This window comes from Scyliorhinus canicula, chromosome 25 (genome assembly GCF_902713615.1).
Source record: "Scyliorhinus canicula chromosome 25, sScyCan1.1, whole genome shotgun sequence".
Lineage (NCBI taxonomy): Eukaryota > Metazoa > Chordata > Chondrichthyes > Carcharhiniformes > Scyliorhinidae > Scyliorhinus > Scyliorhinus canicula.
Window position 1 is genome coordinate 22936829 of NC_052170.1, and position 144179 is coordinate 23081007.

At 46.7% G+C, this 144179-nt stretch overlaps 2 protein-coding genes and 1 pseudogene across 2 annotated transcripts; all 3 read left to right on the forward strand.

Moving 5' to 3' along the window:
- The first annotated feature begins 15006 nt into the window (after positions 1 to 15006).
- Positions 15007 to 15970, forward strand: LOC119957017 (annotated as a pseudogene).
- Positions 15971 to 22004: 6034 nt separating this feature from the next.
- LOC119957019 (mucin-5AC-like) lies at positions 22005 to 108454 on the forward strand. The gene is made up of 26 exons (XM_038784601.1): positions 22005 to 22096; positions 37609 to 37700; positions 41953 to 42064; positions 45624 to 45760; positions 45856 to 46011; positions 53533 to 53628; positions 57360 to 57449; positions 59914 to 60009; positions 63276 to 63365; positions 65777 to 65872; positions 69148 to 69237; positions 76211 to 76306; positions 80452 to 80547; positions 81514 to 81609; positions 84052 to 84147; positions 85117 to 85212; positions 86362 to 86457; positions 87427 to 87522; positions 88491 to 88586; positions 89553 to 89648; positions 90565 to 90660; positions 91630 to 91725; positions 92771 to 92866; positions 98864 to 98953; positions 103513 to 103628; positions 103938 to 108454. Exons 1-26 carry the CDS (start codon positions 22005 to 22007, stop codon positions 103983 to 103985), a joined length of 2553 nt encoding a protein of 850 aa, XP_038640529.1. The 3' UTR covers positions 103986 to 108454.
- A 29585-nt stretch (positions 108455 to 138039) lies between these two features.
- Positions 138040 to 138930, forward strand: LOC119957020 (neuropeptides capa receptor-like). Its single transcript, XM_038784602.1, has one exon. It carries the CDS (start codon positions 138040 to 138042, stop codon positions 138928 to 138930), a length of 891 nt encoding a protein of 296 aa, XP_038640530.1.
- The last annotated feature ends 5249 nt before the right edge of the window (positions 138931 to 144179 follow it).

Genomic DNA, 144179 nt, shown 5'->3' on the forward strand with positions numbered 1-144179 from the left:
AACCTGTTGGACTTTAACCTGGTGTTGTAAGACTTCTTACTGTGCTCACCCCAGCTCAACGCCGGCATCTCCACATCATAAAAAGAAAGGAAGTACTTGAAATGTTGGAATCATTGAAAGGTGATAAATCGCCAGGGCTAGAGGGATTGTTTGCGAGGCTACTGAGCAAAGTCAGGGCGCAGATAGAAGATGGTGTGACGATGATTTTCTCATGCTTAGTCTCTTCAGGGGAGGTGCCGGAGGATGGAAAATATAAACGTTGTTCCATTTTTTAAAAAAGCGACCAAAGGTACTGCCAAACTATTATAGGGCAGTTAGTCTTACGGCGGCGGTGGGCAAATTAGTTAAATACACCCTGAGAGATGGGATTAACTGTCACATAGAAAGGCACGGACAAGATAGGGATAGTCAGCCAGGACTTGTGAAAGGAAGGTCTTGCCTCACATATTTGATCAAATTATTTGAGGAAGTGACAAGAAGGTTTGATGAAGGTATTGCAGTGGATGTTGTGCACATGGATTATAACAAGGCGTTTGACAAGGTCCCACATCGACGATTGGTAAAATAAAAATGGCCATGAGATAGAGCGGCATTGTGGCCCACTGCTTAGCACTGCTGCCTACAGCACTGAGGACACGTGTCTGCGTGGGTTTCACCCTCACAACCCAAGGATGTGCAGGTTAGGTCAATTGGCCACACTAAATTGCCTCTTAAAAAAAACTAATTCGGTACAACATGTTGCCATGAGATACAGGGCAATGTGCCAAAATGGATCAAAAGTTGGCTTAGTAGCAGAAAACAAAGTAAAGGTTGATGGATGCTCTCGCAAATGGAATGTTGTTTCAAGTGGAGTTCCATAGGGCTCGGTGACGGGAGCGTTTTGCTTAGTATTCTATATTAATGATTTGGACGTCGGGGGGGGGGGAAGGGGGGGGGGAGAAGGGTGTGATTGTGAAATTTGTAGACGTCACAAAGCTTGGCCAAAGCGGTAGAAAGAGTAGAAGAGATCTGCAATCACCAAAATGATCCAGTGGAGTGGGCGATAAAGTGTCAGATAGAATGCAACATAGACAAGTGTGAGGTCATGCATTTCGGATGGTCACACAGATATAACGAGTACACAATAAACGGGAATATACTAAGAGCTGCAGGTGAAATGAGCGATCTTGGCGTACAAATGTATAGGTCCAGAAAACCAGCAGTTCAAGTATGCAAGGTTGCAAAGAAACGTGTGGAGTACTCTCCTCCATTGGCAGAGGAATATAATATAAATGTAAGAATATAATGTTGGGAGCGTAAGAAACTCTGGGGAGTACACAACTGGATTCTGGTCACCGTACTACCGATAGGATGTAATTGTTCTGGAGAGAGTGCAGAAGAGGTTTGTAAGAATGTTGCCAGAACTTGTAAAGTGTAGCTATGTTTTGTGAGGGGCACGAAGTATCCAGCACGAGTTTGTGGAGTCAAATATAAAGTAAGCTCAGTTCACCGATGTTTCCTTCTATTGCCAGTACCACACTGCCCTGCTTCATTTATGCAGCTGCAATGACTTGTGATTGCCCCCTCACCCCATTGGGGAACCTCATAGTCCCCAAGAGTTACGGGATAAACAATTGCCCCAGGAAATAGGATTCGGGCAGGTTATAGAACATAGAACATAGAACACTACAGCGCAGTACGGGCCCTTCGGCCCTCGATGTTGCGCCGACCTGTGAAACCATCTGAAGCCTATCTGACCTACACTATTCCATTTTCATCCATATGTCTATCCAGTGACCACTTAAATGCCCTTAAAGTTGGCGAGTCTACTACTGTTGCAGGCAGGGCGTTCCACACCCCTACTACTCTCTGAGTAAAGAAACTGCCTCTGACATCTGTCCTATATCTATCACCCCTCAATTTAAAGCTATGTCCCCTCGTGTTGGTCATCACCATCCGAGGAAAAAGACTCTCACTGTCCACCCTATCTAACCCTCTGACTATCTTATATGTCTCTATTAAGTCACCTCTCAGCCTTCTCCTCTCTAACGAAAACAACCTCAATTTCCTGAGCCTTTCCTCGTAAGACCTTCCCTCCATACCAGGCAACATCCTAGTAAATCTCCTCTGAATCCTTTCCAAAGCTTCCACATCCTTCCTATAATGTGGTGACCAGAACTGCACGCAGTACTCCAGGTGCGGCCGCACCAGAGTTATGTACAGCTGCAGCATGACCTTGTGGTTCCGAAACTCAATCCCCCTGCTTATAAAGGCTAGCACACCATATGCCTTCTTAACAGCCCTATTAACCTGGGTGGCAACTTTCAGGGATTTATGTACCTGGATGCCGAGATCTCTCTGTTCATCTACACTACCAAGAATCTTGCCATTAGCCCAGTACTCTGCATTCCTGTTGCTCCTTCCAAAGTGAACCACCTCACACTTTTCCGCATTAAACTCCATCTGCCACCTCTCAGCCCAGCTCTGCAGCTTATCTATGTCCCTCTGTATCCTATAACATCCTTCAGCACTATCCACAACTCCACCGACCTTCGTGTCATCTGCAAATTTACTAACCCATCCTTCTACACCCTCTTCCAGGTCATTTATAAAAATGACAAACAGCAGTGGCCCCAAAACAGATCCTTGCGGTACACCACTAGTAACTGAACTCCAGGATGAACATTTGCCATCAACCACCACCCTCTGTCTTCTTACAGCTAGCCAATTACTGATCCAAACCCCTAAATCACCTTCAATTCCATACTTCCTTACTTTCTGCAATAGCCTACCGTGGGGAACCTTATCAAACGCCTTACTGAAATCTATATACACCACATCAACAGCTTTACCCTGATCCACCTGTTTGGTCACCTTCTCAAAAAACTCAATAAGGTTTGTGAGACATGACCTACCCTTCACAAAACCGTGTTGAGTATCGCTAATCAACTTGTTCTTTTCAAGATGATTATAAACCCTATCTCTTATAACCTTTTCCAACATTTTACCCACAATCGAAGTAAGGCTCACAGGTCTATAATTACCAGGGTTGTCTCTACTCCCCTTCTTGAACAAGGGGACAACATTTGCTATCCTCCAGTCTTCCGGCACTATTCCTGTCGACAAAGATGACATAAAGATCAAGGACAAAGGCTCTGCAATCTCCTCCCTGGCTTCCCAGAGAATCCTAGGATAAATCCCATCTGGCCCAGGGGACTTATCTATTTTGACATTTTCTAAAATTGCTAACACCTCCTCCTTTTGAACCTCAATTCCATCTAGCCTGGTCGACTGAACCTGAGTGTTCTCCTCGACAACATTGTCTTTCTCCAGTGTAAACACTGACGAAAAATACCCATTTGATGCTTCCCCTATCTCCTCTGATTCCACACACAACTTTCCACTACTATCCTTGATTGGCCCTAATCTTACTCTAGTCATTCTTTTGTTCCTGATATACCTATAGAAAGCCTTAGGGTTTTCCTTGATCCTATCCGCCAACGACTTTTCGTGTCCTCTCCTCGCTCTTCTTATCTCTCCCTTTAGGCCCTTCCTGGCTAACTTGTAACTCTCAAGTGCCCTAACTGAGCCTTCATGTCTCATCCTAACATAAGCCTTCTTCTTCCTCTTGACAAGTGCTTCAACTTCCTTAGTAAACCACGGTTCCCTTGCTCGACAACTTCCTCCCTGCCTGACAGGTACATACTTATCAAGGACACGCAGTAGCTGTTCCTTGAAAAAGCTCCACATTTCGATTGTACCCATCCCCTGCAGTTTCCTTCCCCATCCTATACATCCTAAATCTTGCCGAATAGCATCATAATTGCCTTTCCCCCATCTATAATTCTTGCCTTGCGGTATATACCTATCCCTGCCCATTGCTAAAGTAAACATAACCGAGTTGTGATCACTATCACCAAAGTGCTCACCTACATCTAAATCTAACACCTGGCCGGGTTCATTACCCAGTACTAAATCCAATGTGGCCTCGCTCCTTGTTGGCCTGTCTACATACTGTGTAAGATAACCCTCCTGCACACACTGCACAAAAACTGACCCATCTATAGTACTCGAACTATAGTATTTCCAGTCAATATTTGGAAAGTTAAAGTCCCCCATAACAACTACCCTGTTACTCTCGCTACTGTCAAGAATCATCTTTGCAATCCTTTCCTCTACATCTCTGGAACTATTCGGAGGTCTATAGACAACTTCCAACAGGGTGACCTCTCCTCTACTGTTCCTAACCTCGGCCCATACTGCCTCAGTAGACGAGTCCTCAAGCGTCCTTTCTACCGCCGTAATACTTTCCTTGATTAACCATGCCATACCCCCTCCTCTTTTACCATCTTCTCTGTTCTTACAGAAACATCTAAATCCTGTAACCTGCAACAACCATTCCTGTCCCTGCTCTACCCATGTCTCCGAAATCGCTACAACATCGAGATCCCAGGTACCAACCCATGCTGCAAGCTCACCCACCTTATTCCGGATGCTCCTGGCGTTGAAGTAGACACACTTCAAACCAGCGTCCTGCTTGCTGGTGCCCTCTTTCGAACTTTTAACCCTATCCCTGACCTCACTACTCTCAACATCCTGTACACTGGGACTACAATTTAAGTTCCCATCCCCCTGCTGAATTAGTTTAAACCCCCCCCCGAAGAGCACTAGCAAATCTCCCCCTCCCCCCCCCCCCCCCCCCCCAGGATATTGGTACCCCTCTGGCTCAGGTGAAGACCATCCTGTTTGTAGAGGTCCCACCTACCTCAGAATAAGCCCCAATTATCCAGGAAACCAAAACCCTCCCTCCTGCACCATCCCTGTAGCCACGTGTTCAACTCCTCTCTCTCCTTATTTCTCACTTCGCTAGCACGTGGCACGGGTAACAACCCAGAGATAACAACTCTGTTTGTTCTAGCTCTCTGCTTCCACCCTAGCTCCCTGAATTTCTGTCTCAAATCCCCATCTCTCTTCCTACCTCTGTCGTTGGTACCTATGTGGACCACGACTTGGGGCTGCTCCCCCTCCCCCCTTAAGGATCCCAAAAACACGATCAGTGAATTAGAGTTCACCTGTGAGCTTCACGGAGAGATCTTCTCTGTGGGGAATAGGATATCAGTCAAGCCAGGAAGCTGTGTTCACTGTAGGTTTATTGTCGCCACACAAGCGAACTAAGAACAAAGAACAAAAAAAAGTACAGGACAGGAACAGGCCCTTCGGCCCTCCAAGCCTCTGCCGACTATGCTGCCTGACAAACTACAATCTTCTGCACTTCCTGGGTCCGCGTCCCTCTATTCCCATTTAATTCATCTGTTTGTCCAGATGCCCCTTAAATGTCACTATCGTCCCTGCTTCCACCACCTCCTCCGGCAGCGAGTTCCAGGCACCCACTACCCTCTGTGTAAAAAACTTGCCTCGTACATCTCCTCTAAACCTTGCCCCTCGCTCCTTAAACCTATGCCCCCTAGTAATTGACCCCTCTACTCTGGGGAAAAGCCTCTGACTATCCACTCTGTCTATGCCCCTCGTAATTTTGTAGACCTCTATCAGGTTTAAAATTAAACCTCGATCACGGTAATAAACAGACACAAAGAACAAAGAAAATTACAGCACAGGAACAGGCCATTCGGCCTTCCAAGCCTACACCAACCATGCTACCCGTTTCAACTAAAATCTTCTACACTTCCAGGGTTCATATTCCCAACTTATTCCTGTATTTGTCAAGATGCCCCTTAATCGTCATTATCGTCCATGCTTCCACAACCACCTCCATCAGCGAGTTCCAGGCTCCCACTACCCTCTGTGTAAAAAAACTTGCCTCTTACATCTCCTATCAACCTTGCCGCTCACACCTTAAACCTATGCCCGCTAGTAATTGGCTCCTCTACCCTGGGAAAAAGAATCTGACTATCTACTCTGTCCATGCCCCTCATAATTTTATAGACCTCTATCAGGTCGCCCCTCAACCTCCGTCGTTCCAGTGAGAACAAACCGAGTTTATCCAACCGCTCCTCATAGCTAATGCCCCACATACCAGACAACATCCTGGTAAATCTCTTCTGCACCCTCTCTAAAGCCTCCACATCCTTCTGGTAGTGTGGCGACCAGAATTGAACACTATACTCCAAGTGTATTCCAGGTCCCTTGTGATTGAAATGTACTCTGAAATGTTCAACCATTTTATTTATGTCAGCTAACATATATTCCCGTAACAGCCTCCCCGAACAGGTGCCGGAATGTGGTGACTAGGGGCTTTTCACAGTAACTTAATTTGAAGCCTACACGTGACAATAAGCAATTTTCATTTTCATTCATTTCATTTTCACATATGATCATCAATTTTACTTCAACTAAACTTGCTTTTGTTCCGTGAATTTTGTGCTAATTCTCAAGTTTCCTTGTTTTCTCTAATGTTTGTCGTATATATAAATGGAGGAAAATGTGAATGGTCTGGTTACTAGGTTTGCGGGTGAGATGAAGATTGGCGGAGTTGCTGATAGTGCCGAGGATTGCCAGAGGATACAGCAGGATATAGATAGATTGTTGACTTGGGCACAGAAATTGCAGCAGGAGTTCAATCTGTACAAAAGAGAGGTGATGCATTTTGGAGGATCAAATCTCGGTATGAATTATACTATAAATGACAGAACCCTCAGGAATAGTGACATACAGAGGGATCTTGACGTGAAAGTCCTCAGTTCTTTCAAAATGGCAACACAGGTGGCCAAGGTGACTAAGAAGGCATACGGCATGCTTGCATGTATCAGCCGGGCCCTTGAGTACAGGAGTTGGGAATTCATGTTGCAGCTGTATAAAACCTTGGTTAGGCCGCATTTGGAGTGTTGCGTGCTATCCTGGTCACCAGGAGGACATTTAACATTATCAGAAGGACGTGGAACTTTGGAGAGAGTCCAAAGAATGTTCACCAGGATGTTGCCTGGCCTGGCGATGTTGGTGTTGGCGATAAAGAGAGGTTGAATGAACTAGGATTGTTTTCACTGGAAAGACGGAGGTGGGGAGAGAACTGATATAGGTCTACAAAAGTGGTGGATAGTCAGAGGCTTTCTCCAAGGGCAGAAGTGTCAATTAGAAGGTGACACAGGTTCAAGGTGAGAGGGGGAAAGTTTGAGTGGTACATTTTTCAAACAGAGAATGGTGGGTGTCTGGAACACGGTGCCAGATTATCTGGTCGAAGGAGGCACATTAGCAGCATTGAAGAGGCATCAGGATGGGTAAATGAATAGGGAAGAAATAGAGGGATTGTTCTTGTTATGAAAAGTCGCTGCCAAACAGAAACATCTACCGCATTTAGAGATTGGTATTTCCTTGTTTTTTGATACGTGTGCAGTATGCAAATTTGCTCAGCTCAAGGTCTGTGTGCATCACACAATCACACTCCTGACAATGGGCCTACTGTCTGGCTGAAATTTCCCATTCAGCCTGGAGATAGCTCACAGAACCATCCATTAGACCCCGGGGAGGAAGAGGCTATACTCAGCCGGAACATTTCTAATGGGGCATTTCTTTTATTAATCGTAGATTTAATGTAATTTAACAGTGAGCAATAAAGTTACAAGATCCCGAATTACCCCATAAAACTGTTTTAAATCCACAGATACATAACAATCACTTAGAGAGTGAACTAGTGAATAAAACTGAGAGGTGTTGAGTAAATTGACATGAAACAATTTCCACCCCCTCTGTCGCCTGGTTTAGCTCACTGGGCTAAATCGCTGGCTTTTAAAGCAGACCAAGGCAGGCCAGCAGCGCGGTTCGATTCCCGTACCAGCCTCCGTGGACAGGCGCCGGAATGTGGCGACTAGGGGCTTTTCACAGTAACTTCATTGAAGCCTACTCGTGACAATAAGCGATTTTCATTTCATTTTCATTCGCCTTCACATGGTCCTTCTCCAACACTTGCCTTCCCGTACTTGCTATTTTAATTCTGAGGACAGATTGGCCACTAATATCCATGACAATGCCACCGACTCCCACAGCTACCTCAACTACATTGCTTCACACCCCACATCTTGTAAACACCCCAGCCCATTCTCCCTTCGCCTCCATCGCGTCTGTTTCGATATCCAGACTGGAAACGTTAGCTCCCTTCCCTCTCCACAGATACTATCAGGCCTGCTGAGATTGACCAGCATTCCCTGGTAATGTTTCAGACTCCAGCATCCGCAGTAATTTGCTTCTATTTTTATGAAAGGACAATTTATTTTTCAAACATTCATGGACACATCAATTAAATTATCAAGTGTCCCAGAGGTTCTCAAATAACTAAGAAAGCAGAAAGGGTAAAGTGGACTGAGCTAAGCAAATACCGAGAGAATTCACACTTGAAGTGCTCCAGCTTTGGTAATGGATGATTCAGTTCAAAATGGGATGAGCCGGCCAGTGCGTGTGCATCGCGCTGAGATTCAAACTGCCGCCATGACCTGGAAGAAAGGAGCCGGAAGGAGGGAAGTAAAGGGAAAGAATGGAAGGGAATCCCACCGCCTGAATCCCAGGACCTCATGGGAGATCCTGCCTCATCCGCCCAGATTTCTGCAGCTCGAGAACCCGCCTTTTCTCCACATGATAACCCACGGCACAAAATCGCAATCCAGAATCATTTGCGTGCTCAAGACAGACGAAGAATGCGGATAATTCAATGCGCATGTGTATTTTCCGACCAAGTTTGGATACAGAACATACAGTCCCAAAATATCAGTCATTATTGTAGATTGCAAACTTAGCGAGGTTTGATTTCGATGGAGAAGTTGTAAATCAGGAATGCGGATTCTGTTTAATTCAAATAAATCGGGAGATAACAATTAGCACAAAGTTCTTCATGAATCAATCAAAAACTTTCCGAGTTAATTTATTTCCCGCTCAGCAAACAGTACCAGGGCATTACGGGGTTAGACACAGAGTGAAGCTCCCACCACACTGTCTCAATCAAGAACTCTTTAGCACAGTTACAGAATGGAATTAGATCCAGAGAAAACCCTCCCAAAGTGACCCCATCTAATAGGGGGAAACACGGTAGCATAGTAGTTACCATTATGGCTTCACAGCGCCAGGGTCCCAGGTTCGATTCCCGGCTTGGGTCACTGTCTGTGCAGAGTCTGCACTTTCTCCCCGTGTCTGTGCGAGTTTCCTCTCACCATTCCTAAATCACGTGCTATTACGCCATTTGACATTCTGATTTCTCCCTCTGTGTACCTGAACAGGAGCGGGAATGTGGTGACTAGGGGCTTTTCACAGCAACTCCTTTGCAGTGTTAATATAAGCCTACATGTGACCAGGAAAGGATGTCCCGAAACGTGGCACATTGGCGAGACCATGCAGACACTGCGACAATGGATGAACAGACAAGCACCAGGCAGGAATGTTCCCTTCCAGTCGGGGAACACTTCAGCAGTCGAGGGCATTCAGCCTCTGATCTCCGGGTAAGCGTTCTCCAAGGCGGCCTTCAGGATGCGTGACAACGCAGAATCGCTGAGCAGAAACCTATAGCCAGGTTCAGCACACATGAGGGCGGCTTCAACCGGGACCTGGGATTCATGTCGCATTACATTCACCCCCCCACCATCTGGCCTGGGCTTGCAAAATCCTACCAACTGTCCTGGCTTGAGGCAATTCACACCTCTTTAACCTGGGGTTACCCCTATCTCTGGATCTGTAAAGCCTTAATTACCTGCAAATGCTCGCATTCTCAGCATTGTCTGGCATCTTTGAATTTGTCTATATATATGTTTCTGGAACATACCTCTTCATTCATCTGAGGAAGGAGCAGTGCTCCGAAAGCTAGTGTTTGAAACAAACCTGTTGGACTTTAACCTGGTGTTGTAAGACTTCTTACGGTGACAAAAAAGATTATTATTAATACGCTCAGGATAGGTACAGGATCGGAGGAAAAACTGGAACCAGAGGGCAGAGCCTCAGACTGAAGGGACAATCCTTTAAAACAGAGATGAGGAGGAATTTCTTCAGCCAGAGGGTGGTGAATCTGTGGAACTCTTTGCCGCAGAAGGCTGCGGAGGCCAAATCACTGAATGTCTTTAAGGCAGAGAAAATAGGTTATTGATTAATAAGGGGATCAGGGGTTATGAGTAGAAGGCAGGAGAATGGGGATGAGAAAAACAGCAGCCATGATTGAATGGTGGAGCAGACTCATTGGGCCGAGTGGCCTTATTCTTCTTCTATGTCTAATGGCCAAAATCCATTAAAAATCGTGGGTCACGTAAACTCCATGGTATACTTTGGAGTTTTCTAAATTGTGGAATAAATGCTATCTATTAGGTTGGCTTTGTGAACTTAAGACAGTGAGAGGTGAGCATATTTTGGTTCATCTTTTCAGGTGTGGTGTTCTCGTTTAAGTAGCAAGTGCGTTGTGGACAATGGCTCTTTCAGAATCTCAGAAGGTTTTTGAGGGTGGAGATGGTTGCACGCAGTACCTGACAGACAGAGACTAAAAACAGACTGTTAAATTTGGCAAATACATTGCATTTAACATTACCTGACAAGGTACGAGAAGAGGTAATTATGACGGTGGCTAAACTTTTAAAATTGCCTGAGATAGTCAGACTCATGGGAAATGGCAAAAATTCAGCTACAAATTAAACAACGGGAACATGAGGAAGAATTGAAGCAGCTTGAATACGAAAGAGATATAGAGGAAAGAGAAAAAGAGAGAGAAGAAAGGTAAACAGAAAGAATAGCCCAAACAGAACAAAAAGAAAAAGAAAAGAGATACAGATCAGGGAAAAAGAAAGAGAGAGTGAGGACAGGGAGTGAGAGAGAGAGTTTAAACTTCGGAAAATGGCCATGAACCATGACAGTCAGTGAAAATTGGCGGATGTAAAGGGAAGCATGCAGTTTGAGGATAGGGATGAGGATAAAGAGAAAGAGGGTCAAAGTCGAAGGCTTGGTGGCAATCTATTTCAATATATCCAAGCATTGCCAATGTTTGATGAAAAGGAGGTGGAAGCCTTTTTCATTTCATTTGAGAAGGTAGCTAAACAAATGAAATGGCCACAGGAGATGTGGGTATTACTGATTCAAGCAAACTTTGTCGATAGAGCTAGTGAAGTGTTTGTATCATTATCAGAGGAGGTATCTGAGTCGTATGAGGAACTGAAAAAATCTATCTTCGGTGCATATGAACAAGTGCCTGAAGCCGACAGACAAAGGTTTAGAAATGTAAGGAAATAATTTGGTCAAACAGAGATGGAGTTTGGATGGATCAAAAAGAGTAATATTGATAGGTGGATAAGGGCTTCAAAAATAAACCAAACATGAAGTTCTCGGGGAAATTATACTTTTGGAGGTGTTTAAAAATTCAATTCCTTATGTAGTGAGAACTCATGTGGAAGTGCAGAGGGTTAAAATTGCGAGGTTAGGAGCAGCATGGTGGCGCAGTGGGTTAGCCCTGCTGCCTCACGCGCTGAGGTCCCAGGTTCGATCCCGGCTCTGGGTCACTGTCCGTGTGGAGTTTGCACATTCTCCCCGTGTCTGCGTGGGTTTCGCCCCCACAACCCAAAGATGTGCAGGGGAGGTGGATTGGCCACAATAAATTGTCCCTCGATTGGAAAACATGAATTGTGTACTCTAAACTTATAAAACAAAACTTCAAGGTTAGCAGCAGAAATGGCAGATGATTATGACTTAGTTCAGAAATCAAAGTTTGGTTTCCGACATCAGTTACAGCTTGTGAGGGATAGAAACTGGGGGAGAGAGAAATACTCAAGTGGTAAAGGTAGAAGAGACATGAAGAGATTCAAATGTTATCACTGTAGTAAACTAGGCCACATCAAGTCACAGTGTTGGTGGTTGAAGAAAAGCACTGGGGATGCTGATGTGGCAAAATAGGATAAGCCAGTGGGGTTTGTTAAAGTGGTAAAGGAAAGTCCAAGGGAAGTGAAGGAGGTGTAAAAGTTTGTACAGCCTGTTCAAGAGGCGATTGATCAGACGGTGCCAGATCTCTTTGAAGGATTTACTTTTGTGAGTAAAGTTTTCTCATGTGTACCAGGAGGAACATAGAACAATACAGCACAGAACAGGCCCTTCGGCCCACGATGTTGTACTGAACTTTTGTCCTCGATTAATCATAGATTATCATAGAATTTTGGACACTAAGGGCAATTTATCATGGCCAATCCACCCAACCTGCACATCTTTGGACTGTGGGAGGAAACCGGAGCACCCGGAGGAAACCCACGCAGACACGGGGAGAACGTGCAGACTCTGCACAGACAGTGACCCGAGCCGGAATCGAACCTGGGACCCTGGAGCTGTGAAGCAATTGTGCTATCCACAATGCCCTTAAGCACAAATTAATCTAGACTCCATTATCCTACCATAAGGAGAAGGTAAAGAAGTCAGAAGTTTAAGAGATACGGGAGCTAGTCAATCTTTGATGGTAAGAGATGAGGAGTTATGTAGTTTGGGAGGAATATTGCCAGAAATGGTGGTAATAAGTGGAATTCAGGGTGAGAGGAGTAGTGTTCCATTATATGAGGTAAGGTTGGAAAGTCCAGTGAAGAATGGTGAAGTGGCAGTAGGAATAATAGAGAAACTATGTTGTCCAGGAAAACAGTTTATTTTGGGTAACGATATAGCTGGATCACAGGTCGGAGTGATGCCTACTGTGGTTGATAAGCCAGTGGAAAATCAGGCAACTGAAGAGTCGATTATCTTGGGAGTTTTCCGGATTGTGTAGTAACAAGGTCGCAAAGTCACAGGTTGAGACAAGAGGAGAGATCCGAGAGTGAAGATAAATTTGAAGTGCAATTGTCAGAAATGATTTTTGATCAGATGGTTAGAAAAGAACACGAACAGGTGGAGGATGAGGTGGATATTTTAGATCAGGAAAACTGGCGGTTATAAAAAAAAGATATAGAAATAAAACAGATGTATCTGAAAGAATGTAACAGTGATGACTTGATGAGAAAATGGAGACCTTTACATATGCAGACGGATGAAAAGTGGTCAGACGTTCATCAAGTTGTATTGCCGTAGGGTACAGAAAGGAGGTGTTGCGAGTAGCAGACGAGGTACCAGTAGGTTAAAGCAAATTACTGCAGATGATGGAATATGAAACGAAAGGGAAAATGCTGGAAAATCTCAACAGGTCTGGCAGCATCTGTAGAGAGAGAAAAGAGCTAACGTTTTGAGTCCGATGACTCTTTGTAAAAGCTCATTTTACCAGTAGCAGTGGGAAGTCATTTGGGAATAAGGAAAATGAAGCTAAAATACAGAAACATTATTATTAACCTGGACTACATACAGATGTCGTAAAATTTTGTTGATCATGTCACACATGTCAAGTGATGGGGAAATCTCAAGCAAAGATAAAACCAGTGCCCTTAATAACTATTCCAGCACTTGAGGAAACTTTTACAAGGGTCCTAATTAAGAACAAAGAACAAAGAAAAGTACAGCACAGGAACAGGCCCTTTGGTCCTCCAAGCCCGTGCCGACCATGCTACCTGACTAAACTACAATCTTCTACACTTCCTGGGTCCATATCCCTTTGTTCCCATACTATTCATGTATTTGTCAAGATGCCCCTTAAATGTCACTATCGTCCCTGCTTCCACCACGTCTAATTGATTGTGTAGGACCGCTTCCAAAAATGAAAAGTGAGAATCAGTATCTTTTGACTATAATGGATGTATCTACTTGGTTTCCAGAGGCCATTTCAATATGCGATATTACAGCTGAAAAGATTGTGGAGGAGTTACTTAAATTCTTTACGACATATGGGCTACCCACAGAAATACAATCGGATCAAGGATCAAATTTTTCCTCAAAATTAAGAAGTTATGGATAGCTTAGGAATAAAACAATTTAAATCAACTGCGTACCACTCAGAATCACAGGGAGCGTTAGAAAAGGTGGCATCAGATATTAAAGACAATGTTGAGGGCTTATTGTCACGTTTATCCAGAGGATTGGAATAAAGGAATTCCATTTGTACTGTTTGCAATTAAGGATGCACGTAATGAGTTAACCAAATTCAGTCCTTTTGAACTAGTTTTTGGTCACGAGGTAAGAGGACCACTTAAATTGATTACGGAAAAACTGGTGAGTGAGAAATCAGAACTAACATTATTGGATTACGTGTCAAATTTTAGGGAACGATTAAATAGAGCAGGGGAATTGGCTAGACAACATTTTAAAGTTGCACAACATGTGATGAAACTGGGAACGGACAAGAAATGTTCGTAGTTTTGCAAGTGGAGAAAAAGTTTTAGTATTGTTACCAGTGGTAGGTGAACCTTTAGAGGCAATGTTTTGTGGACCTTATCAGATTGAAAGGAAATTAAGTGAGGGGAATTCTGTGGTAAGAACGCCAGATAGAAAGAAAACTCACCGAGTGTGCCATGTGAATATGCTTAAAAGATACTTTGGAAGAGGAGAGAAACGGGAGGAGGTTTTAATGATTTTAACTCAAAGTGATGGACCAAATCCAGATGACTGAATTTGATATACCTCAAATTAAACTGAAAAACGAGGATGTTCTTAAAAAATTGGATAAATTGTAGAGTTACCTTCCAGAGGAAAAACGAACTGACCTGAAAGAGTTATTGATATCACATGGGCAAGTTTGTGGGGATACGTTGGGAAGTGCTAAAATGGCTATACATGACAAAGATGTGGGAAATGACGTTCCTATTAAACAACATCCATATAACTTAACCCTTTAAATGTGTCACATGTTAACAACAAAATTAAAAATATGCTTTCAAATGGCATCATTGAACGGGTTGCAGCCAATGGAGCTCACCCATAGTGAAAATGAAAATGGCTTATTGTCACAAGTAGGCTTCAATGAAGTTACTGTGAAAAGCCCCTCGTCGCCACATTCCGGCGCCTGTCCGGGGAGGCTGGTACGGGAATGGAACCGTGCTGCTGGCCTTCTTGGTCTGCTTTAAAAGCCAGCGGTTTAGCTGAGTGAGCTAAACCAGCCCCTGATGGTACCAAACCAGACGGTACCCAACGGTTGCATGTGAGTACTACAGAAAGGTTAATGCAATGACAAGAACGGACTCCGAGTCTATCCCACGCTTGGAGGATTGCATTGGGAAGGTGGGACAATATTCTTTTATCTCCAAACTGGATTTACTTAAAGGAGTAGCAGTTATTGTTCTCCGTGGAGTGAGTCAGATGCACTTCTTCAGACACTACCTCCAGTTTAAGCAGCTGAGGAATAGGTTCCGATTTAGATGTAGCATGCCCCCTCCTCCTGATGATTTTCTGCGTCATATTTTTGGAACTGAGACATTGCCCACACAAGGCATAAGTCTAAAAATCAATGGCACCTCTGTAGTGAACGGCCATTGCCTTATGACACAGAATGATAGCTGTGATCAATTAAAGCTTGACAATCATCCCATCATTATTAAATATGGCAGAAAGAAGCAAGACTTGACCAGTTACTTCCTGAATATAGATGACTTGATTAAGAATGATTATCCAATCGCAGGCTCTCTTGGTTTTATAGGATTTGTCCAAAGTGGATGTGACCAGCTAAAGTGACTGACAGCTGTCCATTGTTGTGCGTCGACTGTGAAATGTGCCTGACCATAAAAGGGACTGAATTGGCTCGTGTCTCTATTGTCAATGCCGAGGGACACTGTATGATGCATGAGCTGATAAAACCATCCTAACTGATCCTCGACTGCCGCACCAGGTTCTCTGGGATTACTCAGATGATGCTGATGCCAGTGAAAACAAAGCTGCGTGATGTTCAAGCCAAGCTAAAGAAGAGCTTACCCAAAGATGCTGTGCTTGTGGGCCATTCTTTACACAATGACTGGAAAGCTTGAAAGATGATTCATCCAAATATTATTGACACATCACTGTGTTTTTTCAAAGGCTTGCGTAAAAAGTTGATGTTTGAGGCTTGGTAAAAGGCATTCTTGGAAGGGAAATTCAATCAGTAAAGGTGGTTGGCCATGACACATCTGAAGACGCAAAAGGAGCTTTGGATTTATAGAACAGAGAACATTACAGCGCAGTACAGGGTCTTCGGCCCTCGATGTTGCGCTGACCTGTGAAACCCATCTAAAGTTCCTCTACACTATTCCGTTATCACCCAGAAGCCGATCCAATGACCATTTGAATACGGTTAGTGTTGGCGAGTCCACTACTGTTGCAGGCAGGGCATTTCACGCCCTTACTACTCTCTGAGTAAAGAACCTACCTCTGACATCCGTCCTATATTTATCTCCCCTCAATTTAAAGCTATATCCCCTCGTGCTAGACATCACCATCCGAGGAAAAAGGCTCTCACTGTCCACCCTATCTAATCCTCTGATCATCTTGTATGCCTCAATTAAGTCACCTCTTAACCTTCTTCTCTCTAACGAAAACAGCCTCAAGTCCCTCAGCCTTCCTTCATAAGATCTTCCCTCCATACCAGGCAACATCCATTAAGTCTCCTCTGCACCCTTTCCAATGCTTCCACATCCTTCCTATAATGTGGCGACCAGAACTGCACACAATACTCCAAATGCGGCCACACCAGAGTTACGTACAACTGTAACATGACCTCATGGCTCCGAAACTCAATTCCTCTACCAATAAAAGCTAACACACCGTACGCCTTCTTAACAACCCTCTCAACCTGGGTGGTAACTTTCAGGGATCTATGTACATGGACACCGAGATCTCTCTGCTCATCCACACTACCAAGAATCTTACCATTAGCCCAGTACTCTGTATTCCTGTTATTCCTTCCAAAATGAATCACTTCTCGCTTTTCTGCATTAAACTCCATTTGCCACCTGTCAGCCCAGCTCTGCAGCTTATCTATGTCCCTCTGTAACTTGTAACATCCTTCTGCACTGTCCACAACTCCACCGACTTTAGTGTCATCTGCAAATTTACTCACCCATCCTTCTCCGCCCTCGTCCAGGTCATTTATAAAAATGACAAAAAGCAGTGGCCCCAAAACAGATCCTTGTGGTACATCACTAGTAACTGGACTCCAGGCTGAACATTTCCTATCAACCACCACCATTTGTCTTCTCCCAGCTAGCCAATTTCTGATCCAAACTGCTAAATCACTCTGAATCCCATGCCTCCGTATTTTCTGCAATAGCCTACCATGGGGAACCTTATCAAATGCTTTACTGAAATCTATATACATCACATCAACTGCTTTACCCTCATCCACCTGTTTGGTCACCTTCTCAAATAGCTCAATAAGGTTTGCGAGGCACGACCTACCCTTCACAAAACCGTGTTGACTATCCCTAATCAAATTATTCCTTTCTAGATGATTATACATCCTATCTCTTGTAAACCTTTCCAAGACTTTGCCCACAACAGAAGTAAGGCTCACTGGTCTATAGTTACCGAGGTTGTCACTACTCCCCTTCTTGAACAACGGGACAACATTTGCTATCCTCCAGTCTTCTGGCACTATTCCTGTAGACAAAGATGACTTTAAGATCAAAACTCCTCCCTAGTTTCCCAGGGAATCCTAGGATAAATCCCATCCGGCCCAGGGAACTTATCTATTTTAACACTTTCCAGAATCGCTAACACCTCCTTATATACCTCAAGCCCTTCTAGTCTAGTAGCCTGTATCTCAGTATTCTCCTCGACAACATTGTCTTTTTCCTGTGTGAATACTGACGAAAAATACTCATTTAGCACCTCTCCTATCTCCTCGGACTCCACGCACAACTTCCCACGACGGCCCTTGACTGGCCCTACTCTTACCCGAATCATTCTTTTATTCCTGAAATATCTATAGAAAGCTTTCGGGTTATCCTTGATCCTACATGCCAAAGACTTCTCAGGTCCCCTCCTGGCTCTTCTTAGCTCTCTCTTTAGAGCCTTCCTAGCTAACTTGTAACTCTCGAGCGCCCTAACTGAACCATCACGTCTCATCATTACATAAGCCTCCTTCTTCCTCTTGACAAGTGTTTCAACTGCTTTAGTAAACCACGGTTCCCTCGCTCGACCTCTTCCTCCCTGCCTGACAGGTACATACTTATCAAGGGCACGCAGTTGCTGTTCCTTGAACATGCTCCACATTTCCATTGTGCCCATCCCCTGCAGTTTCCCTCTCCAGCCAATGCATCCTAAGTCTTGCCTCATCGCATCATAATTGCCTTTCCCCCAGATATGACTCTTGCCTTGCGTCAAAGAGGTATAGTTGGTAGAATCAGTGTATCATCCGGTGGGAAGTATTGATGGTGGGTGGGTGGGGGGGGGGGGAAGTAATGATTGAACGCTGCACTGTCAGAGGTTCTGCGCTGTGATAGCGCCTCACTGTTGGCAGTGCGTATGGGGGGGTGGGGGGGAGGGAGGGGGAGGTGCGGGTGATGGTGGGTGGGGGGTTTGCGGGGAGGAGGTGGTGAGGAGGGAGGGGGAGGTGGGGGTGATGGTGGGGGTGGTGGTGGGGAGGGGGAGGTGGGGGTGATAGTGGGTGGGGGGGTTAGTAATGATTGAATGCTGCACTATCAGAGGTTCTGCGCTGTGATAGCGCCTCACTGTTGGAAGGTTTGTTCTGATGGGGGGGGATGAACTTTCGGAAGTTATGTGCTGAGATACTGTCCTTAAATTAGTCAGGTTTCAAAGAGGGGGGGCTGCGTTGTTGTGTGCTTTTGCGCTGTAATATTGCTGCACTGTTAGAGGGTTTGTACTGAAAGTGATCTGCATGGTCGGAGGTTATGTGTTTTGATAGCCCCGTACTTTTGCAAGGTTTGTACTGTTGGAGGGTTGCCTTGTCAGAGGTTATGCCTGTGAAAGCGCCGCGCTTTCACAAGAGCTATGCTGATGGAAGGCGAAACATAAAACCATAAAACATAGGAGCAGAATTAGGCCACTCGGCCCATCGATTCTGCTCTGCCATTCAATCACGGCTGATATGTTTCTCATCCCCATTCTCCTGCCTTCTCCCCAGAACCCCTGATCCCCTTTCAGTCGGAACAGTTGGACGTTATGTTCTGGGACAGCGTCAGACTGTTGGTAGGTCTATATTGAGAGGGGGGGGGGGGGGGGGGGGGCTGCACTTTCTTGTGCTGTGGCTTTTGATAGTGTCGTACTGTTGGAACATTTATACAGATGGAGCACTGCCCGTTCGCAGGTTCTGCACTGTGAAAGTGTCGTACGGTTGGATTATTGCACTTATAGAGGGCTGCACACTCCGGGATTGTGTGCTGTGATAGTGCCATACTGTTAGGAGATTTGTACTGATGGAGAGCTGCCCTCCCCCAGTTTATGCACTACATAGCGCCGTAGTGTTGGAAGGTTTGAAATGATGGATGTCTGCCTTCTCACAATTTATGGACAGGATAGTGCCGGAGTGTTGCAATGTTTGTATGATGGAGGGCTGTAGTGTCACGCAGTCAGTAAAGAGTGAGCAACATTCTGTTTAACCTCAATTACTATTCGAGTATCCTTCCTGAATGCCGGAAAGTCAGCATCAAAGCAGAGGCACACAGGATTTGGTTGGCACTGTAAGCGTGCTGTACTGTCTGAAGCTCAGATGTGAGGCAGTTTGACACCATCAGAGATTCAGCACCGAAAAAGTGTGACACTAACAAGCTCAATACCGAGGGAGTGACGCTGCATCAGAAAGTCAATACTGAGGGAGTGACGCTGCATCAGAAAGTCAGTACTGAGGGAGTGACGCTGCATCAGAAAGTCAATACTGAGGGAGTGACACTGCATCAAAAAGTCAGTACTGAGGGAGTGACGCTGCATCAGAAAGTCAATACTGAGGGAGTGACTCTGCATCAGAAAGTCAGTACTGAGGGAGTGACGCTGCATCAGAAAGTCAATACTGAGGGAGTGACGCTGCATCAGAAAGTCAATACTGAGGGAGTGACGCTGCATCAGAAAGTCAATACTGAGGGAGTGACGCTGCATCAGAAAGTCAATACTGAGGGAGTGACGCTGCATCAGAAAGTCAATACTGAGGGAGTGACGCTGCATCAGAAAGTCAATACTGAGGGAGTGACGCTGCATCAGAAAGTCAATACTGAGGGAGTGACGCTGCATCAGAAAGTCAATACTAAGGGAGTGACGCTGCATCAGAAAGTCAATACTGAGGGAGTGACGCTGCATCAGAAAGTCAATACTGAGGGAGTGACGCTGCATCAGAAAGTCAATACTGAGGGAGTGACGCTGCATCAGAAAGTCAATACTGAGGGAGTGACGCTGCATCAGAAAGTCAATACTGAGGGAGTGACGCTGCATCAGAAAGTCAGTACTGAGGGAGTGACGCTGCATCAGAAAGTCAATACTGAGGGAGTGACGCTGCATCAGAAAGTCAATACTGAGTGAGTGACGCTGCATCAGAAAGTCAATACTGAGGGAGTGACGCTGCATCAGAAAGTCAATACTGAGGGAGTGACGCTGCATCAGAAAGTCAATACTGAGGGAGTGACGCTGCATCAGAAAGTCAATACTGAGGGAGTGACGCTGCATCAGAAAGTCAATACTGAGGGAGTGACGCTGCATCAGAAAGTCAATACTGAGGGAGTGACGCTGCATCAGAAAGTCAATACTGAGGGAGTGACGCTGCATCAGAAAGTCAATACTGAGGGAGTGACGCTGCATCAGAAAGTCAATACTGAGGGAGTGACGCTGCATCAGAAAGTCAATACTGAGGGAGTGACGGTCTACCAAAAGACAACGGGCGCGATTCTCTGCTCCCCACGCGGCGTGGGAGAATTGCGGGAGGGCCCCCCGACAAAATTCACGCCCCCCCGGCCCCCCCCCCCCCCCCCCCCCCCCCCCCCCCCCCCGCACCTCGCTCGGAAGAATCGCCGCTCGCCGCTTTTTCATGGCGGCCGGCGATTCTCCGACCCGGGTGGTGCCGTTCGCGACCGTTTCACGATGGCGGCAAACACACCTGGTCGCTGCCGTCGTGAAACGGGAGTGAGAAGCCCGTTTGGGGCTTGTAGGTGGCCTCGAAAGGAAAGAGCACCACGACTGTGCTCGGGAGGGGACAGGCCCGCGATCGGTACCCACCGATCGTCGGGCCGGCGTCCAAATCGGACGCACTATTTCCCCTCCGCCGCCCCGCAAGATCAAGCCGCCACATCTTGCGGGGCGGCTGAGGGGAAAGACGGCGACCGCGCATGCGTGGGTTCGTGCCAACAGGGTCATGGTGTCAACCGCACATGCGCGGGTTGGAAGCGGCCAACCTGCGCATGCGCGGCTCACGTCATTAGGCGCGCCGGCCGCGTCATTCTCGGCGTGACGCCCCCGCAGCCGAGATTTATGAAGCGGCACTCCTAGACCCGCCGGGAGGGGAGAATAGGGGGCGAGGAGCGGCCTCCAAGGCCGTCGTGAAACTCGGCCGAGTTCACGACGGCCCTCCCGATTTTTCCCGGGAGCGGAGAATTCCGCCCCAGTTCATAAAGATAAAGATCTATACTGAGGGAATGCTCAACAGCTAGATAGTCGCCACACTACCATTTATTGTAACATTGGGCATTGACCATTTATGAATATCACTGAGTGGACCTCTCTCAAGGGACATAAGCTGAGAATTTGAATTGGTTGATTGCTGATTACTCTCGGGTCCGATTAAATCACACACACGCCACAGGGAAGCTTCTGGGTGTAAATTATATTTATCAAGTCAGACATGGAAGAGATTATTCTGACTCAGGTTATGAAATATTCTGGATGCAAGGCGGGTAAATAGATCATAATATACCTTTGCTGCAGGCTTACTGGCTGTTTCCATAGGAATGAGGGAGTGAATTAACTTCTCCTGGTCTTTTATTCTGAGAAAAAGCTTTCTGCCACGTTGCTCTTTAAGCATTTGTGGTCCTGGGGAGATCGTAATGGAAATCAGAGGATTGGGCAGCCTTTAAACACAAACAGAGGACAACTAAAATAAGGAGGCAAGCGATGAAATATTAGTGAAAGCTATGTAGTATTATAAAATAAATTGCAATAGCTTTATATTCCGTCACATCACAGGTGAGAGAAATGCAAGAATAGACATTGAACCCGTGGAAAATTAAGCTGGAGAAGCAATAGTCGGGAACAAAGAAATGACAGAAAAACTGATTTGGTACTTTGGACTAGTCTTCAAAGTGAAAGATACCAGTGACACGTCAGAACTTCAAGAGAGTCAGGAGCAGAGGTGAGTGTTGTGGCCATGACTAAGGAGATGGTGCTCGGGAAACTAAAAGGTCTGAAAGTGTATTGAATGGACAACACTAGAGCGTTCTGAAGGAGATAGCTGAGGATATTCTGGAGGCATTCTTGCTGAATTTTCAGGAATCATTGGAGGCAGGGGGAGGACTGGGAAATAGCCAATGTAACAACATTGTTGAAAAAGGGATGGAGGCAGAAGACGGGAAATTATAAGCTGGTTAGCCTGACTTTTGTTTGTTGGTAATATTTTACATACATTATTAACGATGAAATTGCAGAGTACAGGGAAGTGCCTGGTAAAATACCATTAAGTCAGCACAGATTCGTCAAGGTGAGGTCATGCTTGTCAAATCTGGTTTAATTATCTGGGGAGATGACGAGGAAGTTAGATAAGGAGAACGAGAGGATCCAATCTATTTGGATTTACAAAGGTGCTGGAATGGTGGCTTCTAAGTAAGATAAGAGCCCATGTTGATAGGGGCAATGTTGATGTGCCTAGAGGATAGGCTGACTAGATGAAGGTAGAGATTGGGAATAAGGGGACTTATTCAAGGTGGCAGCCAGTGGCCAGCGCTGTTGGCAAGGGTCACCATTGGGCTACCGCAGTTCACGATATACATTAGCCAACTGGCAGCAATAATTTAGGGCACTGCTCTTAAGTGAGCAACGTTAGGATTCATGTTTTCGGGGCTAGTGTACAAGAGCAGCGATGGACTGCTGAGGCTGGATAATACTCTGGTCAGAACCCATTTGGACTGTTGAGAGCAGCTTTGGCACCGTACCTAAGAAAGGCTGTGCTTGCTTTGGAGAGGACCCCGAGGAGGTTAACAAAAATTATGCTCAGAACGGGGCCTCACGGTAGCATGGTGGTTAGCATCAATGCTTCACAGCTCCAGGGTCCCAGGTTCGATTCCCGGCTGGGTCACTGTCTGTGTGGAGTCTGCACGTCCTCCCCGTCTGTGCGTGGGTTTCCTCCGGGTGCTCCGGTTTATTCCCACAGTCCAAAGATGTGCGGGTTAGGTGGATTGGCCATGCTAAATTGCCCGTAGTGTAAGGTTAATGGGGGGATTGTTGGGTTACGGGTATACGGGTTACGTGGGTTTAAGTAGGGTGATCATTGCTCGGCACAACATCGAGGGCCGAAGGGCCTGTTCTGTGCTGTACTGTTCTATTCTATTCTATTCTATAACGAGGGCTCTGCTGTATGAGAAGCGGTTGAGGGCTTTGCGTCTGTACTTGATGGCGTTAGGAAGGATTATGGGGTATCTTATTGAAACTTAGAGAACAGCGAGGAGCATATAAAGAGTTGACATAGAGATGATCTTTCTACTAGTAGCAGATAACTCGAATGTACAACCTTAGCCTGGAGAGGTTGATCCTTTAAAAAAAGAGATGAGATTAAATTTATTCAGCCAAAAGGTGGTGAATCTGTGGTATTCTCTGCCGCATAAGGCTGTGGGGGCCAAATCACAGAGTATCTTTAAGGCAGATATTTCAGGAATAAGGGGATCAGTTGTTACTGGCACAAGGCAGGAGAATGAGAAACAGATCAGCTATGGATGTTGGAGCAGCTTCGATGGGCAGAATGGTCGAATCCTGCTCGTATATCTCATGGTCCCATGGTCTTCGTCGCAACTGTTGTGAATAACATAACAACCTCATAACTAGGATTAGTGCTGTTATTGTATTGTGTTTGACACATGGCGTGCATCATGCAAATGTACTCTTCCTAGAACCTGTCTGCATCCCGCATTCACAGAATTGGCAATGGTTCCACAGGGAAGGACCAGGATGCGCAGAGGGTGGGGAGGGGGTCGTAGGAGCATGATGTTCGCTTACAGACCCGCCCATTTAAATGCTTCGGAACAAGAATTGTCAAATCTCACCTTCCAGGATTCAAAAGTGACGTTAGTTTTTGTGAATTTAGACTTGATTTAATATAACACTGAGCATGCCAACAACTGAAAGCCGAATTTCAAATTCAAATTTTATTATTCACTTAGTGGTATCGAGATCAGACAGAAACTCAGGCAGAAACTCCTGAATAACACGGAAGTTTATTGAACATAACGTAACTGAAGTAACATTGTACTTTTCAAATAATCAAAAGTTAACAATTAAATTGCTCCTTGAAATTAAATTGGACAAATAATTAATAAGCGGAGGCAAAAGGAAACGTGCATTTCCATTGCCAAAACCTGATCACAGAATTCACACAGGATGTGTGGCAGCATTGACATTAATGACAGGGGTAGCTCTGATACCGGTCACTCCAAATTGCATCCACTCGTCCATCATCGTGCATTACGTTATGTGTCCCAATGTCTTAATGATGAGGCAGAGCTTGGGCAGGGTAGGGACAAAAACAGGCCTCTTGATCCAGTACCTCATGAGATGTTCTGTCACATGAACTCGGGGCAGCAGGGTAGCATGGGGCAGCAGGGTAGCATGGTGGTTAGCATAAATGCTTCACAGCTCCAGGGTCCCAGATTCGATTCCCGGCTGGGTCACTGTCTGTGTGGAGTCTGCACGTCCTCCCCCTGTGTGCGTGGGTTTCCTCCGGGTGCTCCGGTTTCCTCCCACAGTCCAAAGATGTGCGGGTTAGGTGGATTGGCCGTGATAAATTGCCCGTAGTGTCCTAATAAAAGTAAGGTTAAGGGGGGGTTGTTGGGTTACGGTTATAGGGTGGATACGTGGGTTTGAGTAGGGTAATCATGGCTTGGCACAACATTGAGGGCCGAAGGGCCTGTTCTATGTTCTATGTTCTATGTCTATGTCTAACTTAAATTTCTGCGGCTTAAGAATCGTCCTGTTCATCTACATCAAGAATCAGGATGTGGAGATGCCGGCATTGGACTGGGGTGAGCACAGTAAGAGGTCTTACAACACCAGGTTAAAGTCCAACAGGTTTGTTTCAAACACTAGCTTTCGGAGCGCAGCTCCTTCCTCAGGTGAATGATTCATTCACCTGAGGAAGGAGCTGTGCTCCGAAAGCTCGTGTTTGAAACAAACCTGTTGGACTTTAACCTGGTGTTGTAAGACTTCTTACTGTGATCAAGAATCAGGGCAGGAAGTGACGACCCTGAGTAGACATCATCCTGGAATCGAAGGCCAGCCGAAGATGAAGTCAATTTCTTATCCAGCTTTTGCTCTGACCATGTGTGGATACATGACAATCAGTCCCCTAATATCAACCCTTAATACATGTTGTACAATTGCTGAGGAGCGGGATTGATGAAGATTATTGAGGGCCAGCCGTATTGCAACAGGGAATGAAGGAGGTATCTGTAACTGCAAATCACATTACGTGATTTCAATTTGGATCACTGAGGCTTGAGGATTCGAATTTATAGACCGATGGATTCAAAGGGTTTATGTTATGGACTGACGCTGACAATTTGTTAATGCTGGAAAGATTTCTGTTAAAGAATATTCTCCTTCTGGATTCCTGTTCATATGATGTAACCCGACAAGGCTCCTTGAAGAACCCTTTCCAAACCTGTGAACTCCACCTCCAAGGAGCAACGGGGCTGTGGACAGAGGGAATCACCATCGACTGCATGGTCCCATTCAAACCACAGACCATCGTGACTTCAAGATGGCAATTCCTTCACAACCGCTTGATCAAAACCTGATACCCCCTCCCCTCCGTCGCTGTGGGTGTACCTACACAACACGGAGTTTCAGCATTTCAAGAAACCGTTTTTTAATGGTCAGTTGTGTACGGGAAATAAATTCTGGCGTACCCAGCGACGAACACATCCCAAAAATGAAATGAAATATAGAACCAGACCATTACACAATGGTGACAATAAAAATCGATAGCTTCAGCCATTTGCAATCTCCAATGCAGTAAAGATGGCAAATCGAAGGTTTGGTGTAATGAAGGGAGAGCATGTATGTAACAACTGTTCCAATTGTCAGAAACCTGTTTCCCTGTTTCCTTTTCGCCCCGCCTTTCATAGAATTTACGGTGCAGAAGGAGGCCATTTGGCCCATCGAGTCTGCACAGGCTCTTGGAAAGAGCACCCTACCCAAGGTCCACACCTCCCCCTATCCCCATAACACAGTACCCCCACCCAACACTAAGGGCAATTTTGGACACTAAGGGCAATTTATAGAACATTGAACATAGAACATTACAGCGCAGTACGGGCCCTTCGGCCCTCGATGTTGCGCCGACCCGTGAAACCATCTGAAGCCTATCTGACCTACACTATTCCATTTTCATCCATATGTCTATCCAGTGACCACTTAAATGCCCTTAAATTTGGCGAGTCTACTACTGTTGCAGGCAGGGCGTTCCACACCCCTACTACTCTCTGAGTAAAGAAACTGCCTCTGACATCTGTCCTGTATCTACCACCCCTCAATTTAAAGCTATGTCCCCTCGTGTTGGTCATCGCCATCCGAGGAAAAAGACTCTCACTGTCCACCCTATCTAACCCTCTGACTATCTTATATGTCTCTATTAAGTCACCTCTCAGCCTTCTCCTCTCTAACGATATCATGGCCAATCCACCTAACCCGCACATCTTTGGACTGTGGGAGGAAACCGGAGCACCCGGAGGAAACCCACGCACACACGGGGAGGATGTGAAACTCTGCACAGACAGTGACCCAAGCCGGGAATCGAACCTGGGACCCTGGAGCTGTGAAGCAATTGTGCTATCCACAATGCTACCGTGCTGCCCAAAATATACAATTTCCATGGATTCTGCGACAATGCACAGCATTGATAGATTAGAATATTTAATTGAACCAGCACTGTCATTACTCACATGTTGACGCAGTGCTCCGAAAGCTCGTGTTTGAAACAAACCTGTTGGACTTTAACCTGGTGTTGTAAGACTTCTTACTGTGATCAAGAATCAGGGCAGGAAGTGACGACCCTGAGTAGACATCATCCTGGAATCGAAGGCCAGCCGAAGATGAAGTCAATTTATTATCCAGCTTTTGCTCTGACCATGTGTGGATTCATGACACTCAGTCCCCTAATATCAACACTTAATACATGTTGTACAATTGCTGAGGAGCGGGATTGATGAAGATTATTGAGGGCCAGCCGTATTGCAACAGGGAATGAAGGAGGTATCTGTAACTGCAAATCACATTACGTGATTTCAATTTGGATCACTGAGGCTTGAGGATTCGAATTTATAGACCGATGGATTCAAAGGGTTTATGTTATGGACTGACGCTGACAATTTGTTAATGCTGGAAAGATTTCTGGTAAAGAATATTCTCCTTCTGAATTCCTGTTCATATGATGTAACCCGACAAGGCTCCTTGAAGAACCCTTTCCAAGCCTGTGAACTCCACCTCCAAGGAGCAACGGGGCTGTGGACAGAGGGAATCACCATCGGCTGCATGGTCCCATTCAAACCACAGACCATCGTGACTTCAAGATGGCAATTCCTTCACAATCGCTTGATCAAAACCTGATACCCCCTCCCCTCCATCGCTGTGGGTGTACCTACACAACACGGAGTTTCAGCATTTCAAGAAACCGTTTTTTAATGGTCAGTTGTGTATGGGAAATAAATTCTGGCATGCCCAGCGACGAACACATCCCAAAAATGAAATGAAATATAGAACCAGACCATTACACAATGGTGACAATAAAAATCGATAGCGTCAGCCATTTGCAATCTCCAATGCAGTAAAGATGGCAAATCGAAGGTTTGGTGTAATGAAGGGAGAGCATGTATGTAACAACTGTTCCAATTGTCAGAAACCTGTTTCCCTGTTTCCTTTTCGCCCCGCCTTTCATAGAATTTACGGTGCAGAAGGAGGCCATTTGGCCCATCGAGTCTGCACAGGCTCTTGGAAAGAGCACCCTACCCAAGGTCCACACCTCCCCCCTATCCCCATAACCCAGTACCCCCACCCAACACTAAGGGCAATTTTGGACACTAAGGGCAATTTATAGAACATTGAATATAGAACATTACAGCGCAGTACGGGCCCTTCGGCCCTCGATGTTGCGCCGACCTGTGAAACCATCTGAAGCCTATCTGACCTACACTATTCCATTTTCATCCATATGTCTATCCAGTGAACACTTAAATGCCCTTAAATTTGGCGAGTCTACTACTGTTGCAGGCAGGGCGTTCCACACCTCTACTACTCTCTGAGTAAAGAAACTGTCTCTGTCATCTGTCCTGTATCTACCACCCCTCAATTTAAAGCTATGTCCCCTCGTGTTGGTCATCACCATCCGAGGAAAAAGACTCTCACTGTCCACCCTATCTAACCCTCTGACTATCTTATATGTCTCTATTAAGTCTCAGCCTTCTCCTCTCTAACAATATCATGGCCAATCCACCTAACCCGCACATCTTTGGACTGTGGGAGGAAACCGGAGCACCCGGAGGAAACCCACGCACACACGGGGAGAACGTGCAGACTCCACACAGACAGTGACCCAGCCGGGAATCGAACCTGGGACCCTGGAGCTGTGAAGCAATTGTGCTACCACAATGCTACCGTGCTGCCCAAAATATACAATTTCCATGGATTCTGCGACAATGCACAGCATTGATAGATTAGAATATTTAATTGAACCAGCACTGTCATTACTCACATGTTGACGCATGTGATGAATGCTTTTGGATATATTTTAATGGGACTGAGGCCAGCCCAGCAGATTGTATTTGTGAGCGAAGAGGAATCATGTGAACTGACCGGACTGCATCTCCTCCAGTGACCATCAGTCAGTCCGATGATTACTCTGTTGCTTATTCTCGGTTAATGAAGTAGTGGCAATTGACTGTGCGAAGATGGCACGGTGGCCCTTGCTGCCTCACGGGGCTGAGGACCCGCGTTTGATCCCGACCCGTGTAACTGTCCGTGTGGAGTCTGCACGTTATCCCTGCGTTTCACCCTTCAACCCAAAGATGTGCATGGTAGGTGGATTGGCCACGCTAAATTGCCCCTCAATTGGAAAAAATAATTGGTTACTATAAATGTATTCACTGTGTGAATTTAATGTAGCTTTGTGTGAAAACTCATGTGACAGCGGTCAGGATAGTTTGAAGCTTTAGCTGGAAGACGAGGAGAGGGGGCATTGTTGGCAGTATATCGGGGATTTGAAATAACAAAGACATTTTGATTGAGCAACTCGATGGAACAGTGTGTCAAATGAGTTTCCATGTTGCCAAAACTGAACTCAAATTGTTTGGACCTTAAACATGATAACACTTTCTAACTTGTGAAACACCACAAGGTTCAAATAATATTAGGCATGTCAGGAAAAAGGTTAGCATGTAATCAATAATTAACATTTATTCCAAATTGCAACAGAATACTGATCTTTAGCAGCAACCACGAGGAGGACCATCACACTACCAGGAGAAGGAAGACCAGACCCAGAGTATCAGATCAGAACAAGGACCAAACATCGACGCTATCAGAAACCAGATCGCGGGTCAAGCCATTATCTGTTTGGGTACTTATCAGTCACTCAAAGTGAATTCAACGTTTGTTACTACACTGTAGCATTCTGTAGTATAACTGAACTGGTAAGTGAGATTGATTGATAATAACATTGTGTATGCGTGAATAAATACTATTGATTTAAAACAAAGCCGACTCGCAGTCATTTCTCCCCGTGTCTGCGTGGGTTTCGCCCCCACAACCCAAAAATGTGCAGAGTAGGTGGATTGGCCACGCTAAATTGCCCCTTAATTGGAAAAAATAATTGGGTAATCTAAATTTATTTTAAAAAAAATATTGTATATACTGCACTGCATACGAGGGTATTACAGTAAGGCCCCTGTACTACAGGTACGGGGGTAGATCCCTGCCTGCTGGCTCCGCCCAGTAGGCGGGGTATAAATGTGTGTGCTCACCGAGCTGCAGTCATTTCGGCAGCAGCTGTTGGAGGCTACACATCTCCGTGTAATAAAGCCTCGATTACTCTCTAATCTCGTCACGTCGTAATTGATAGTGCATCAGTCTCATTCAGACCATTCACCATCGTGACTTCAAGTTGGCAATTCCTTCACTGTCGCTTGGTCAGAACCTGAAGACCAGGCCCCACCTCAGCCATGGCCAAGCAGCATTATGGGTGTATCTACACAACATGCAGTTTCAGCATTTCAAGAATGCGTCTGCCTGCCACATTATTTAATGGTCAGTTGTGTATGGGAAATCAATTCTGGCCTACACAGCAATGAACACACCCCAAGAATGTAATTAAATATATAACCAGACCATGACACGATTGCGACCATGAATACCCAGGCCTTCAATCTCCCTGTAGTCAAGATGCAAATTGAAGGCTTGGTGTAGCAAAGGGAGAAAATATATGTAACAACTGTTCCAAATGTCAGGAGACCTGTTTCCTTGTTTCATTTTCACAGCTCCTTTCATGGAAAATATACAATTTGCATAGATTCTGCGACAATGTACAGCATTGATGAATGATAATATTTTATCCACCCAGCACTGACATTGCCCACAGGATAACCCATGTGATGAATGCTGTTGGATATATTATAAGGGGGATTGAGACCAGCCCAGCAGATTGTACATGAGAGCGAGGAGGAAGCAAGTGAACTGACTCCCGGACTGCATCTCCTACAGTGACCACCAGTCAGTAAAATGAAATTTCTGCCGCTTATTCTCGGTTTCTTGAGTAAGTATTTTGCATTGCAGTCGAAATTGTCTGTGTGATGACGGCACGATGGCACCGTGCTCTCACAGATGCCTCACGGGGCTGTAGACCCCTGTTCGATCCCGGGTCACTGCCTGTGTGGAGTCTGCACATTGTCCCCAAGTTTGCATGTGTCTCACCCCCACAACTCAAAGATATGCAGCGTAGGTGGATTGCCCACGCCAAATTGCCCCTCAGCTGGAAAAAATATAATTGGGTACTCCCTCTAACTTTCCAGGAAAAGAAATTCACTGTCTGTATTTAATGTGGTTTGGAGTGAAACATCATGTGACATCGATCAGGGCGGTTTGATGCTTTGGCTGCAAGGTGCGAAAAGCGGGCATTGCTGACAGTATATAGAGCTTTGAAAACAAAGAAATATTGATTGATCGACTCGATGAAACATTGTGTCAAATGATGTTCCACGTTGCCAAATATGTTCTCATATCGGGGCTGTTTAGCACAGGGCTAAATTGCTGGCTTTGAAAGCAGATCAAGCAGGCCAGCAGCACGGTTCGATTCCCGTAACAGCCTCCCCGAACAGGCGCCGGAATGTGGCGACTAGGGGCTTTTCACAGTAACTTCGTTTGAAGCCTACTCGTGACAATAAGCGATTTTAATTTCATTTCATTTCATTCATATACTTTGGACATTAAACATGGTAGCGCTTTCTTATTGGTGAAACACCAAAAGTTTGGAGTTTCATAGAATTTACAATGCAGAAGGAAGCCATTCGGCCCATTCAGTCTGTACCGGCCCTTGGAAAGGGCACCCTAATTAATCCCACACCTCCACCCTATCTCCGTAACCCAGTAACCACAACTAATCTTTTTTGGACACAAAGGGGCAATTATACATGGCCAACCCACTTAAACTGCACATCTTTGGACTGTGGGAGGAAACTGGAGCACCCGGAGGAAACCCACGCACACACGGGGAGGATGTGCAGACTCCGCACAGACAGTGACCCAGCGGGGAATCGAACCTGGGACCCTGGAGTTCTGAAGCAACTGTGCTAACCACTGTGCAATCGTGTCGCCCAAAGTACGTTAGCCATGCCGGGATAAAGGTTATAGCATGTCATCAATAGTTAATAAATAATCTAAAATGTAAAATAATACTGATCTTCACGTCAGGACGAGTGGCGAAACAGGGTGTAAACATTATTGTGTCAGATACAGAAAGGCCTAATTGAAGCGACAATCAGGGAGCTGTGAACATTTGTGTTCGTCACACCTTAATAAGGATCTTGGTGTTGTTTAAATTAACCAGGATGATATTTGCATTCTAAGGTTTATATTACTGGGAGATTTTAGACACTGATATATTGTCCATTTTTGGAAGCTTTCTAGTGTTTTGATTTACAATGTCAGGACATCATGGCAAAGCGATCAGTTGGACAGTTTGTATTTCCCATGGTTGGAATGTAGAGGGTGGGCGGGGTGGGGGGGAGGGGGGGGGCTTGGGGAGTGGTCTTGAGGTGATCCTAAAATTAAAGTCAGTATATCTTGAGTGAAGTTATACAACATTTAACAAATAATGTTAACTGGAAATGAGTATCTCTCTTCTATAAAACGTAGTCGATGCTGGATCAGTAGTTAATTTGTTATCTGAGATGGGTATGGTCGTATTGAATAATTGGATATGTTGGAGATGGTTGAACTGGCTCCCCGTGTTCCCGAATCCACATATATTATAGGGGTGTTTCAAATACAGAGTTTATCTAACAAATTATATATGACTATTTTTCATTCTCAGCGTTAAAAATCGGATATAAACGTGTCCATTTCCTTGTCGCTATTTGTTAAGTACCATGAGGTACCTGAACGGAGAGATGATCAATTGAAAATACTCAACGGACTGGGGCACCTTGGTTTGTTAAATAAATGGCTGGAAAGGCAACTAGATAGTGATCCGATAAATGATAGCATAGTTTGATTAGTTCGACGTAGGAAAGATGTTCGCACTCGCGGGTGAGAGAACAATTTAGGTCAGGAATCTCAGATAGGTCTAACTGGGAATTCAGGAGATTTGTTTTAATTTACCAGGGTAGTGGAGAGAATTTAGAACTTGATATCAGGAAGTGGAAGAGGGATAAACAAACCAAGGAGGAAAGGTGTGCTAATTTGGTTGAAAGGAAGGTGGGGTAGGGACAGACTCTTGGGGAACATAAACACCAGCATAGAGCAAATTAGCTCGATGTTCGATTTGTGTGCTATGAATCCAACGTATTTCAATGTATTGCTCATGTATGTTTTCTATTCTTCTGGTTCTGCTGCAATGTCTTCCGTCCGTCAGATACTCTGTTCTGTGGGAGTTTCACACCAATTCAAATATTATGCTCCCCACTCTCGAACTGACCAGACTGCATTCAGAGTTTGAGTTTAACTTTAGTCCCGTTGTAGCTGGAGAGCAAAGTGCCTAGTAGATGGCTCGCCAGCTCTCCGATCAAAGAAAATGCAGAGCAATTATATCTTTGTTTATTTCCCAAGTAATTAACACACGCCTATCAAAATAGGATATTTGTTTAGATGTACATTATGTGCATTAACGCCTAATAATTAGGATTGAATATGGTATAACATATGAGTATAATAATCAATCATAATTGGTGGCACGTACGTTTCATTATTTTGTTTATCTGTATTGTCACAACTAAGCTTACATGAACGCTGCAATGAAGTTACTGTGAAAATCCCCTAGTCCCCACACTCTGGTGCCTGTTCGGGTACACTGAGGGAGAATTCAGAATGCCCAATTCACCTAACAGAATGTCTTTCGGGACTTTTGGGAGGAAACCGGAGCACCCGGAGGAAACCCACGCAGACACGGGGAGAACTTGCAGACTCCGCTCACACGGTGACCTAAGCCGGGAATCGAACCTGTGACCCTGGAGCTGTGACACAACCACTGTGTTACCATGCTGCCCACATTATAATATCAGCAAGCATGTATTTTGTATTTCCTTATCTGTTAACTGCTGGATATGAGTAAGATAAAGATATGTCTGAGCTGTGGTCTGCAGAACTCCCTTTCCACTGTCCAGTGCGTCTGTAAGGTACACGAGCTTTAGCATTTTAATAAGAACACAAGAACTAGGAGCAGGAGTCGGCCATCTGGCCCTTCGAGCCTGCTCCACCATTCAATGAGATCATGGCTGATCTTTTGTGGACTCAGCTCCACTTTCCGGCCCGAACACCATATCCCTTTATTCCTTTATTCTTCAAAAATCAACCTATCTTTATCTTGAAAACCAATGATCAGTTTAGTTTTTGTGTGTGATATGTGTGACTCCTGTCTCTCTATAATTAATTTATCAATGGTCTTTGAGTTGTATATGTACTCTCTGAGCTGAAGCATTTGGTTTCTCATCACCATTTTTCTCTCTTTACGAATGCAGCAGTTATCAAGCAGCAGCCTGTGTGAACTTGTCTTTTTCACCCTTCCCACCCCATTACTCCTTTTGACCTTTCGTTCCCCCTAATAGGTTAATTTTCTGTTGAAATGTCATCTTCCATAACCTCTTTTTTCTGAAAGCTGGCACTACAAATGAAACTTCAGTTCTATATTTAATGCACGACTTGGACAGTAAAAGCTGCTGCTTATTAACTAACCCAAGCCACATCCCACAGTATGTCAATGACGTTATTGCATAAAAATTAGCCTAAATGAGGATAGACTATTTCCTAATTTGCTCAAGGGGTCCATGATCAATCTATGACTGCTCTAATTGGTTTCCCGAGGGCTATGGTCGCCTTTTGACCTAATTTCACATTGTCCCCCATTTTGAACAAACCAAGAGATATACACGAAATAAACTCAGGGATCCCATAGTCCCTTTGACGTAACTCCTAATGTACCAATTACATGTGGGACCAACCCTCTCATTAAAGTTTGTTTATGTTACTTCTTTCTGAGGTACAAATATATTTTTGCATCTCTCTTACCCATTTGATCAGAATGAGGAAAACATGATGAATATATTTTGGACAGATTATTTATCTCTGTTCGTACTTAGAATGAGTTTCTTTATCTTTCAACTGACATGAAGTCTGCTTAAAATGCATACCAATGTTCGAATGTGCTAAATATAACACAGTACATTGAGTAACTTAAGCTACTGAAAAAGTACAAAACTTAATTACCGAACATAATTTGAAAAGTCCAAAATCAAAAATGGTTTCAGTGCGAAAGTAAAGCGACTTCCCTTAAACATCACAACCTAAGCTGTACTAATTCAATTTCAAGGGATGAATGGTTTAATACTTGTCTTCCTTAATTGTGAGGGAGGTAGATATTTTAAACCAGTGATAGTTCAACTTTGATATCTCGCATCACTGCCTTAAGGCTGTTAAGTAATGGGTTAAGAGACATTGCAATTAGTTGTCTCATTTATGTTAAGTGTCCAATAATTGACACTGATATGTAAAGGGGCTTCAGGTGGCCTCTGGGTCTGGTGATGTGTAAAGTTTTGTGCAGAGCCTGTTGGAAGAAATAAAAGTGTGTTGGTGAAAAAGGAACAGAACTTTTGTCTCTTCATATCACAGCATCTAATACGTCTAACAAAGGCCACGGCTTCTTTCCCCTGTAAACATTTTGAGTATGATGCTAGCACTGAGTCATGGGAAGAATTTGTGTCCCCGAATAAATCATAGAATTTACAGTGCAGAAGGAGGCCATTCGGCCCATCGAGTCTGCACCGGCTCTTGGAAAGAGCACCCTACCCAAGGATACAAGGATTACCCAAGGATAAAGGATACAATCATTTTGATTTGTCATGTTTATATTACTTAGATGTGAAACTAAAAGCAGTTCACGTTGATTTTTTGAGAGATTTCCTGGGATTTTGATGCCAGACATCATAACTCGACTGCTGTGTATTTTCCCCCGTATGTGTCAGTTCTAGACTGTCTTCTCCCATTTCATTGTAACTCACAAATCATTCAAAACAAAAAAGGTTTGTCCAGTTGTTGTTATTAATTTCATTCACTGTGGATTCAGTGTCATTTCATTTCACTTTGCTCCCCTGCTACAACGGGAATAAAGTTATTAAACTGAAATTCTGAATGCAGTCTGGTCAGTTTGGGAATGAGAAACATTATATTTGAATTGGTGTGAAACTCCCGCAAGTTGTCATTTCAACTTGTGAGTCACTTCTAATAAGATTCCTGTTTTCCGAGGGGGAGATGTTATTCTTCACCCCATTGTCTCATTATTAATCTTGATGACTTTATTTCTCTAGCCCTTGAGTGGGGTGATCTACACAGGGAGAAAACCACTTTGTTTTCTTTAGGTTGTAGTTTGCTGTTGACATTACTTGTGCTAAATTCCATTATATCACATCATATATTATAACTTAAATGTGATCTCTGAATAATTAGATTGATACCCCTTCTCTCTGACATTTCCCACTTTCAAATTACCTCATCAATAACATTTAGAATAATATCATGCATGGGCTTAAATTATTCTCCAGCTCTCCAGTTATTTGTTTCATTCTTATGGATTCCTCTCACCAATTTTACCTGCTACCAGACTCTTAATTACTCCTATCCAAATGATACACCTTTCCACTTTAATTTTGCTGATTTTGACAGGTGTTAGTATGTTTGATTCTAACTCAATTGTTTTAAAATCAGTGTCTCTATGGAGTACGTGAGTGTGTCTTGGTCATTTAATTATGTTGTTTCACGACATTGAGCCCATTATGCATATCATGCAATATGTATTGCTTTTTAAATAGTGTTCACACCTGAGATCTGTTTGCAAAGCATAATTGCAAGTACTTCCAAAACCTTGCATGGACCTAATTTGAACAGAAGTCCTGCATATTCATTCCTTCAGATGTAACTCACCTGCACACTTACTCAGTGCCCAGACATCATGCCACACAGTCTTGAACTCATTGTGATCCAGAAAATAGATACCACTTTTTTCTTTCAATTACCACCCATCCTGTTCTTGGCTCGCCCTTAACTTCGCCATAATCCTTCGGAAAACAGGGTCAAATTGGCCTCCTCTGAAGTCTCTTCTCTTCTATTCACTTATTCAACTGCCATCTGCACATAGAACAGTACAGCACAGAACAGGCCCTTCGGCCCTCAATGTTGTGCCGAGCCATGATCACCCTACTCAAACCCACCTATCCACCCTATACCCGTAACCCAACAACCCCCCCTTAACCTTACTTTTTATTAGGACACTACGGGCAATTTAGCATGGCCAATCCACCTAACCCGCACATCTTTGGACTGTGGGAGGAAACCGGAGCACCCGGAGGAAACCCACGCACACACGGGGGAGGACGTGCAGACTCCACACAGACAGTGACCCAGCCGGGAATCGAACCTGGGACCCTGGAGCTGTGAAGCATTTATGCTAACCACCATGCTACCCTGCTGCCCCAATCACATCCGTGTTCCTTTCCCTCAGTGTTCATACATTCCACTGGTATCTTTCCCTTGTCTTTAACTACTCTAATCCACCCATTTAGTAATAGACGCTCCCCTGAGCCGGTCTAGCGTCTGAGACAGTTTTGAAATTTTACATGTTCAGAATCTAAATTAATTGATGTTCTACCTGGATTTTCTATATCCAGCAGCAACTACCAATTGCTTGTCAGAGTATGCTACATGTCTTTTATAATCTCTGTATTATTGGGTCAATACGACAATGTAGTAATTCCAATTATTCTGGCTGTATATAAGGAACGGGGCAAGTCAGTTCCTGCAGCCCTATTGCCAGCGCGGTTCCTTGGACATGTTCAAGACTGGTGAATGCGAGCTCGCACTCCTCCATCTATTCTGTCTTTCACAACTTCTCTTTAACTAAATTTTAAGTCGGGACGACTATTGCTGCAATATTGAAACTCTACCAGTATATTCTGAAATTCCTGAAGCTACTGAAAATCTTGTTCCACTTCCAGTTACCGGTAAAGCAAAACACAAAAGATCCATTCTGATTGAGGCACAATTGGTTAATTAATCTGAACATATCTGACAATTCATAACTAAAAATGTTGTAAGTCTCAGTTCCTGTCAATCTTAACCTGTTTCGAGACAAGCATTAATTGCCTGACGGTTCGAAAGGGATGGAGCAAATGGTCTCGACTGGACGCCATTACGTCACCACCTTTGTTTTGTTTCACTCTAACAAGAAACGCGATCACAGACCAATTTTATTTAACAATCTTTCTTTTCCGCCGTGTTTTCAAACTCAGAATTTTTTCTTTTCGATTATTCCAGTTGTGTCAGGAATAGCTCTTTGAACCTGACAAGAAGCTTTAAGACAAGCTCAATACAACACTGGACTGGCCATAAACATTTCAAATATGCCAAATTTCAGTAAGCACCATTGCACTAAAATGATCTCATTCTGACATGTGTGAATGTGTATGCAGATTAATATTCCCACATGCTTATTACCTATCGGCATGGTAGCACAATGGTTAGCACTGTTGCCTCACAGCACCAGGGTCCCAGGTTTGATTCCCGTCTTAGGTCACTGCCAGTGCGGAGTCTGCACGTTCTCCCCGTGTTTCATCTGGGTGCTCCGGTTTCCTCCCACAAGTCCCGCAAGTCGTGCTGTTGGGTAATTTGGACATTCCCTCAGTGCACTCGAACAGGCGCCGGAGTGTGGTGACGAGGGGGCTTTCTCAGTAATTTCATTGCAGTGTTAATGTAAGCCTATTTGTGACACTATTAAAGATTCCTAAACACCCTGGAATCATTTTTCTAGCCTGAAAACTTGAAAAGAGTTTGACAACATTTGAAAAACAGTTTTTGAGAATTACTCTTCCCTGTTTTAATTTTTTTTTGACGGAAATCAATTAACGTTTCAAAAGCACAATATCAGACAGAAAACATTCAATCTTGGAACAGACAACATACAAACATCACCCACACACTAACAGAGAAACAACAAAAAGCAAAATAAGTAATGTAAGCGTCCAATAGTTTCTATTCAAAATTTCCAAAGTATCCGTAATTAAAAACTCAAGTTTAATTTTTCTGAAAAATGAAACCACACATAAAATGCCCACAATGAAAACCCACCGTGTTAATTTAAGGCTATCTGTAACAATAATAAAGATTATAAAACAAACGTAACACACAGGATATCACAGCTCGTAGATTTCAAACAGATACGTCTCAGCCTTCTTCTTCGGCAGCGACAGATTCTTAAAGAGACAGAACATTGCAAAGTCATACTCGCCTCATTAAAGTAATTAACATCATCCCACATTCTCCTTCATTGTAAAATTTGAATTGTATTATTTATACATTTATGTATGTATGTAATTATTTATTCATTTATTTATGTATTTGTTTATTTATGTGTTTATTTATTTATGTGTGTATTTAATTAATCAATAATTTGAGAATTAATTATTTCTCCTTTAAGCCACTTTCCAACTGTTGATTTCATAGGCATCACTTATTCTTTGTTGACTAAAATCTCAAGTTAATTCTCATACAAACACTTTACTACCAACAAAACGTTTGATTTCTAACGGGGGGTGATTTGATAGCCCAATAAAATCATCACATTTGTTCAACTTCCTCCAGAGTATGCTTATAACTTCCATTTTTAATTGATGTCGTTGTCTACCCATAAATCCACAACAAAACCTCATAAGAAGAATTTCGACATCACAGAAAGACAAGTGGCTGACCGATTTAAAAACAAATTCAATTGCCTATTGAAATATTTAACCTTTCTGCTCCAACTTATTTTCTGTAACTTTTTTCCCATGTCAACCGATTTCAATTTCGTTCGTTGAGCAAGGTTGAAATGCATTTCAGCAGTTCATTTTAACTTATTTTGAGAAGGTCAAATTGGATCTCTCCAAAACTGCAAGCTTCTTTGTGAAATAGACACAGAACTGAATTCGAGAATTTTTTAACACAAGCTTGGATTTAATTTACAATTTAATTCATTGTTTATTTCATCAACTTGGCCAAAATAATTGTCTCCGTACGTGAGAAAAATTACCTCTTTTGTTTGACTGGAAGGGGTCCTTCCGTCCTAAACTCAATAGGATGACACATTTCCGAGAGGTGCCAGCCTGTAGGGTCACAACATAATTGGGCAGGACTGGAATTGCAGACATTGTCCGTGAATTAATTCAAGGGTCAGCCAGTTGTGGATTTTGTGGATGGACTGAAGGGTTGAGGCCGGGATTATAAGAGGAATAGTTGAAGGCCTTTGATGCGGAAACAATGCAGGATCGGATATCTGCACACCCGGCGTTTTGAGGATGGGTAACGCCTTAAGTGAATATAATGGTTGCTGATGTAGGCACCCCCCCTTACCTCAAAACCACTAACTCTCCTCCCTCACACCGCCCCCTCCCCCCAACCATACTTTCCATTCGAAGCACTTTTGCGTTTTCCCTATGAACGCCTGCGGAAATTTTGAAAATGGAGACTGGGCTGGACGCTTCCCTGAATGGGTCAACAACTCACCATTCAAGGGCTTCCGTTAGAGAAAGGTCAGACGGGCAAGGGTGTTCAGTCTGGGCCCCGCACATTCTCCGTAAAATTGCAGAGTTCCGGATGAGCGGGAACCCTATGGAAAGACCATTCAAAACATTCATGCCAAACCCCTGCATGGCAGACCGCTAGTGAGGAAACATAACCCGTTTGCCAACCTCTGCTGCCATCTTTGCTGACGATATGCACAGTCACACGAATGGATTTCTATTCCTGCACCAGCTTCAGAAATGCTACTTTTGTTTTACATTTTCTCTCCGCATTCTTCCGACCAAAATCAATCACTTCACATTTTCTGCATTGAATTGTAGCTTCCGTTTGCCCACTAATGCCATAATACTACTTTGTAAAATCGGCACAATCATCAATCAGTACGGTTCACATTGCTCAAGCTTTTCATATCATTTGTTCATTTGTAACGATGACCACTGTGAACCAAAAGCAAGCGGGCAGCACGGTAGCACACTGGTTAGCACTGTTGCTTCCGAGGTTTCCAAGTTCGATTCCCGGCTGGCGTCACAGTCTGTGCAGAGTCTGCACGTTCTCCCCGTGTCTGCGTGGGTTTCCTCCGCGTGCTCCGGTTTCCTCCCACAAGTCCTGAAAGACGAACTGTTAGGAAATGTGGATATTCTGAATTCCCGTTCTGTGTACCCGACGAGGCGCCGGAGTGTGGCGACTCGGGGCTTTTCACAGTAACTTCATTGCAAAGTTAATGTAAGCCGACTTGGGACAATAAAGATTATCATTATATATTTCAGGCAGATCAAGGATGACAACACTGACTGTAAATCAATGGAAATCATTTTCATTTGTGCAAGCAGACTTTTGTTTTACAAATTTCATTGGCATATTTCATTATTAATCATCCTTCATGTTTATATTTATTATAATCATATCAAGAATGGTGCATTTTTTATAACAGTTACAAACACGTCTTTGTTTATATTTACCTTTATCATCTATTTATTTCTATTCTAATCATATATTTAATTTTGCATTTCGTAAAGTCAGCATTTTAATCAGCAAATATAGGATTTCCAATGTCTTCAATATTACAGAAGTAGTATGTATATTATTTTCCAAATTGTTAATCAAATCATCATTTATTTATTCAACATTTATTTTACATTTTTAGCATTGCGGCAAAAATAGCCGATTCTGTTTTGCAAAATCTAATATCAGCTGAGACCACATGATACCACTTAATTAATATCGAGTGTCCATCACCTTCTGTGTTCACTTGCAAATCAGGTACCCAGTGATGTCTCTCTGACCATGAGTTCCCCTCATCAGCTGTTCTCCCAGAGATTCAGCTAGCCCCTGGTATTTCCCACTTATCATCCAGTGTCCCTCAACATTTATACTCGGTGCTAACGCAGGGACTCGGAAACCACGATTCTGTTGGAGGGATGTAATTGCGAGATTATTGCTGTTTTCTTTTACCTGAGTGGTATTGGTTAATATAGATTTTGGTCAACTGTCTTTGAAGTGTGTGCCACAGGGCTAGGCTGAGCTGGGAATACAGTTGGAAAGCTGGTTCAGAGAATGAGGAAATGTTTCAGCTCGAATTTGTGACAACGGAGGACGGGGCAGGGAGGATAATCTGGCTATTGGTGCTTTGGGGATCACAAGTCATTCTTTAACATGAAGTGTATTTTGTATTGACATTGAAAAACATTTTTCCTTCAGTCGGTGACTCTTCACTCTCTGGCCGGTGTATGGGCCCAAACGACCCCGAACAAGTACCTGGAACATGGATGTGTGGTGACGCTCTTGATAACGTCTGCTACCAATTGAACAGGTAAGGCATTTTCTGCTAAAACAGACAAATAGGTCAAAGTGTGAGTGTTGGGCATGTAAACGACTGGGAGACTGAGATCAACAGATATATCAATGGGGCCATACCGAAAAATAATAAGTCAGTTATTCATTTGCAAATAATGATTTGACATGACTGAATTTATTTTGAAGATATTTTGGAGTCAACCACATTACTCTGGGTCTGTATACACATGTAGGCCGGGCGAGCTAACGAGGACAGATTTCCTTTCCGAAAGTGAACCACATTAGTTTTTTGGACAGTCTCGATGGTCTTTTGGTTCTAGTTATGGAATGTAGCTTCGTTTTCCAAATGTATTCAATTGGGACAGGGACAACAGCGCTGAGGACCCAAGCTCGGATCCTGGCCCTGGGTTCCTGGCCGTGTGGAGATGGCATACTCTCCCCGTGTCTGCGTGGGCTTCACCCCCACAACCCAAAGATGTGCTGGTTCCATGGATTGACCATGCAAAATGGCCCTTTAATTGGGAAAAACAATCATTCGGTACTCTAAATTTATAAAAAAATAGTTCACATCTGAAGAAGTTGGACTTGAACCCGTGATGCCAAGCCATTAACCGTTTCACTGAATTACTTCCAAAGAGAAAATGCTGGAAAATCTCAGCAGGTCTGGCAGCATCTGCAGGGAGAGAAAAGAGCTAACGTTTCGAGAACAGATGATCCTTTGTAATCTTTATTGTCACAAGTAGGCTCACATGATAACTGCAATGAAGTTACTGTGGAAATCCCCTAGTCGCCAGACTCTGGCGCCTGGTCGGGTACACAGAGGGAGAATTTTCCAAATTACCAAACAGCACGCCTTTCGGTACTTGTGGGTGAATGTGCCAAATTGATATTTGCCAATATCACGAAAATTCATTGGCAAATAGGGTTAAGGAAAATCCCAAGGCTTTTTACACGTACATAAAAACCAAAAGGGTAGCCGGGAAAGGGTTGGCCCACTGAAGGACAGAGAGGAAATCTATGTGTGGGGCCAGAGGAAATGGGCGAGGTACTAAATGAATACTTTGCATCAGTATTCACCAAAGAGAAGGAATTGGTGGATGTTGAGTCTGGAGAAAGGTGTGTAGATAGCCTGGGTCACATTGAGATCCAAAAAGACGAGGTGTTGGGCGTCTTGAAAATTATTAAGGTAGATAAGTCCCCAGGACTAGTTGGGATCTACCCCAGAATATTGAAGGAGGCAAAACAGGAAATTGCCGAGGCCTTGACAGAAATCTTTGGATCCTCACTGTCTTCAGGTGATGTTCTGGAGGACTGGAGAATAGCCAATGTTGTTCCTTTGTTAAGAAGGGTAGTAAGGATAATCCATGGAACTACAGGCCGGTGAGCCTTACGTCAGTGGTAGGGAAATTACTGGAGATAATTCTTCGAGACAGGATCTACTCCCAGTTGGAAGCACGTGGACGTATTCGTGTGAGATAATGCATTTTGAAAGGTCTAATACAGGTAGGGAATATACAGTGAATAGTCGAACCCTCAAGAGTATTGACAGTCAGAGAGATCTAGGTGTACAGGTCCACAGGTTACTGAAAGGGGCAACACAGGTGGAGAAGGTAGTCATGAAGGCATACGGCATGCTTGCCTTCATTGGCCGGGCATTGAGTATAAAAATTGGCAAATCATGTTGCAGCTGTATAGAACCTTAATTAGGCCACACTTGGAGTATAGTGTTCAATTATGGTTGCCACACTACCAGAAGGATGTGGAGGCTTTAAAGAGGGTGCAGAAGAGATTTACCAGGATGTTGCCTGGTATGTGGGGCATTAGCTATGAGGAGCGGTTGGATAAACTCGGTTTGTTCTCACTGGAAAGACAGAGGTTGAGGGGCGACCTGATAGAGGTCTACAAAATTATGAGGGGCTTAGACAGAGTGGATAGTCAGAGGCTTTTCCCCAGGGTAGAGGAGCCAATTACTAGCGGGCATAGGTTTAAGGTGTGAGCGGCAAGGTTGATAGGAGATGTAAGAGGCACGTTTTTTACACAGAGGGTAGTGGGAGCCTGGAACTCGCTGACGGAGGTGGTTGTGGAAGCATGGACGATAATGACGATTAAGGGGCATCTTGACAAATACAGGAATAAGTTGGGAATATGAACCCTGGAAGTGTAGAAGATTTTAGTTGAAACGGGTAGCATGGTTGGTGCAGGCTTGGAGGGCCGAATGGCCTGTTCCTGTGCTGTAATTTTCTTTGTTCTTTATTCTTTGAAACCGGAGCACCCGGATTAAACCCACGCATACATGGGGAGAATGTGCATCAGAACCCCAAAATGTATCATGGTGTTCAACCAGCCTCTCCCTTTAATGTATTGTTGCTTTTGAAGCACACGGCTTGTTCCCCAGGTGTGGTATTACAATTATGGACACGTGGGTTTTGAAACAAAACAATGGGCGGAATTCTCCCAAAGGGAGACAACAGCCGACGCCGGAGTGAAACCCGGAGTGTTTCACTCCGGCGTCGGAGGCCGCTCCTCGCCCCCTATTCTCCCCCACCCAGGGGGCTAGGAGCGGCGGCGCGTGAATCTCGGATGCCGGGCCTTGACGCTTGCGTCAAAGTGGCGCGCCGGGAATGACGCGGCCGGTGGCGCCTAAGTGATGTCACCCGCGCATGCGCAGGTTGGCCGGTGCCAATCCCGTATGCGGGGTTGCCTTCTTCCCCCCTGCTGCCCCGCAAGACATGGCGGCTTGATCTTTCGGGGCGGCGGAGGGAAAAGAGTGCATCTTTTAGAGACGCCAACCCAACGATCAGTGGGCATCGATCGCGGGCCAGACATCTCCTGAGCACGCTCGTGGTGCTCAATCCTCCCTCCGCCCCCCCACAGGCCCTACAAACACCGGTCGCACGCTGTTCACGCCAGTAGCGACCAACATAGAACATAGAACAGTACAGCACAGAACAGGCACTTCGGCCCTCGATGTTGTGCCGAGCCATGATCACCCTACTCAAACCCACGTATCCACCCTATACCGGTAACCCAATAACCCCCCCCTTAACCTTACTTTTTAGGACACTACGGGCAATTTAGCATGGCCAATCCACCTAACCCGCATATCTTTGGATTGTGGGAGGAAACCGGAGCACCCGGAGGAAACCCACGCACACACGGGGAGGATGTGCAGACTCCGCACAGACAGTGACCCAGCCGGGAATCGAACCTGGGACCCTGGAGCTGTGAAGCATTGATGCTAACCACCATGCTACCGTGAGGCCCCGGTACAGTCGTGAAACATACAGCTGGCGGACCGGAGAATCCGGTTTTTAACTGGCTCGAAGGGCTGAATGGCGGACTTCCATTCCTATTTCTTCTGGGTTCATGGATTATTAATCTGGAAGGGTTGTGAATGAGCAAGAGCAGCAAAGCAAGAAAGGAACGTTTGTCCTCAATGTCTGTGCCAACACAGTGACACACTGTGGATTTGAGTCTTTGTTGGATCAAAGAATACATCTCACATAAATCTCACACATAATGTTGTAGATTTTTCCTATTCGGGAGCTGAATCTGAAATTGTATTTTTTTCGTAGCACCAGATTGATTATTCGGGAGACAACATTTACAGAGGGACAGTGTTGCACTGACTCCAGTGGCCTGGGATGCACCGTCTCTGATATGCCACACTCCCACCAGGCGTATCAGATGCCAGCGGGGAATCCTGGCCAGGGTACTTCCAACATTTATGATATCATATTTACATTCCATGTTTATCACTGTTCATATTTTATTTACCTGGTTCAACTTTTATGAACCCTATTCCAGATTTATGTCCGATGTTGGGGCAGGGTATAATGACGAGGACAGTTTGTTTAAACTGGAAACAGGCACCCTGCTTCTGTGTCTATGAAATGAAGTTCAAAAAAGGCACCAACTACTTTCAGTTGAAGCCGTTACAAAATTGTGCTGCTTGTTCCACAGGTACGTTGCTGTGTTTAAATGATTCCAAAAGGCAACTTATACACGCACAATTTTTATATGTAAGCGGACAAGTGAACGAAGATAAAAAAAATTTAAAAATCAGTGGGTGGTAGACACCGCGGGGGAGTGGAAGGCAGAGAACTGAAGGGGAGTGGGAGTGTTATGATCGAGGGTTTAGAGAACCTTAAAGTGTATCATGGAGTTCACCCGACCCACAACTTTTAATAACTTGTGGTTATGAGGAGCACAAGGTCCTACCTTACAGGTGTAATGCAACAGAGAGTTAAAGTACTTTTAAATAAAAACACTTTATTTATGAAACCAGTTAACACTTTATAAAAGCAAAGTAAACATCTTAACAACTAAATCCTCCACAGAACACAGTACTCTATAAGCAACTCTTAAACTTTCCTTGCAACACCCACAAGACAAAAAACAACCCTTTTAACAGAAAGACATCAGGTTTACTTCTCTACTGAGAGCAGTGACCACTTTGAAATCACCAAATGAACATTCTTTAGCTTGCAGAGATTTATACACATCTTGCCGTGAATGCAGCTTCTCCGAATCTAAAACGAAGCTAAACATACCATGTAGCTGCAAGCCCAAAGTAAAAGCAGACCGCCTAGTTCCACCCACACTCTGACATCATTAATAAACACCCATTTCTTAAAGGTAGATCCACTACAGCTATTTTTATAAACATCCCATTTCTTAAAGGTACTCTCAAATGACACCACCCCGCCCCCCAAGAAAAAATAATAAACTGTCAACTTCAAGATGGTTTCATTTTTCACATTTTTCACTTTTCTTTAAGAAACATGGACAGTGAATATACGTTTCATTTTTATCAAAACAAATCACGCAAATATTTATAATACCATAGTCCATTTTTTGTTCTTCTTCCTCCAACTGAACTCCTTGATTGACAGTCTCTTTGAACAAGAAGATCTCTGCACGATCCGTCCATTTCTCTGCTCCTCGGCATTTCTCTTTAAAGTCAGATACTTTAGTTCAATCTGATCACAGAGTCCCTTGTGTTTCTCCAACACAGGAGCATTGGTTATCACAGCTTTCAGGCAGACAAATGCCTGTTGAAACTCCGCTGTCCACTTAAATTTTTGACCTTTTTTTCAGCAAGTCTATCGGTGGAGCAACGGCACTACAAAAATTTGGCACAAATATTCAATCAAATCTACTCATGCCAAGAAATCGCAAATCCAATCGATGGTATTGGAAACTCCCCAATAACTTTTGTTTTCACATCCCGTGGGACCATTCGACCCCATCCGATTGGATGGCCAAGGAAAATGACTTGGGATTTTCCAAATTCACTTTTGGCGAGTTTTCCCACCAGGAGGAACGTCTTCACCCAAAGGGTTGTGAATCTATGGAATTCCTTGCCCAGTGAAGCAGTTGAGGCTCCTTCATTACATGTTTTTAAGGTAAAGATAGATAGTTTTTTGAAGAATAAAGGGGTTAAGGGTTATGGTGTTCGGGCCGGAAAGTGGAGCTGAGTCCACAAAAGATCAGCCATGATCTAATTGAATGGCGGAGCAGGCTCGAAAGGCCAGATGGCCTACTCCTGCTCCTAGTTCTTATGTTCTTATAACCCCGCTTCCTCAATTCGATCAAATAACTCCGTCAGATAGTTTAAGTGTTCTTCCTATGTCTGGCTGAAAATTACCACATCATCGATGTATACCACACTATTGGCTAATCCTTTTTTTTTTTAATTTAGATTACCCAATTATTTTTTCTATTAAGGGGCAATTTAGCGTGGCCAATCCACCTACTCTGCACATTTTTGGGTTGTGGGGGCGAAACCCACGCAGACACGGGGAGAATGTGCAAACTCCACACGGACAGTGACCCAGAGCCGGGATCGAACCTGGGACCTCAGCGCCGTGAGGCGGTTATGCTAACCAGTAGGCCACCGTGCTGCCCACTATTGGCTAATCCTGAAACGACTTTGCTAGTTAACCGTTGAAATGTGGCTGGGGCATTTTTCAAGCAAAATGGCATAACTTTGAATTCGTATATGCCATCTGAAGCCACAAAAGATGAAACCTCCTTCGCCCTTTTGGATAAAGGTACCTGCCAGTAACCTTTAAATAAATCTTTGGACTGTGAGAGGAAACCGGAGCACCCGGAGGAAACCCATGCACACACAGGGAGGATGTGCAGACTCCACATAGGCAGTGGCCCAAGCTGGAATTGAACCTGGGACCCTGGAGCTGTGAAGCGATTGTGCTATCCACAATGCTACCGTGCTGCCCTCTAGCCATTTTAGTACTTCCTAATTTATCTCTTCAAACTTGACCATGTGATATCAATAGCTCTTTCAGGTCAGTCCGTTTTCATCTGGAAGGTAACTCAACAATGTATGCCAATTTTTAAGAACATCCTCGTTTTCCAACTTAATTTGAGATATGTCAAATTCACAGTCATCTGGATTTGGTTCGTCACTTTGAGTTATGATCATTAAAACCTCCTTTTTCTCTCCTTCCCTTTCAAAGTACCTTTTACGTATATTCACATGACACACGCGGTGAGTTTTCCTTCTATCCGGCGTTCGTACTACACAATTCACCTCACATAATTTCCTTTCAATCTGATAAGGTCCACAAGACCTTGCTTTTAAAGGTTCAACTACCACTGGTAACAATACTAAAACTGTATCCCCACTGCCAAAACTACGAACTTTGGATTTCTTGTCCGCTACCCGTTTCATCACATTTTGTGCAACTTTCAAATGTTGTCTAGCCAATTCACCTGCTCTATTTAATCGTTCCCTAAATTTGACACGTAATCCAATAGTGTAATTTCCGATTTCTCACTCATCAATTTTTCCTTAATCAATTTAAGTGGTCCTCTTACCTTATGATCAAAAATTAGTTCAAAAGGACTGAATTTGGTTGACTCATTAGGTGCATCCCTAATTGCAAACAGTACGAATGGAATTCCTGTATCCCAATTCTCTGGATAATCTTGACAATACGCTCTCAACATTGTCTTTAATGTCTGATGCCACCTTTCTAACGCTCCCTGCGATTCTGGATGGTACGTAGTTGATTAAAATTGTTTTATGCCTAAGCTGTCCATAGCTTCTTTAAAAAACCATCGAGGTAAAATTTGATCCTTGATCTGATTGTAATTCTGTCGGTAGTCCATTTCGAGTAAAGAAATTAAGTAACTCCTCCACAATGCTTTTAGCTCTAATATTGTGTACTGGAATGGCCTCTGGAAACCTAGTAGGCACATCCATTATAGTCAAAAGATATTGATTCCCACTTTATGCTTTAGGAAGCGGCCCTACACAATCAATTATGACCCTTGTAAAAGGTTCCTCAAATGCTGGAATGGGTATTAAGGGCACTGATTTTATCACTGCTTGAGGTTTCCCTTGACATGTGAGACATGATCGAAAAAAATTAACTACTTCCCACTAGTACCTCATGTGCTACGCGCAACACCTCCTTTCTATACCCAACTGGCAATACTATCCAATGAACTTCTGCCCACTTTTCATCCACCTGAATATGTAAATGTCAACATTACATCATCAAGCCATCACTTTTATGGTAATAACACTCTGGTATACACTCAGATTCCTCCTCCGTGTATGCTTTCTGATACATCTGTTTTATTTCTATATCTTCCTGTTGTAACTCCGCCACTTTTCCTGAACTAAAAATATCCGCTTCATCCTCCACCTTTTCTTCTTCCTTTTCAACCATCGGATCAAAAACTGTTTCTGATAATTGCACATCAACTTTATCTTCACTCTTTGATTTCTCCTCTTGTCCGAGCTCTGATTTTGCGATCTTGTTACTACGCAGTCCGGGAAAATCCCAGGATAATCGTCCTTCAACACTTCCATTGTCTGATTTTCCACTGGCTCATCAACAGTAGGCGTCACTCCCACCTGCGATCCATATATATCATTACCCAAGATAAACAGTATTCCTGAACAAGATAGCTTCTTTATTACTCCTACTACCACTTCACCACTCTTCACTGGACTTTCCCACCTTACCTTATATAATGGAACACTATTCTTCTCACCCTGAATTCCACACATTACCACCTTTTCTGGCAATATTCTTCCCAAACTCAAGAGCCCCTCGTCTCTTACGATTAAAGATTGACTAGCTCCCGTATCTCTTAAAATTGTGACTTCTTTACCTGCTCCTTCTGGTACACATGAGTAAACTTTACCCACACAACTACGTTCTTTAAAGTGATCTGGTACCTTCTTATCAATTACCTCTTGATCAGGTTGTACAATCATTTGCACCTCCTTCGCTTCACTTGGGCTTTCCTTTACCACTTTAATAAACCCTATTGTCTTACCCTGTTTTACCACATCAGCCTTCCCAGTGCTTTTCTTCAATCACCAACATTGTGACTTTACATGGCCTAGTTTATTGCAGTGAAAATAATTTAAACTTTTCATGTCTCTTCCACCCTCCTGGATTTCCTTTTCAGTCTGAGGTACACTCCCCTTATTATCTCCCATCAGATCTCCTTTACCTTTACTATTTGATTATTTCTCTTTTCCCCAGTTTCTATCACTCACAAGCTGAAACTGATGTCGGAAACAAAGCGTTGATTAATGAACTAATTTGTAATCATCTGCCATTTCTGCTGCTAACCTGGCAGTTTTAACCCTCTGCTCTTCCACATGAGTTCTCACTACATCAGGAATTGAATTTTTAAACACCTCCAAAAGTAAAATCTCTCTGAGAGGTTCATACATTTGGTCTATTTTCAAAGCCCTTATCCACCAATCAAAATTACTCTATTTGATCTTTTCAAACCCCATGTATCTTTCACCAGGTTATTTCCTTAAATTTTGAAAAACTTTGTCTGCTGGCCTCAGGCACTGGCTCATATGCATCTAAGATGGATGTTTTCACCTCCTCATACGACCTCCTCCAGGAGTGATGCAAACACTTCACGAGCTCTACCTACCAGCTTGGCTGAATCAGTAATATCCACATGTCCTGTGGCCAGTTCATTTGTTTAGCCATCTTCTCAAATGAAATTGAATAGGCTTCTGCCTCCTTCTCATCAAACCTTAGCAATGCTTGGACACATTTAAATAGATCCCCACCAAGCCTTCGACTATGAAGCTCTTTCTCACTATACTCATCACGATCCTCCAACTGTACGTTTCCCTTAACATCCATCAATTTTAACTGACTGTCATGTATCATGCCCATTTTCTGAAGTTCAAACTCACTCTTTTTCCCTTTCCTATCTCTCCCTTTCCCTTTCCTTTCTCTCTTTATCTTTTTCCTCCATCTCTTTTTCTTTTTCCCTGATCTGTACCTCCCTTTCACTTTCTTTTTGTTCTGCTCAGGCAATTCTTTCTTTTTCTCTTTCTTCGCTACCCTTTTCTTTTTCCCTAATCATTGGCTCCCTTTCTCTTTCTCTCATTGCATATTCAAGCTGCCTTAATTCTTTTTCATGTTCAAGTTGCTTAATCTGGAACTGGATCTTTGCCATTTCCAATGAGTCAGACTGTTTTTCAGGCAATTTTAAATGCTCAGCTCCCGCAGTAAGGACCTCTACTTTTCGTATTCCGTCAGGTAATGTTAACTGCAATGTTTTTGCCAAATGTAAAAGCCTCTATTTAGTCTCTGTTCGTAAGGAACTGCGTGTGACTGTCTCCACCCCCGAAAACTTCAGAGCCTCTGAAAGAGGCATTGTCCATAACACACTCCCTACTTAAAATGGAATACCACACCTGAAAAGCAACCACAATATGCTCACCCCTCACTGTCTTTAAGTTCACTAAGCCAGTCCAATAGATAGACTTTTATCCTGGACAAGCCCCCAATTTGATATTGGCCATGGTTGACAGAACCCCAAAGTGTATCATGGAGTTCACCTGACCTACAACTTTTAATAGATTCTGGTTTTGAGGAGCACACAGGTCTACCTAACAGATGTAGTGCAACAGAGAGTTAAAGTATTTTAAAATTAAAACAATTTTTATTTATGAAATATGTTAACACGTTATAAACCCACAGTAAACATCTTAACAACTATCAACACCAATAAATCCCCCACAGAATACAGTACTCTATAAGCAACTCTTAATCTTTCCCAGCAACATCCATAAGACAAAAAAGAACACTTTTTACAGAAAGACATCAGGTTCACTTCTCTACTGAGAGCAGTTACCACTTCGAAATCAACAAATGAACATTCTTTAGCTTGCAGAGATTTATACACATCTTGCTGTGACTGCAGCTTCTCCAAATCTAAAACAAAACTAATACACAGCCTGTAGCAGACAGCCCAAAGCGAAAGTAAATGCAGACAGCCCAGCTCCACCCACACTCTGACATCACTGACAAATACCCATTTCTTAAAGGAGGTAGAGACCAAGTGGGAGGTGGAGGTATGGACAGAGGGGAGTGGGAGGTAGGGACCATTGGGGAGTGCGTGGTAGGGACCCCGGGGAATGGGAGATCAGGAACACGTAAGAGAGGGAGGTATGGACAGGGGGGAGGGAGAGGTGAAGACTAAGTTGGACAGGGAGGTATGGGCAGGGGGGAATCGGGGGTAGGGACCATGGGGGAGTGGGAGGTAGACACCAAGTGGTATAGGGAGGTATTGACAGGGGGGAGGGGTAGGTCAGGACCGTGGAGGAGTGGGAGGTGGAGACCAAGTGGGAGAGGGATGTATGGACAGGGGGAAGTGGGAGGTAGAGACCGTGGAGGAGTGGGAAGTAGAGATCAAGTGGAAGGTTGAGGTATTATTTGGAGTGAGCAAAAGGAACTGAGGGCAGCGAGTCTAGAGACTCAGGGATGTTGGTCGTAACAGGGGACTGGATATAGTCACCCTTTGAGATCGGGAACGTACACATGGAGTTGAATGTAGCGACTGAAGAAATTTAAATCTAAGACATGAGTGGAAGTGGATGTCTGCTTTGATGGGAGTGAGGCATCAGTAACTGAAAGCAGTGGAATTTAAGCATGATGACCATTCTTCTTTACCAGATACAGAGGCATCCACAATTCAGGAACACGTAAATCCGACAACTCCAAAATACACTGATAAATCATCCAATAAACCCACTGCACCTTCCAGCTCGGGTTACATTGCTGTGATATTAAATCAGTCAGAATCTTTATGCAATGCGTCTTTGGAAATGCTCCCTCGCTGATCCCAATGAGTGATTTCAACTCTGGGGTGCGCCTGGAGACTGTGGAGGGGGCGGGGGGCTTGCGGGAGTGGGTGCTGCGTGGGGCGTGGAGTCTGTGGTGAAGGGAGGGAAAGGAGACTGAGAGGAATGTGAATAATATGTTGAAGAACATGGGATTGGATGATTTGCGTTGTTTGAAATTATTTAGCTGCCGTTATATGAACTCTAATATGCAGAGGACGTGCTTGTCAGTTCTTCTACTTCGCGTTCTCCTCGTTTTTTTTGCACGGCATGAATACCTGCCTGATGTGTTATTTCAGAACTCTAACCTTTGCTCTATGTCGTTCCAATTTTTACAGGACCAGAGCCGCCAAACCATCACATAACCGAAGGACCACCAACTGTAGAATCAACTGACCGTTCTTCGTCTGTTGCACTGGAAGCAACAACATTAAGTATCTGCCTGTCAATTTATTTTGAAGATAGTATTCAACCAATAAAACCCCACCCCAACAATACGCTCAGTTCTACACTCAGCTGAGTGAGAAAAATGAACTGAAGGCAGTGTTCCTCCAGATTGAGGGATGTGGGGTTCAGTGACAAGGGGACTGAATGTAGACACCTGGTGGAATCGGGATTGTACATATGGAGTTGGATGTAGCTGTGGTGGTCTTTGTGATTCTCGTGCTCAGGGTGGATATTGCAGTGTTCACAAAGGCCACAGAAGCTAAGTTTATTAACAAAGCGAACATTTAGTTACACTGCTGATTACAGCTCGACAATTTACTCCTATGGTAAAACATCTGAACTCAACTAACACTGGTCTCTACACTCTATCTATAACTGTACTCTGATCTCTCTCACTATTCCTATACTCTCGCTCCAGCCTTCCCCAAGAAGCCTGTAAATCAGTGTTTTATATAGTTATGCACCTAGCTCCATCTAGTGGTTACTTATCATATGACATTAACCCTTTGCATTCTGAACATTCCCCGTAACGTCACATCCTCCTGTCTTCGATAAAAGTGTTTGAAATTCTTTTTGACAATTTTTACATACATTGTTGAGAATGCTTTCGTACAGCTCATGTTTAATGTTCTGTTACACTTCATAATTGGAATTACAGAGTTACATTACTTTGTGTTTTACCAATTTAGTCGATTTGGTGGTTTTATTGTCATTTTTGACCTTCTCAATGCACTCGCAGTGTCATTGCAATCGCCTCTTGTCTGTTCTGTCTGTGTAGTTGATCACAACGATGGCAAGTCAATGTTGCAAAACATGGCGAATGGGTTTGTTGTTGTTGGCTCTGCAAACTGCAGCCAATACTTTGCTTTTGATAATGCTCTTCTGTTTCCACAAAACATCAGTCCAGCCGCAGTTTGCACCAGATACGATTGTGGTGAAAACTCATTTCCCACTTTCGCAAAATCTGTCCAACCACTCTTTGGAATACCATATCTTGACGACATCGCCTTTTAATGGTGGTAATTGTTTTGCATGCGTGTCATCGTATGCCTTTTACTTTGTTGTTGCTGCTGAATTCTTTCATGAATTAACTGCTCATTCATGTTTGAAATTCTTATGGCAGGCAGTATTGTACGAATGTTCCTTCCCATGAGCATCTGGTCAGGTGGCAATCCTGAGGATAAAGGAGTGCCTTTATCGCTTAACCGCACTAGCAACAAACTCGAATTACCATCAAATGTCTTTTTGAACAGTTGTTTCACTATTCCGACTCCTTTCTCTGCTTTCCAATTAGATTGTGGATATAATGGACTGGAGGTAATGTGTTGGACGGTGTGTGCTTCTGCAAATGATAACCATTCCCAAATATTGAAACAAGGTCCATTGTCCACCACAACTATTAATGGAATTCCGTGTCCAGCAAATACAGACTTCACCTCGCTTATTGCTTTGTGAACAGTCGATTCTGACAACGTTTTGAATTCAGGATAATTGGAATAGTAATGATTAAATCATCATTCCTTCTGAAATAGAACAGATCCACGCCAAACTTAGTGACGATCTCACTTGCCAGAAAGGTTCTTTTACATTGGGATGGTTGATGTGTTTGACTACACTCTTATTCATTCCGGGCCAGCACACTGACTGCCTGACACATTTTTTAATTCCAATAACTTCTATTGTCACAAATAGGCTTACATTAACACTGCAATGAAGTTACTGTGAAAAACCCCTGGTTGCCACCTTCCGGCGCCTATTTAGGTACACAGAGGAAGAATTCAGAGTGTCCAAATTATCTTACAGCACATCTTTCGGGACATGTGAGAGGAAACCAGAGCACCCATAGGAAAATCACGCAGAGACAGGAAGAAGGTGCAGGCTCCGCACAGTGACCCAAGCTGGGAATCGACCATAAGACCCTGACGTCCTGAAGCAATGTTTCTGACAACTGTGCTACTGTGTTGCTTCGACACTTCTCTATCCCTTGATGTCTTCATGTATCTTTTTTAGAATACCACTTCGTCGGCAGGAGGGTGTTACAATTCAGAATCCTTTCAATAGGAACCCATTTGTAACAGTCAGGTCATCCTTGATGCTTTGAAAGCTATTACAACTGCCATAAGGCCTTCCTTCTCTTAGGTTTCTTGATCACCCATTAAAGTACTGTGTCTTTTTGAGTTTCATTGCATATTGACTTTTGCTTTGCATCAGACACAGGTAACGTGTCTGCGACAAGTATGACATGTGTTTCCACATTTAGCACTGCTTCTGATGCTTCTTCACCATTCTAGCTTGTAGCTCATGACAATGCATCTGCAACAACTAGTTCTTTGCCCTCAGCTCCATGCTGAGATATGTTGGCAATCTAATTAGATGCACCAAATTTAATTTAATGCATGAATCTGCACCAATTAATGATGCCTTTGTGTCATCCACAATTTCAAAGTCCAATGGCATAAAGATGTCACTATTCTTTACCTTGATACAGACGGAACATTTCATCACTATTGCGTTCCCATTGTAGTCTGTCAACCGACAATTTGACTTTTTAATTTGTGTTATCTCCTGTAGTTGTTTGAGATCTGCCTTTGTGATTAAGTTTGCATGTGCCCCGTATCCAGCTTGAATGGACATCAGATACATTAATATTTAATGTTATGGTCCAATTGTTTATTCAATCGAAGAGTTGAAATATTTGTTTCTCATCAGTGTCCAGTGCATCAACTTTGGTTACAGTTCTACCATTAAGGGCTGGTTTAGCACAGGACTAAAGAGCTGGCTTTTAAAGCAGACCAAGGCAGTCCAGTAGCACGGTTCAATTCCCGTACCAGCCTCCCAGAACAGGCTCCGGAATGTGGCAACTAGGGGCTTTTCACAGGAACTTCATTTGAAGCCTACTTGTGACAATAAGCGATTTTCATTTCAGTTTTTCATTTCAAAGCTCACATTTATTTAAACTACTTATTAAAGCTCGATCACTTGCTCCTATAGTAAACAATAATCTAGAATTCTACAATCTGCCCTCAACTAATACTCGTCTCTGCACTCTATATATAACTGTTCTCTGATCGTCTCACTGCTCCTGTGCCCTCCTCTCCAGCCTTCTCCCAGAGCTCTGTGAGTCAGTGCTTTATAAAGTTCTGCATCTAGCTCCATCTAGTGGTTAATTATGATATGACATTAACCCTTTGCATTCTGAACATTCCCCATAATGTCACAGTAGTGATTGAAGGAATTTATCCATAATGCATCAGTGGAAGAGGATTTCTGCATTGGGGGAGTGACGTATACTAACTGAGGGCAATAGAATCTTCTGCATGAGGTAAATGGGTCATATCCATTTACCGATTGACTCATTGACTGACGTGTGTATTTATTGAGAGAGTGGGATGTTATTGACTGAGGGGATTTGAATGGTTTATTTGGTAGAACCTGATGGCTTTGGATGTAATGACTGACATAAATCGAACATATTAACAAAGTTCAATGAAAATCAGTGATTGGGTGGAGTAGGTTATAGTAACTGAGACACGTTTGATGCTGTGTGGTCGCATTTACTATCCAGCGCAAAGCTGTCTGTGATGCAGTGACAATGGGAATTTGGGTTGTTTCGGCGTGTTTATATTACCACTGGCATTTATGACTAAAGGAAATCTGGAAGAAACTGTTCAGATTCTCTGTCACTCTGGTGCTGAACGCTGTTTCCATTCCTACGCAGGGATATCCACAATTCAGAAACACGAAGATCCGACAACTCCAAAATACACGGATGACTCTTCCAATAAACTTCCTGCACTTTCCACCTCAGGTATAATTGCTGTGATATTAAATCAGTCAGAATCTTTATGTAAAGCGATTTCTGAAACGCTCTCTCTCTGTGAGCCACCCATTCCCAATTTGCGAATCAATGTTAGGCAACACATTGGGCGCAATTCTCCGCACTCACGACGGTGCGGAGAATAGCGGGGTTCGTTAATTTTTACGGCCACGCTGGTCTGACGTCCTCCCGCTATTCTCCCCGCCCCCCATGCCCGACTCCCGATACGAATCGCCGCCGCCGTTTTTTTTACGGCCAGCAGTGATTCTCAGCTGGCCGATGGGCCGAAGTCCAAGCCCTTTACGGCTGTTTTTACGAACGGCAAACACACCTGGTCTGGCCATTCGTAAAAACGGCCGTAAAGTCCCGATTTTGAAAACCATGGCACCGATTGGCACGGCAGTACCACGGCCGTGCCAAGGGTGCCATGGGCCCGCGATCATTGGGCACCGATCACGGGCAGCGGGTCCGATTCCCGCGCACTCTTTGTCCTTCCGCCGCCCTGCTGTATCACTTCGCGGGGCGGCTGAGGGGCATACCGGCCCGTGCATGCGCGGGTTTCGCGCAAATGCGCGATGACGTCATCCGCGCATGCGCGGGTTGGAGTCTTCCAATCCGCGCATGCGCGGCTGACGTCATGTGACGCGTCAGCCGTCGCAAAATCTGGCAAGCGGGCTTAACGAAATTCGTTAAGCCCGCGAGGCCGGAGTTTACGGCCGCGGCATACTAGCCCCGACTGGGGACCAGAATCAGGTTCCCGGTCGGGGAGGGGGGGGGGGGGGGGAGGCTGGCGTCAAACCTGCCCGGATTTGACGCCAGCCTTACGATTTCTCCCTGTCTGGGAGAATCGCGCCCACTATCTTTCAGCGTGCCAATCCACTGCCCACTAATGCATCCCTTCTGAGTGGGGGGTGGGGATGGTGTTGGGACTGGGGGCGGGAGGGCCGTGGGGCGTTAGCATGTGGGGGGGGTGGGGATGGCGTTGGGACTGGGGGCGGGAGGGCAGTGGGGCGTTAGCATGTGGGGGGGGAATGGCGTTGGGACTGGGGGTGGGAGGGCCGTGGGGCGTTAGCATGTGGGGGGGGAATGGCGTTGGGACTGGGGGCGGGAGGGCCGTGGGGCATTAGCATGTGGGGGGGGTGGGGATGGCGTTGGGACTGGGGGCGGGAGGGCAGTGGGGCGTTAGCATGTGGGGGGGGTGGGGATGGCGTTGGGACTGGGGGCGGGAGGGCCGTGGGGCGTTAGCATGTGGGGGGGGGAATGGCGTTGGGACTGGGGGCGGGAGGGCAGTGGGGCGTTAGCATGTGGGGGGGGGGTGGGGATGGCATTGGGACTGGGGGTGGGAGGGCCGTGGGGCGTTAGCATGTGGGGGGGGTGGGGATGGCGTTGAGACTGGGGGCGGGAGGGCCGTGGGGCGTTAGCATGTGGGGGGGGTGGGGATGGCGTTGGGACTGGGGGTGGGAGGGCCGTGGGACATTAGCATGTGGGGGGGGTGGGGATGGCGTTGGGACTGGGGGCGGGAGGGCCGTGGGGCGTTAGCATGTGGGGGGGGGGAATGGCGTTGGGACTGGGGGCGGGAGGGCCGTGGGGCGTTAGCATGCGGGGGGGGTGGGGATGGCGTTGGGACTGAGGGTGGGAGGGCAGTGGGGCGTTAGCATGTGGGGGGGATGGCATTGGGACTGGGGGTGGGAGGGCCGTGGGGCGTTAGCATGTGGGGGGGGATGGCATTGGGACTGGGGGTGGGAGGGCCATGGGGCGTTAGCAGGTGGGGGGGGATGGCGTTGGGACTGGGGGTGGGAAGGCCGTGGGGCGTTAGCATGTGGGGGGGGGGTGGTGTTGGGACTGGGGGTGGGAGGGCCGTGGGGCGTTAGCCTGTGTGGGGGGGGTGGGGATGGCGTTGGGACTGGGGGCGGGAGGGCCGTGGGGCGTTAGCATGTGGGGGGGGGTGGGGATGGCGTTGGGACTGGGGGCGGGAGGGCCGTGGGGCGTTAGCATGTGGGGGGGGGAATGGCGTTGGGACTGGGGGTGGGAGGGCCGTGGGGCGTTAGCATGTGGGGGGGGTGGGGATGGCGTTGGGACTGGGGGCGGGAGGGCCGCGGGGCGTTAGCATGTGGGGGGGGGGGGATGGCGTTGGGACTGGGGGCGGGAGGGCCGTGGGGCGTTAGCGTGTGGGGGGGTGGGGGTGGGATGGGGTCCTGCGGTGTAATGATGGTGCAGGTGTTGGGTAGTGGAGAGTGAGAAGAAAGCAAAACTTAGAATGAACAACATGAGATTAGTTGATTTTGCGTTGTTTGAAATAAATTTGTCTGACGTTGTATCAACTCTAACATGTAGAGGTGATGCCTGGCAATTCTTCTTCCATCCCGCTTTCTCCCAATATTTTCCAAACATGAATAACTGTTTGATGTGTTGTCGCACAGCTCAACTTCTGCTCTATCCCAATCCATTTTTACAGAATCATCAGAGAGCTCAGAAACGCACATAACAGAAGAATCATCTCCAGTACAATCAACTGACCCTCCGTCCGTGACAGTGGAAGCAACAACATTAAGTATCTGCCTGTCAATTCAATTTGAAGATAGTTTTCCTCCAATAAAATCCCGTCGCAACAATATATTCAGTTCTACAGTCCGCTGGGGTAGCCGGGCAGCATAGTGGTTAGCGCAAGGATCCCACGTTCGATTCCCGGCTGGGTCACTGTCTGTGCGGATAATACACGTGTTCTCGATTTAGTCGATTTGGTGGTTTTATTGTCATTTTTGACCTTCTCAATGCACTCGCAGTGTCATTGCAATCGCCTCTTGTCTGTTCTGTCTGTGTAGTTGATCACAACGATGGTAAGTCAATGTTGCAAAACATGGCGAATGGGTTTGTTGTTGTTGGCTCTGCAAACTGCAGCCAATACTTTGCTTTTGATAATGCTCTTCTGTTTCCACAAAACATCAGTCCAGCCGCAGTTTGTACCAGATACGATTGTGGTGAAAACTCATTTTCCACTTTCGCAAAATCTGTCCAACCACTCTTTGGAATACCATATCTTGACGACATCGCCTTTTAATGGCGGTAATTGTTTTGCATGCCTGTCATCGTACGCCTTTTACTTTGTTGTTGCTGCTGAATTCTTTCATGAATTAACTGCTCATTCATGTTTGAAATTCTTATGGCAGGCAGTATTGTACGAATGTTCCTTCCCATGAGCATCTGGTCAGGTGGCAATCCTGAGGATAAAGGAGTGCCTTTATCGCTTAACCGCACTAGCAACAAACTCGAATTACCATCAAATGTCTTTTTGAACAGTTGTTTCACTATTCCGACTCCTTTCTCTGCTTTCCAATTAGATTGTGGATATAATGGACTGGAGGTAATGTGTTGGACGGTGTGTGCTTCTGCAAATGATAACCATTCCCAAATATTGAAACAAGGTCCATTGTCCACCACAACTATTAATGGAATTCCGTGTCCAGCAAATACAGACTTCACCTCGCTTATTGCTTTGTGAACAGTCGATTCTGACAACGTTTTGAATTCAGGATAATTGGAATAGTAATGATTAAATCATCATTCATTCTGAAATAGAACAGATCCACGCCAAACTTTGACCATGGGTTAGTGACGATCTCACTTGCCAGAAAGGTTCTTTTACATTGGGATGGTTGATGTGTTTGACTTCACTCTTATTCATTCTGGGCCAGCACACTGACTGCCTGACACATTTTTTAATTCCAATAACTTCTATTGTCACAAATAGGCTTACATTAACACTGCAATGAAGTTACTGTGAAAAACCCCTGGTTGCCACCTTCCGGCGCCTATTTGGGTACACAGAGGAAGAATTCAGAGTGTCCAAATTATCTTACAGCACATCTTTCAGGACATGTGAGAGGAAACCAGAGCACCCAGAGGAGAACCACGCAGAGACAGGAAGAAGGTGCAGGCTCCGCACAGTGGCCCAAGCTGGGAATCGACCATAGGACCCTGACGTCCTGAAGCAATGTTGCTGACAACTGTGCTACTGTGTTGCTTCGACACTTCTCTATCTCTTGATGTCTTCATGTATCTTTTTTAGAATACCACTTCGTCGGCAGGAGGGTGTTACAATTCAGAATCCTTTCAATAGGAATCCATTTGTAACAGTCAGGTCATCCTTGATGCTTTGAAAGCTATTACAACTGCCATAAGGCCTTCCTTCTCTTAGGTTTCTTGATCACCCATTAAAGTACTGTGTCTTTTTGAGTTTCATTGCATATTGACTTTTGCTTTGCATCAGACATAGGTAACGTGTCTGCGACAAGTATGACATGTGTTTCCACATTTAGCACTGCTTCTGATGCTTCTTCACCATTCTAGCTTGTAGCTCATGACAATGCATCTGCAACAACTAGTTCTTTGCCCTCAGCTCCATGCTGAGATATGTTGGCAATCTAATTAGATGCACCAAATTTAATTTAATGCATGAATCTGCACCAATTAATGATGACTTTGTGTCATCCACAATTTCAAAGTCCAATGGCATAAAGATGTCACTATTCTTTACCTTGATACAGTAGGAACATTTCATCAGTATTGCGTTCCCATTGTAGTCTGTCAACCGACAATTTGACTTTTTAATTTGTGTTATCTCCTGTAGTTGTTTGAGATCTGCCTTTGTGATTAAGTTTGCATGTGCCCCGTATCCAGCTTGAATGGACATCAGATACATTAATATTTAATGTTACGGTCCAATTGTTTATTCAATCGAAGAGTTGAAATAATTGTTTCTCATCAGTGTCCAGTGCATCAACTTTGGTTACAGCTCTACCATTAAGGGCTGGTTTAGCACAGGACTAAAGAGCTGGCTTTTAAAGCAGACCAAGGCAGTCTAGTAGCACGGTTCAATTCCCGTACCAGCATCCCAGAATGTGGCGACTAGGGGCTTTTCACAGGAACTTAATTTGAAGCCTGCTTGTGACAATAAGCGATTTTCATTTCAGTGTTTCATTTCAAAGCTCACATTTATTTAAACTACTTATTAAAGCTCGATCACTTGCTCCTATAGTAAACAATAATCTAGAATTTTACAATCTGCCCTCAACTAATACTCGTCTCTGCACTCTATATATAACTGTTCTCTGATCGTCTCACTGCTCCTGTGCCCTCCTCTCCAGCCTTCTCCCAGAGCTCTGTGAGTCAGTGCTTTATAAAGTTCTGCATCGAGCTCCATCTAGTGGTTAATTATGATATGACATTAACCCTTTGCATTCTGAACATTCCCCATAATGTCACAGTAGTGATTGAAGGAATTTATCCATAATGCATCAGTGGAAGAGGATTTCTGCATTGGGGGGAGTGACGTATACTAACTGAGTATAACTAATAGAATCTTCTGCATGAGGTAAATGGGTCATATCCATTTACCGATGAGAGTGAGATATTGTGATTGTGTCGTATGGGTGGTGATTGAGTGGTCTGGACCTCATTGACAGACGTGTGTATTTATTGAGAGAGTGGGATGTTATTGACTGAGGGGATTTGAATGGTTTATTTGGTAGAACCTGATGGCTTTGGATGTAATGACTGACATAAATCGAACATATTAACAAAGTTCAATGAAAATCAGTGATTGGGTGGAGTAGGTTATAGTAACTGAGAGACGTTTGATGCTGTGTGGTCGCATATACTATCCAGCGCAAAGCTGTCTGTGATGCAGTGACAATGGGAATTTGGGTTGTTTCGGCGTGTTTATATTACCACTGGCATTTATGACTAAAGGAAATCTGGAAGAAACTGTTCAGATTCTCTGTCACTCTCGTGCTGAACGCTGTTTCCATTCCTACGCAGGGATATCCACAATTCAGAAACACGAAGATCCGACAATTCCAAAATACACGGATGACTCTTCCAATAAACTTCCTGCACTTTCCACCTCAGGTATAATTGCTGTGATATTAAATCAGTCAGAGTCTTTATGCAAAGCGATTTCTGAAACGCTCTCTCTCTGTGAGCCACCCATTCCCAATTTGCGAATCAATGTTAGGCAACACATTGGGTGCAATTCTCCGCACTCACGACGTTGCGGAGAATAGCGGGGTTCGTAAATTTTTACGGCCACGCTGGTCTGACGCCCTCCCGCTATTCTCCCCCCCCCCCCACGCCCGACTCCCGATACGAATCGCCGCCGCCGTTTTTTTACGGCCAGCAGTGATTCTCAGCTGGCCGATGGGCCGAAGTCCAAGCCCTTACCGGCTGTTTTTACGAACGGCAAACACACCTGGTCTGGCCATTCGTAAAAACGGCCGTAAAGTCCCGATTTTGAAAACCATGGCACCGGTTGGCACGGCAGTACCACGGCCGTGCCAAGGGTGCCATGGGCCCGCGATCATTGGGCACCGATCACGGGCAGCGGGTCCGATTCCCGCGCACTCTTTGTCCTTCCGCCGCCCTGCTGTATCACTTCGCAGGGCGGCTGAGGGGCATACCGGCCCGCGTATGCGCGGGTTTCGCGCAAATGCGCGATGACGTCATCCGCGCATGCGCGGGTTGGAGTCTTCCAATCCGCGCATGCGCGGCTGACGTCATGTGATGCGTCAGCCGTCGCAAACTCTGGCAAGCGGGCTTAACGAAATTCGTTAAGCCCGCGAGGCCGGAGTTTACGGCCGCGGCATACTAGCCCCGACTGGGGACCAGAATCGGTTCCCGGTCGGGGAGGGGGGGGGGGGGGGGGGGGGAGGCTGGCGTCAAACCTGCCCGGATTTGACGCCAGCTTTACGATTTCTCCCTGTCTGGGAGAATCGCGCCCACTATCTTTCAGCGTGCCAATCCACTGCCCACTAATGCATCCCTTCTGAGTGGGGGGTGGGGATGGTGTTGGGACTGGGGGCGGGAGGGCCGTGGGGCGTTAGCATGTGGGGGGGGGTGGGGATGGCGTTGGGACTGGGGGCGGGAGGGCAGTGGGGCGTTAGCATGTTGGGGGGGTGGGGATGGCGTTGGGACTGGGGGCGGGAGCGCCGTGGGGCGTTAGCATGTGGGGGGGAATGGCGTTGGGACTGGGGGTGGGAGGGCCGTGGGGCGTTAGCATGTGGGGGGGGGTGGAGATGGCGTTGAGACTGGGGGCGGGAGGGCCGTGGGGCTTTAGCATGTGGGGGGGCTGGGGATGGCGTTGGGACTGGGGGTGGGAGGGCCGTGGGGCGTTAGCATGTGGGGGGGGTGGGGATGGCGTTGGGACTGGGGGCGGGAGGGCCGTGGGGCGTTAGCATGTGGGGGGGGGAATGGCGTTGGGACTGGGGGCGGGAGGGCCGTGGGGCGTTAGCATGCGGGGGGGGGGTGCGGATGGCGTTTGGACTGGGGGTGGGAGGGCCGTGGGTCGTTAGCATGTGGGGGGGGATGGCTTTGGGACTGGGGGCGGGAGGGCCGTGGGGCGTTAGCATGTGGGGGGGGATGGCGTTGGGACTGGGGGCGGGAGGGCCGTGGGGCGTTAGCATGTGGGGGTGGGGATGGCGTTGGGACTGGGGGTGGGAGGGCCGTGGGGCGTTAGCATGTGGGGGGGGGTGGGGATGGCGTTGGGACTGGGGGCGGGAGGGCAGTGGGGCGTTAGCATGTGGGGGGGGAATGGCGTTGGGACTGGGGGCGGGAGGGCCGTGGGGCGTTAGCATGTGGGGGGGGAATGGCGTTGGGACTGGGGGCGGGAGGGCCGTGGGGCATTAGCATGCGGGGGGGGGGTGGGGATGGCGTTGGGACTGGGGGTGGGGGGGCCGTGGGGCGTTAGCATGTGGGGGGGATGGCATTGGGACTGGGGGCGGGAGGGCCGTGGGGCGTTAGCATGTGGGGGGGGGGATGGCATTGGGACTGGGGGCGGGAGGGCCGTGGGGCTTTAGCATGTGGGGGGGGTGGGGATGGCGTTGGGACTGGGGGCGGGAGGGCCGTGGGGCGTTAGCATGTGGGGGGGGGTGGGGATGGCGTTGGGACTGGGGGTGGGAGGGCCGTGGGGCGTTAGCATGTGGGGGGGGTGGGGATGGCGTTGGGACTGGGGGTGGGAGGGCCGTGGGGCGTTAGCATGTGTGGGGGTGGGGGTGGGATGGGGTCCTGCGGTGTAATGATGGTGCAGGTGTTGGGTAGTGGAGAGTGAGAAGAAAGCAAAACTTAGAATGAACAACATGAGATTAGTTGATTTTTCGTTGTTTGAAATAAATTTGTCTGACGTTGTATCAACTCTAACATGTAGAGGTGATGCCTGGCAATTCTTCTTCCATCCCGCTTTCTCCCAATTTTTTCCAAACATGAATAACTGTTTGATGTGTTGTTGCACAGCTCAACTTCTGCTCTATCCCAATCCATTTTTACAGAATCATCAGAGAGCTCAGAAACGCACATAACAGAAGAATCATCTCCAGTACAATCAACTGACCCTCCGTCCGTGACAGTGGAAGCAACAACATTAAGTATCTGCCTGTCAATTCAATTTGAAGATAGTTTTCCCCCAATAAAATCCCGTCGCAACAATATATTCAGTTCTACAGTCCGCTGGGGTAGCCGGGCAGCATAGTGGTTAGCGCAAGGATCCCACGTTCGATTCCCGGCTGGGTCACTGTCTGTGCGGATAATACACGTGTTCTCGATTTAGTCGATTTGGTGGTTTTTGTCATTTTTGACCTTCTCAATGCACTCGCAGTGTCATTGTAATCGCCTCTTGTCTGTTCTGTCTGTGTAGTTGATCACAACGATGGTAAGTCAATGTTGCAAAACATGGTGAATGGGTTTGTTGTTGTTGGCTCTGCAAACTGAAGCCAATACTTTGCTTTTGATAATGCTCTTCTGTTTCCACAAAACATCAGTCCAGCCGCAGTTTGTACCAGATACGATCGGGGTGAAAACTCATTTCCCACTTTCACAAAATCTGTCCAACCACTCTTTGGAATACCATATCTTGACGACATCGCCTTTTAATGGCGGTAATTGTTTTGCATGCCTGTCATCGTACGCCTTTTACTTTGTTGTTGCTGCTGAATTATTTCATGAATTAACTGCTCATTCATGTTTGAAATTCTTATGGCAGGCAGTATTGTACGAATGTTCCTTCCCATGAGCATCTGGTCAGGTGGCAATCCTGAGGATAAAGGAGTGCCATTATCGCTTAACCGCACTAGCAACAAACTCGAATTACCATCAAATGTCTTTTTGAACAGTTGTTTCACTATTCCGACTCCTTTCTCTGCTTTCCAATTAGATTGTGGATATAATGGACTAGAGTTAATGTGTTGGACGGTGTGTGCTTCTGCAAATGATAACCATTCCCAAATATTGAAACAAGGTCCATTGTCCACCACAACTATTAATGGAATTTCGTGTCCAGCAAATACAGACTTCACCTCGCTTATTGCATTGTGAACAGTCGATTCTGACAACGTTTCGAATTCAGGATAATTGGAATAGTAATGATTAAATCATCATTCCTTCTGAAATAGAACAGATCCATGCCAAACTTTGACCATGGGTTAGTGACGATCTCACTTGCCAGAAAGGTTCTTTTACATTGGGATGGTTGATGTGTTTGACTACACTCTTATTCATTCCGGGCCAGCACACTGACTGCCTGACACATTTTTTAATTCCAATAACTTCTATTGTCACAAATAGGCTTACATTAACACTGCAATGAAGTTACAGTGAAAAACCCCTGGTTGCCACCTTCCGGCGCCTATTTGGGTACACAGAGGAAGAATTCAGAGTGTCCAAATTATCTTACAGCACATCTTTCGGGACATGTGAGAGGAAACCAGAGCACCCAGAGGAGAACCACGCAGAGACAGGAAGAAGGTGCAGGCTCCGCACAGTGACCCAAGCTGGGAATCGACCATAGGACCCTGACGTCCTGAAGCAATGTTTCTGACAACTGTGCTACCGTGTTGCTTCGACACTTCTCTATCCCTTGATGTCTTCATGTATCTTTTTTAGAATACCACTTCGTCGGCAGGAGGGTGTTACAATTCAGAATCCTTTCAATAGGAATCCATTTGTAACAGTCAGGTCATCCTTGATGCTTTGAAAGCTATTACAACTGCCATAAGGCCTTCCTTCTCTTAGGTTTCTTGATCACCCATTAAAGTACTGTGTCTTTTTGAGTTTCATTGCATATTGACTTTTGCTTTGCATCAGACACAGGTAACGTGTCTGCGACAAGTATGACATGTGTTTCCACATTTAGCACTGCTTCTGATGCTTCTTCACCATTCTAGCTTGTAGCTCATGACAATGCATCTGCAACAACTAGTTCTTTGCCCTCAGCTCCATGCTGAGATATGTTGGCAATCTAATTAGATGCACCAATTTTAATTTAATGCATGAATCTGCACCAATTAATGATGACTTTATGTCATCCACAATTTCAAAGTCCAATGGCATAAAGATGTCACTATTCTTTACCTTGATACAGTAGGAACATTTCATCAGTATTGCGTTCCCATTGTAGTCTGTCAACCGACAATTTGACTTTTTAATTTGTGTTATCTCCTGTAGTTGTTTGAGATCTGCCTTTGTGATTAAGTTTGCATGTGCCCCGTATCCAGCTTGAATGGACATCAGATACATTAATATTTAATGTTATGGTCCAATTGTTTGTTCAATCGAAGAGTTGAAATATTTGTTTCTCATCAGTGTCCAGTGCATCAACTTTGGTTACAGTTCTACCATTAAGGGCTGGTTTAGCACAGGACTAAAGAGCTGGCTTTTAAAGCAGACCAAGGCAGTCCAGTAGCACGGTTCAATTCCCGTACCAGCCTCCCAGAACAGGGTCCGGAATGTGGCGACTAGGGGCTTTTCACAGGAACTTAATTTGAAGCCTGCTTGTGACAATAAGCGATTTTCATTTCAGTGTTTCATTTCAAAGCTCACATTTATTTAAACTACTTATTAAAGCTCGATCACTTGCTCCTATAGTAAACAATAATCTAGAATTTTACAATCTGCCCTCAACTAATACTCGTCTCTGCACTCCATATATAACTGTTCTCTGATCGTCTCACTGCTCCTGTGCCCTCCTCTCCAGCCTTCTCCCAGAGCTCTGTGAGTCAGTGCTTTATAAAGTTCTGCATCGAGCTCCATCTAGTGGTTAATTATGATATGACATTAACCCTTTGCATTCTGAACATTCCCCATAATGTCACAGTAGTGATTGAAGGAATTTATCCATAATGCATCAGTGGAAGAGGATTTCTGCATTGGGGGAGTGACGTATACTAACTGAGTATAACTAATAGAATCTTCTGCATGAGGTAAATGGGTCATATCCATTTACCGATGAGAGTGAGATATTGTGATTGTGTCGTATGGGTGGTGATTGAGTGGTCTGGACCTCATTGACTGACGTGTGTATTTATTGAGAGAGTGGGATGTTATTGACTGAGGGGATTTGAATGGTTTATTTGGTAGAACCTGATGGCTTTGGATGTAATGACTGACATAAATCGAACATATTAACAAAGTTCAATGAAAATCAGTGATTGGGTGGAGTAGGTTATAGTAACTGAGAGACGTTTGATGCTGTGTGGTCGCATTTACTATCCAGCGCAAAGCTGTCTGTGATGCAGTGACAATGGGAATTTGGGTTGTTTCGGCGTGTTTATATTACCACTGGCATTTATGACTAAAGGAAATCTGGAAGAAACTGTTCAGATTCTCTGTCACTCTCGTGCTGAACGCTGTTTCCATTCCTACGCAGGGATATCCACAATTCAGAAACACGAAGATCCGACAACTCCAAAATACACGGATGACTCTTCCAATAAACTTCCTGCACTTTCCACCTCAGGTATAATTGCTGTGATATTAAATCAGTCAGAATCTTTATGCAAAGCGATTTCTGAAACGCTCTCTCTCTGTGAGCCACCCATTCCCAATTTGCGAATCAATGTTAGGCAACACATTGGGCGCAATTCTCCGCACTCACGACGGTGCGGAGAATAGCGGGGTTCGTAAATTTTTACGGCCACGCTGGTCTGACGCCCTCCCGCTATTCTCCCCCCCCCCCCCCCACGCCCGACTCCCGATACGAATCGCCGCCGCCGTTTTTTTACGGCGAGCAGCGATTCTCAGCTGGCCGATGGGCCGAAGTCCAAGCCCTTTACGGCTGTTTTTACGAACGGCAAACACACCTGGTCTGGCCATTCGTAAAAACGGCCGTAAAGTGCCGATTTCTAAAACCATGGCACCGATTGGCACGGCAGTACCACGGCCGTGCCAAGGGTGCCATGGGCCCGCGATCGGTGGGCACCGATCGCGGGCAGCGGGTCCGATTCCCGCGCACTCTTTGTCCTTCCGCCGCCCTGCTGTATCACTTCGCGGGGCGGCTGAGGGGCATCCCGGCCCGCGCATCCGCGGGTTTCGCCCAAATGCGCGATGACGTCATCCGCGCATGCACGGGTTGGAGTCTTCCAATCCACGCATGCGCGGCTGATGTCATATGACGCGTCAGCTGGCGCAAACTCTGGCAAGCGGGCTTAACGAAATTCGTTAGGCCCGCGATGCCGGAGTTTACGGCTGCGGCATACTAGCCCCGACCGGGGACCAGAATCGGTTCCCGGTCGGAGAGGGGGGGGGGGGGGGGGGGCTGGCGTCAAACCTGCCCGGATTTGACGCCAGCCTTACGATTTCTCCCTCTCTGGGAGAATCGTGCCCACTATCTTTCAGCGTGCCAATCCACTGCCCACTAATGCATCCCTTCTGAGTGGGGGGTGGGGATGGTGTTGGGACTGGGGGCGGGAGGGCCGTGGGGCGTTAGCATGTGGGGGGGGGAATGGCGTTGGGACTGGGGGCGGGAGGGCCGTGGGGCGTTAGCATGTGGGGGGGGGAATGGCGTTGGGACTGGGGGCGGGAGGGCCGTGGGGCGTTAGCATGTGGGGGGGGGGATGGCATTGGGACTGGGGGTGGGAGGGCCGTGGGGCGTTAGCATGTGTGGGGGTGGGGGTGGGATGGGGTCCTGCGGTGTAATGATGGTGCAGGGTAGCAGGGTAGCATGGTGATTAGCATAAATGCTTCACAGCTCCAGGGTCCCAGGTTCGATTCCCGGCTGGGTCACTGTCTGTGTGGAGTCTGCACGTCCTCCCCCTGTGTGCGTGGGTTTCCTCCGGGTGCTCCGGTTTCCTCCCACAGTCCAAAGATGTGCGGGTTAGGTGGATTGGCCATGCTAAATTGCCCGTAGTGTCCTAATAAAAGTAAGGTTAAGGGGGGGTTGTTGGGTTACGGGCATAGGGTGGATACGTGGGTTTGAGTAGGGTGATCATGGCTCGGCACAACATTGAGGGCCGAAGGGCCTGTTCTGTGCTGTACTGTTCTATGTTCTATGTTCTAGGTGTTGGGTAGTGGAGAGTGAGAAGAAAGCAAAACTTAGAATGAACAACATGAGATTAGTTGATTTTGCGTTGTTTGAAATAAATTTGTCTGACGTTGTATCAACTCTAACATGTAGAGGTGATGCCTGGCAATTCTTCTTCCATCCCGCTTTCTCCCAATATTTTCCAAACATGAATAACTGTTTGATGTGTTGTTGCACAGCTCAACTTCTGCTCTATCCCAATCCATTTTTACAGAATCATTAGAGGACTCAGAAACGCATATAACAGAAGAATCATCTCCAGTACAATCAACTGACCCTCCGTCCATGACAGTGGAAGCAACAACATTAAGTATCTGCCTGTCAATTCAATTTGAAGATAGTTTTCCCCCAATAAAATCCCGTCGCAACAATATATTCAGTTCTACAGTCCACTGGGGTAGCAGGGCAGCATAGTGGTTAGCGCAAGGATCCCACGTTCGATTCCCGGCTGGGTCACTGTCTGTGCGGATAATACACGTGTTCTCGATTTAGTCGATTTGGTGGTTTTTTGTCATTTTTGACCTTCTCAATGCACTCGCAGTGTCATTGCAATCGCCTCTTGTCTGTTCTGTCTGTGTAGTTGATCACAACGATGGTAAGTCAATGTTGCAAAACATGGTGAATGGGTTTGTTGTTGTTGGCTCTGCAAACTGCAGCCAATACTTTGCTTTTGATAATGCTCTTCTGTTTCCACAAAACATCAGTCCAGCCGCAGTTTGTACCAGATACGATCGGGGTGAAAACTCATTTCCCACTTTCACAAAATCTGTCCAACCACTCTTTGGAATACCATATCTTGACGACATCGCCTTTTAATGGCGGTAATTGTTTTGCATGCCTGTCATCGTACGCCTTTTACTTTGTTGTTGCTGCTGAATTCTTTCATGAATTAACTGCTCATTCATGTTTGAAATTCTTATGGCAGGCAGTATTGTACGAATGTTCCTTCCCATGAGCATCTGGTCAGGTGGCAATCCTGAGGATAAAGGAGTGCCTTTATCGCTTAACCGCACTAGCAACAAACTCGAATTACCATCAAATGTCTTTTTGAACAGTTGTTTCACTATTCCGACTCCTTTCTCTGCTTTCCAATTAGATTGTGGATATAATGGACTGGAGTTAATGTGTTGGACGGTGTGTGCTTCTGCAAATGATAACCATTCCCAAATATTGAAACAAGGTCCATTGTCCACCACAACTATTAATGGAATTCCGTGTCCAGCAAATACAGACTTCACCTCGCTTATTGCATTGTGAACAGTCGATTCTGACAACGTTTCGAATTCAGGATAATTGGAATAGTAATGATTAAATCATCATTCCTTCTGAAATAGAACAGATCCATGCCAAACTTTGACCATGGGTTAGTGACGATCTCACTTGCCAGAAAGGTTCTTTTACATTGGGATGGTTGATGTGTTTGACTACACTCTTATTCATTCCGGGCCAGCACACTGACTGCCTGACACATTTTCTAATTCCAATAACTTCTATTGTCACAAATAGGCTTACATTAACACTGCAATGAAGTTACTGTGAAAAACCCCTGGTTGCCATCTTCCGGCGCCTATTTGGGTACACAGAGGAAGAATTCCGAGTGTCCAAATTATCTTACAGCACATCTTTCGGGACATGTGAGAGGAAACCAGAGCACCCAGAGGAGAACCACGCAGAGACAGGAAGAAGGTGCAGGCTCCGCACAGTGACCCAAGCTGGGAATCGACCATAGGACCCTGACGTCCTGAAGCAATGTTTCTGACAACTGTGCTACCGTGTTGCTTCGACACTTCTCTATCTCTTGATGTCTTCATGTATCTTTTTTAGAATACCACTTCGTCGGCAGGAGGGTGTTACAATTCAGAATCCTTTCAATAGGAATCCATTTGTAACAGTCAGGTCATCCTTGATGCTTTGAAAGCTATTACAACTGCCATAAGGCCTTCCTTCTCTTAGGTTTCTTGATCACCCATTAAAGTACTGTGTCTTTTTGAGTTTCATTGCATATTGACTTTTGCTTTGCATCAGACACAGGTAACGTGTCTGCGACAAGTATGACATGTGTTTCCACATTTAGCACTGCTTCTGATGCTTCTTCACCATTCTAGCTTGTAGCTCATGACAATGCATCTGCAACAACTAGTTCTTTGCCCTCAGCTCCATGCTGAGATATGTTGGCAATCTAATTAGATGCACCAATTTTAATTTAATGCATGAATCTGCACCAATTAATGATGACTTTATGTCATCCACAATTTCAAAGTCCAATGGCATAAAGATGTCACTATTCTTTACCTTGATACAGTAGGAACATTTCATCAGTATTGCGTTCCCATTGTAGTCTGTCAACCGACAATTTGACTTTTTAATTTGTGTTATCTCCTGTAGTTGTTTGAGATCTGCCTTTGTGATTAAGTTTGCATGTGCCCCGTATCCAGCTTGAATGGACATCAGATACATTAATATTTAATGTTATGGTCCAATTGTTTGTTCAATCGAAGAGTTGAAATATTTGTTTCTCATCAGTGTCCAGTGCATCAACTTTGGTTACAGTTCTACCATTAAGGGCTGGTTTAGCACAGGACTAAAGAGCTGGCTTTTAAAGCAGACCAAGGCAGTCCAGTAGCACGGTTCAATTCCCGTACCAGCCTCCCAGAACAGGGTCCGGAATGTGGCGACTAGGGGCTTTTCACAGGAACTTAATTTGAAGCCTGCTTGTGACAATAAGCGATTTTCATTTCAGTGTTTCATTTCAAAGCTCACATTTATTTAAACTACTTATTAAAGCTGGATCACTTGCTCCTATAGTAAACAATAATCTAGAATTCTGCAATCTGCCCTCAACTAATACTCGTCTCTGCACTCTATATATAACTGTTCTCTGATCGTCTCACTGCTCCTGTGCCCTCCTCTCCAGCCTTCTCCCAGAGCTCTGTGAGTCAGTGCTTTATAAAGTTCTGCATCTAGCTCCATCTAGTGGTTAATTATGATATGACTTTAACCCTTTGCATTCTGAACATTCCCCATAATGTCACAGTAGTGATTGAAGGAATTTATCCATAATGCATCGGTGGAAGAGGATTTCTGCATTGGGGGGAGTGACGTATACTAACTGAGGGCAATAGAATCTTCTGCATGAGGTAAATGGGTCATATCCATTTACCGATGAGAGTGAGATATTGCGATTGTGTCGTATGGGTGGTGATTGAGTGGTCTGGACCTCATTGACTGACGTGTGTATTTATTGAGAGAGTGGGATGTTATTGACTGAGGGGATTTGAATGGTTTATTTGGTAGAACCTCATGGCTTTGGATGTAATGACTGACATAAATCGAACGTATTAACAAAGTTCAATGAAAATCAGTGATTGGGTGGAGTAGGTTATAGTAACTGAGAGACGTTTGATGCTGTGTGGTCGCATTTACTATCCAGCGCAAAGCTGTCTGTGATGCAGTGACAATGGGAATTTGGGTTGTTTCGGCGTGTTTATATTACCACTGGCATTTATGACTAAAGGAAATCTGGAAGAAACTGTTCAGATTCTCTGTCACTCTCGTGCTGAACGCTGTTTCCATTCCTACGCAGGGATATCCACAATTCAGAAACACGAAGATCCGACAATTCCAAAATACACGGATGACTCTTCCAATAAACTTCCTGCACTTTCCAGCTCAGGTATAATTGCTGTGATATTAAATCAGTCAGAATCTTTATGCAAAGCGATTTCTGAAACGCTCTCTCTCTGTGAGCCACCCATTCCCAATTTGCGAATCAATGTTAGGCAACACATTGGGTGCAATTCTCCGCACTCACGACGGTGTGGAGAATAGCGGGGTTCGTAAATTTTTACGGCCACGCTGGTCTGATGCCCTCCCGCTATTCTCCCCCCCCCCCCACGCCCGACTCCTGATATGAATCGCTGCCGCCGTTTTTTTTACGGCGAGCAGCGATTCTCAGCTGGCCGATGGGCCGAAGTCCCAGCCCTTTACGGCTGTTTTTACGAACGGCAAACACACCTGGTCTGGCCATTCGTAAAAACGGCCGTAAAGTGCCGATTTTGAAAACCATGGCACCGATTGGCACGGCAGTACCACGGCCGTGCCAAGGGTGCCATGGGCCCGCGATCGGTGTCGGGCAGCGGGTCCGATTCCCGCGCACTCTGTGTCCTTCCGCCGCCCTGCTGTATCACTTCGCGGGGTGGCTGAGGGGCATCCCGGCCCGTGCATGTGCGGGCTTCGCGCAAATGCGCGATGACGTCATCCGCGCATGCGCGGGTTGGAGTCTTCCAATCCGCGCATGCGCGGCTGACGTCATGTGACGCGACAGCCGTCGCAAACTCTGGCAAGCGGGCTTAACGAAATTCGTTAAGCCCGCGAGGCCGGAGTTTACGGCTGCGGCATACTAGCCCCGACTGGGGACCAGAATCGGTTCCCGGTCGGGGAGGGGGGGCTGGCGTCAAACCTGCCCGGATTTGACGCCAGCTTTACGATTTCTCCCTGTCTGGGAGAATCGCGCCCACTATCTTTCAGCGTGCCAATCCACTGCCCACTAATGCATCCCTTCTGAGTGGGGGGTGGGGATGGTGTTGGGACTGGGGGCGGGAGGGCAGTGGGGCGTTAGCATGTGGGGGGGGTGGGGATGGCGTTGGGACTGGGGTCGGGAGGGCCGTGGGGCGTTAGCATGTGGGGGGGGTGGGGATGGCGTTGGGACTGGGGGCGGGAGGGCCGTGGGGCGTTAGCATGTGGGGGGGGGATGGCATTGGGACTGGGGGCGGGAGGGCCGTGGGGCGTTAGCATGTGGGGGGGGATGGCATTGGGACTGGGGGTGGGAGGGCCGTGGGGCGTTAGCATGCGGGGGGGAATGGCGTTGGGACTGGGGGCGGGAGGGCCGTGGGGCGTTAGCATGTGGGGGGGATGGCGTTGGGACTGGGGGCGGGAGGGCCGTGGGGCGTTAGCATGTGGGGGGGGAATGGCATTGGGACTGGGGGTGGGAGGGCCGTGGGGCGTTAGCATGTGGGGGGGGGATGGCGTTGGGACTGGGGGTGGGAGGGCCGTGGGGCGTTAGCATGTGTGGGGGTGGGGATGGCGTTGGGACTGGGGGCGGGAGGGCCGTGGGGCGTTAGCATGTGGGGGGGTGGGGGTGGGATGGGGTCCTGCGGTGTAATGATGGTGCAGGTGTTGGGTAGTGGAGAGTGAGAAGAAAGCAAAACTTAGAATGAACAACATGAGATTAGTTGATTTTTCGTTGTTTGAAATAAATTTGTCTGACGTTGTATCAACTCTAACATGTAGAGGTGATGCCTGGCAATTCTTCTTCCATCCCGCTTTCTCCCAATATTTTCCAAACATGAATAACTGTTTGATGTGTTGTTGCACAGCTCAACTTCTGCTCTATCCCAATCCATTTTTACAGAATCATCAGAGAGCTCAGAAACGCACATAACAGAAGAATCATCTCCAGTACAATCAACTGACCCTCCGTCCGTGACAGTGGAAGCAACAACATTAAGTATCTGCCTGTCAATTCAATTTGAAGATAGTTTTCCCCCAATAAAATCCCGTCGCAACAATATATTCAGTTCTACAGTCCGCTGGGGTAGCCGGGCAGCATAGTGGTTAGCGCAAGGATCCCACGTTCGATTCCCGGCTGGGTCACTGTCTGTGCGGATAATACACGTGTTCTCCCCGTGTCTGCGTGCGTTTCCTCCGGGTGCTCCGGTGTCCTCCCACAAGTCCCGAAAAACGTGCTGTTAGGCAATTTGGACATTCCGAATTCTCCCTCTGTGTACCCGAAGAGGTGCCGGTACGTGGCAACCAGGGGATTTTCACAGTAATTTCACTGCGGTGTCAATGTAATGACAGGAATAAAGATTATTATTATTATTATTTGGAGTGAGCAAAAGGAACTGACGGCTGTGGGTCTAGAGACTGAGGGACTGGGATGTAGTGATTAAGTCACGTAGTGTGATCGGGACATGTACACATGGAGTTGGTTGGAGCGACAGATGGAAGTTGAATCTAGTGCATGAGTGGAAGAGGATGTCTGTATCGAGGGGTTTGAGGTATCGGGCACGATTCTCCGATACCGCGCCGGAGCGACCTCGCCGTCGTGAACTCCACCGAGTTTCACAACAGGGACTCCGGGACGCGGAGACTCCGGGACAGTCTGCGGAGACTCCGGGACAGTCTGCGGAGACTCCGGGACGCGGAGACTCTGGGACAGTCTGCGGAGACTCCGGGACAGTCTGCGGAGACTCCGGGACGCGGAGACTCCGGGACGCGGAGACTCTGGGACAGCCTGCGGAGACTCCGGGACGCGGAGACTCCGGGACAGCCTGCGGAGACTCTGGGACGCGGAGACTCCGGGACAGTCTACGGAGACTCCGGGACAGCCTGCGGAGACTCCGGGACAGCCTGCGGAGACTCCGGGACGCGGAGACTCCGGGACAGTCTGCGGAGACTCCGGGACAGTCTACGGAGACTCCGGGACAGCCTGCGGAGACTCCGGGACAGCCTGCGGAGACTCCGGGACGCGGAGACTCCGGGACAGTCTGCGGAGACTCCGGGACAGCCTGCGGAGACTCCGGGACGCGGAGACTCCGGGACAGCCTGCGGAGACTCCGGGACAGTCTGCGGAGACTCCGGGACAGCCTGCGGAGACTCCGGGACAGCCTGCGGAGACTCCGGGACAGCCTGCGGAGACTCCGGGACGCGGAGACTCCGGGACAGCCTGCGGAGACTCCGGGACGCGGAGACTCCGGGACAGCCTGCGGAGACTCCGGGACAGTCTGCGGAGACTCCGGGACAGCCTGCGGAGACTCCGGGACAGCCTGCGGAGACTCTGGGACAGCCTGCGGAGACTCCGGGACAGGGTGCGGAGACTCCGGGACAGCCTGCGGAGACTCCGGGACGCGGAGACTCCGGGACAGCCTGCGGAGACTCCGGGACAGCCTGCGGAGACTCCGGGACAGTCTGCGGAGACTCCGGGACAGGGTGCGGAGACTCCGGGACAGTCTGCGGAGACTCCGGGACGCGGAGACTCCGGGACAGCCTGCGGAGACTCCGGGACAGTCTGCGGAGACTCCGGGACAGGGTGCGGAGACTCTGGGACAGCCTGCGGAGACTCCGGGACAGGGTGCGGAGACTCCGGGACAGTCTGCGGAGACTCCGGGACGCGGAGACTCCGGGACAGCCTGCGGAGACTCCGGGACAGGGTGCGGAGACTCCGGGACAGTCTGCGGAGACTCCGGGACAGCCTGCGGAGACTCCGGGACAGCCTGCGGAGACTCCGGGACAGGGTGCGGAGACTCCGGGACAGCCTGCGGAGACTCCGGGACAGTCTGCGGAGACTCCGGGACAGCCTGCGGAGACTCCGGGACAGCCTGCGGAGACTCCGGGGCAGCCTGCGGAGACTCCGGGACAGCCTGCGGAGACTCCGGGACAGCCTGCGGAGACTCCGGGACGCGGAGACTCTGGGACAGTCTGCGGAGACTCCGGGACAGCCTGCGGAGACTCCGGGACAGCCTGCGGAGACTCCGGGACAGCCTGCGGAGACTCCGGGACAGCCTGCGGAGACTCCGGGACAGTCTGCGGAGACTCCGGGACAGCCTGCGGAGACTCCGGGACAGCCTGCGGAGACTCCGGGACAGCCTGCGGAGACTCCGGGACAGCCTGCGGAGACTCCGGGACAGCCTGCGGAGACTCCGGGACAGCCTGCGGAGACTCCGGGACAGCCTGCGGAGACTCCGGGACAGTCCGCTCACCTCCTCGGTGCTCAGCGTCAGCCGGCAGGTGTGAACTGCGACGGTGTGAACTGGGGTCACGCCGTCGGGACTTCGGACCATGCGGGCCGGAGAATAGCGGGGGTCCCGGAGAATCGCCATTTTGGTTGCCTCGGGCGATTCTCCGGCTTGCGCCACGCGGAACCCGACGGGACCGATTTAGCCGATTGGGAGAATCGCGGGAGCGCGTCGGACCAGCGTCGCGTGAAAAAGTGGCGCGGCCCGCGATTCTCTCAACCGGTGCGGCATCGGAGAATCGCGGCCATAGTAACTGAGAGCAGCGGAATGTAATGTATGAAGCATCGCTTCATATCCATATAGCGATGTCCATGATGTACAGTGACTGCGTCGTATGGGTGATGATTAAGTGCTGACCAGGGGTGTATTGATTAAACGAGTGGGACGTTATTGTCTGAGGAGATTTGAATGGATTCGTTAGCAGAAGCTGACGGTTTTGGATATAATAACTGGCGTAGATGGAATGTATGAACTAAATTGAATGGAAATCAGTGATTGGCTGGAGTATGTTCCAGTTTGACGCTGTGTGGTCGCATTAACTACTCACCGCAAAGCTGACTGTGATACAGTGACAATGCCAATTCGCATTGTTTCATTCGGTTCCGATTAGGATTGGCATCTTTGACTAAACAAATCTGTTAGAAACTGTTCAGATTTTCTGTCACTCCCGTCCTGAACACTGTTCTGATTCAGATTAACCAGTTGCAGGGTCATCCACAATTCAGGCGACTCCTAAATAAACTGATAAATCATTCAATCAGCCGACCGCACCTTCCACCTCCGGTATCATTGCTGTGATAAAAAGTCAATCAGAATCTTTATGAAAAGCTTTTTCCAAAATGCTCACTTCAGGTTCCCAATTAGCAAATCATCTAGGGGGTGTTCCTGACGACTGTGGGGGTGGCGTGGGGCGTGATCCATGCGGTGGTGGGGCGTCGTGGGCATGGAGACTGGGGGGTTGGGACGCGATGTGTGGTGTGGAGGGGTGGTGGCAAGGGGGCGTGGGGACTGTGCAAGGGGAGGGGGGCGTGGGGACTGTGCAAGGGGAGGGGGCGTGGGGTCTGTGCAAGTGGAGGGGGCATGGAGACTGTGCAAGGGGAGGGGGCGTGGAGACTGTGTAAGGGGAGGGAGCGTGTGGACTGTGCAAGGGGAGGGGGCGTGGAGACTGTGTAAGGGGAGGGGGCGTGTGGACTGTGCAAGGGGAGGGGGCATGGAGACTGTGCAAGGGGAGGGGGCATGGGGACTGTGCAAGTGGAGGGGGCATGGAGACTGTGCAAGGGGAGGGGGCGTGGAGACTGTGTAAGGGGAGGGGGCGTGTAGACTGTGCAAGGGGAGGGGGCGTGGAGACTGTGTAAGGGGAGGGGGCGTGTGGACTGTGCAAGGGGAGGGGGCATGGAGACTGTGCAAGGGGAGGGGGCATGGGGACTGTGCAAGTGGAGGGGGCATGGAGACTGCGCAAGGGGAGGGGGCGTGGAGACTGTGTAAGGGGAGGGAGCGTGTGGACTGTGCAAGGGGAGGGGGCGTGGAGACTGTGTAAGGGGAGGGGGCGTGTGGACTGTGCAAGGGGAGGGGGCATGGAGACTGTGCAAGGGGAGGGGGCATGGGGACTGTGCAAGGGGAGGGGGCATGGAGACTGAGAGACATGTGAAATCTATATTGAAGAACATGGGATTATATGATTTTGCGTTATTTTTAATTATGTTCCTGATGTTGTATGAACTTCAACATGTAGAGGGGGTGCTTTTCAGTTCTTCTTCCACCCCGCTTTCTCCCAATATTTTCCAAAAGAGAATAACTGGCTGTTGTGTTGTTTCAGAATTCTAACCTCCTCTCTATCTCGTTCCTATTTTTGCAGAACCAGAGTTATCGAAAACTCACCAAACGGAAGAACCAACTACGATGGAATCAGCGAACCGTCCATCGTCCGTTGCAGTGGAATCTAAAACACTAAGTATTTGCCTGTCGATTCAGTACAAAGATATTATTCACACAACAGAAAACAGCGTCACAACAAAACATTCAGTTCAGAACTATGCTGATTGGGCGAAAGGGTCTGAGGGCAGTGTGTCTACAGACTGAGGGGTGTGGGATGTTATGACGGGACTGGGTGTGGTTCTCTCATACAGTCGCGATTTGTGCGCATGGTATTTGGATGCGGCTACTTACAGAAGTTAAATCTAGTGAATGAATGAAAGAGGCGGCCTGTATTGAGAGCAGTGGGATTTAATGCATGAGGTATCAGTTCATATCCATCTTCTGCTGATAGTGAGATATCGTGATTGTGTTGTGTCGGCAGCAATTGAGTGTTGTGAACATTATTGATTGAGGGAGTGGAATGCTATTGACAGAGGGGTTTGAATGATTAAGTTGGCACAGTCTGACGGTTTTGTGTGTAGTGACTTACTTAAATAGACTGTACTGAATAAATTGAATGGAAGGTAATGATTGGGGAGAGTAGATTATTGTAACTGGGAGTCGTTTTGTGTTGTTCCTTGTGTCTTAATTAAGCTCGTAGTCTTGAAGTTGAAGTAGATGCTTCATTGTCAGTTTGTTCTCTTCAGTGCTTAACTTAATGTTACATCTGAGCTGCCTGCCTGTTCTGCTCCCAGCTCCCGTTCCTGTGAAGTGTGTCCTGACTTCCTGTTTGAGTATATTTATATCTCTCCCGTACTCCCTCTAGTGCTTGCTCAGTTGTATTGCATCTACACAGATATACAATCATCAAACGTTTGACGCTGAGTGCTCGCATATACTACTCAGGGGTAATCTGTCCATGATACAGGGGCAATCATAATTGAGATTGTTTCAACATGGTTCCTATTGGGACTGGCATCTTTGAATAAAGGAAATGTGGTAGGAACGGTTCAGATTTTCTGTCACTCCTGTGCTGAACAATGTTTCCATTCCTATATACCAGGTGCAGAGACATCCACAATTCAGGGTGGCAAAGAGCTGACAACTCCAAAATACACAAATATGTCATCCGGAAAACCTACTGCAACTTCCACCTCAGGTATCATTGCTGTGAGAGTCAAATCAGTCAGAATCTTTGTGCAAAGCATCTTTCGAAAAGCTATCTCCCTGTGAACCAACCATTCCCAATCTGCAATTCAATGTTTGACGACACATTTTCTTTAACCGTTTCCAAAACACCACCCCCTCATTTATCCCTTCAGGAGATGGAGGACAGTCGCTCTTTGGGGCCAGCCCTGAAGCAACTGTAGAATTAATCTTGTGCTGAATGTGCCCTTCACTCAGGAGCAGGGCCCAGTTTCTAACAGGAGTGTTAGTTTCTGACGCAGTGTCACAGAACTGTGGTGTGCAGTTTACACCACACCAACAGGCCATTTGGACCAACTCGTCGTTGGTGTTTATCTATGTTTTCCTAAAATATAATGGACGTCGATTAATCATTATTAATAAAATAATTTTTATTCGGGCGTGGAGACTGTGCAAGGGGAGGGGGCATGGAGACTGTGCAAGGGGAGGGGGCGTGGAGACTGTGCAAGGGGAGGGGGCGTGGGGACTGTGCAAGGGGAGGGGGCGTGGAGACTGTGCAAGGGGAGGGGGCATGGGGACTGTGCAAGGGGAGGGGGAATGGAGACTGTGCAAGGGGAGGGGGCGTGGGGACTGTGCAAGGGGAGGGGGCGTGGGGGCTGTGCAAGGGGAGGGGGCATGGAGACTGTGGTGGGAAGGGTTTGTGGGGACTGTCCAAGGGGAGGGGGAATGGAGACTGTGATGGGAAGGGGGTGTGGGGACTGTGCAAGGGGAGGGGGCATGGAGACTGTGCAAGGGGAGGGGGCGTGGGGGCTGTGCAAGGGGAGGGGGCATGGAGACTGTGCAAGGGGAGGGGGCATGGAGACTGTGCAAGGGGAGGGGGCATGGAGATTGCGCAAGGGGAGGGGGGCGTTGGGGCTGTGCAAGGGGAGGGGGCATGGGGACTGTGGTGGGAAGGGGGTGTGGGGACTGTGCAAGGGGAGGGGGCATGGAGACTGTGCAAGGGGAGGGGGCATGGGGACTGTGCAAGGGGAGGGCGAATGGAGATTGTACAAGGGGAGGGGGCGTGCAGACTGTGCAAGGGGAGGGGGCGTGCAGACTGTGCAAGGGGAGGGGGCATGGGGACTGTGTAAGGGGAGGGGGCGTGGAGACAGTGCAAGGGGAGGGGGCATGGGGACTGTGCAAGGGGAGGGGTCATGGGGACTGTGCAAGGGGAGGGGGCGTGGGGACTGCGCAAGGGGAGGGGGCATGGGGACTGTGCAAGGGGAGGGGGCGTGGGGACTGTGCAAGGGGAGGGGGCGTGGAGACTGTGCAAGGGGAGGGGGCATGGGGACTGTGGTGGGAAGGGGGTGTGGGGACTGTGCAAGGGGAGGGGGCATGGAGACTGTGCAAGGGGAGGGGGCATGGGGACTGTGCAAGGGGAGGGCGAATGGAGATTGTACAAGGGGAGGGGGCGTGGAGACTGTGCAAGGGGAGGGGGCATGGAGACTGTGCAAGGGGAGGGGGCATGCGGACTGTGCAAGGGGAGGGGGCGTGGAGACTGTGCAAGGGGAGGGGGCATGGGGACTGTGCAAGGGGAGGGGTCATGGGGACTGTGCAAGGGGAGGGGGCGTGGGGCCTGCGCAAGGGGAGGGGGCATGGGGACTGTGCAAGGGGAGGGGGCGTGGGGACTGTGCAAGGGGAGGGAGCATGGGGACTGTGCAAGGGGAGGGGGCGTGGGGACTGTGCAAGGGGAGGGGGCGTGGGGACTGTGCAAGGGGAGGGGGCGTGGGGACTGTGCAAGGGGAGGGGGCGTGGGGACTGTGCAAGGGGAGGGGGCGTGGAGACTGTGCAAGGGGGGGTGTGGGGACTGTGCAAGGGGACGGGGCATAGGGACTGTGCAAGGGGAGGGGGCATGGAGACTGTGCAAGGGGAGGGCGAATGGAGATTGTGCAAGGGGAGGGGGCTTGGAGACTGTGCAGGAGGAGGGGGCGTGGAGACTGTGCAAGGGTAGGGGGCATGGAGACTGTGCAAGGGGAGGGGGCATGGACACTGTGCAAGGGGAGGGGGCATGGAGACTGTGCAAGGGGAGGGGGCATGGAGACTGTGCAAGGGGAGGGGGCATGGAGACTGTGCAAGGGGAGGGGGCATGGAGACTGTGCAAGGGGAGGGGGCATGGAGACTGTGCAAGGGGAGGGGAGTGGAGACTGTGCAAGGGGAGGGGGCGTAGAGACTGCAAGCAGAGGGGGCGTGGGGACTGAGAGACATGTGAAATCTATATTGAAGAACATTGGATTATATGATTTTGCGTTATTTTTAATTATGTTCCTGATGTTGTATGAACTCCAACATGTAGAGGGGGTGCTTTTCAGTTCTTCTTCCACCCCGCTTTCTCCCAATATTTTCCAAAAGAGAATAACTGGCTGTTGTGTTGTTTCAGAACTCTCAACTCCTCTCTATCTCGTTCCAATTTTTGCAGAACCAGAGTTATCGAAAACTCACCAAACGGAAGAACCAACTACGATGGAATCAACTGACCGTCCATCGTCCGTTGCAGTGGAATCTAAAACACTAAGTATTTGCCTGTCGATTCAGTATAAAGATATTATTCACACAACAGAAAACAGCGTCACAACAAAACATTCAGTTCAGCACTATGCTGATTGGGCGAAAGGGCAAACTGAGGGCAGTGTGTCTACAGACTGAGGGGTGTGGGATGTTATGACGGGACTGGGTATGGTTCTCTCATGCAGTCGCGATTTGTGCGCATGGTATTTGGATGCGGCTACTTACAGAAGTTAAATCTAGTGAATGAATGAAAGAGGCGGCCTGTATTGAGAGCAGTGGGATTTAATGCATGAGGTATCAGTTCATATCCACCATCTGATGACAGTGAGATATCGTGATTGTGTCGTGTCGGCAGCAATTGAGTGTTGTGAACCTTATTGACTGAGGGAGTGGAATGCTATTGACTGAGGGGTTTGAATGATTAAGTTGGCAGAGTCTGACGGTTTTGGGTGTAGTGACTTACTTAAATAGACTGTCCTGAATACATTGAATGGAAGGTAATGATTGGGGAGAGTAGATTATAGTGACTGGGAGTCGTTTTGTGTTGTTCCTTGTGTCTTAATTAAGCTCGTATTCTTGAAGTTGAAGTAGATGCTTTATTGTGAGTTTGTTCTCTTCAGTGCTTAACTTAATGTTACATCTGAGCTGCCTGCCTGTTCTGCTCCCAGCTCCCGTACCTGTGAAGTGTGTCCTGACTTCCTGTTTGAGTGTATTTATATCTCTCCCGTACTCCCTCTAGTGCTTGCTCAGTTGTATTGCATCTACACAGATATACAATCATCAAACGTTTGACGCTGAGTGCTCGCATTTACTACTCAGGGGTAATCTGTCCATGATACAGGGACAATCATAATTGAGATTGTTTCAACATGGTTCCTATTGGGACTGGCATCTTTGAATAAAGGAAATGTGGTAGGAATGGTTCAGATTTTCTGTCACTCCTGTGCTGAACAATGTTTCCATCCCTATATACCAGGTGCAGAGACATCTACAATTCAGGGTCGCAATGAGCTGACAACTCCAAAATACACAAATATGTCATCCGGAAAACCTACTGCAACTTCCACCTCAGGTATCATTGCTGTGAGAGTCAAATCAGTCAGAATCTTTGTGCAAAGCATCTTTCGAAATGCTCTCTCCCTGTGAACCAACCATTCCCAATCTGCAATTCAATGTTTGACGACACATTATCTTTAACCATGTCCAAACCACCACCCCCTCATTTATCCCTTCAGGAGATGGAGGACAGTCGCTCTTTGGGGCCAGCCCTGAAGCAACTGTTAGAATTAATTTTGTGCTGAATGTGCCCTTCACTCAGAAGCAGGGCCCAGGTTCTAACAGGAGTGTTAGTTTCTGACGCAGTGTCACAGAACTGTGGTGTGCAGTTTACACCACACCAACAGGCCATTTGGACCAACTCGTCGATGGTGTTTATCTATGTTTTCCTAAAATATAATGGACGTCGATTAATCATTATTATTAAAATAATTTTTATTCGGGCGTGGAGACTGCGCAAGGGGAGGGGGCATGGGGACTGTGCAAGGGGAGGGCGAATGGAGACTGTGCAAGGGGAGGGGGCGTGGGGACTGTGCAAGGGGAGGGGGCGTGGAGACTGTGCAAGGGGAGGGGGCATGGGGACTGTGCAAGGGGAGAGGGAATGGAGACTGTGCAAGGGGAGGGGGCGTGGGGACTGTGCAAGGGGAGGGGGCGTGAGGGCTGTGCAAGGGGAGGGGGCATGGAGACTGTGCAAGGAGATGGGGCATGGAGACTGTGCAAGGGGAGGGGGCATGGAGACTGTGCAAGGGGAGGGGGCGTGGGGACTGTGCAAGGGGAGGGGGCGTGAGGGCTGTGCAAGGGGAGGGGGCATGGAGACTGTGCAAGGGGAGGGGGCATGGAGACTGTGCAAGGGGAGGGGGCATGGAGACTGTGCAAGGGGAGGGGAGTGGAGACTGTGCAAGGGGAGGGGGCGTAGAGACTGCAAGCAGAGGGGGCGTGGGGACTGAGAGACATGTGAAATCTATATTGAAGAACATTGGATTATATGATTTTGCGTTATTTTTAATTATGTTCCTGATGTTGTATGAACTCCAACATTTAGAGGTGGTGCTTTTCAGTTCTTCTTCCACCCCGCTTTCTCCCAATATTTTCCAAAACAGAATAACTGGCTGTTGTGTTGTTTCAGAACTCTCAACTCCTCTCTATCTCGTTCCAATTTTTGCAGAACCAGAGTTATCGAAAACTCACCAAACGGAAGAACCAACTACGATGGAATCAACTGACCGTCCATCGTCCGTTGCAGTGGAATCTAAAACACTAAGTATTTGCCTGTCGATTCAGTATAAAGATATTATTCACACAACAGAAAACAGCGTCACAACAAAACATTCAGTTCAGCAGTATGCTGATTGGGCAAGAGGGCAAACTGAGGGCAGAGTGTCTACAGACTGAGGGGTGTGGGATGTTATGACGGGACTGGGTATAGTTCTCTCATGCAGTCGCGATTTGTGCGCATGGTATTTGGATGCGGCTACTTACAGAAGTTAAATCTAGTGAATGAATGAAAGAGGCGGCCTGTATTGAGAGCAGTGGGATTTAATGCATGAGGTATCAGTTCATATCCACCATCTGTTGACAGTGAGATATCGTGATTGTGTCGTGTCGGCAGCAATTGAGTGTTGTGAACCTTATTGACTGAGGGAGTGGAATGCTATTGACTGAGGGGTTTGAATGATTAAGTTGGCACAGTCTGACGGTTTTGTGTGTAGTGACTTACTTAAATAGACTGTCCTGAATACATTGAATGGAAGGTAATGATTGGGGAGAGTAGATTATTGTAACTGGGAGTCGTTTTGTGTTGTTCCTTGTGTCTTAATTAAGCTCGTAGTCTTGAAGTTGAAGTAGATGCTTTATTGTGAGTTTGTTCTCTTCAGTGCTTAACTTAATGTTACATCTGAGCTGCCTGCCTGTTCTGCTCCCAGCTCCCGTACCTGTGAAGTGTGTCCTGACTTCCTGTTTGAGTGTATTTATATCTCTCCCGTACTCCCTCTAGTGCTTGCTCAGTTGTATTGCATCTACACAGATATACAATCATCAAACGTTTGACGCTGAGTGCTCGCATTTACTACTCAGGGGTAATCTGTCCATGATACAGGGACAATCATAATTGAGATTGTTTCAACATGGTTCCTATTGGGACTGGCATCTTTGAATAAAGGAAATGTGGTAGGAACGGTTCAGATTTTCTGTCACTCCTGTGCTGAACAATGTTTCCATTCCTATATACCAGGTGCAGAGACATCTACAATTCAGGGTCTCAAAGAGCTGACAACTCCAAAATACACAAATATGTCATCCGGAAAACCTACTGAAACTTCCACCTCAGGTATTATTGCTGTGAGAGTCAAATCAGTCAGAATCTTTGTGCAAAGCATCTTTCGAAATGCTCTCTCCCTGTGAACCAACCATTCCCAATCTGCAATTCAATGTTTGACGACACATTATCTTTAACCATGTCCAAACCACCACCCCCTCATTTATCCCTTCAGGAGATGGAGGACAGTCGCTCTTTGGGGCCAGCCCTGAAGCAACTGTTAGAATTAATCTTGTGCTGAATGTGCCCTTCACTCAGAAGCAGGGCCCAGGTTCTAACAGGAGTGTTAGTTTCTGACGCAGTGTCACAGAACTGTGGTGTGCAGTTTACACCACACCAACAGGCCATTTGGACCAACTCGTCGATGGTGTTTATCTATGTTTTCCTAAAATATAATGGACGTCGATTAATCATTATTATTAAAATAATTTTTATTCGGGCGTGGAGACTGCGCAAGGGGAGGGGGCATGGGGACTGTGCAAGGGGAGGGGGCATGGGGACTGTGCAAGGGGAGGGGGCGTGGGGACTGTGCAAGGGGAGGGGGCGTGGGGACTGTGCAAGGGGAGGGGGCGTGGAGACTGTGCAAGGGGAGGGGGCATGGAGACTGTGCAAGGGGAGGGGGCATGGAGACTGTGCAAGGGGAGGGGGCATGGAGACTGTGCAAGGGGAGGGGGCATGGAGACTGTGCAAGGGGAGGGGGCGTAGAGACTGTCCAAGGGGAGGGGGCGTAGAGACTGCAAGCAGAGGGGGCGTGGGGACTGAGAGACATGTGAAATCTATATTGAAGAACATGGGATTATATGATTTTGCGTTATTTTTAATTATGTTCCTGATGTTGTATGAACTCCAACATTTAGAGGGGGTGCTTTTCAGTTCTTCTTCCACCCCGCTTTCTCCCAATATTTTCCAAAACAGAATAACTGGCTATTGTGTTGTTTCAGAACTCTAACCTCCTCTCTATCTCGTTCCAATTTTTGCAGAACCAGAGTTATCGAAAACTCACCAAACGGAAGAACCAACTACGATGGAATCAACTGACCGTCCATCGTCCGTTGCAGTGGAATCTAAAACACTAAGTATTTGCCTGTCGATTCAGTACAAAGATATTATTCACACAACAGAAAACAGCGTCACAACAAAACATTCAGTTCAGCTCTATGCTGATTGGGCGAAAGGGTCTGAGGGCAGTGTGTCTACAGACTGAGGGGTGTGGGATGTTATGACGGGACTGGGTATAGTTTTCTCATACAGTCGCGATTTGTGCGCATGGTATTTGGATGCGGCTACTTACAGAAGTTAAATCTAGTGAATGAATGAAAGAGGCGGCCTGTATTGAGAGCAGTGGGATTTAATGCATGAGGTATCAGTTCATATCCACCATCTGATGACTGTGAGATATCGTGATTGTGTCGTGTCGGCAGCAATTGAGTGTTGTGAACCTTATTGACTGAGGGAGTGGAATGCTATTGACTGAGGGGTTTGAATGATTAAGTTGGCACAGTCTGACGGTTTTGGGTGTAGTGACTTACTTAAATAGACTGTCCTGAATACATTGAGTGGAAGGTAATGATTGGGGAGAGTAGATTATAGTAACTGGGAGTCGTTTTGTGTTGTTCCTTGTGTCTTAATTAAGCTCGTAGTCTTGAAGTTGAAGTAGATGCTTTATTGTCAGTTTGTTCTCTTCAGCGCTTAACTTAATGTTACATCTGAGCTGCCTGCCTGTTCTGCTCCCAGCTCCCGTACCTGTGAAGTGTGACCTGACTTCCTGTTTGAGTATATTTATATCTCTCCCGTACTCCCTCTAGTGCTTGCTCAGTTGTATTGCATCTACACAGATATACAATCATCAAACGTTTGACGCTGAGTGCTCGCATTTACTACTCAGGGGTAATCTGTCCATGATACAGGGACAATCATAATTGAGATTGTTTCAACATGGTTCCTATTGGGACTGGCATCTTTGAATAAAGGAAATGTGGTAGGAACGGTTCAGATTTTCTGTCACTCCTGTGCTGAACAATGTTTCCATTCCTATATACCAGGTGCAGAGACATCTACAATTCAGGGTCGCAAAGAGTCGACAACTCCAAAATACACAAATATGTCATCCGAAAAACCTACTGCAACTTCCACCTCAGGTATCATTGCTGTGAGAGTCAAATCAGTCAGAATCTTTGTGCAAAGCATCTTTCGAAATGCTCTCTCCCTGTGAACCAACCATTCCCAATCTGTAATTCAATGTTTAACAACACATTATCTTTAACCATGTCCAAACCACCACCCCCTCATTTATCCCTTCAGGAGATGGAGGACAGTCGTTCTTTGGGGCCAGCCCTGAAGCAACTGTTAGAATTAATCTTGTGCTGAATGTGTCCTTCACTCAGGAGCAGGGCCCATTTTCCAGCAGGAGTATTAGTTTCTGACGCAGTGTCACAGAACTGTGGTGCGCAGTTTATACCCCACGAACAGGCCATTTGCACCAACTTGTCGACGGTGTTTATCTATGTTTTACTAATATATAATGGGCGTCGATTAATCATTATTATTAAAATAATTTTTATTGGGGGCATGGAGACTGTGGAAGGGGAGGGGGCGTGGAGACTGTGGAAGGGGAGGGGGCGTGGAGACTGTGCAAGGGGAGGGGGCATGGAGACTGTGCAAGGGGAGGGGGTGTGGAGACTGTGGAAGGGGAGGGGGTGTGGGGACAGTGCAAGGGGAGGGGGCATGGGGACTGTGCCAGGGGAGGGGGCGTGGAGACCGTGGTGGGAAGGGGGTGTGGGGACTTTGCAAGGGGAGGGGGCGTGGAGACTGCAAGCAGAGGGGGCGTGGGGACTGAGAGACATGTGAAATCTATATTGAAGAACATTGGATTATATGATTTTGCGTTATTTTTAATTATGTTCCTGACGTTGCATGAACTCCAACATGTAGAGGGGGTGCTTATCAGTTCTTCATCCACCCCGCTTTCTCCCAATATTTTCCAAAAGAGAATAACTGGCTGTTGTGTTGTTTCAGAATTCTAACCTCCTCTCTATCTCGTTCCAATTTTTGCAGAACCTGAGTTATCGAAAACTCACCAAACGGAAGAACCAACTACGATGGAATCAACGAACCGTCCATCGTCCGTTGCAGTGGAATCTAAAACACTAAGTATTTGCCTGTCGATTCAGTACAAAGATATTATTCACACAACAGAAAACAGCGTCACAACAAAACATTCAGTTCAGCACCATGCTGATTGGGCAAAAGGGCAAACTGAGGGCAGTGTGTCTACAGACTGAGGGGTGTGGGATGTTATGACGGGACTGGGTATGGTTCTCTCATGCAGTCGCGATTTGTGCGCATGGTATTTGGATGCGGCTACTTACAGAAGTTAAATCTAGTGAATGAATGAAAGAGGCGGCCTGTATTGAGAGCAGTGGGATTTAATGCATGAGGTATCAGATCATATCCATCTTCTGATGACAGTGAGATATCGTGATTGTGTCGTGTCGGCAGCAATTGAGTGTTGTGAACCTTATTGACTGAGGGTGTGGAATGCTATTGACTGAGGGGTTTGAATGATTAAGTTGGCAGAGTCTGACGGTTTTGGGTGTAGTGACTTACTTAAATAGACTGTACTGAATAAATTGAATGGAAGGTAATGATTGGGGAGAGTAGATTATAGTAACTGGGAGTCGTTTTGTGTTGTTCCTTGTGTCTTAATTAAGCTCGTAGTCTTGAAGTTGAAGTAGATGCTTTATTGTGAGTTTGTTCTCTTCAGTGCTTAACTTAATGTTACATCTGAGCTGCCTGCCTGTTCTGCTCCCAGCTCCCGTACCTGTGAAGTGCGTCCTGACTTCCTGTTTGAGTATATTTATATCTCTCCCGTACTCCCTCTAGTGCTTGCTCAGTTGTATTGCATCTACACAGATATACAATCATCAAACGTTTGACGCTGAGTGCTGGCATATACTACTCAGGGGTAATCTGTCCATGATACAGGGACAATCATAATTGAGATTGTTTCAACATGGTTCCTATTGGGACTGGCATCTTTGAATAAAGGAAATGTGGTAGGAACGGTTCAGATTTTCTGTCACTCCTCTGCTGAACAATGTTTCCATTCCTATATACCAGGTACAGAGACATCTACAATTCAGGGTCGCAAAGAGTCGACAACTCCAAAATATACAAATATGTCATCCGGAAAACCTACTGAAACTTCCACCTCAGGTATCATTGCTGTGAGAGTCAAATCAGTCAGAATCTTTATGCAAAGCATCTTTCGAAATGCTCTCTCCCTGTGAACCAACCATTCCCAATCTGTAATTCAATGTTTAACAACACATTATCTTTAACCATGTCCAAACCACCACCCCCTCATTTATCCCTTCAGGAGATGGAGGACAGTCGCTGTTTGGAGCCAGCCCTGAAGCATCTGTTAGAATGAATCTTGTGCTGAATGTGCCCTTCACTCAGGAGCAGGGCCCAGTTTCTAACAGGAGTGTTAGTTTCTGACGCAGTGTCACAGAACTGTGGTGCGCAGTTTATACCCCACGAACAGGCCATTTGCACCAACTTGTCGACGGTGTTTATCTATGTTTTACTAATATATAATGGGCGTCGATTAATCATTATTATTAAAATAATTTTTATTGGGGGCATGGAGACTGTGGAAAGGGAGGGGGCGTGGAGACTGTGGAAGGGGAGGGGGTGTGGGGACTGTGCAAGGGGAGGGGGCATGGAGACTGTGCAAGGGGAGGGGGTGTGGCGACTCTGCAAGGTGAGGTGGCGTGGGGACTGTGCCAGGGGAGGGGTCATGGAGACTGTGCCAGTGGAGGGGGCGTGGAGACCATGGTGGGATGGGGGTGTGGGGACTGTGCAAGGGGAGGGGGCATGGAGACTGTGCAAGGGGACGGGGTGTGGGGACTGTGCAAGGAGAGGGGGCGTTGAGACTGTGCAAGGGGAGGGGGCATGGAGACTGTGGTGGGAAGGGGGTGTGGGGACTGTGCAAGGGGAGGGGGCGTGGAGACTGCAAGCAGAGGGGACGTGGGGACTGAGCGACATGTGAAATCTATATTGAAGAACATGGGATTATATGATTTTGCGTTATTTTTAATTATGTTCCTGATGTTGTTTGAACTCCAACATGTAGAGGGGGTGCTTTTCAGTTCTTCTTCCACCCCGCTTTCTCCCAATATTTTCCAAAAGAGAATAACTGGCTGTTGTGTTGTTTCAGAACTCTCACCTCTTCTCTATCTCGTTCCAATTTTTGCAGAACCAGAGTTATCGAAAACTCACAAAACGGAAGAACCAACTACGATGGAATCAACGAACCGTCCATCGTCCGTTGCAGTGGAATCTAAAACACAAAGTATTTGCCTGTCGATTCAGTACAAAGATATTATTCACACAACAGAAAACAGCGTCACAACAAAACATTCAGTTCAGCAGTATGCTGATTGGGCAAAAGGGTCTGAGGGCAGTATGTCTACAGACTGAGGGGTGTGGGATGTTATGACGCGACTGGGTATGGTTCTCTCATGCAGTCGCGATTTGTGCGCATGGTATTTGGATGCGGCTACTTACAGAAGTTAAATCTAGTGAATGAATGAAAGAGGCGGCCTGTATTGAGAGCAGTGGGATTTAATGCATGAGGTATCAGATCATATCCATCTTCTGATGACAGTGAGATATCGTGATTGTGTCGTGTCGGCAGCAATTGAGTGTTGTGATCCTTATTGATTGAGGGAGTGGAATGCTATTGACTGAGGGGTTTGAATGATTAAGTTGGCACAGTCTGACGGTTTTGGGTGTAGTGACTTACTTAAATAAGCCATTCCCAATCTGCAATTCAATGTTTGACGACACATTATCTTTAACCATGTCCAAACCACCACCCCCTCATTTATCCCTTCAGGAGATGGAGGACAGTCGCTCTTTGGGGCCAGCCCTGAAGCAACTGTTAGAATTAATCTTGTGCTGAATGTGCCCTTCACTCAGGAGCAGTTCCCAGTTTCTAACAGGAGTGTTAGTTTCTGACGCAGTGTCACAGAACTGTGGTGTACAGTTTACACCACACCAACAGGCCATTTGGACCAACTTGTCGACGGTGTTTATCTATGTTTTCCTAAAATATAATGGACGTCGATTAATCATTATTATTAAAATTATTTTTATTGGAATTTTTTGAAAAATATATATCAACAAAACAATAATAACAATAACAATAATAATAATAATAATAAACAGTCCCCGGTACCCGTAACAACGCATATAACAACCCCCCCCCCCCCCCCCAACACCAATAAACAATAGAATAACTTAACAATAAGCAAATTTACTTAAACACTATCCCCCTAAACCCCCCCCATTCCCCCCTTCCCCCCCTCCCCCCCTTTCCCCACCCTCTCCCTCGGGTTACTGCTGCTGCTGACCTAATACCTTATCGTTGAGCCAGAAAGTCGAGGAAAGGCTGCCACCTCCTAATGAACCCTTGTACCGACCCCCTCAGGGCGAACTTGACCCTCTCCAACTTAATAAATCCCGCCATGTCATTAATCCAGGTCTCCACGCTCGGAGGTCTCTCATCTCGCATCTCGCATCGGCAGCAGGGTAGCAGGGCAGCAGGGTAGCATGGTGGTTAGCATAAATGCTTCACAGCTCCAGGGTCCCAGGTTTGATTCCCGGCTGGGTCACTGTCTGTGTGGAGTCTGCACGTCCTCCCCCTGTGTGCGTGGGTTTCCTCCGGGTGCTCCGGTTTCCTCCCACAGTCCAAAGATGTGCGGGTTAGGTGGATTGGCCATGCTAAATTGCCCGTAGTGTCCTAATAAATGTAAGGTTAAGGGGGGGGTTGTTGGGTTACGGGTATAGGGTGGATATGTGGGTTTGGGTGGGGTGATCATGGCTCGGCACAACATTGAGGGCCGAAGGGCCTGTTCTGTGCTGTACTGTTCTATGTTCTATCTTTGGACGTCGATTAATCGATGAGAAAGTTCTTAATTTTCAAACAGATTTCAGATTCTCAGTGAAGAAAATTTATGTGATTTTATCTTTGGCTTTATTGATGATGCTGCGTTATTTCATTGTCTAAAACGATCTTTCTCTCTGCATTTTCAGGCACAGTCTGATATTTTGTTCTCCATCTTCCTCCATCTCTATCTCGTGTTTTTTCAGTATCTCGCTGGCATCTATCAACCTCTAACTGCACCCGTTAACTTGCTATCTCTATCTGTCTGTCTGTCTGTGTCTGTCTATGTCTGTCTGTATGTGTCTGTCTGTCTGTGTCTGCCTGTCTTTCTGCCTATGTGTATGTCTATTTCGTTCCGGTCTCTCAGTATTTCTCTTCCGTTGTCTGAAATGTATTTCTCTTTCAGATGCGTTCGTGCTTAATCTGTCTCTCTCCATATCACGCTCTCTTTCTTCACCCCTGATGCAACCATCAATTCACTTGAGACAAGAGTAGAAATAAACTGTGGCTTTAATCAACGAGAACAGTGCCTGCCTGCGACTGATCTAACACTGAAAACCACCTACAGGGCAGCTGCTCTTTATACCTCCCTTCAAGGGGAGGAGCCATGGGCGGAGCCCATACAGGCCCCAACATGTTACCTTATGGATAATACCATACAATGGCCCATAGGTGGAGCCCACAAGGGCAACAGCACAGCACAGATACAAATGGTGGCTTATTAATGTAATACATTCACCACAACCTCACTACCCCTCATGAGCTTCCTGTCATAATATACACACAAGTATATGATGGTGCACAGATAGACATTGATTGACACATAGGATGACCAATGAACACACAGAACACAGCAGCCAATCACCAGACAGGAGACGGCCACTATAAAGCCAGAGGGCACTAGTTTTCCCACTCTCTTGGGATGCAGCCTCTGAGACAGTCAGAGCCCGTGAGCAACAACTGGAACATCCACCATGAGGCAGTAAGATAGTCTGGTCAGGTTAGCCTCAGGTCTCCAGTCAACTCAGCATCGTGCCAACCCACAGTTAAAGTATGTTTAACAGTTGGTAATTCAATAAAATAGATTTGCATTTCTCCAAGTGTTGGAAGCTCTCACTGCTCTGGTAAACGCAGTCCTCGCAGACCCAGCCTACCCAACACATCATGGTACCGGTGCGTGATGTTAGAGTTTGACCGACCTACCTTGAGATAGTCTGCCTTTGACCAGCGATCAGCCATCTGGTAACATGGACAGCGTCCACCCTCCCCCCGCCGCTCCACATCGCCGACAACCTTGGTGCCAACTGGAAGATGTTTAAGCAGAAGTTCCAGCTCTATCTCGAAGCCACCGACCTCGAAGCCGCATCGGATGCCAGGGAGATTGCTCTCTTCCTTTCTACAGCCAGGGACCACACTAGCCACATTGTTAATTCCCTCACCTTTGCTGAAGGTGAGGACAAGTCCAAGTTTAAAACAGTCCTGCTGAAGTTCAACAGCCACTGTGACATCGAGGTGAATGAGAGCTTTGAACGCTATGTGTTCCAGCAGAGGCTTTAGAGTAAGGATGAACCTTTTCAGTCCTTCTTAACCCATCTCCGCATCCTTGCGCAGTCCTGTAACTACGGCTCCACTTCCGAATCCATGATCCACGATCAGATCGTTTTCGGGGTCCACTCCGACCCCCTTCACCAGCAGCTCCTTAAAGTGAAGCAGCTCACCCTCGCCATCGAGACCTGCGGCCTACATGAGCACGCTACTAACCGGTACTCCCATATTAAGGCGGCAGAGACGGCGCGGCAAGGCCCCCACGATGCGGAGCGGGTGCAGGCCGTAAAACAGCTCCAGGGCCTGAGTCTGGATGAGGGCAGCCATTTTGCGCGCGTTTCCCGGGCTCCTGCGCATGCGCGCAACGACCGAGGCGAGGCCGAGGACCGAACTGTGCAGGTGCGCACATCGTTCGACCGCACCGCGCATGCAACAACTGTGGCTCCTTCCACCTAAAGCGGCAATGTCCCGCGAAATCTCGACGCTGTCTGCAGTGTGGCAAGCTTGGCCACTACTCAGCCCTGAGCAAATCTGCTCAACTGCCCACCTCACACCGGTCCCAGCAGCAGCGCAGGAACGTCCTGTCAGTGCAGCAACCCGTTGCAGATTCCGACTCCGACATGGTTCCAGATCCCGACAGCGAGGATCTCACATCCCCATTCCGGGTGGGCATCATCACCAAGCATATGATGCTTTCCTCAAAAAAGGCCAAGCCCCTCCCAGTGATGAGCATTGATCCGGACGATGAATGATGTGCCACCCTTACGGTCAACAAATCTCGCATACGCTTCAGGCTGGACACCGGAGCTTCAGCCAACCTCATTTTGCAGTCTGACCTGGATAACATCCACGTCAAGCCGAACATCCTTCCATCGGCCTGCCAGCTTCTCGACTCCACTGGCAATGCCATTGCTGCCAGTGGCTCATGCCAGCTTGTGGTATCGCACCATTCCTTAAGAGCCACCCTGCGTTTCCAAATTGTAGGGTCCAACAAAGCTTCCTTGCTCGGTGCTCAGGCCTGCAAGGTCCTGAATCTCGTACAGCGGGTTCACTCCATGTCGCCCGCTAAGGCATCAGCCTCGCCAGATGCCAACTTCCAGACACAATTAAATGACATCATTGTGCGATACCACAGCGTCTTCGAGGGTATGGGCACACTCCCCTACACGTATAAAATTCTTTTGAAACCGAATGCCATGCCTGTGGTTCATGCACCCCCTCGGGTGCCGGCGCCCCCTTAAGAACCGCCTCAAGCAGCAGCTGCAGGACCTCCAGGACCAGGGCGTCATTTCTAAGGTCACGGAACCCACGGACTGGGTTAGCTCCATGGTTTGTGTCAAAAAACCGTCAGCGGAACTGAACATTTGTATCGACCCCAAAGATTTGAATCGTAACATCGTGAGGGAACGCTACCCTATCCCAATGCGCAAAGAGCTTATCCCCAACCTTGCATCTCACACCACAGCTCTCCGCAATCTTGTTCGCATTTTAGAAACATTTCACACCATGGCTCTCTCTTCATCGCTTTCTCTCTCTCCTGCTCTCTTCTGGCACTGTTCAGTTTTGGTCTCCTTACTTGAGAAAGGACGTACTGGCACTGGAGGGTGTGCAGAGGAGATTCACTAGGTTAATCCCAGAGCTGAAGGGGTTGGATTACGAGGAGAGGTTGAGTAGACTGGGACTGTACTCGTTGGAATTTAGAAGGATGAGGGGGGATCTTATAGAAACATATAAAATTATGAAGGGAATAGATAGGATAGATGCGGGCAGATTGTTTCCACTGGCGGGTGAAATCAGAACTAGGGGACATAGCCTCAAAATAAGGGGAAGTAGATTTAGGACTGAGTTTAGGAGGAACTTCTTCACCCAAAGGGTTGTGAATCTATGGAATTCCTTGCCCAGTGAAGCAGTTGAGGCTCTTTCATTAAATGTTTTTAAGATAAGGATAGATAGTTTTTTGAAGAATAAAGGGATTAAGGGTTATAGTGTTCGGGCCGGAAAGTGGAGCTGAGTCCACAAAAGATCAGCCATGATCTCATTGAATGGCGGAGCAGGCTCGAGGGGCCAGATGGCCTACTCCTGCTCCTAGTTCTTATATTATTATATTCTCTCTCTGTCTCGCTCTCTCTCTCACTGTCTGTCTTGCTGTCTCTCTGTCTCTATCTCTGACTCTGTCTCTCTCTCTCTCTTCGTTATTTCCTCTCGCTCTCTGTCTCCAATTGTTCTTCAGCATGTGCCGCATCTCCCTCTGAATCTCTTTTGTTTTACATCAATAGAAAGAAAGATGGTGCGGAGCGAGGAGATTTCTTGCAAACTGTGCCCAGCATACCATCTAATTCTATCTTTTACTCCCGTTCTACCTCTTCTAAATCTGTAACTGTAACATTATATTCTGCAGTCTCTCCTTCCTTCCCTATGTACGGTATGCATTGTTTGTTCAGCATGCAAGAAGCAATACTTTTCACTGTATACTAATACATGTCACAATAGTAAATCAAATCAAATAAATCAAATCAAAATATCACTCTCTCGTCCACCATCTTCACCTCTTCCTCTAGCTGGATGCAACATCCCTCTGTTGCTATCCATCTCCCACCGCTTGAACCTCTCTTAAACTCTCTGTATGTGTCTATCTCTCTGACTCCGCCCCTTGCCCATCTCAGGTCCTGCATTTTGCTGTCAGCATCCCCATCGCTTTATTTTCTTCAGTCCTGAATCGTCTCTTGTATCCATATCTATCAGTTTGATTGTTGACGTCGTGTTCTGTGTGGCACGTTCAAAGTGCCAGTAAATGATTGGGTGCCCTGTTGTATTTCTCCATCCATCGTTTGACACGTGACTGTTCTTGTATTCCAGATTCCGGGAGATCAACCAAACCTGGGAAGGTGGAAACGACACAAAGAGACGCTGAATGCAAACAATTCGACGGGACATATTTAACGCCAGGTATCCATCATCTTCTAGTAGAAGCAATCCAGTTCACACTTCCAGCTTAATAGACCTGAAACATTCCAAACGTGTCATTTAATGACTGAATATTGAAACTGTCCAACTTTATAATGTGACCAGTCAGGTGAATTCAGGTACAGGTTTTCCTCATATCGATTCCATCATTGTTCAAAGGAGAAACAGGCCAATTGTCCAAAATGGTTCAGGCTTTGGTCGACAAAATTCTTTTTCATCGAACCTGTTTGAATGGTTTAATTAATCACCTGTGTTTTGGGCGACAAATCCTTTCAGTAAATAAGAACATAAGAACTAGGAGCAGGAGTAGGCCATCTGGCCCCTCGAGCCTGCTCCGCCATTCAATGAGATCATGGCTGATCTTTTGTGGACTCAGCTCCACTTTCCAGCCCGAACACCATAACCCTTAATCCCTTTATTCTTCAAAAAACTATCTATCTTTACCTTAAAAACATGTAATGAAGGAGCCTCAACTGCTTCACTGGGCAAGAAATTCCATAGATTCACAACCCTTTGGGTGAAGAAGTTCCTCCTAAACTCAGTCCTAAATCTACTTCCCCTTATTTTGAGGCTATGTCCCCTAGTTCTGCTTTCACCCGCCAGTGGAAACAACCTGCCCGCATCTATCCTATCTATTCCCTTCATAATTTTAAATGTTTCTATAAGATCCCCCCTCATCCTTCTAAATTCCAACGAGTACAGTCCCAGTCTACTCAACCTCTCCTCATAATCCAACCCCTTCAGCTCTGGGATTAACGTAGTGAATCTCCTCTGCACACCCTCCAGTGCCAGTACGTCCATTCTCAGGCAAGGAGACCAAAACTGAACACAATACTCCAGGTGTGGCCTCACTAACACCTTATACAATTGCAACCTCCCTAGTCTTAAACTCCATCCCTCTAGCAATGAAGGACAAAATTCCATTTGCCTTCTTAATCACCTGTTGCACCTGTAAACCAACTTTCTGTGACTCATGCACTAGCACACCCAAGTCTCTCTGCACAGCGGCATGCTTTAATATTTTATCGTTTAAATAATAATCCCGTTTGCTGTTATTCCTACCAAAATGGATAACCTCACATTTGTCAACATTGTATTCCATCTGCCAGACCCTAGCCCATTCATTTAACCTATCCAAATCCCTCTGCAGACTTCCGGTATCCTCTGCACTTTTTGCTTTGCCACTCACCTTAGTGTCGTCTGCAAACTTGGACACGTTGCCCTTGGTCCCCAACTCCAAATCATCTATGTAAATTGTGAACAATTGTGGGCCCAACACGGATCCCCGAGGGACACCACTAGCTACTGATTGCCAACCAGAGAAACACCCATTAATCCCCACTCTTTGCTTTCTATTAATTAACCAATCCTCTATCCATGCTACTACTTTACCCTTAATGCCATGCATCTTTATCTTATGCAGCAACCTTTTGTGTGGCACCTTGTCAAAGGCTTTCTGGAAATCCAGATATACCACATCCATTGGCTCCCCATTATCTACTGTCCCAAAACTAAATTATCTGGTTCTCAGGGAGTTATTGAGGAGAATTCTGTTGATCTCATATATAGGGGGCTATAAAAGTCCTGCAATAATGTGTCACATAACATCGTTTCCAACATTATTGAAAAGTATGGGCAAAAATGAGCAGTGGCCACCTGAAACGGAAATTAGCTGATTTCCATGAAACCGAGACTGACAGACTTTGGACTGACGGAAGATGTGGTCTGAGGGAGCTCAGGGGTCTGTACCACAACTGCAGCTTTTCTGTATCGGCAATATTGACCTTAACGTGTGTGTTTGAAACAACAGTTCCAGAATTTGCAGGTGGCATTATGCCAAGTATTGTGAAATATGAGGAAGATATGGAGAGAACTGAAATGAAAATCCCTTATTGTCACGAGTAGGCTTCAAATGAAGTTACTGTGAAAAGCCCCGAGTCGCCACATTCCGGCGCCTGTTCAGGGAGGCTGTTACGGGAATCAAACTGTGCTGCTGGCCTGCCTTGGTCTGCTTTCAAAGCCAGCGATTTAGCCCTGAGCTAAGAACTGGAAAGGATATCGCGAGATTGGTAGAATTGGCGGACAGATGACATGCAGTTTAATTCAGAGTAGCTTGAAGTAATACACTTCTTCACGGGGAGACAGCATTAGATAAAGGAATCATTTCTTTTCAAATATTTTTATTAAGGTATTTGAATTTTTTTATAAAAATAACATAGACAATGATATTAACATGGTATAATAAACATTCCCACCCCCCCCCCCCCCCCCCCCACCATCCCAAACCCCAATCATACAACAACAATCCAGCCCTCCCCCCGTCCCCCTTGAAATGCTGCATCCTCTGGCATTTTAATTTTCCCCGAGAAAGTCGACGAACGGCTGCCACCTCCGGGTGAACCCGACCATTGACCCTCCTAAGGCAAAGTTTGTTTTCTCGAGACTGAGAAAGCCGGCCATGTCACTGACCAAGGTCTCTACTATATCCTTCCCTGGGCTACCAGGGAGGCAAAGGCCAAGACGTCAGCCTCTTTCGCCCCCTGAACTGCCGGCTCTTCCGACACTCCAAAGATCGCTACCTCGGGACGCGGCACCACCCGTGATTTTAGCACCGTGGACATTGCCTTAGCAAAACCCTGAAAGGAATAATTTTTAAGGAGCGGCAGGATCAGCCACGGATATGCCATAAATACTGAAAAACTGCTTAGTAAACAGAACGAGCAAGTACAAAAGCAACGGAATATTGCTGGTATAGGAAACTTCGGTTCAGCCTAAATTCGAATGTTGTGTCTGTCTCTGGACATCACATTTTGGAAATAAAGGCAAACGTTTGGGGTGATTGTGCAGAAAAAAAGTCACTAGACTGTTTCCAGGGAAAAGGGGTCCAGTTACACAGATAGTTTGGAGTAGTTTTTTTTTTAGAACAGTACAGCACAGAACAGGCCCTTCGGCCCTCAATGTTGTGCCGAGCAATGATCACCCTACCCAAGCCCACGCATCCACCCTATAGCCGTAACCCAACAACCCCCATTAACATTATTTTTTAGGACACTAAGGGCAATTTAGCCCTTAAGTTGGAGAAAATTAACTTGAGAGGTGATGTATTTGAAGGGTTCAGCATCATGACCGTTTTCAACAAACTTCTCCCGTTGGCAGAGGGACCAAGATAGGAGAGTCTTAATTTCCGGTAATTGGCAGTAACACCAAAGGTGACATATGGAAAATTTTGTCACGAAGATTGTACGGTTAGGATGTGTGATCCAGTGCTTGGGTGTGTGATTCAGTCAAAATTAAACATGGGTTTCAATCGGGAATAGGACAGTAAACGGGGCTGTGAAAAATCTATTGGTGTGAACAGGAACTGGGGCTGCGAACGTTGCCTTGCAGAGAGCCAGAACGATTCGTTCTGAACATGAACGATTGCATGATTCACAGATTACAAAAACAGGGTCTCCCTGTTAACACGGAGATGGGAAGATTTTTTTTTCTCTCTCAGAGAATTTTGAATTCTTGGAATCTCTTCCACAGAAATGGTAGAGGCATGGTAAATGAATACATAGAACATAGAACACTACAGCGCAGTACGGGCCCTTCGGCCCTCGATGTTGCGCCGACCTGTTAAACCATCTGAAGCCTATCTGACCTACACTATTCCATTTTCATCCATATACCTATCCAGTGACCACTTAAATGCTCTTAAAGTTGGCGAGTCTACTACTGTTGCAGGCAGGGCGTTCCACACCCCTACTACTCTTTGAGTAAAGAAACTGCCTCTGACATCTGTCCTATATCTACCACCCCTCAATTTAAAGCTATGTCCCCTCGTGTTGGTCATCACCATCCGAGGAAAAAGACTCTCACTGTCCACCCTATCTAACCCTCTGATTATCTTATATGTCTCTATTAAGTCACCTCTCAGCCTTCTCCTCTCTAACGAAAACAACCTCAAGTCGCTGAGCCTTTCCTTGTAAGACCTTCCCTCCATACCAGGCAACATCCTAGTAAATCTCCTCTGAACCCTTTCCAAAGCTTCCACATCCTTCCTATAATGTGGTGACCAGAACTGCACGCAGTACTCCAGGTGCGGCCGCACCAGAGTTTTGTACAGCTGCAGCATGACCACGTGGCTCCGAAACTCAAATCTTTTCCTTTCCGCAGAAGTAGATATATTCTTGATCGGTAAGAGTCAAGTGCTTTCGGGAATGGGGGAATGTTGAGATTACAGTCAGGTCAACAGTGATTTCATTGAAAGGTGGAGAAGGTTTGACGGGTTGAATGATTTACTCCTTTTCCAATGTCGTATATTCATATGGTCACATTATTGATGATCAAGTTATCAGTGGGAGCTTGTTGTGCGGAAATTAGCAGAGCTCATCCAGGTTCCCTATTGCCTGGTGGACCTCCAAGGGCACAAGTAATCCGACTGCCCTCCATTCTCAGGCCTGGGCCCACCTTTCTTCCTCATCCAATTCCCAAATCCTTTATCCCCAATCAGAGGCTTCGGGTGGATAACAATAAACTGTTATCCTGTTATTTTGCAGGGTTGCTGGACATCTCAGACGAGGACTGTGAGGAGATCAATGCTGAAGTACTAGTGATGCACGTCGGAAAAACCAAGCTGGAGAATACCGAAAAAATGAAAGCCCATCTCCGCCAGGTGAAGGGTTTTTTCTTCAGAATTCTCTCGGGGTCGTAATCACGTGTTAAATAGGCACTTTAAGCTTTAATTAACTTTATTTAGCATTCCAGTCGTCGAAGGTCACATGGATTGGCCATTCACAGTTGGCATTAGCCAGTTTGATCAGGTGTTGTGGGGGCTGGGTAACCCCGTGGGTAAGGAAAGCAATATTCCTCATATTTGGGGGCCAATTATGCTGCAATGGAAGTGCCTTTTCAGATTTACTGTAACTGATTTCTGTGTCGATAATAGCTACCTCCTCATTGCCTGATTGTTGTGCATTCCCAGGTACAGGACATGCTGAAAGGTCACCTCCCCTGCAAGAAGTTGGTCTAAATGATCAGGCTGATGGAAAAGAGGAACATAGGAGTTAGGAGCAGAAGTCGGCAATTCAACCCTTCGAGCCTTCTCCACAATTCGATCAGATCATAGCTGATCTGTTCCTGGTATCAAACTCCCTTCTTCAGTCCCATATCCCTTTAACACATTTTTGATAAGAGATCTATCTGTCTCTTTCTTGAAACCATTTAATGACTTAGATTCCACTGAAATATGGTACAGCGAGTTCAATAACCTCACCACCCTCTACGAGAAGCAGTTCCTCCTCAGCTCTGTTCTAAATTTACAGCCACTCAACCTTTTTCTGTGATTTCTCATTCTAGATAGTCATACAAGGGGAAACATTTGATCAACATTTATTGTATTAATCCCTTTTACGATCTTATATACCTCGATCGGATCCCCTCTCATTCGTCTAAACTCCAGCGAGTATAAGACCAAACTGTTTAATCTCTCCTCATATGTCAACCCTTTCATCACCGGAATCAATCTGCTGCATCTTCTCCAAACTGCAGCCAATGCCAGAACATCCTTCATCAAATAACGAGACCAAAATCGGATACATTACTGCAGATGTGGTCCACTAACACCCTCTCCAATTGCAACAACACTTCTCAACTCATTCCATTTGCCTTTGTAATTACATGCCGCACCTGCATACCAACTTGTAATTCATGGACAAAGACACCAAGAATCCTCTGCCCAAACGCATTTTGAACATGCTTTCCATTTAGATAATACTTTGGTTTCCTATTGTTTTGGCCAAAATGGATACCCACACAATTATCTACATGAAACTCAATCTGCCAAATTTTGGTCCAATCTCCTAACCTATCCATATCCGTCTGTGAAATCTTTATGTCCTCTTCTCTCCCTCTTTCACGTCTGTTTTAGTATCCACAAATGCTTCATGTTACTCTGTTCATATTTTCAGGTCATTTATATAGATCATGAATAGTTGGGGTCCGATGACTGATCCCTGCGGTACTCCGCTAGTTACAATTAGACTGCCAGAGAAGGACCCATTTATCCCAATCCTCAATCAAATCTAATACTCTACCGCCAATCACCTGCGATCTCAACTTCTGGATTGGTCTTTTATGTGCACCTTAGCAAATGCCTTCTGGAAGTCTAGATATACCACACCCACAGATTTCCCATTAGCCTCCTTGCCGGTTACTGAAGGGGTGGGGGTCCAGCGGTAAGAGCTCTTAAAACTGAATATCTAGGATGGCACTAGAGTAGTTTTGCATAAGTTAGTTTATTCAGGATTGCGATTAATCATAGAAAGTATGCCCAGTAATCATTATTAACCATGAAACCTGTATTTTAGGACATAGCAGTAATCATGCGGCTACAAGCAGTGGCTACAATGCATGATGGGATTCATGCTAGCTAACTTGGCCATGTTTTTGATACACGGGGATGAGTGATCAGCAAATTACGTCGAAAGCAAATTTTTATCAGTGGCCCCCAATATCCTCTGGAAGCGAAAAGGCAGTCACTTCTGATATTCTATCCTTCTGAAACAATCCATGCAGTAAAGAGGATGCCAGTTCTGTCATCCTGTCCATCATGAACAATGTGAACGCAGAATGCTATGATGCGGGGAAAAAACTTAAGATTGAAGTAAAGCCTTTTGAAAACACAGCTAATAGGAAGAGGTTCAATCATGGGTTGATCGCAATTTTATTGGATAAAGTTTAAACATGACGGCTTCAGCCATTGGATTGAGTCCAACTGGGGTGGGCTATTGATTTTTGGAAATTATATAACTGATGTGTTCTAATCAGTGTTTAGTAGATAGATTTTGGCAAACATCCATATCTCATCTCTCGGACGCAAGCTGGAGAAAATAAAACCACCTTTTACAGATTGTTGATGTGTCTGTTGCTGTCTGTACTGAGTTGAGCCACAGGGAAAGACCCCACGTGGAAGCTGACTCAATACATAGGTCTTGAAAGCGCTCCGACAGTTACGCCCTCATAGAACGCAAGCTGACAATGGTGTAGTGAGCTTTGTCTTTCCAAATGTTTAGTGATCGCCTCCTTAATGATTGATTTCAGCAACTTCCGCATCACAATGGTCAAGCTACCAGGCCTGTAGTTTCCTTACTTTTGCCTCTCTCCCTTTCTGAATACAGGCGTCACATTAGCGTGCTCCCAATCCACCGAGATCCTTCCAGAATCCAGGGAATTCGGAAATATAATAATCAATGAATCCACTATCTCTGCTGCCACCTGCGTTAAAACTGGGCAGTGCAGCCCATCAGGTCCCTGAGATGTATCTGTCTTTAATCTCATTGGTTTATTCAATATAGTCTCACTCGTGATGGAGATTGCTCCAAATTCTTCTGCATTATCTGTAGTTTTTGGAATTTTTAAACTTATATTATACAGTGAAGACAGAGTCACAACATTGCTTCAGTGCTTCCGTCATCTCTGTGTCCCCTTTATTACCTAACTGGTATCATCCTCGAAAGGGTCAACATTAACTTTCACTATTGCCTACCACTTCACATACTTATAGAAGCTTTTAGTAACAGTGGTTATATTTTCTGCCAGTTTCATTTCGTGGTTCATCTTGGTTCTTTTGTTTTTATTTTTGGCCGCCTTTTGCTGAACCTTAAAGTTCTCCCAATCCTCCAGATTTGCGAAAGAAATAACCAAAATGAACCCAGAAGATCAGTGTTTGTCAAAAACTGGATTGCAACTAGGTTTTTGGCAAACACACATGGTCCAGGAGCAGTGAGGATTGTTGCTATCGGGGGTGATGTGCGTGGTGTCTGAAGTTTAGTTTGATGCACTACTACGTTTTCTACGGGTTGGGTTTGGTTTGGTCTGGTGTTGGGAGTTCTTGTGGTGGGTTTTCTTCTTGTTTTGGACTGGGATCTGCTGCGTGTGTTCAATGAAGATTATGGTTTGAGAGGTGAGAAGTTGCTTTTGGATGGACTCAGAATTTCAGCAATGTGGGAAGGATGATGTGATGCTTGATGGTGACAGGCCTGTTCCAATAGGAAGAATAAGAGTAGGTGGGTATTTAATTTGCAGTTGTAAAAAGATTTTAAATATAGTGTTGACAATCCGTTCAATAGTGGGTTTAGCACAACATTAAAAGGGGAATGTATCTTCTTCCAAGTATCTTTTGTTATAATTGCCAATTTTTCTCTGCAAAATTGGCTACAATATGGTTTGAAGGGGGATTTGAGGAATTAAAGAATCTGAGATTCTTCTTTGTCTATCCTTTCAAGGATGTGGGCATCAGGAGCAAGGACGGGATTGTGTTTCTGATCTCGAATCGCCGTTGTACTGAATAGCTTTTTGGGTTGCTGCAGAAGGAGGTTATCAGTCAATCACATTGATTCTATGCTGAAGTCGTGTGCAGCCAGAGCCAGTATGACCGGCAGATTTCCATCCCCAAAGGAGAGGGTTTGTCGGTGAAGCTTCCTGTCAATGGGAGGAAAAGAGTGTATGGGGTGGTTTCAAACAGTGATGAGAATTTAAGATTCAGCAATCTTGCCGACCGGGAGGGAATATTGAGAAACTATTGAGTTTGAATAAAACACTCTCTGGGATTGGACAGTAAGGTATAATGAGAGAGGTGGAGAGAACGACATGGGCACCTCATTTACCTCACCACAGATTGGATTAACTACAATAGATATTGATAGGACTTTACTGATGAAGATAGGGTGGGGTTTTGGGACTGCATCTCTTTCAGTCTTGTGCACACTTCAGTGCTGTTTAAAATAAAGAGCTCAGATTTCATTAAAACTTAAAAATCCTGAGAGGAATTGAGGGCGCGTGTGGAGAGATGTTTCCTCTCCGAGGAGACAGGGGCTGGTTTAGCTCACTCGGCTAAATTGCTGGCTTTTAAAGCAGACCAAGCAGGCCAGCAGCACTGTTCGATTCCCGTACCAGCCTCCCCGGACAGGCGCCGGAATGTGGCGACTAGGGGCTTTTCACAGTAACTTCATTGAGGCCTACTCGTGACAATAAGCGATTTTCATTTTCATTTTGCAGCAGAGTAGGGGAAAGGAGAATTAATATTCGGAGAATCATATTAAAGGCAAAGAGGAGGATCATTTCGCAGTTTCTCAGAGAGCAATGGTTTAAGGCCTTTTGTTTCCAGAGAGGAGTTGGCACTGAGACATCGAATATCTTTAAGGGAGGGCTTAACAAATGTATTGACTAACAAGGGAGGCAAATGGTAGAGCGGATATACAGAAAAGTAGTGATTCGACCATAATCAGGTTCACCATTATATTGTCAAGTTGTGGAGCATGTCCGATGAACAGGAGAATCCACTCCCACTTCTTATGGCCGTATGGAATGAATAAACTATGTACAATGCTGGTGACTGTAACTCATTTGAATTTCCTACCATATAACTCACAGACCTTTCGCTGTAACATTGCCTCACGTTATTTTGTTGTTTACAATTTATTAATAAATGTGTGACATCTGACAATCAGGGTTGTGAATAATTTTTATTTAGCAGGTACAGTATTACGGAGTGAAAATATCGTCTAACAGGCAGTACAGGGACTTCCCCCGACTCCAAACCCTCACTGTGTGATGTGAAGCTCTATCTGAAATCAGCGGCTTGTTTAGCACAGTGGGCTAAACAGCTGGCTTGTAATGCAGAACAAGGCAGCAGCGCGGGTTCAATTCCCGTACCGGCCTCCCCGAACAGGTGCTGGAATGTGGCGGCTCGGGGCTTTTCACAGTAACTTCATTGAAGCCTACTTGTGACAATAAGCGATTAATGTTATCATTATTCCACATGGACCAGTTTCATTGCCTGAATCTCCCTCTAACCACCAGCACCTGAATTCACCTGCCACTGACTGAACTTTCTCCTGGCAGCTGTCAGGCTTGGGAATGGCCAATGGCAGTTTCACCTTCAAGCAATGCAGAAACCGCCGAGTAAAGACCCATCAGATTAATCACTCTGGGATTAACAATCTCCAAGTGTGTGTCTGATCAGCCTCGGCCCTGACAGCCATTGCAACGGTCATGGTGTTTCCTGCTTTTTGGGGTAAGATTACTTATGGCATGGCAGGCTCCCTCATATCTCCCTGTGCATTGAAGACAGGCAGAAAGAGTTTAATTTATACAGTAATTGTCACCTCAAATAGTTCACAGCTAATGTGATGCAGATATTATAGAATTCTGGGGACATTGCAGCAAGTCATGATGTACACAACTATATCTGACAAAATGTCACGTGTTTAATAAGCAGAATGTCTTCATTTGTGCAGTGATATTGGCTGAAAGGTAAGTGTTCAGCGTGTGAATCCCCTTCTAACGGACCTTCCAAATACAAACCGTCAGATCTTTTAAACCTAATCCAGAGAGCAAGTAGTATTAAATATTCCTGTTTTCAAAGTCAGAGACCATTGTAAAAAGTAGCAAGCAGCTGTGGTGATATGATCTGCATACCTGTCTGCCATTGGGCCAGAACGTCAGCTTACCATTGGCCCTGGTCGGTCATGTGCCTCTCGACCGATTGGCCGAGAGGCTGAGCTAACCACGCCTCTATTAACGAGGTATAAATGGTCAGACGCCTGACGATCGTCCTTTCCATTGTAGACGATCGCAGAGCTGTGTTCTAGTCAATTAAAGCCAGACTTTGGTAAATCACTCGCCTCGCGTACAATTGATGGTACATCACAGCCCTATTTATCACAGAAGAATATGAGAGTGATGGTTGGATACATTCTGAGAGGAGTGTCCGATGCTGAAGCTCCTTTAACATTACCCAATCATCAGGTCAGAAACGTGAATGCTCGATTCTAATTTACATTGTTCAGTACGATTTACGACAAACTTTCGGACATTAAATGAGATCGTGCCTGATATTTAGTTTGAAATAACTTTTCTCGCTCGCTTCACATTTCCTTTAATCTCAGAGACCTAAATATGTCTATCCCATTATCAGCGCCTGTCAGCTGCTCAGAGCTCCCCATGCTGCAAGAGAGAATTCAACAAATCTGGCAAATGACTGTCTTTGACTCGTCCATCTAAACAGATTCTTCCCTGCATTGGCTGCTGAAAGTTTCTCTGATGTGACACGAAACAGCCAAGACTTGGAGGAGACAAGCTGTTAGAGGATGCTCAGTCTCATAACAGGTTTGAAAGTTATGCCCATGAAATATCTGGTGGATCAGTCCAACATCAAGAGCTTTAGTGCCTCCATGTGACCCGGGTTGGGGGGGGGGGGGGGGGGGGGGGGGAGGGTGCGTATTTCAAAAAGCATGACCGAAAGGAAAGGTCAGATTGCTGAGCCAACATGTGTAAATGCCAGCACTCTAATGGCACATTTAGCTATGGGGGGAAACAGTATACAAGGATCTCAATGTGACTTAGGCTATCTACGCACCCTTCTCCAGACTCAACATCCACCAATTCCTTCTCTTTGGTGAATATATTGAGATATTGAGATCCAAACAGACGAGGTGTTGGGTGTCTTGAAAAATATTAAGGTAGATAAGTCCCCAGGGCCTGATGGGATCTACCCCAGAATACTGAAGGAGGCTAGAGAGGAAATTGCTGAGGCCTTGACAGAAATCTTTGAATCCTCACTGTCTTTAGGTGATGACCCGGAGGACTGGAGAATAGCCAATGTAGTTCCTTTAAGAAGGGTAGCAAGGATAATCCAGGGAACTACAAGCCAGTGAGCCTGACGTCAGTGGTAGGGAAATTACTGAAGGGAAATCTTCGAGACAGGATCACCTCCCATTTGGGAGCAAATGGACGTATTAGTGAGAGGCAGCATGGTTTTGTTAAAGGGAGGTCGTGTCTCACTAACTTGATAGAGTTTTTCGAAGAGGTCACAAAGGTGATTGATGTAGATAGGGCAGTGGATGTTGTCTATATGGACTCTAGTAAGGCCTTTGACAAGGTCCCTCATGGCAGACTGGTACAAAAGGTGAAGTCACACGGGATCAGGGGTGAGCTGGCAAGGTGGATACAGAACTGGCTAGGTTACAGAAGGCAGAGAGTAGCAATGGAAGGGTGCTTTTCTAATTGGAGGGCTGTGACCAGTAGTTTTCAACAGGGATCAGTGCTGGGACCGTTGCTGTTTGTAGTATATATAAATGATTGGAGGAAAATGTAACTGGTCTGATTAGTAAGTTTGAAGATGACACAAAGATTTGTGGAATTGCGGATAACGATGAGGGCTCTCAGAGGATACAGCAGGATTTATAAAATTTGGAGACTTGGGCGGAGAGATGGCAGATGGAGTTTAATCCGGACAAATGTGAGGCAATGCATTTTGGAAGGTCTAATGCAGGCAGGGAATATACAGTGAATGGTAGAACCCTCAAGAGTATTGAACGTCAGAAAGATCTAGGTGTACAGGTCCACAGGTCACTGAAAGGGGCAACACAGGTGGAGAAGATAGTCAAGAAGGCATATGATGTGGAGATGCCGGCGTTGGACTGGGGTGAGCACAGTAAGAGGTCTTACAACACCAGGTTAAAGTCCAACAGGTTTGTTTCAAACACTAGCTTTCGGAGCACTGCTCCTTCCTCAGGTGCCTTCTTCAGAAGACATACGGCATGCTTCCTTCATTGACCGAGGCATTGAGTACAAGAATTGGCAAGTCATGTTGCAGCTGTATAGAACCTTAGTTAGGCCACACTTGGAGTATAGTGTTCAATTCTGGTTGCCACACTACCAGAAGGATGTGGAGGCTTTAGAGAGGGTGCAGAAGAGATTTACCAGGATGTTGCCTGGTATGGAGGGCATTAGCTATGAGGAGAGGTTGGATAAACTTGGTTTGTTCTCACTGGAACGACAGAGGTTGAGGGGCATAGACAGAGTGGATAGTCAGAGGCTTTTTCCCAGGGTAGAGGGGTCAATTATTAGGGGGCATAGGTTTAAGGTGCGAGGGGCAAGGTTTAGAGGAGATGTACGAGGCAAGTTTTTGACACAGAGGGTAGTGGGTGCCTGGAACTCGCTGCCGGAGGAGGTGGTGGAAGCAGGGATAATAGTGACATTTAAGGGGCATCTTGACAAATACATGAATAGGATGGGAATAGAGGGATATGGACCCAGGAAGCGTAGAAGGTTTTAGTTTAGACGGGCAATATCATCGGCACAGGTTTGGAGGGCCGAAGGGCCTGGTCCTGTGCTGTCAGGGTCTGTTACTGTGCTGTCAGGGTCTGTTACTGTGCTGTCAGGGTCTGTTACTGTGCTGTCAGGGCCTGGTCCTGTGCTGTCAGGGCCTGGGCCTGTGCTGTCAGGGTCTGTTACTGTGCTGTCAGGGCCTGGGCCTGTGCTGTCAGGGTCTGTTACTGTGCTGTCAGGGTCTGTTACTGTGCTGTCAGGGTCTGTTACTGTGCTGTCAGGGTCTGTTACTGTGCTGCCAGGGTCTGTTACTGTGCTGTCAGGGTCTGTTACTGTGCTGTCAGGGCCTGGGCCTGTGCTGTCAGGGCCTGGTCCTGTGCTGTCAGGGTCTGTTACTGTGCTGTCAGGGTCTGGGCCTTGTGTTGTTTCTCGTGTCTTAATAAAGCTCGTAGTCTCAAATGTGGAGAAGATGCTTTATTGTAAGTTCGTTCACTCTTCAGAGCTGTTTCCTAAGGTTACCTTCAGTGTTCCTAGCTGGCGTGTGTGTTGTATCTGTGTTGCTCCAAGTTCTGCCCTCAGTGAAGTGTGTCCTCACTTCCTGTCCCCGTCTATTTATATGGCTCTCCCGTGCCCCCTCTAGTGTTTGCTCAGTTGTATTGCATCTGGTGATCACAATACTTGTGATCACCACATCCCCCTTTTTCTCTTTACATATTTTCTGTACATCGTTAAAGAAAATTGTACATCCTGTCCCGGTGTATTTATAGCTCTCCCTCTGGTGTTTGCTCAGTTGTTTTGTATCTAGTAAACTTGTGATCACCACATCCCCCTTTTTCTCTTTACATATTTGCTGTACATCGTTAAAGAAAATTGTAGAAAACAGTTACTTATGATATGCGTATCTATACAGGTGATGGTGCTATTGCATATTGTACAAAGCCAATGTAGTTATATGTCCAATCTGAATAAAAACATTTATGAGTCCAAACTTGATGAATTTTTTTCAGAGCTTTTTTTTTCTTTTTGTTGTTGTTGATGACGTGGTGATATTGATATTGCAAGTCCGCTGTGAATGTTGTTGGTGTTCCTTGTTATTTTAAGTACCCAATGCATCATCCCGAGGTGTTTTCATGGTCACCTCACTGATGTTGACTGGCATGGCCTTTTTTCTGTGCTTGTGGTGTTGATTTATTGTCTCATCCGCCTTGGATGCTGGTGTGCTTGCTCGTTCTGGAGCAGACGTGAGTTTGTGCGATTCGTTGTCATCCCATGACATGTTTGTAGTCTTGTCATCGTTTTGCAGTGTGCTGTGGCATTGTCCTTCATGTGCCGAGTAGTACCATTGTGTACAAGTCGTTGTTTCATTGCTGTTGTTTCTGTCGTTCCTGTTTTTGTTGTTTTCGTTGCCGTACTTGTTGCTGTTTTTGTCGTTTCTGTCTTTGGTGTTGGCACTGTCGTTGTTCCTGACTTTGTTGTTTTCGTTGCCGTTCGTGTTGCTGTTTTTGTCGTTTCTGTCTTTGGTGTTGTCGCTATCTTTGTTCCTGACTTTGTTGTTTTCGTTGCCGTTCTCTTTTCTGCTGTGCTTCTTGCTATTGTTGTTGGTCTTGTCGCGCTTCATGTTGCTTTTGTTCTTGCTGTTGTTTGTCCCGTTTCTGCTGTGTTTCTTTTGACTTTTGTTTTTCTTGTTATACTCTATTCGTGTCCCGAGTGGATAATTTGAGTCATTGAGCATTTCGTCTCGCGAGTGGTGCGAATGATCTGATGTTGCATCGGTGCAGGTGACATCAATCATTTGTGGAGAATTGGATTCCTCATCTTTGCTTTCTTGGTGCTCCTCTTCCGGAGTCAAATTCTTCTCGATTCCATTTGACGCGGTGTCTCTGGATTCTTGGCGCTCCTCTTCTGGAGTCAAAACCTCCATGATTACAATTGACGTGGTGTCTGTGGACTTCTGGCGCTCCTCTTCTGGAGTCCAAATCTGCATGATTTCACTTGACGTGGTCTCTCTAGACTCTTGGTGCTCCGCTTCTGGAGTTGAAATCTTCATGATTTCTGTTGATGTTGTCTCACTGGACTCCAGGTGCTCCTCTTCTGGAGTCAAAATCTGCATGGTTTCTTTTTGCTTGGTCTCTCTGGACTCCAGGTGCTCCTCTTCTGGAGTCAGAATCTGCATGGTTTCTTTCGGCTTGGTCTCTCTGGACTCTTGGGTGGGCCGACTCTGTGCTTCTGTACAGACAAGCTGAGAACTGTCAGTCTCGCTGTGATCCTGTACGTCGAGTGCGATCACCTTGTTACTGTTTTTGCTCTGTGCTTCGGTACAGGCAAGCTGAGAACTGTCAGTCTCGCTGTGATCCTGTACGTCGAGTGTGATCACCTTGTCACTGTCTTCGCATGCAGTGGGTAGAGGTGCATTGTCTTCTTCTTGTTCATGTGAGCTTGTTAGACTTTCATAGTCTGCTTGTGGTTGCTCAGATATGGCAGGTTGACCTTCATGGTCTTGCGCATGCATGGTGTCAGTGGTTAGATGTTCGTTGTCTTCTTCTTGTTCCTGTGAGCTTGGTAGACTTTCATAGTCTGCTTGCGGTTGCTCAGATACAGCGGGTTTACCTTCATGGTCTTGTTCATGCATGGCGTTCGCCAGGGAGTGTTTGCTTGCATCCCTTTTGGAGTCTTTCATCACTCGCACTATGGAGCCTGTCATCGCTCGCTCCGTGGAGTCTTCCTTTGCTCTCTGTGTGGCGTCGTCTTCGTCTAGGGTATTGCTGTCATCCAATGTATCGACGAGCTGCCATGGCCTCATGGTGTTGGATTCATCCACCATGAGTAGAGTCGTGTTGAGCTTTGCAACGGTGTCGCTGATGCTGTGATCAGCATGTCCAAATAACTCCTCCATGTCTGAGTAGTATTCTTTGAAACCCATTTCATCTTCGTTGGCTTCTTCTACCACGAGTTGATTCGTGTTGAACTTTGCGACCGTGTCGCTGATGCTGTGATAAGCATATCCGACTGACTCAGCTGTGTCTGAGTAGTATTCTTCGAAAACCAAATCATCCTGGTTGGCTTCTTCTACCACGAGTTGATTCGTGTTGAACTTTGCGACCGTGTCGCTGATGCTGTGATAAGCATATCCGACTGACTCAGCCATGTCTGAGTAGTATTCTTTGAAAACCAAATCATCTTGGTTGGATTCATCTACCACGAGTTGGTTCGTGTTGTGCTTTGCGACCGTGTCGCTGATGCTGTGATAAGCATGTCCGACTGACTCAGCCATGTCTGAGAGGTAATCTTCGAAAAACAAATCATCTTTTGTTGTTTCGGAATTCTTTTTGTTCTCTTCACTTTGGGTGGTGCAGACTGCTTTTTTCAGGGTGTTGTACAAGTTGTTTTTAACTGTTGGTTTAAGTTCAGGCATTTTTCTGTGTTCTGAGGCAAGAAAATTTGTGTTTACCACTTTAAGTGTCTTGTTTTCAATTTTCGGGTATTTCCCTTTTAAGTGGGCGTGGTCGGGATGCTCAGACGTCATGACGTCACGCGCAGGAATGCATTGCGCATGCGCAAATCGGCCTTCTTCCTTCACTGCGCGGTTTTGTTTCCATTGCGCATGCGCGGCTTGCGCATGCGCATTACGATCCGCGACCGACACTTTTTTTGAATGCGCATGCGCGGCTTGCGCATGCGCATAACGATCGGCACCGCGATATTTTTTGAACTGCGCATGCGCGGCGTCCGGTTCCGGCGCATGCACAGACGCAATTTGTAGTTCTTTGCTTACCGGAGACTGCAAAATGTGCTCCGACGCCATTTTTTCGCGGATTTCAGCGATTTTTCTGTCCCATCTGGACTGGATTTCTAAAAGTTGTAAGTTACCTTCTCTTCCCGATCTGGACTGGGTTTCAGCGTTTTGGCTTTGTGAGAAATTCGTGTTATTTCTTCTTTTTGATCTGTTCTTTTCATTCGCGATTTCTTGTTCTTTTCGTGATTTTTTAAGTTTTGCATCACTCAGTCTCTGTGCAGTTTGGCCTCTGAGCATGTCTTGCTGTTCAAATTTCTCACAGTACTCTTCAAATTTGTTTAGTAACGTTTGTAAGCTGTTTCTGTCTTCATCTTTTGAGTATTTAAATCCATTATACACTTTCCTATTTACAGGCCCTGCGGTGAGAATTGCTATTTTAATGTTGTCGGAGGCGTCTTGTACCTCATTAGCTACGAGATCCAAATCAAACATTTGTTTAAACCTTTTCCAGATACCTCTTACATTGCCAGTCAGGTCTAGCTGCTCTGGGTATCCATACCACATCCTCGAATTAGCGATGTCTTCCCAAGTCAAATGTCCAGTAGGAGATTTCCATGCCATTTTGAGCTTTCTGTGTCTGCCACTGAGTTGTCCTGTAGTAAGCGTCTGAAGCCACTCCTGGGTACCATGTGTTGTTTCTCGAGTCTTAATAAAGCTCGTAGTCTCAAATGTGGAGAAGATGCTTTATTGTAAGTTCGTTCACTCTTCAGAGCTGTTTCCTAAGGTTACCTTCAGTGTTCCTAGCTGGCGTGTGTGTTGTATCTGTGTTGCTCCAAGTTCTGCCCTCAGTGAAGTGTGTCCTCACTTCCTGTCCCCGTCTATTTATATGGCTCTCCCGTGCCCCCTCTAGTGTTTGCTCAGTTGTATTGCATCTAGTTAACTTGTGATCACCACAGGCCTGTGCTGTCAGGGTCTGTTACTGTGCTGTCAGGGTCTGTTACTGTGCTGTCAGGGTCTGTTACTGTGCTGTCAGGGCCTGGGCCTGTGCTGTCTGGGCCTGTGCTGCCAGGGTCTGTTACTGTGCTGTCAGGGCCTGGGCCTGTGCTGTCAGGGTCTGTTACTGTGCTGTCAGGGTCTGTTACTGTGCTGTCAGGGTCTGTTACTGTGCTGTCAGGGTCTGTTACTGTGCTGTCAGGGTCTGTTACTGTGCTGTACTTATCTTGGAGCCCAGCAAGGCGCAAATTTGACAAGGTCCCAAGTGGGACACTGATAAAGAAACCAAATGTAGATGGGACCCGGTGATTCACGAATGCAGATTCAAAAGTAGCTTCATTTTATGAAATAGAATGTGATGACAGAAGACTGCTTTAGTGACCGGAAGCCAGTGTCCATTGCTGCGTCACAGGGATCTGTGCTGGGTCCACTATTATTTATTTATATAAACCACGTTGATGATGTTTGGTGGGTGGGATCAGTAGGGTTGAGGATGACACAAAGATGTGAAAGCGGCGGGAGTTCAGAGAGGGAGAGAGAGCCCAGAAAGCGGCGGGAGTTCAGAGACAGAGAGAGCCCAGAAAGCGGCGGGAGTTCAGAGAGAGAGAGAGAGCCCAGAAAGCAGCGGGAGTTCAGAGAGAGAGAGAGCCCATAAAGCGGCGGGAGTTCAGAGAGAGACAGAGAGCCCAGAAAGCGGCGGGAGTTCAGAGAGAGAGAGAGAGCCCAGAAAGCAGCGGGAGTTCAGAGAGAGACAGAGAGCCCAGAAAGCGGCGGGAGTTCAGAGACAGAGAGAGAGCCCATAAAGCAGCGGGAGTTCAGAGACAGAGAGCCCAGAAAGCAGCGGGAGTTCAGAGACAGAGGGAGAGCCCATAAAGCAGCAGGAGTTCAGTGATAGAGGGAGAGCCCAGAAAGCGGCGGGAGTTCAGAGAGGGAGAGAGAGCCCAGAAAGCGGCGGGAGTTCAGAGAGGGAGAGAGAGCCCAGAAAGCGGCGGGAGTTCAGAGACAGAGAGAGCCCATAAAGCAGCGGGAGTTCAGAGACAGAGAGCCCAGAAAGCGGCGGGAGTTCAGAGACAGAGAGAGAGCCCATAAAGCAGCGGGAGTTCAGAGACAGAGAGAGAGCCCATAAAACAGCGGGAGTTCAGAGACAGAGAGCCCAGAAAGCAGCGGGAGTTCAGAGAGGGAGAGAGCCCAGAAAGCGGCGGGAGTTCAGAGACAGAGAGCCCAGAAAGCGGCGGGAGTTCAGAGACAGAGAGCCCATAAAGCAGCGGGAGTTCAGAGACAGAGAGCCCAGAAAGCGACGGGAGTTCAGAGACAGAGAGCCCAGAAAGCAGCGGGAGTTCAGAGACAGAGGGAGCCCATAAAGCGGCGGGAGTTCAGAGAGGGAGAGAGAGCCCATAAAGCAGCGGGAGTTCAGAGAGAGAGAGCCCATAAAGCAGCGGGAGTTCAGAGACAGAGAGCCCAGAAAGCGGTGGGAGTTCAGAGACAGAGAGCCCAGAAAGCGGTGGGAGTTCAGAGAGGGAGAGAGAGCCCATAAAGCAGCGGGAGTTCAGAGAGAGAGGGAGAGCCCAGAAAGCGGCGGGAGTTCAGAGACAGAGAGCCCAGAAAGTAGCGGGAGTTCAGAGAGGGAGAGAGAGCCCAGAAAGCAGCGGGAGTTCAGAGACAGAGAGCCCAGAAAGCGGCGGGAGTTCAGAGAGGGAGAGAGAGCCCAGAAAGCGGCGGGAGTTCAGAGACAGAGAGCCCAGAAAGCGGCGGGAGTTCAGAGACAGAGAGCCCATAAAGTAGCGGGAGTTCAGAGACAGAGAGCCCAGAAAGCGGCGGGAGTTCAGAGACAGAGAGAGAGCCCATAAAGCAGCGGGAGTTCAGAGACAGAGAGAGAGCCCATAAAGCAGCGGGAGTTCAGAGAGGGAGAGAGAGCCCAGAAAGCGGCGGGAGTTCAGAGACAGAGGGAGAGCCCATAAAGCAGCGGGAGTTCAGAGACAGAGAGCCCATAAAGCAGCGGGAGTTCAGAGACAGAGGGAGAGCCCATAAAGCAGCGGGAGTTCAGAGACAGAGAGCCCATAAAGCAGCGGGAGTTCAGAGACAGAGGGAGAGCCCATAAAGCAGCGGGAGTTCAGAGACAGAGAGAGCCCAGAAAGCGGCGGGAGTTCAGAGAGAGAGGGAGAGCCCAGAAAGCGGCGGGAGTTCAGAAACAGAGAGAGCCCAGAAAGCGGCGGGAGTTCAGAGAGGGAGAGAGCCCATAAAGCAGCGGGAGTTCAGAGACAGAGGGAGAGCCCATAAAGCAGCGGGAGTTCAGAGACAGAGAGAGCCCATAAAGCAGCGGGAGTTCAGAGACAGAGAGAGAGCCCAGAAAGCGGCGGGAGTTCAGAGACAGAGAGCCCAGAAAGCAGCGGGAGTTCAGAGACAGAGAGCCCAGAAAGCGGCGGGAGTTCAGAGACAGAGAGCCCATAAAGCAGCGGGAGTTCAGAGACAGAGGGAGAGCCCATAAAGCAGCGGGAGTTCAGAGACAGAGAGAGCCCAGAAAGCGGCGGGAGTTCAGAGACAGAGAGCCCAGAAAGCGGCGGGAGTTCAGAGACAGAGGGAGAGCCCATAAAGCAGCGGGAGTTCAGAGACAGAGAGAGAGCCCATAAAGCAGCGGGAGTTCAGAGACAGAGAGAGAGCCCATAAAGTAGCGGGAGTTCAGAGACAGAGAGCCCAGAAAGCGGCGGGAGTTCAGAGACAGAGGGAGAGCCCATAAAGCAGCGGGAGTTCAGAGACAGAGAGCCCAGAAAGCAGCGGGAGTTCAGAGACAGAGGGAGAGCCCATAAAGCAGCGGGAGTTCAGAGACAGAGAGAGCCCAGAAAGCGGCGGGAGTTCAGAGAGAGAGGGAGAGCCCATAAAGCAGCGGGAGTTCAGAGACAGAGAGAGCCCAGAAAGCAGCGGGAGTTCAGAGACAGAGAGCCCAGAAAGCGGCGGGAGTTCAGAGACAGAGAGAGAGCCCATAAAGCAGCGGGAGTTCAGAGACAGAGAGAGAGCCCAGAAAGCAGCGGGAGTTCAGAGAGAGACAGAGAGCCCAGAAAGCGGCGGGAGTTCAGAGACAGAGAGCCCAGAAAGCGGCGGGAGTTCAGAGAGGGAGAGAGAGCCCAGAAAGCGGCGGGAGTTCAGAGACAGAGAGAGCCCAGAAAGCGGCGGGAGTTCAGAGACAGAGAGCCCATAAAGCAGCGGGAGTTCAGAGACAGAGAGCCCAGAAAGCGGCGGGAGTTCAGAGACAGAGAGCCCAGAAAGCGGCGGGAGTTCAGAAACAGAGAGAGCCCAGAAAGCGGCGGGAGTTCAGAGAGGGAGAGCCCATAAAGCAGCGGGAGTTCAGAGACAGAGGGAGAGCCCATAAAGCAGCGGGAGTTCAGAGACAGAGAGAGAGCCCATAAAGCAGCGGGAGTTCAGAGACAGAGGGAGCCCAGAAAGCAGCGGGAGTTCAGAAACAGAGAGCCCAGAAAGCAGCGGGAGTTCAGAGACAGAGGGAGAGCCCATAAAGCAGCGGGAGTTCAGAGACAGAGGGAGAGCCCATAAAGCAGCGGGAGTTCAGAAACAGAGAGCCCAGAAAGCAGCGGGAGTTCAGAGACAGAGAGAGCCCAGAAAGCAGCGGGAGTTCAGAGACAGAGGGAGCCCAGAAAGCAGCGGGAGTTCAGAAACAGAGAGCCCAGAAAGCAGCGGGAGTTCAGAGACAGAGGGAGAGCCCATAAAGCAGCGGGAGTTCAGAGACAGAGGGAGAGCCCATAAAGCGGCGGGAGTTCAGAAACAGAGAGCCCATAAAACAGCGGGAGTTCAGAGACAGAGAGCCCATAAAGTAGCGGGAGTTCAGAGAGAGAGCCCAGAAAGCGGTGGGAGTTCAGAGAGAGAGAGAGAGCCCATAAAGCAGCGGGAGTTCAGAGACACAGAACCCAGAAAGCGGCGGGAGTTCAGAGAGAGAAGGAGAGCCCATAAAGCGGCGGGGGTTCAGAGACAGAGAGCCCAGAAAGCGGCGGGAGTTCAGAGAGAGAGAGAGAGCCCATAAAGCAGCGGGAGTTCAGAGACACAGAACCCAGAAAGCGGCGGGAGTTCAGAGAGAGAAGGAGAGCCCATAAAGCGGCGGGGGTTCAGAGACAGAGGGAGAGCCCATAAAGCGGCGGGGGTTCAGAGACAGAGAGCCCAGAAAGCGGCGGGAGTTCAGAGAGAGAGGGAGAGCCCATAAAGCAGCGGGAGTTCAGAGACAGAGGGAGAGCCCATAAAGTAGCGGGAGTTCAGAGGGACACAGGATAAAAGAGCGCGAGGAGAGCGGCAGTGAGTCAGTGAAAGAGCGCGAGGGGACACATTGAGAGCGGCGGGGTGCCAGTGGGAGCAAAGATAATATAAGGCGGGAACCGGAAGTACGACCCGCGGACTTCTGGGAAGGATTTTCTCCTAGCCAATAATTTCTGGTGCAGAGGATACCCGAGACACTACACGTATAGTGTCTCCCACCCGCCCTCCTCCTCTAACCTAATAATAAGAGCCATGATGTGGAGATGCCGGCGTTGGACTGGGGTGAGCACATTAAGAAGTCTTACAACACCAGGTTAAAGTCCAACAGGTTTGTTTCAAACACGAGCTTTCGGAGCACGGCTCCTTCTTCACCTGAAGAAGGAGCCGTGCTCCGAAAGCTCGTGTTTGAAACAAACCTGTTGGACTTTAACCTGGTGTTGTAAGACTTCTTACTAATAATAAGACCCATTGGTGTGAGCAGGTAAGTGCTATGTTATATTATTATTTTTTATTTGTTTTATATTTGTTTACCAGAACTTGGTTGAAATTAAGTGGGATGGCAGGGAAGGTAGTGCAATGTTCCTCCTGCAGGATGTTTGAGATGAGGGATGCCGTTAGTGTCCCTGCTGATTTTACCTGCAGGAAGTGCAGCCAGCTCCAGCTCCTACAAGACCGAGTTATGGTACTGGAGCTGGAGTTGGATGAACTTTGGATCATTCGGGAGGCAGAGGTGGTCATAGATAGGAGCTTCAGGGAAGTAGTTACACCAAAGACTGGAGATAGATGGGTAACTGTAAGAGGGACTGGGAAGAAGCAGTCAGTGCAGGGACCCCCTGCGGTCGTTCCCCTGAGTAACAAGTATACCGTTTTGGATACTTGTGGGAGGGACGACTTACCAGGGGTAAGCCATGGGGTACGGGACTCTAGCACGGAGTCTGTCCCTGTTGCTCAGAAGGGAAGGGGGGAGAGGAGCAGAGCATTAGTAATTGGGGACTCAATAGTCAGGGGCACAGATAGGAGATTTTGTGGGAGCGAGAGAGACTCACGTTTGGTATGTTGCCTCCCAGGTGCAAGGGTACGTGATGTGTCGGATCGTGTTTTTCGGGTCCTTAAGGGGGAAGGGGAGCAGCCCCAAGTCGTAGTCCACATTGGCACTAACGACATAGGTAGGAAAGGGAACAAGGATGTCAGTCAGGCCTTTAGGGAGCTAGGATGGAAGCTCAGAGTGAGAACAAACAGAGTTGTTATCTCTGGGTTGTTGCCCGTGCCACGTGATAGTGAGACGAGGAATAGGGAGAGAGAGCAATTAAACACGTGGCTACAGGGATGGTGCAGGCGGGAGGGATTCAGATTTCTGGATAACTGGGGCTCTTTCTGGGGAAGGTGGGACCTCTATAGACAGGATGGTCTACATCTGAACCTAAGGGGCACCAATATCCTGGGGGGGAGATTTGTTAGTACTCTTTGGGGGGTTTAAACTAATTCAGCAGGGGCATGGGAACCTGAATTGTAGTTTTGGGGTACGGGAGATTGAGAGTAGAGAGGTCAGGAGCATAGATTTGACTTCGCAGAAGGGTGCCAGTGTTCAGGTAGGTGGTTTGAAGTGTGTCTATTTCAATGCCAGGAGTATACGAAATAAGGTAGGGGAACTGGCAGCATGGGTTGGTACCTGGGACTTCGATGTTGTGGCCATTTCAGAGACATGGATAGAGCAGGGACAGGAATGGTTGTTGCAGGTTCCGGGGTTTAGGTGTTTTAGTAAGGTCAGAGAAGGGGGCAAAAGAGGGGGAGGTGTGGCGCTGCTAGTCAAGGACAGTATTACGGTGGCAGATAGGATGCAAGATGGGGACTCTTCTTCTGAGGTAGTATGGGCTGAGGTTAGAAACAGGAAAGGAGAGGTCACACTGCTGGGAGTTTTCTATAGGCCACCTAATAGTTCTAGAGATGTAGAGGAAAGGATGGCGAAGATGATTCTGGAAAAGAGCGAAAGTAACAGGGTAGTTGTTATGGGAGACTTTAACTTTCCTAATATTGACTGGAAAAGATATAGTTCGAGTACATTAGATGGGTCGTTCTTTGTACAATGTGTGCAGGAGGGTTTTCTGACACAATATGTTGACAGGCCAACAAGAGGCGAGGCCACATTGGATTTGGATTTGGGTAATGAAGCAGGCCAGGTGTTAGATCTGGAGGTAGGTGAACACTTTGGAGACAGTGACCACAATTCGGTGACCTTTACATTATTGATGGAAAGGGATAAGTATACCCCGCAGGGCAAGAGTTATAGCTGGGGGAAGGGCAATTATGATGCCATTAGACATGACTTAGGATGTGTAGGTTGGAGAAGTAGGCTGCAAGGGTTGGGCACACTGGATATGTGGAGCTTGTTCAAGGAACAGCTATTGCGTGTTCTTGATCAGTACGTACCAGTCAGACAGGGAAGAAAGGGAAGAGCTAGGGAACCGGGGTTTACCAAAGAAGTGGAATCTCTTGTTAAGAGGAAAAAGGAGGCCTATGTGAAGATGAGGCGTGAAGTTTCAGTTGGGGCGCTTGATAGTTACAGGGAAGCGAGGAAGGATCTAAAGAGAGAGCTAAGACGAGCAAGGAGGGGACATGAGAAGTCTTTGGCAGGTAGGATCAAGGAAAACCCAAAAGCTTTCTATAGGTATGTCAGGAATAAAAGAATGACTAGGGAATGACACGGCCCCACCACTCTTTGCGTAAAAAACCTACCTCTGACCTCTGTCCTATATCTATTACCCCTCATTTAAGGCTATGTCCCCTCATGCTAGCCACCTCCATCCACGGGAGAAGGCTCTCGCTGTCCACCCTATCTAACCCTCTGATCATTTTGTATGCCTCTATTAAGTCACCTCTTAACCTTCTTCTCTCTAACGAAAACAACCTCAAGTCCATCAGCCTTTCCTCATAAGATTTTCCCTCCATACCAGGCAACATCCTGGTAAATCTCCTCTGCACCCGTTCCAAAGCTTCCATGTCCTTCCTATAATGAGGCGACCAGAACTGTACGCAATACTCCAAATGCGGCCGTACCAGAGTTTTGTACAGCTGCAACATGACCTCATGGCTCCGGAACTCAATCCCTCTACCAATAAAGGCCAACACACCATAGGCCTTCTTCACAACCCTATCAACCTGGGTGGCAACTTTCAGGGATCTATGTACATGGACACCAAGATCCCTCTGCTCATCCACACTACCAAGAATTTTACCATTAGCCAAATATTCCACTTTCCTGTTAGTCTTTGCAAAGTGAATCACCTCACACTTCTCCACATTAAACTCCATTTGCCACCTCTCAGACCAGCTCTGCAGCTTATCTATGTCCCTCTGTAACCTGCAACATCCTTCCGCACTGTCTACAACTCCACCGACTTTAGTGTCGTCTGCAAATTTACTCACCCAACCTTCTGCGCCCTCCTCTAGGTCATTTCTAAAAATTACAAACAGCAACGGCCCCAGAACAGATCCTTGTGGTATGCCACTCGTAACTGAACTCCATTCTGAATATTTCCCATCAACCACCACCCTCTGTCTTCTTTCAACTAGCCAATTTCTGATCCACATCTCTAAATCACCCTCAATCCCCAGCCTCCGTATTTTCTGCAATAGCCGACCATGGGGAACCTTATCAAACGCTTTACTGAAATCCATATACACCACATCAACTGCTCTACCCTCCTCTACCTGTTCAGTCACCTTCTCAAAGAACTTGATAAGGTTTGTGAGGCATGACCTACCCTTCACAAAACCATACTGACTATCCCTAATCATATTATTCCTATCTAGATGATTATAAATTGTATCTCATAATTCTCTCCAAGACTTTACCCACAACAGAAGGAGGCTCACCGGCCTATAGTTATCGGGGTTATCTCTACTCCCCTTCTTGAACAAAGTGACCACAATTGCTATCCTCCAGTCCTCTGGCACTATTCCTGTAGCCAATGATGACATAAAAATCAAAGCCAAAGGCTCAGCAATCTCTTCCCTGGCTTCCCAGAGAATCCTAGGATAAATCCCATCAGGCCCCGGGGACTTATCTATTTTCACCTTGTCCAGAATTGCCAACACTTCTTCCCTACGCACCTCAATGCCATCTATTCTAATAGCCTGGGTCTCAGCATTCTCCTCCACAACATTATCTTTTTCCTGAGTGAATACTGACGAAAAGTATTCATTTAGTATCTCGCTTATCTCCTCAGCCTCCACACACAACTTCCCACCACTGTCCTTGACTGGCCCTAATCTAACCCTAGTCATTCTTTTATTCCTGTTTGTAAGACATGACCTTCCCTGCACAAAACCATGCTGCCTATCACTGATAAGTCTATTTTCTTCCAGATGTGAATAGATCCTATCCCTCAGTATCTTCTCCAATAGTTTGCCTACCACTGACGTCAAGCTCACATGTCTATAATTCCCTGGATTATCTCTGCTACCCTTCTTAAACAAATGGACAACATTAGCAATTCTCCAGTCCTCCGGGACCTCACCCGTGCTCAAGGATGCTGCAAAGATATCTGTTAAGGCCCCAGCTATTTCGACCCTTGCTTCGCTCAGTAACCTGGGATAGATCCCATCCGGTCCTGGGGACTTGTCCACCTTAATGTCTTTTAGAATACCCAAAACTTCCCCCTTCCGTATGACAACTTGACCTAGAGTATTTAAACATCCACCCCTAGCCTCAACATCCATCTTGTCCCTCTCCTTTGTGAATACCGATGCAAAGTACTCATTAAGAATCTCACCCATTTCCTCTGAGTCCACGCATAAATTCCCTCTTTTGTCTTTTTAGTGGGACAATCCTTTCTCTAGTTACCCTCTTGCTCCTTACATACAAATAAAAGTCTTTGGGATTTTCCTGAACCCTGTTAGCCAAAGATATTTCATAACCCCTTTTAGCCCTCTTTATTGCGCGTTAGAGATTCGTCCTACTTTCCCGATATTCGTTCAAAGCTTCATCAGTTTTGAGTTGTCTCGATCCTATGTATGCTTCCTTTTTCATTTTAGCTAATCTCACAATTTCACCCGTCATCCATGGTTCCCTAATCTTGCCATTTCTATCTTTCATTTTCACAGGGACATGTCTGTCCTGTGCTGTAATCAACCTTTCCTTAAAAGACTCCCACATTTCAAATGTGGATTTACCCTTAAACAGCTGCTCCCAATCCACATTCCCTCGCTTCTGCCGAATTTTGTTATACTCTGCCTTTCCCCAATTTAGTACTCTTCCTTTCGGACCCCTCTTGTCCTTGTCCATGAGTATTCTAAAACTTACAGAATTGTGATCGCTATTCCCAAAGTAATTACCGACTGAAACATCAACCACCTGGCTGGGATCATTCCCCAATACCAGGTCCAGTATGGCCCCTTCCCATACGGCAGACGGCATGCTTGCCTTCATTGGCCAGGGCATTGAATATAAGAATTGGCAAGTCATGTTGCAGCTGTATGGAACATTAGTTAGGCCACACTTGGAGTATAGTATTCAATTCTGGTCGCCACACTACCAGAAGGATGTGGAGGCTTTAGAGAGGGTGCAGAAGAGATTTACCAGGATGTTGCCTGGTATGGAGGGCATTAGCTATGAGGAGCGGTTGAATAAACTCGGTTTGTTCTCACTGGAACGACGGAGGTTGAGGGGCAACCTGATAGAGGTCTACAAAATTATAAGGGGCATAGGCAGATTGGATAGTCAGAGACTTTTCCCCAGGGTAGACGGGTCAAGTACTAGGGGGCATAGGATTAAGGTGCGAGGGGCAAGGTTTAGAGTAGATGTACGAGGCAAGTCTTTTTACACAGAGGGTAGTGGGTGCCTGGAACTCGCTGCCGGAGGAGGTGGTGGAAGCAGGGACGATAGTGACGTTTAGGGGGCATCTTGACAAATACATGAATAGGATGGGAATAGAGGGATACAGACCCAGGAACTGTGGAAGATTTTAGTTTAGTCGGGCAGCGTGGTCAGCACAGGCTTGGAGGGCCGAAGGGCCTGTTCCTGTGCTGTACTTCTCTTTGTTCTTTGTTTTGTTCTTGGCGTGGAGAGTTCTTTTTGTTCTTATTTGAATTTTTTCAAAACTTTCTTGCTTTTTAAACATCTCCTCTACTTATTCTTTCACAGGATGCAGGTGTCGCTGGCTTTGCCAGCATTTAGTGTCCATTCCTCACTGCTCCTGAAAAGGTAATGGTGAGCTGCCTTGAGCTGCTGCAGTCCATGTAGGTGCACCCACTGTGCTGTTAGGGAGGGAGTTTCAGGATTTTGCCCCAGTGACAGTGCAGGAATGGCCGATATATTACCAAGTCAGGGTGCTGAGTGGCTGGGAGGGGAACCTCCATGTGGAGGTATTTCCATTTATCCTTTACAAGCACAAATATCCTGTGTGTGTGTTTTAACAAAGTGTGAGTGTACATCCATCCACCTGGTCTGTTCCTGAATTTCTAAAATCTAATCAATGACATTTGAGCACACTCCTTTTGGAAGTTCATGTGTGGAGTCAATGGAACGGCCCCCATCAACACCCTCCTTTCCCCAATCAGACAGGGATGATATTCCATTGACGATGTTCCATTGACATCTATACGTTTCTTTTAATTCATTATCCAATGTTTTCAAAGCAACAAATAATTTTGTCCACGATTATGGCCCACAGAAATTTCCCCACCATTCAGGTAGCTGGTCTGTCTCTACAGGGTCCATCCCAGCTCCATTCACAGTGAAATATTTACAAGCCTCCAGTCAGGGGCAGCAGGGTAGCATGGTGGTTAGCATAAATGTTTCACAGCTCCAGGGTCCCAGGTTCGATTCCCGGCTGGGTCACTGTCTGTGTGGAGTCTGCACGTCCTCCCCGTGTCTGCGTGGGTTTCCTCCGGGTGCTCCGGTTTCCTCTCACAGTCCAAAGATGTGCGGGTTAGGTGGATTGGCCATGCTAAATTGCCCGTAGTGTCCTAATAAAAGTAAGGTTAAGGGGGGGGGGTTGTTGGGTTACGGGTATAGGGTGGATATGTGGGTTTGAGTAGGGTGATCATGGCTCGGCACAACATTGAGGGCCGAAGGGCCTGTTCTGTGCTGTACTGTTCTATGTTCTATGTCCTCTTTGGACCCACTCCCACACACAAGCTGCCCGTGCCTATCCCAGCCACACTCTCCTCAGTAAACATCACACTGGGCTGCAGAAATGTTCTGTGGAGTGTGGTCCCAAAAGTATTTGTTTGAAAGGGGTTAGTGAAGCTGCTAAGTGACTGTGATTAACGCCAGTTCCCAGGTTGCTGATTGTGACACTAGAGACTTCTCCTCACCTATTAGTAAGAGACACCGTTCAACAAGTTCCACTACGGTGTCAGTGGGAGCGGTACTGACAGTAGGAACAGGCATCAACAGCTCCAGAGAGAGGAAGAGGGACTAGATTCCAATCTGGGAACAATGGATCCGAATATGACATCCCTGGGTTGGAATCTGAGACCAGTGGATTTGGGGATGATGTCAATGAGCAGGACTATCTTCTGGGAGCTTCACTACCTTCTGGCGAATTTTGACAGACTATTGGTGAGAACACGGATACTTTGCGCACTTCTGTTTATTCAACACATTTACTATCCCCTCCTCGCTATTCTTGGTGTATCTGGTAAGACTTGCTATCCGGCCATTATTCCATAAACCATCTTTAATGGATTTCACGGTTGTTGTTATTTACCTGTCCTCCTGTTCCGCCTGTTTCCAGATGTTAATTCAAAAACCGTTACTAATCACATTCCTCTTCTTGAAATGTCCTCTCTTATCTTTGTTGCTATTGGTGGCTGAATGGTCTCTATGTCCAGCTGATACATCTATAAACCATTTCTCACTGTGCTGCTGTTCCGGTTATTTTCTATTTGGGGAATACCAAAGTGTCTGTCTTCACTGCGTTCCCTGCCCACCAGACCCATTCCCTCCCTGGTCAATGTCTGCCAGTGAACCAGGCTATTCTCCAGGTGCCTTGGACCCTGGGCACAGCTCCCCACCCACCCCATGTTCTCCACAATCCTCTCTACTCTCAATCCCCCCCCCCCCCCCCACCCACCATCTCCAATCTGTGCTCTTGTTAAACACACACCACCTTTTCCAATGTTGTCCCCACGAGACTCTCAGATACAATCCCCCATAAACTAAAGCCCATCCAAAACTCTCCTCGTATTGGGATCAGGTCTCATCCTTGTGCTCATTGACTTCTGGTCCAAGAATATTCCTAATCTTGTCTTCAATTCCTTCCACCTCTCTAACTGGTTCCATTCGCCCTTCTCAACCCCAGACTCCAGAAAATATTAGTATCTCAATATTTCTCCATCCCCCTTGCGGCATGGTGGCACAGTGGAGGGCCATTTGGTCCATCATACCCATTCTATCCCATTGTACTGCTCCCTGCACTTTCCGCACAGTCTGTCACTTTGTGTATTTCATGTTTTTGAGTTTCTGATTGAGATGGGCTGCCAGTGCAATTCAGGCAGGGGCAGTTCAGACTGAGCAAATCATTGCGTTCGAGAATTCTCGTCCATGTATCTCCGCTTCTTTACCAATGGTGGTAAGTTTGGGTCCTCTTCTCACAAACTCTTGTGGCACTGAAACTGCTTCAATTTACTCAGAACTATTCACGGTTTGGAAATCGCCATCAAACCTCCCGTTAAACATTGCTGCTCTAATTGGGATGGTTCCAGGCCCCCCAGTGTCTCCACACCATTAAAGTACAAGATCTTCATTCCCATCAATCACCTCTGTAACGGCACAGAGTCTTTGCCAAAAGTGTGAGGGTGAGAATTGGACATTGGAGCCGGGGACTCGCCACTGATTTCTCAAAGTTCAATGTTTCTCCCTCAGCTTGTTGTCTGTTTGGGAAGCAGAGGACATTTGAGATCTGATGTATCTCGTCGGGATCTTGTGGAAATCCTGACGCATAGACATCCGTGTCAATTCCTCTGTAATTGTCTCCAATTCGGAGTTGGAATTGGAAACTTGGGGCAGTTCCGTGGGACCTACCTGAATAGTTTCCCAGCCAATGTTAGACAGATTAAAATCTGGCTAACTACACAACTGACTCCTTCCCGACTGTTCCCCTGGATTACCTGACTAAATGCCCCCCCTCCCGTGTCCACTCATCTACCCTCCTGACCATCGAATTACCCCCCACCTGACTACCCTATCAACAGGACTCACTAACCCTTCAGCCAGACACAGAGATCCACTACCCCCACACACTGTCCCACCTCACTCACTTATCCACATCACCCACTTACCCACCCACCCCGCTTCCCCACTTATCCACATCACCCACTTACCCACCCACCCCGCGTCCCCACTTGTCCACATCACCCACTTACCCACCCACCTCGCTTCCCCACTTATCCACATCACCCACTTACCCACCCACCCCGCGTCCCCACTTGTCCACATCACCCACTTACCCACCCACCCCGCTTTCCCACTTATCCACATCACCCACTTACCCACCCACCCCGCGCCCCCACTTATCCACATCACCCACTTACCCACCCACCCCGCGCCCCCACTTATCCACATCACCCACTTACCCACCCACCCCGCGTCCCCACTTATCCACATCCCCCACTTACCCATCCACCCCGCATCCCCACTTGTCCACATCACCCACTTACTCACCTCCCCCATCTTACCCACCTCCTTCCTACCCCACAGCTTTCTCAATGTGTCCTGACACCTTTTGGGGATTTGTAGACGTTCCCCCTACCCCGAGGCTCCCTGTTCCTGCACCAGCTTTAAAACCATGTTATTCAGGATATATTGTCTTCCTGTCAGTATCTGAGGAATGCTGTTCTTGCTCTGGAGGGAGTGCAGCGAAGGTTTATCAGGCTGATTCCTGGGATGGTGGGACTGTCATATGAGGAGAGACTAAATCAGTTAGGATTATATTCATTGGAGTTTAGAAGAGTGAAAGGGGATCTCCCAGAAAGTTAGAAGGAACTTGCTAACTCCTGGTCTGTTTCGTGTTTCTTGTTTGACTGTCCCGTTGGCTGGTTTTAAACCCATTGACTTTTGGTTTTGGTCTGAAATTCCCCCCTTTTTCTGTGAAATACAACGTGGAAAAGTGAAGTTATGCACTTTGAAAGGAGGAATTTAGGCAGAGACTATTTTCTAAATGGGGAAATGCTTAGAAAACCAGAAACACAAAGGGACTTGGAAGTCCTTGTTCATGATTCTCTTAAGGTTAACGTGCAGGTTCATTCGGCAGTTAGGAAGGCAAATGCAATGTTAGCATTCACGTCGAGAGGGCTAGAATACAAGGCCAGGGATGTATTTCTGAGGCTGTATAAGGCTCTGATCAGACCCCGTTTGGAGTATTGTGAGCAGTTTTGGGCCCCGTATCCAAGGAAGGATGTGCTGGCCTTGGTTAGGATCCAGAGCAGGTTCACAAGAAGATCCCTGGAATGAAGAGTTTGTCTTTTGAGGAACGGTTGAGTACTCTGGGTCTGTACAGGTTGGAGTTCAGAAGGACGACGGGGTTACCTTACTGAAACTTACAGGATTCTGCATGGCTTGGATAGAGTGGACGTGGAGAGGATGTTTACACTTGCAGGAAAAACTAGAAGCAGAGGGCACAGCCTCAAACTAAAGGGGCGATCGTTTAAAACAGAGCTGAGGAGGAATTTCATCAGCCAGAGGGTGGTGAATCTGTGGAACTCTACCGCAGAAGGCTGTGGAGACCAAATCGCTGAGTGTCTCTAAGACAGAGATAGACAAGTTCTTAGTACAAAGAACAAAGAAAAGTACAGCACAGGAACAGGCCCTTCGGCCCTCCAAGCCCATGCTGACCATTCTGTTTAGACGGGCTAAACTAAAACCTTCTAAACTTCCAGGGTCCATATCCCTCTATTCCCATCCTATTCATGGATTTGTCAAGATGCTCCTTAAATGTCACTATCGTCCCTGCTTCCACCACCTCCTCCGGCAGCGAGTTCCAGGCACCCACTACCCTCTGTGTAAAAAACTTGCCTCGTACATCTCCTCTAAACCTTGCCCTCGCACCTTAAACCTATGCCCCCTAGTAATTAACCCCTCTACCCTGGGAAAAAGCCTCTGACTATCCACTCAATGTCTTATGGTCTTAAGACTGCAGGCAGCAGCCAGACCTGTGAAGGGAACTACTGCTTTGAAAGGCTGCGTCCAGGTTCTCCCACCTGGGGCGAAATTCTCCGTCCCCCAGCAGGGTCGGAGAATCACCTGGGGCCGCCGAAAATCCGGCCCCCGCCATGGCAGAGATTCTCCGCCACCTGGGAAGTGGTGGCGGCGGGAATCTCGCCACTCCGATCGGAGAGGCCCCTGCGGCGATTCTCCGGCCCGCGACGTGCCAAAGTCCCGCCGCTGGGAGGCCTCTCCTGCCGCCGAGGTTTGAACCACCTCTTTGGCGGCGGGATCGGTGGCGCGAGCGGGCCCCCGGGGCCCTGGGGGGGGGGGCGGGGGCCGATCGGACCCCGGGGGGTGCCCCCACAGTGGCCAGGCCCGCGATCGGGCCTCTCTCTTCAGACTCCAGGCCAGTGCCCTGGGTGCACACTTTCTCTACCGCGGCCGCCACGGCCTCCGCCATGGCGGAAGCAGAAGAGAAGCCCACATCGCGCATGCGCAGGTGGTGACGTCAGCGGCAGCTGGCCGTTGACATCACCGCCGGCGCATTCGCCGACCGGCGAAAGCCTTTCGGCCAGCCCCGTTGCCGGGGCGCCAATCTTTTGCGCCAGTCTGCTGGTGCCAACCGCTCCAGCACGGGGCTAACCCCCAAAGGTGCGGATAATTCCCCACCTTTGGGGAGGCCCGACCCAGAGTTGTTGGCGCCACTCCCCTACGCCGGGACCCCCCGTCACGCCGGGTAGGGGAGAATCCCGCCACTGATCTCGTGTGACCACCTGTTGACCTTACTTTGGCCTTACTGAAGTCCATATCGACAACATCCACTGCCCTACCTGCATGAATCATCTTTGTGACCTCTTCAAAAAACTCTATCAAGGCAGTGAGACACGACTTCCCCTTCATAAAACCGTGCTGCGTCTCGCTAATACGTCCATTAGCTTCCAAATGGGAGTATAACCTGTTTCGAAAAATTGTCTCCAGGAATTTCCCGACCACTGACTCACCGGCCTCACAGGCTCACCGGCCTGTAGTTCCCTGGATTATCCTTGCTACCCTTCTTAAAAAAGGGACAATATTGGCTATTCTCCAGTCCTCAGGGACATTACCTGAAGACGATGAGGATCCAAAGATTTCTGTCAATGCCTCAGCAGTTTCCTCTCTAGCCTCCTTCAGTATTCTGGGGTCGATCCCATCAGGCCCTGGGGACTTATCTACCTTAATATTTTTCAATACGCCCAGCACCTCGTCTTTTTGATCTCAAAGTGACCCAGGCTATCAACACACCCTTCTCCAGACTCAACATCCACTAATTCCTTCTCTTTGGTGAATACTGATGAAAAGTAGTAATTTAATATTCGCCCATTTCCTCTGGCCCCACACATAGAATCAATCGCCTATCCTTCAGTGGGCCAACCCTTTCCCTGGCTACATTCTTTCTTTTATGTACGTGCAAAAAGTCTTTATGATTTTCCTTAAGCCTATTTGCCAATGACTTTTCCTGACTCCTTTTAGCTCTTCTGACTCCTTGCTTAAGTTCCTTCCTACTTTCCTTATATTCCACACAGGCTTCGTCTGTTCCCAGCCTTCGAGCCCTGACAAATGTCTATTTTTCTCTTTTTGACGGGGCCTACACTATCCCAAGTTATCTTAGGTTCCCGAAATTTGCCATATTTATCTTTCTACCGCACAGGAACATGCCGGTCCTGAATTCCTTTCAAATGGCATTTGAAAGCCTCCCACGTGTCAGATGTTGACTTCCCAACAAACATCCGCCCCAATCTATGTTCTTCATTTTCCCCTAATATTGTTATAATTAGCCTTCCCCAATTTAGCACGTTCCCCCGGGACCACTCTTATCCTTGACCACCAGCACTGTAAAACTTACTGAATTGTGGTCAATGTTCCCGAAATGCTCGCCCACTGAAACTTCTACCGCCTTGCCAGGCTCATTCCCCAATACCAGTTCCAATACAGCCCCTTCCCTATTTGGACTGTTGTGCATATTGATTTAAGAAGCCCTCCGGAATGCTCCTTACAAACTCTGTCCCGTCCAAGCCCCTAGCATTAAGTGAGCGCCAGTCAATATTGGGGAAGTTAAAATTCTCCCATCACAAAAACCCTTTTGCTTCTACTCCTTTCAAAAATCATTCTACCTATCTGTTCCTCTATCTCCCGCAGGCTGTTGGGTGGCCTGTAGTATACTCCCAACATTGTGACTGCACACATCTGATCTGTAATACTTTAATCCTCTGTCTGAAGGACTGAGAGAAGCCCTTCACGATACAGCCAGAATCTCTGCACAGAGATCAGACAAGCAGTTGAAAGGCAGGTTCGATGTAGAATTTGCTGCAAACTCTCAGGTAGAAAACCTCAATAACATCTCATGGTGGTCACATGATAGAATTGCACAGATCGGAATCTGCAATTTCCCCAGAGGAAGTCCTGCAATCTAAGAATTCTAATGGATGGCGGCTCTTACACGATCCAAACTCCCAGATGGTTTGCAACACCTCACATTCTGAAGAGATCACCGCCGACAAGGACCTCAACCTCAGCAACAAAGATCCTTAAATCTCTCATATCCTTTTAATCCCTGTTATTTTTAATCGTAAATTGTGTTCAGAGGGCATCGTAAATTGTGTTCTTACAGGGAACAGATCAGCTCGAGGGGGAGTCGTTGAGGAGTATTGTAGATGTTGGGAGAAAACTGTTCCGATGTCTGGATCACGCTTCTGTATCTTCTGCCTGATGGAAGGGTCTGGAAGGGGGCGAAGCCTGGGTGGGAGGGTTCACTGACAATGCTGTCTGTATTGGAGGGTGAGATGAAGTTTTGTGAATAGGTAGACTTGGAGACCGTGGTTCCATTATTTCTATTATTATGGTCATAGAACATACAGTGCAGAAGGAGGCCATTCGGCCCATCAAGTCTGCACCAACCCACTTAAGCCCTAACTTCCACCATATCCCCCTAATCCATTATGGAAATTTAGCATGGCCAATCCACCTAACCTGCACGTCTTTGGACTGTGGGAGGAAACCGGAACACCCGGAAGAAACCCACGCAGACACGGTGAGAACGTGCAGACACTGCACAGACAGTGACCCAGCGGGGAATCAAACCTGGGACCCTGGCGCTCTGAAGCCACAGTGCGAGCCATGTGTGCTACCGTGCTGCCCTTAAAGATAACCTTTACTTAACCATATGAAAATGAAAAAATGAAAATCGCTTATTGTCACGAGTAGGCTTCAATGAAGTTACTGTGAAAAAGCCCCTAGTCGCCACATTCCGGCGCCTGTCCGGGGAGGCTGGTACGGGAATCGAACCGTGCTGCTGGCCTGCTTGGTCTGCTTTAAAAGCCCGCGATTTAGCCCAGTGAGCTAAACCACACCTCGATCACACTATCATTGTCGTATCTTGCATTTAGTTCCAGGAATGAGGAATATTAAATTGGAGAAGTTGGAGTTCTTCCCTTTTCAGCAAAGGGGGGCAATTGAAATAAGTGATAAGATTGTGGCAGTTTCATAGACAAAGAACACCTCTCGTTACGTGATGCTAGGGGTCTAGCGGACAAAGTGAAAGATACCGGGAGAAAGGATTTTATTAAAGTGTTGAGTGGTAATGACCAGGAAATCACTCCGACAAGTGTATTGGAAGGGGAGACAATTGTTCATTTCAAAGGAAATTGGACAATCAGTTCAGAGGAATAAAGCTGCTGAGATGTGGGTTTGAGTAGGAAATATGGGATTGAGTAGGGAATATGGGATTGAGGACGGAATGGGAATGTCTGGATTGCTCCACAATGAGCTGGCATGGACTGAATTGTTACACAATGAATCTGTGACCCTGGTGAAGTCTGTTACCATTTTCCTCATTGGTTATTACACTTCCACATTTCATGTCCTGTGTCCTGAGAGTGAAGGAATTTGTGTATTTCAGAAATAGAATGTGCTCTGTGTTTTTAATTCTTGTTTGGGATGTGGGCGTGGCTGGCAAGCCCAGCATTTGCAGCCCATCCCTGATCACCCTTGAACTGAGTGGATCCAGGGTCACATGGTACGGATGGAGGATGTCCTGCCCCAGAGGGCCAGGTGGGATTTCACGACAATGGTTTCATGTTCACCATTAAACGTTTGGTTTTAGGTTTTGGTGGGGTTTGAACCCGGGACCCCAGAGCATGACCCTGGGTCTCTCTATTACTAGCCCAGTGACAATACCACTATACCACCACCTCCCTGATTTAGCCTGGGGTCTGCACTGTTGTTACATCTACATTTTGCTACAAAGCAAGCAGGACTTTATAATAAAACCTTTTAAAATCAGAGTTTGAGTCATGTGACAACTGGTCACTGAGACACGATGGAAAGCAATCGATAGTCTGTCCATTGTTGTCCTTGTTATTTTGGGGGTGGGTTCAGACAAAGGGAGGTGCATCATTGATTAAAGATGTGGTGCAGGGGTGTTTGTTATAATCTAATTTTACAAACTTCCAGAAGCTTGGCCAACTTGAAATCCTAAATATCAGGTGACCTGTGGTAGCCATCTTAAAGATGGCCATCTTAAAGATCAACAGTGTCCCTTTTGATAAGACCATTCAGCTTTTAAACATTTCTAATGTCCTCATGTCTGCTCGGCTGATCAACAAGGGTTATCGAAGAAAAGGGACAGGGACTATAATCAATACTGAGTTCAACAACCTGACAAAACCCACCCGCACCAGGCAAACACACACACAAGACCTGATCTGGTTTCTGTAATTGTCTCCCCCCCCCCCCCCCCCACCCCACAGTTGCTGAACTGGTGGGAGTGCTGTTCACTTCCATGGAGTAAGCCTGTCACTATTTACCATTAGGCCTTACACTGGTTCTAAGACTCCAGGGCAGAAATCCTGCCCTCGACCCGCCCTGTGCAAAAGAGATGTCAGTAAATCAGAGGCCACCAGTTGTACATTACAGGCAGCATCACCAGGATGGGCAGCAGGCAGCCTGAGAGGATCTCTGCTGGACCCCAGAACATGAGTGAGTGCTGAAGTGTCGGGGTCATGGGTAGGGGGTGGATGGATAATGGGGCAGGAGAGTTGGAGGCAATGGAAAGGAGTGGCTTTCAGTGCCCCCTTCTTCCCAATGCCAGATCCCTTGATCGGCCACTGCCTGACAAAAAGTGATCAACTGAATTCCAGTTGTCTCTGGCACAATTAGAGTCAAGTGGCTCATTAATGAACCTAATGGACATCCCACACAATTCCTCTGGTCTCCGTGTCAGCATTCTGTTGTTTGCAAGGAAATAGTGAACCACAGCTTAATTCAGGATTGACGCCCCCTCGTTGCACAGAATTATCAGAAATAAGAAATAAGACCATTTCCTTCTGACAAACCAAGGTAATGGGGAAATGAGTCAGGGAGAGGAAATTAATTGATTCCCTCACACTAATAATCACACTGGGTAATCATCTGGAGCAGGAAACTGGTCCTGTTCAACACACTGACCCGGAGAGAAAGATTTCCATTATATTTCCCCAACTGCAGCTCTGCTCCTGTGAGCTTCATTATTTACAAAAACAGTGAGTTTTTTTTTCATTGGACAGCTGTGGCCTTTATTTGATTTCTTGTAAACTGATGTTCCCTATGTTCCATCTCTATTAAAATATTAATTTCCTGGAGAAAGTATCTCATTGAATGGTAATACCTGTTGCCAGGAGACGACCTTCTCACAGGTGCCATCATTTCAATAGACCTCAGGATGCAGTAAGACATTTGTTAATCTCAATAGATATTCAGCCAAACCAATATTATTGTTCCCAGTTTGATGTATAATAGGTCTCATTATTTCTCTTCCTCACAGTTAACCTAATGACGGTTGCAATCTTGATTCGGGGAAAGTGTGGTCTCTCCAAATGTATCACTTACTACCTTGTGGCCATGGCAGTGGCTGACCTCCTGGTCGTGATCTTTGACTTAATAATGAGGCACATTCCAATTGTTTATCGAGAACACTTCAATTTCCTGCGGTCCATCCCTGTGTGTAATCTCCACGCTGTCCTGCTCTATGCTGCAACAGACTGTTCTGTCTGGTTCACTGTCGCTTTCACTTTGGATCGATTTGTGGCTATCTGTTGCAAGGAACTGAAAAGTAAATACTGCACTGAAAAAATGGCAGCTGTGGTTCTGGGAATAGTGAGTGTGCTGAGCTGCTTAAAGAACATTTTTTGGTATTTTATGTTGACAGGCCTGTATGTACTTATGAACATACCCTGGTTTTGTGATGTAACAAATAACATTCGGAATTCACGGATCTGGACGTCGATTGAGTTCTTCCATCATGTTCTAACCCCAGGCATCCCATTTGTGCTTATTCTGCTTATCAATGCTTTCACCGTCAGACACATTTTGGTGGCCAGCAGTGTGCGGAGGAGACTCCGGACTCACAGAAGTGGGGAGGGTTCCAGGGATCCAGAGATGGAGCGGCGAAGGAAATCCATCATTTTACTGTTTGTTATCTCGGGGAATTTCATAGTGTTATGGGCAGTGCTGATGGTATTTTCTATATACAACCGAATGTGGTATTTGGGTTATAGAGTTATCTCTCTACCTGCTTTTGTACAAGAAATGGCTTTGATGTCCCAACTGATGAGTTGCTGCACAAATACTTGTATTTATGCCTTGACCCAGGCTAAGATCCGAGAGCAGTTGATGAACATGGTAAAATATCCCTTTATGGTAATCGTCAAATTAATTAAATGATGGAAAGAAAAAACAGAAAAAGAGCATCAGTCCTGCCTCATCTTTGTGTGGAAACAACTTTCCCCAATTGGGTCAGTAATACACATCCTGCCCAGTGTGCACCAGATTTCCCCGAGTACATTATGAATCTTTCCCAGTGGGTACATGGACTCTGTAACAACAGTCTCTGTGTACAGTGTTTGTGTCCCCAGTGAGTACATGGTCACTGTAACAATGGTCTCTGTGTATAGTGTGTCCCCAGTGAGTACATGGACTCTGTAACAATGGTCTCTGTGTACAGTGTGTGTTCCCAGTGAGTACATGGACTCTGTAACAAGAGTCTCTGTGTAGTGTGTGTGTCTCCCCAGTGAGTACATGGACTCTGTAACAAGGGTCTCTATGTACAGTGTGTGTTCCCAGTGAGTACATAGTCACTGTAACAAGGGTCTCTGTGTACAGTGTGTGTTCCCAGTGAGTACATAGTCACTGTAACAAGGGTCTCTGTGTACAGTGTGTGTTCCCAGTGAGTACATGGACTCTGTAACAAGGGTCTCTGTGTCCAGTGTGTGTGTCTCCCCAGTGAGTACATAGACTCTGTAACAATGGTCTCTGTGTACAGTGTGTGTTCCCAGTGAGTACATGGACTCTGTAACAAGGGTCTCTGTGTACAGTGTGTGTTCCCAGTGAGTACATGGACTCTGTAACAAGGGTCTCTGTGTCCAGTGTGTGTGTCTCCCCAGTGAGTACATAGACTCTGTAACAATGGTCTCTGTGTACAGTGTGTGTCTCCCCAGTGAGTACATGGTCACTGTAACAAGGGTCTCTGTGTACAGTGTGTGTTCCCAGTGAGTACTCACTTAAAATGGACTCACTTAAAATGGCTAGATGTTCATATCACCTAAAATTGCGACAGTAAATATATCTTGCAATGGCCACAACAAACATCATTTAGAATGCTCTAAGAATAATTGGGGCTCATTCTGGGGTAGGTGGGACCTCTACAAACAGGGGGGGGTGTGGCATTGTTAATCAAGGAATGTATTACGGCGGTAGAAAGGACGCTTGAGGACTCGTCTACTGAGGTAGTATGGGCCGAGGTTAGGAACAGTAGAGGAGAAGTCACCCTGTTGGGAGTTGTCTATAGACCTCCGAATAGTTCCAGAGATGTAGAGGAAAGGATTGCAAAGATGATTCTCGACAGGAGCGAGAGTAACAGGGTAGTTGTTATGGGGGACTTTAACTTTCCAAATATTGACTGGAAATACTATAGTTCGAGTACTATAGATGGGTCAGTTTTTGTGCAGTGTGTGCAGGAGGGTTTTCTGACACAGTATGTAGACAGGCCAACAAGGGGCGAGGCCACATTGGATTTGGTACTAGGTAATGAACCCGGCCAGGTGTTAGATTTAGATGTAGGTGAGCACTTTGGTGATAGTGATCACAACTCGGTTATGTTTACTTTAGCAATGGGCAGGGATAGGTATATACCGCAAGGCAAGAATTATAGCTGGGGGAAAGGCAATTATGATGCTATTCGGCAAGATTTAGGATGTATAGGATGGGGAAGGAAACTGCAGGGGATGGGTACAATCGAAATGTGGAGCTTTTTCAAGGAACAGCTACTGCGTGTCCTTGATAAGTATGTACCTGTCAGGCAGGGAGGAAGTTGTCGAGCAAGGGAACCGTAGTTTACTAAGGAAGTTGAAGCACTTGTCAAGAGGAAGAAGAAGGCTTATGTTAGGATGAGACATGAAGGCTCAGTTAGGGCACTTGAGAGTTACAAGTTAGCCAGGAAGGACCTAAAGGGAGAGTTAAGAAGAGCGAGGAGAGGACACGAAAAGTCGTTGGCGGATAGGATCAAGGAAAACCCTAAGGCTTTCTATAGGTATATCAGGAACAAAAGAATGACTAGAGTAAGATTAGGGCCAATCAAGGATAGTAGTGGAAAGTTGTGTGTGGAATCAGAGGAGATAGGGGAAGCGTTAAATGGATATTTTTCGTCAGTGTTTACACTGGAGAAAGACAATGTTGTCGAGGAGAACACTCAGTTTCAGTCGACCAGGCTAGATGGAATTGAGGTTCAAAAGGAGGAGGTGTTAGCAATTTTGGAAAATGTTAAAATAGATAAGTCCCCTGGGCCAGATGGGAATTATCCTAGGGTTCTCTGGGAAGCTAGGGAGGAGATTGCAGAGCCTTTGTCCTTGATCTTTAAGTCGTCTTTGTCGACAGGAATAGTGCCGGAAGACTGGAGGATAGCAAATGTTGTCCCCTTGTTTAAGAAGGGGAGTAGAGACAACCCTGGTAATTATAGACCTGTGAGCCTTACTTCGGTTGTGGGTAAAATGTTGGAAAAGGTTATAAGAGATAGGGTTTATAATCATCTTGAAAAGAACAATTTGATTAGCGATAGTCAACACGGTTTTGTGAAGGGTAAGTCATGCCTCACAAACCTTTTTGAGTTTTTTGAGAAGGTGACCAAACAGGTGGATCAGGGTAAAGCTGTTGATGTGGTGTATATGGATTTCAGTAAGGCGTTTGATAAGGTTCCCCACGGTAGGCTATTGCAGAAAATAAGGAAGTATGGAATTGAAGGTGATTTAGCGGTTTGGATCAGTAATTGGCTAGCTGAAAGAAGACAGAGGGTGGTGGTTGATGGCAAATGTTCATCCTGGAGTTCAGTTACTAGTGGTGTACCGCAAGGATCTGTTTTGGGGCCACTGCTGTTTGTCATTTTTATAAATGACCTGGAAGAGGGTGCAGAAGGATGGGTTAGTAAATTTGCAGATGACACAAAGGTCGGTGGTGTTGTGGATAGTGCTGAAGGATGTTATAGGATACAGAGGGACATAGATAAGCTGCAGAGCTGGGCTGAGAGGTGGCAGATGGAGTTTAATGCGGAAAAGTGTGAGGTGGTTCACTTTGGAAGGAGTAACAGGAATGCAGAGTACTGGGCTAATGGCAAGATTCTTGGTAGTGTAGATGAACAGAGAGATCTCGGCATCCAGGTACATAAATCCCTGAAAGTTGCCACCCATGTTAATAGGGCTGTTAAGAAGGCATATGGTGTGCTAGCCTTTATAAGTCGGTGGATTGAGTTTCGGAACCACAAAGTCATGCTGCAGCTGTACATAACTCTGGTGTGGCCGCACCTGGAGTACTGCGTGCAGTTCTGGTCACCACATTATAGGAAGGATGTGGAAGCTTTGGAAAGGGTTCAGAGGAGATTTACTAGGATGTTGCCTGGTATGGAGGGAAGGTCTTACGAGGAAAGGCTCAGGGAATTGAGGTTGTTTTCGTTAGAGAGGAGAAGGCTGAGAGGTGACTTAATAGAGACATATAAGATAGTCAGAGGGTTAGATAGGGTGGACAGTGAGAGTCTTTTTCCTCGTATGGTGATGACCAACACGAGGGGACATAGCTTTAAATTGAGGGGTGATAGATATAGGACAGATATCAGAGGCAGTTTCTTTACTCAGAGAGTAGTAGGGGTGTGGAACGCCCTGCCTGCAACAGTAGTAGACTCGCCAACTTTAAGGGCATTTAAGTGGTCACTGGATAGACATATGGTTGAAAATGGAAGAGTGTAGATCAGATAGGCTTCAGATGGTTTCACAGGTCGGCGCAACATCGAGGGCCGAAGGGCCCGTACTGCGCTGTAGTGTTCTATGTTCTATAATATATTTACTAACATGGCCGCAGCACATGTTACTTAAAATAACTGCATCAAATGTCTTTGAAACCCTCTGTCATGGGTATAATTTAAAACAGCCACAGTGAATATTACTGATCTTGGAAACTCTCTAGTTATCTATTCATTCTAAGATGTCAATCAAACCTTCCAAACAATTCACTTTAGTTGTCCAAATAGAATTCCTCATCAATCGAGTGCTTTTCATTGGTCAGGTCTCACAACCAAGCCTCATTATCCATGCTTAAATGCATCTACTATCACTATTGCAATGCTCCAAGTGTCTTCCAGTCTGAAGACCAAAACATAAATACTTGCTCAATGTCTCTCCCATTTCCTTGAATCCCACGACTAATTCCCAAGTTGCAGCCTCCAAGGGACCAATGTTCATTTTAGCTACTCCCTTACTTTTGATATATGAAACTCTTACTATCAGCTTTTCTCCTCCTTGTTAATTCATGCTTTCAATCTAATTTCTCCATGTGTTACTTTTTTTAGCCATCCTTTACTGGTTTCCTACATTGTCCTAATCTTCGGGTTTACCACTAATCTTCGTAGCATTGATTTGATTTGATATATTATTGTCACATGTATTAGTATACAGTGAAAAGTATTGTTTCTTGCATGCTGTACAAACAATGCATACCGTACATAGGGAAGGAAGGAGAGACTGCAGAATATAATGTTACAGTTATAGCAAGGTGTAGAGAAAAGATCAACTTCATACGAGATAGGTCCATTCAAAAGTCTGATGGCAGTAGGGAAGAAGCTGTTCTTGAGTGGGTTGGTACCTGACCTCAAACTTCGCTATCTTTTTCCTGACGGAAGAAGGTGGAAGAGAGTATGTCCGGGGTGCGTGAGGTCCTTCATTATGCTGGCTGCCTTTCCGAGGCAGCGGGAATTATAGATAGAGTCAATGGATGGGAGGCTGGTTTGCATGATGGACTGGGCTACATTCACAACCTTTTGTAGTTTCCTGTGGTCTTGGGCAGAGCAGGCTCCATACTAAGCTGTGATACAACCAGAAATAATGCTTTCTATGGTTCATCTGTAGAAGTTGGTGAGGGTCGTAGCTGACATGCAAAATTTCCTTAGTCTTCTGAGAATTGTCTTCTGACATTGTCTGTTTTTTCTTTAAGTTTGATACCATCCTGAACTTCTACAGATAACCACAGATGATGTGTCCTTTCCATTGAGTCTTTCTTTCTCAATGGAATATATAATTGTTGAGAGTTATAAAAATCTCCTTCAATCTCTGCAGCATCTCTGCCTTCTTACCGTTCGTATTTTTCCTATCTGCTGGAGCCAATTTTGTCTTCGTACATTTGCAATTACCTTTATTTAAGTTTAAGACTCTAGTGTCAGGCCCTCATTTCTTACAGTCAATCTGAACATGAGGTCCCATCACGGTGTGATCAATCTTGCCTCGAGGACCTTTTAATAGGAGGTCATTAATTAATCCTGTTGCGTTACACATTGTCAAATATGGCCTTTATCTCTTGTTCTATTGAACGGTCCCAAAGACACTCTCTGAACTCATCCTCAAGGCTACTTTTGACAATTTAATTCTTCCAAACTCTAT

Bases quoted from the DNA above. Each gene is read 5' to 3' on its own strand.
- LOC119957020 (XM_038784602.1), top strand. From the start codon at position 138,040: ATGACGGTTGCAATCTTGATTCGGGGAAAGTGTGGTCTCTCCAAATGT.
- LOC119957019 (XM_038784601.1), top strand. From the start codon at position 22,005: ATGACAGAAAAACTGATTTGGTACTTTGGACTAGTCTTCAAAGTGAAA. The intron at 60,010-63,275 runs GTATCTGCCTGT...ATTCCTACGCAG, and splicing joins AGTGGAAGCAACAACATTAA to GGATATCCACAATTCAGAAA. The intron at 65,873-69,147 runs GTATCTGCCTGT...ATTCCTACGCAG, and splicing joins AGTGGAAGCAACAACATTAA to GGATATCCACAATTCAGAAA.